General features: G+C 40.0%; 1 protein-coding gene across 6 annotated transcripts; it reads right to left on the bottom strand.

Moving 5' to 3' along the window:
* Positions 1-5,144: 5,144 nt before the first annotated feature.
* Positions 5,145-102,163, bottom strand: FN1 (fibronectin 1). Of its 6 annotated transcripts, XM_087706232.1 has the most exons (46): positions 101,884-102,163; positions 99,795-99,923; positions 96,402-96,539; positions 94,192-94,323; positions 93,389-93,526; positions 83,015-83,173; positions 81,693-81,884; positions 80,628-80,807; positions 76,198-76,374; positions 75,206-75,358; positions 73,444-73,572; positions 70,555-70,692; positions 67,668-67,792; positions 61,651-61,828; positions 60,170-60,346; positions 59,029-59,157; positions 58,832-58,921; positions 58,331-58,525; positions 57,047-57,319; positions 53,085-53,351; positions 50,885-50,979; positions 48,214-48,382; positions 47,651-47,737; positions 46,932-47,123; positions 41,650-41,922; positions 40,434-40,616; positions 39,381-39,470; positions 38,714-38,983; positions 37,381-37,497; positions 35,797-35,961; positions 34,280-34,435; positions 28,704-28,817; positions 27,540-27,809; positions 26,255-26,442; positions 25,466-25,553; positions 23,515-23,691; positions 22,416-22,505; positions 22,053-22,232; positions 21,191-21,280; positions 16,976-17,424; positions 15,274-15,412; positions 13,993-14,157; positions 10,498-10,623; positions 8,371-8,477; positions 7,067-7,159; positions 5,145-6,047 (listed from the first exon to the last, which is right to left on the bottom strand). In XM_087706232.1, exons 1-46 carry the CDS (start codon positions 102,035-102,037, stop codon positions 5,970-5,972), a joined length of 7,404 nt encoding a protein of 2,467 aa, XP_087562358.1. In that variant the 5' UTR covers positions 102,038-102,163; the 3' UTR covers positions 5,145-5,969. The 6 variants fall into 6 exon arrangements, with proteins under 6 accessions (XP_087562358.1, XP_087562325.1, XP_087562340.1 ...); XM_087706199.1 differs by lacking the exon at positions 27,540-27,809 and having other exon boundaries at positions 101,884-102,161; XM_087706214.1 differs by lacking the exon at positions 27,540-27,809 and having other exon boundaries at positions 16,976-17,286; positions 101,884-102,160.
* Positions 102,164-115,995: the final 13,832 nt, after the last annotated feature.

Genomic DNA, 115,995 nt, shown 5'->3' with positions numbered 1-115,995 from the left:
GAAGGCTCACACAAACACAACAAACCCCCATCATTAAACCGAATTGTATGATGAGAGCCTTATGTAATAATTGTTCTTTTCCCATTTTGACAGTGGGATACATAGTGATAGTATTTGGAAAAAGGATTGTATGTTGTATTGATTTTTTTGTCTTGCTTTTCAAATCTTCATTGTGCATTCTTGTCCTTTGACTAATTAAAACAATGTTTTAATAAATGTTTGAACGAATAGGTAATACTTTGGAAGATGGACTCAAGATCCGGAAGCACCTTGACAGAGTTGAATACTGAGCCTTAAGTCATAAGATGCAGTTCAGTGATAAGGAGAGTTCCTGTACTTACCTGAAAACAAAGGCATAAGTACGGAATAGGTGGTACCTGGCTGAACAGTAGTCACTGTGACAGGGATTTACCGTATTTTTTGGAGTATACAATGCTCCAAAGTATAAGATGCACCTCCCTTTTGGAGAGAAAAAGAAGAAGAAAAATCTGCCTCTGCTTCCCAGCAATTTGCCTTCTAACAGCAAACAGCCAGTTTCAATTTAGCCTAATTAGCACAAGGGGGGGCGGATCTGCCTCCTAGCATTTACATAAGCAGCTGAATTAGCTGTTTCAGGCTGCAGGGATTGCCGTAGCCTATTGCCACCTCCGCACGCCTCATTCCCAGCCTCCGCATCCCATTTTCAGCTCATTCCGGGCGGCGGGAATCAGAATAGGCGGGAAATGGGGCACGTGGAGGCGGCAATAGGCAATGGCAATCCCTGCAGCCTGAAACAGCTAATGGTGGGAGGCCGACCCAACCCACAATCAGCTGCTTGTGCTAATCAAGCTATGCTGAAGCTGAAACAGGCCGTTTGCTGCAAGGAGGCAATAGATGGGAGGCAGAGGCCAAAGGGTGGGAGCCGGTGGGTGTGCGTGACTACATTTGGTGTATAAGACCCAAATTTTCACCCTCTTTTAAAGGGTGAAAAAGTACATCTTATACTCCTAACAATATGGTATGCGTCCTAGTGGACCATTATATATGTACAGGTGAAACTCGAAAAATTAGAATATCGTGCAAAAGTTCATTTAGTTCAGTAATGCAACTTAAAAGGTGAAACTAATATATAAGACTCAATTACATGCCAAGCAAGATAGCTCAAGCCGTGATTTGTCATAATTGTGATGATTATGGCTTATAGCTCATGAAAACCCCAAATCCACAATCTCAAAAAATTAGAATATTACATGCAATCAATAAAACAAGGATTGTACATAGAACAATATCGGACCTCTGAAAAGTATAAGCATGCATATGTACTCAGTACTTGGTTTGGGCCCCTTTTGCAGCAATTACTGCCTCAATGCGGCGTGGCATGGAAGCTATCAGCCTGTGGCACTGCTGAGGTGTTAAGGAAGACCAGGATGCTTCAGTAGCGGCCTTCAGCTCTTCTGCATTGTTCGGTCTCATGTCTCTCATCTTTCTCTTGGCAATGTGAGTCAGGCGAGTTTGCTGGCCAATCAAGCACAGTAATCCCACGGTCATTGAACCAGGTTTTGGTAGTATGGGCAGCTGGAAAATGAAGTCAGCATCCCCATAAAGCTCGTCTGCGGAAGGAAGCATGAAGTGCTCCAAAATCTCCTGGTAGACGGCTGTGTTGACCCTGGTCTTAATGAAGCACAGTGGTCCAAAGTCCTTTGGACCACTTGGCCTCCTCCGTATCCCATCCGCCAGTCAGTGCCGACTGGCGACTACTCGGAGGAGAGCCTTCTCTGTTGCAGCTCCGACACTATGGAACAATCTCCCCGTGGAGATTCGTACCCTCACCACTGTCCAGGCCTTCCGCACAGCCCTCAAGAACTGGCTAGCCCGTCAGGCCTGGGGATAATCTTATTTTCGCCCCTCCCGAATGCTGAGTGAATGTTGAGTTTTACTGTCTAATTTACTTTGTGCACATCTTTTTTTTTTGGTATTGTCCTACACTCCCCTTCCCTTTTTTGATTGTAAGCCGCCCTGCGTCCCCTCAGGGAAAAGGGCGGCCTATAAATAAACAAATCTACATCTACATCTACATCTTCTGATGAGAGCAACTTTTGCATCTCATTTGGAAACCAAGGACCTGGAGTATGGAGGAAGAATGGAGAGGCCAATCAAGCACAGTAATCCCACGGGCATATATAAGAGCCGAGGTGGTGCAATGGTTAAGGTGCAGTACTACAGGCCACTTCAGCTGACCGTTATCTGCAGTTCAGCAGTTCAAATCTCACCGGCTCAGGGTTGACACAGCCTTCCATCCTTCTGAGGTGGGTGAAATGAGGACCCAGACTGTGGGGGTGATATGCTGACTGTAAACCGCTTAGAGAGGGCTGAAAGTCCTATGAAGTGGTATATAAGTCTAACTGCTATTGCTATTGAACCAGGTTTTGGTGCTTTTGGCAAAAGCTGCTCTCATCAGGGTAATCCTAGCCCCTAAGGGGAGAGATCTAAAAGACACAAACTGGCTCCATACGTCGGAATGAAGTGGTACACCGAATGGTAAATGTGCAGGGCCCGTCAGATGTCCAGCCTTATGCCATGACCGCTTTCTGTCTCTGGAAGGAGCCGGGCAAAAGTCCGGCAGCACAACCTCCTGAGCCCTGTGAAAGGATGTGTTAATCTTAGGTAGAAAGGAGGGGTCCAAGCGAAGTACCACATGATCCTTGTAGAGCACGCAGAGTTCCTCCCTAGACGATAAGGCACTCAGTTCCGAGATACATCTGGCGGAAGTGACCGCTACCAATAAGACTACCTTGAGGGTGAGATACTGAGTACTGACTTGTGGAGGGCTTGAAAAGTCCCTCCACAAGTGCCTGGAGCACCAGCAGTAAGTCCCACGTTGGAAATCTCTGGACAACTGGTGACTGGAGATTAGCAGCCCCTTTAATGAACCACTTGATCACCGGATGCTGAGCAAGTGTTCTGGTCTTCTCACCCCACAGCATTGCAGATAGCGCCGCCACCTGTCTATGGATGGTGTTGTAAGAAAGGCCTTTCTCCAATCCATCCTGTAGGAACTCTTTAAGACCTGAAGGATTGAGGCCTCGGTGGGAACCACATGCCCCCCTGCATCAGGTTACAAAGGAGGCCCACGTGGCATTGTGTATGTGTGTGGTTGGCTGTCTACATGAGGCCACGATTGTTCCAATCACCCTATCGGAAAAATTGGTCGCCCTTAGATTTCCTGCTTAAGTGCCAGCCGGTCAAGTGGAGCCACTGTGGCTCTGGGTGGAACAGGACCCCCTGGCACAAGATGACCTCCTCCCCGGAATCCTCCAATGGGGTGCTATGGAGATATCTAGTTGGTCTGCGAGGCCAGAAGGGTGCTACCATAATCACCTCTGCTCTCTCTGTGACCACCCGGCTCAGAACCCCAGGAATGAGGAGAAGGGGGGAAGACATACAGGAGACCCTCTGGCCACTGGCAGCGTAGTGCATTCATGTCCGCTGCCCCTCGAGCTGGAAACTGGGAGATGAATCTGGGGAGGTGGGCATTGTTCGGAAACGCAAAGAGATCCACCTGTGGCTGGCCGAATGAACACATTGGAGTAAAACCCCCGGCCCTCCTGGTCTGTAAGGACTAGTTCCACAGCCTGAATCTCCAGAAGGTGTTGAATGGGCAACCTCATGAGGTTTCATTTAACGGGATTCCTCGAAGGAGAGAAAACCCTAAACCTGTTTGGGGGGTGGGATAGGAATTCTAGACGGAGACCAAATCGAATGGTATCAAGAACCCACTGGTCGGTGGTGATGGAATCCCACCAGTCCGCGAATAAGGTGAGGCGGCCACCAATTGGAGGAAGCGATTCTAAATTACATTCCTCTGTGGAAGGAACGACCGCCTTCCCCTCGAAAGGGCCCCTTGTCCTGGGGTTGGTAGCGGGACCTGTCTCTATGATACGACCTATCTGACTGTCTGTCCTGCTGCCTGTTATTACGGGGAAGAAAATACCTGGCTTGTTGGGCCTCCTGGTCCTGCTGGCGGAAGGAAGGTCTATGATAATACGGAGCAGGCCTCTGTTCCGACTGTTTAGCTGCCGTGGGCAAGACCTTATTCTTGTCGTCGACCAAAATGGGTTCCAGCAGTGCCCCAAACAACTGGGCCCCCACATAAGGAGCTGCCGCCAGGTGCCATTTGGGTTTGGCATCCACTTGTCAGCTGTGAAGCCATAAGAGCCTCCTGGAGGTTACAGATGTTGTCAAGGCTCTGGATGCATCTTTTACTGCATGAAGGGGGGGCATCAGGTGAAAACTGGGTAGCAGCGATGACTTTGTTTTAAGTCTTGCTGCCACCTCTGGTCATCCAGGGGAAGATATTCCTGCATCTGGCGCAGCCACAGCCACAGTGGTTCGATTGACACCAAAGCCGCCACCTTCATGGCCCACGATGTCTGAAAGGTTTTCCTCAAGGTGAGTCTGCCTTTTTATCCTCCGCCTTGAGGTTACCAGCGATATCCCCCAAGACCATCACCAAGACTCACACCCTCAGCCACCCACCCCCCACTCAGTGTCATCACAGCCTCTTTCCTGGTTAGCCGCATCCAAGCAAAAGAGTTACATCCGAGTAGGCCGTTGCACCCGAGCAGAAGAGCCACAGGCAGCTACAGGCTCAATCGACATCAGAGGGGCAGCATCAATGTGGCAGCGTTAGTGGGGTGTAAGCATGGCTGAGCGGGCCTGGTGATGGACAGGGTCCCCCTGGATGGCAGCCTGAGGGCTGACATGCCATTTATAGGCGAATATAATAGCCCTATCCATCTACGATCCCAGAAGTCTAATAATTCCTAATAATTTACTTGCAAAAATTTACTTTTCCATTTTGGATGGACTAAAATGTGGGTGTTTAAAAAGAGAGTTAAAACTTCCACTCAGGTAGAAAGCTCACTGGGCAATAATGGGGCAATAATCTTTTATCAACCTAATTCCCTTTGGAGTTTTATTTTGAGAAAACAATAGGAAATTAAAGAATTTAACAAACTTTCTATAGCTTTCTATAATACCTAAGATTGGTTTTCTTTAGTTCTATTCTGTTTCTGTGGGCTGCTAAGCATAATAATGTCAGAAGTGATTACAGATTGCTGAGCTCAGATTAATTAGAAAAAAAATCAGACAATAGTTCAAAAAAAGACAATTTGGTGAAACCTTTTATTAAAAGAATTGTCTCTCACAGCAGAAAGCTTTGGCACTTACGGTATAAAAAAATAATCACTGATCATAATTATACCAAATTTTTCTGTCCACAGTATACTAAATGTCTTTAATGTATTTTCTTGTAGAAAAATATAAGGACATTTAGAGATTGGGGGGGGGGAGGAATAGAAGGAAATTGATGTTGATAAATAACAGTATGAGATACATATATACTGCTAGGGGAAAAATAGGATCATTTATAAAGATTAAGGCTGTGCATATTATAAATATCACAGTAATAGGATATGCAATTCCCATTGACGCCTGCATGGTTAGCAGAACATATTTCCTTCTTGGATTTTCATTTGAATATTCAGTATTTTCTCTCTCCAATTTTTATGGTCCCGAGGGTGTTTACAAATTGCTGAGCGTTTATTATTAGCAATAGTTGCTTTAAGGAAAATATTGAAAGACTTTGGGAAAAGAATGGACAGGATATATGCTTCCTTGATGAAAAGAAGAATTGAAATGCACCAGAACGGGCCTCCTTTGGACAAGCGCAGCAGAAGTGGAGAAGTGGTGCAGCTGTTGTAAAGCTATCAGGCCTGGGGTAGGAAAACCCAGATGACCACCAGAAGGCAGAAAAGAATCTCAAGTGTCTTTGCTACAAACCTGTGGTCATCCAGATTTTATGGAGCCCAAATATGAGAGCTAAATGCTTTCCTTACCCCAAGATAAGATAGATCTGCTTTCTCCTAGCAGTATTTATAGTGATAGTCTTGGCTGCAACCTCTTTTTGCTTGACGTTAAAATCTTGATAATTAATCTCCACGTTGGTTCTGGGCATCGGACTGTAGATGTAAGGGGTAGAAGCATTCAATTGGACAGTGGATGTTCTGCTGGGGGAAACATGGATAAATATAATTAGCAGTCATAATGTTAAAAGGCAGCAAGTATCTTACTGAAAGTGTGGATAATCTGAACAACATTTATACTGTAGGCTCTTAATGAAAAATCTTAAAATGACCGTTTGATTTCAGAACAAAAATTCAGTGTGTCTCACCATCTGCAACAACCTGAGATTAGATCAAAATACATGTGACATTATATGATGCAAATTCTGCCCTTCTGTACTTAGATCCTGATATTTGGCCCAAATACATAATCACAGACTTTGCTTTTTTTAATGCATATTTTATCACTTGACGCCTATAGACACCTCTGCTAATGTAACTGATGCTTAGGACTCCATGGGAAAGTACTTTCCATTTGTTTTATATTTTGTTTAAGCCTTACCTTTTCTGGTTTATGTTACTGCAATTCTATCATGTAGAACGCAAACAGATCCACATCATTTACCAAAGAAAGTAAAATTATTTGATATCTAACAGCTCAATGTCACTTATGTGGGGGGCGCCCGTGATGGCCTGAGCCCTCTGCCAGCAAAAACGGGCTTCTGCCACGGCTTCCTGCAGGCGCCATGGGCCGGTCCTTCGCTGTTTCCAGGGCGGCCCCGCGGGCCAGAGCTAAGCACCCTGCAGGCCGGATCCGGCCCACGAGGCTCGAGTTTGACACTCCTGCTATAAATCACGTTAGGAAGCTGTGAAATTTGCTTTAGAACATATGCTCCAGTATTTTGGCAATGGACAAGGCAAAGGGACTCTGAGCACTAAAGGCAGAATCTCCTATTTATTCTTATTCAATAGAACACCCCCATTTCACAGAAAGCAAATGGGTGAAATTGTGAGGGGAAAAAAATAGACAATAGGTTATTCACCCATCATCCAAGGACAAAACATGCAAACATAGGGCCTGCAGAATCACAAAATCCAATTAGGAGAAAAAAATACTTTATTCTTAGTATTGATTAAAATTTTAGAGCCACGAATGAGCCCACAGAAGGCCAATGTTCACTTACCGTGTTTGGGCTTTGCTGCTCTCTCTGTAAATAGGTTTGACTAGGAGAACCTTCAGATGCACCAGGTCTACGGCAATTGTCACAACGCCAGCCCTGTAAGAAAAAATATTATTTTTTTTAAAATCCAAACCTGAATGTTCTTGAGGGTATTTTCAAATGTTGTTGGACTTCATCTCCTTCTTGGGCTGGGAATCTTGGTAAAGATTCCAAAAGCATTTTTGGAACAGAAAGAATACCTGCTTTCATGCCCAGATTTAAAGGAGGTGGCTATACAATGGATTATGGAAATAATATAATTTCAACAACTCCAAGATAAGCACATTTAATTTAAAGTTTTTATAGCTGCCCACTCAAATGCGTCTTATGGGCCGTTCTCATTAAACGTTGCTGCAAATAACAATTTATGAAAATAATGGTTTTATGTATATATATGTATGTCTTGTGGCCCAGCAGGAGCCGTTGGAGCTGCCACCAGACTCCGACAGCGAGGGGCCCTGTGAGTCGGCTCTGGAGGACCCTGGACAGGGTACCAACTCAGCAGGGTGCAGAGAGACTAGTTGGCCACCAGGAGGACCGGTGGGGAGGAGACAAGGGAGAGTGATCCAGAAGCCAGCAGTGAGTTGTTCCTGGATGCCCGGCACCGAAGAGCTAATAGGCGTCAGGAACAGTTGCGCAAGTACAGGGGGTAATTGCACTCAGCTGGTGGTCATTAGGCTCCTCTCCAGACTATAAAAAGACTGCTTGTGCACACGCCCCTCTTGCAGAAGTCAACGCAGGAACTAATGACGGAGAACTTCATTGTGAGCTTGGCAGGCTGGATTGCTGCCACGGCTTATCTGTGCTGGATTGCTGCCCAAGTTTGTCTGTGCCGGTTTGCTGCCAAGGGCCTGTCTGTCTGTCTGCTAATTAAATGCCGTAACTTATCTTTGGCTCGGAGTGTGTGGGTGTGGGACGAGGGGGGACAGAACACATATCATATAAAATAACATACTTTTTAATTTTTCATTATCTTGTTTGATAATTTTATATGATTTACTATTTCTCATAGGTCTGTTTTGAAGATACAGTCAACTCTGTGAATATGAATATTTTTATGTACCAGATCAATTTAATTACTTGGCTCGTTTCTACTATTCACAAGCACACAAACACACAGTCAAATATATCTAAATTTTAAAATTGACATTATCTTTTAACTTGATTCAGAGCAGTTGTTTTAAGTGCTTTAAGCAAGAGCACAAAGAGATTATAAAAATTGTCTGGTTAAATAAACAAAAAACTTGACATAGAATGGAAATACCTACCTGTTGTCCTCCATAGCAGGTACATGAGCAGATGGCCCCAAGATATTCTTTCTGCCACTGCTCTCCTACATGATACATCTTCCCATCATCATAACAAGTTGCTTCATCTGCAATCAATTAATAAGTCTTTCAAAAATTGGAAGACTACCACGCTTTGTTAACTTATGCATGCATTATCATTATCTCCAATATTAGTTTCATCCTAAAACACTGCCAAATTATTCTGAAATAATTAATTCTATTGCTTTCTAGTATGAGCACATTTTTGCAGATTCTTTTTTCCCCATAATTATCTATGAAGAAAACATTTCATAGAGTTGAAAATAATTACAGAAATCACTGAATCCCTCTCCTGCTCAGTCAAAATATCTAGCAAAGATATTTTGTGGAAGCCTGTTCTATTGGTGGATAGTTGACACTGTTATTTTTGATATCTATCCTGATCTCTTCCCTTGTAGCTTGAACCCATTGGTACTGGTACTGCCCTTTACAGTGAAAAAGAAGTTCCCTTTGTCTTAAAAAGTTACAGGGAAAAGAAAATTAATTCTCAAACTCTTCAAGTTTGTCAATAGTGTCCAGTCTGGTACTCCAGAGCCATACGTGGATCTCAAAATTCCTCCAATCCTGATTAGATCTGCCTTTCAGAAAGGGCCCTAGTCCACAATTTTACAGGCCAAGCGGCAGTCTTTAGCATCGCATTAAAAAATTAGGAATCTGCATTCCATAAAAATGTTGTATTCCTGCTGCATTTCAAAGGTGAAGGAACTGTAGTCCCATAATGGCTGGGAGGATAGTTTTATAGGGACAGTTTTATAGTTTTATAGCAGTGTATCAGAGCATGATCTGCTGACTGGCTGTTCTTCTATTACAGTAGGGATTGTTTTATAAATTAACTATTTGAATTCTGCAAAATAATCTATATATTTCCATTCAATATAGGTAGTCCTTGAGTTTTGAATGAGATGGAGCCTGCCCATTCCATTCATAACCCGAGGATTCGTAGGTGTGAATTGCGTAATTTGAATGTGATCAATTCTTCCTTTTGCCCACACATTTGCTAATTGAATGCAAGGCTCGTTAAGGGCACAAGAGGCATCTCAGGGTGGGGAAGGCCATGGGGGGCTTAGTGATAGAACAGGCCTCCTTATTACCTTGTTCTCCCTCCCCTGCAGTCCCCAGAATGGCTCTCCCCATAACCTGCCATGCCGGGTCACTTTCCTTATGAAGGTCTGTCTCTCCAGCCTGTTTTTTGGCCTGCCCCCCCCCTTTCTTTCTTTTTTTCAAAGAAAGTCTTTTTATTTTTTGTTTTGCTCCCTCCTTTCTTGTCGGCAAAGCATTTGATGAAGCCTTAGGCGACACAAAACGAGGTGCAGAGGGCCACGCATGCCCTTCCAGTCCTCCTTTCTCCCCACTGAAGTGCTTGGTGAAGACTTTGGCGACAGGAAAAGGGGTGCAGAGGGCCTTTCCGGGCCCCCTTTCTCACCGCCAAAATGCTTGAGGATTGAGTCGCTGTCGGCTTCATCAGCCCTTTGGAAAAAACCTTTGCGGTAGGAAGAGAGTTTTGGAAAGGCACACCCACTCCTCCCAACCTCCATTGGGAGCCAAAGCCTACGGGGACGCAATCTGTAGGCAGCCTTCGGCAAGAAAATGGCAAACGGGGGAAAGGCCTTTCCTCTGTTTGCAAATGTGCAGGCCTCAATTCACAGGGGATAAGAGGCCTAAAGTGCAAGATCCCGCGAGATCAGTAGCATGAGATCTTGCGTGATCTCATGCTACGTTTAGGCCCCTGTCCTCTGCGAATGCACCGAAACCCTGAAGCAACGAAGCAAGCAAAAAAACTTGGGACAGAGCCTTAGCAAAGGAAGTCTCCACGGGCGAAGGGTCTGTGAAGACCCGGTCGGGGTGAGGTGGGGGTGGAAGAGGCAGGGCGAATGTTGCAGAGCTTCTGGGTCATTTTTAAGGGTGAACAACTGCCTTGGTGCTGCAACGTTTGTAATTTCGGGACTTGTTCGTAAAGACTAGGGAGCGCCTATTGTATAACGTAGAACGTTCGCCAAGGGAACACTCGGAATTCAGGGCTTATCTGTACAACGTAAGTTAGAGACGCTGTTCATGAAAAATACATACGGGGGTCACACTTGAATTCTCCTTTTCCATTTCCAAGGCAAGTGCAGCTCATCACCTGGCCATTCTCTCCATGCCTATCCCACTTCTCACCGATCTTATAGTTCATCCCATTGTCATGACACCACTCTGAACGAAACAAAATAATAGTTGGAAGCGGAATGGTTTGCAACTGCAAAGCTTTTAATACAAGTTGATTTTTGTACTGCTTGTGCCCTGAAACTGATGCATTGGTGAGAGGAAACGACATAGAGCAACATCTTAGTTGAGAAAGGAAGAGCTCTGCTCCAGGGCCACTGAAATGAAATGGCAACTTAATCACAGTTGGAGATCTTAAGAAAGCCTCACCAGCGCAAGGTTGACTCAGCCTTCTGTTTTTACGAGGTTGGTAAAATGGGGACCCAGATTGCTGGGCACAATATGCTGACTCTGTAAACCACTTAGTGTTGTAAAGCACTATATGTCTATTGCGATTTATGATCAACATTTCAGACAACATTTCCTACACATTTCCTATTTGCAAGTGTGAATTCTTGCTCTAAGGTCAAGGCAACGTAGTAGTTGTGTTGAAGGACCCTGGTTCAATGTTCAGTTTCTTCCAAAGTCCTTCAACCCAACAACTACGTTGCCTTGACCTCAGAGCAAGAATGCCTGGAAAATCCCTGTTTGAGCCCCAGAACAGCTCCTTCCAATGAGCTCAGTGACTCAATGTGGGCAAGATTCCCACTATGACCTCTACTCAAATGTGTAGCAATTTACATATCCACATCCTAGGGTCAGCCAAAATTTATTCCTAAAATTTCATCTCAATACCTTATTTATTATTGGAACATAAAATGCATCATATGTAATACATAATTCAAGATTATTTTTATTGTTTTAGCAAGCTTTTTGACTCCACAGGGTTCAAAGTATAGGGGAATATAAGCTATAATCCATAGTATGAATGAATCAATCAATTAAGGTTTCAGGTGGATTCTAATAATGGCTGCAAATGCTTACAGATTAGATTCTGTGTCTGGATATAGTGATGGATTACATTGGAGGAGGGCCCTACATTGAAACTAAGTCATAATTAGGCAGAGGTAATTTTCTGGCTATTCTCAAGAGCAGCAACATAGTCTGAGAATTCTGATAAAATGATAATGTTGATGGAATTGCATGTGACAAACTTGAATGGGTAGGTTGAGTGACAGGACTGGCTCAAAATTCACCTAGTGAAGGACTAGAAGAACAGTTGGTCTTACTTGAACTGTCTTTCTCACAGTCTTGTGGGAGGCTCAGGAATGGGTATTATCACATCCAATCTGCCCAGAGACTGAGTTAGAACTGAAGCCATGCCACTCTGCTCTCTCTGCCTGGATCCAGTTTCCAGTAGCTCCATTGAGATACCTGGAAGGTAAGGGTAGAAGAAACTCCTCCTACCCCTCCCAGTCCACTGGCTGACCTAGGCTAACAAGGACCTCTACTGCCTGGCTCAGGTCAACAAGTACTAAAATCTGCATTTTACTTGCATTTTAGGGTGGGCCTGAACCCTCCCACAACACTCCAAGAAAGACAGTTCAGGTAAGACCAACTGTACTTCTCCGGAGTAGCTTGTGGGAAGGTTCAGGAATGGGACATACCAAAGCTGGTGTCCAAGGATGGGAATCTACGGATCCTGAGCTGCCGAGGTGTCTAACACCCGTTGCAACACCCTTCTGCCAAAGGAAGCCTCAGCTGATGCATAAGTGTCCAGCCGATAATGCTTTATGAAGGGCAATGCGGTCAACTGGAGCCACTGAGGCTCCGGATGGAGCAAGACCCCCTGACACAGTATGCTCCTGGCACAGGGATATGTCTTCCTAGGGCATAGCGTCCATCCTCTTGGCCACCCCTTCCGGCCACATGTACTCACAAGTCACTGAAATTGCCTCTACCAACTCCAATCTTCTTATCCTGTGGTTCAGGGACAAGTGGCAAGCTGAAGGATCAAGCATGGCACCTTGCCTCCATGTGGCTCCCAAAATGGCGGCCTCCGGTTCCACGGCCCGAAACACCACAAGACGGGAAAAAAGGCTATCCACAATACAACAGGAGATCATGCCTCCAATTGTCCCCTCGTTGGCACTCTCAGTGAGATCGGGTCACCTAGTCATTACTTTTAAAGCCCTACATGGTATCGGACCTGGGTACTTGAGAGACCGCCTCCTGCCAATTACCTCCCTATGACCAATTAGATCCCACAGATTAGGCCTACTCTGGATACCATCAGCTAGCCAGTGTCGACTGTCGACCACCCGGGGGAGGACCTTTTCTGTGGCTGCTCCGGCCCCCTGGAATGATCTCCCCATGGAGATTCGGACCCTCACCACCCTTCAGGCTTTCTGCATAGCCATCAGGACCTGGCTGTTCTGGCAGGCCTGGGGCTGTTGAGTTCCCTGCCCCACTTGAATTGCTGCGTTTGTTGTATTTTTAATCTGTCTCTGTATTCTGTTTGTCTTGTTCATTTTTGTATTGCCCCTTCCCCATGTGTTTGTTCGCCCCCCTGAGTCCCCCTGGGAATAGGGCGGCATACAAGTTTAATAAATACAATACAAATACAATACAATATGCCTGCGACGAGCAACGAGCCCAGCCGATCCTTGCAACCCACCTACATACTTCTCTGAGCTGCAGCACGTGGAGTCCCAAAATGGCAGTCGCCAACTCCCCAGCCCAAAAAGAAGCAGCAACAAAGACCGTCCTGTCCCTGGTACAGTGGGACATCTGCCTGCGGCCCAGGCAATCGCCCTACAACCACCAATTTGAGCCCCAGTGGGTGGCTCTTCAATCAGTGCCTTCTCCTGGCAGTAAGGTTCAGCTTCCACTCAAATAAGAAGTGAAGGAAGTCCAGAGGGGAGGAGGTAGGAAGGTGCAGGAAAGGGAATAGCAAGGAAGATGATTTAAGGAAAGAAATCAGGAACCAAGACAAAATGGTCTCTCTAGGGCCGAGACTAAGTTGAAACTGGAGCCAGGCAGAGACAGCAGAGTTTCAATTCTAACTCAGTCTCTAGGCAGATTGGACATGGTAATACCCATTCCTGAACCCTCGCACAAGCTACTCCAGAAAAACCTTGAGTCATTCTCCCTAACCCAAGCTCTATACCTTTAAAAAGACATAATCCTGATTCTCAGTATCCAAGTTGCACCATGTTTGTACATTCTCTGTTCCTGAATTAATGATTATTCCTGAATTTACCATATTTTTGATTAACCGGTACATGCCAACCAAGAACCATGCTTTCAAAATAGCTCTTGTCAATTGCCAGTAATAAAGAGTCACTTTTAAGACAAAATATGGGAACACAAATTTTTAACAAAGTAATTTCAAGTTAGATAAGTAGACTACAAAAAAGGAGAACTTATGAACGGCAAAATATGGACATTATTCTAGTGTAGAAAGCACATTTAAATTAATATTTAAGAGTTCCGTATGTCCTAACTATTAATAAAAAAGATGTACAAGAAGGTACTCACTTGAAGAATCACATCTGAAATGTCCACTACCAAGACCTAAACATTGGCACCACAATTTGAATCCAGTGTCAGACAGTCTTTCCCACTCATCCCCAATGGAATAGAAAGAACCAGTGAAGGTATCATAACATACATCATCAGTGGGTGGGCTTAATCTTTCAGAAACTGCAAAGCAAAGTAAATAACATTTTGTTACATCCATACATTCTGCAGGTAATGATGAACCCTCTCTACACTCCTTATAACAGATGCCTCATCATAATTACATGCATACATGGAATTCTCACTCAAGGCTACAGGAAGAAAAACGCCCAGAGTCAGCGGCAGAAAGCATATGCAAAATGTTCCTTCTAGATTAAGACTCCCAGGAGACATCTTGAGAAGCTGCTCTTAGCCAGGGAAAGCCTTTGGCCTTACAAGAAGAATGTAGCTGTGGATTTCTGCCTTTTGTAGATACTCAGACCAGCTATGAAGAGGTTGTAGTGTTCAATGGCATATCATTTCAGACGTGTGTGTGTGGGGTGTGTGTGTCTTCTTATCATTAAGACCTTTTGCTTTAAATGCATGGTTTTTCTTAATGAGCTTTTTTTAACAGAGAAAAAAAATTTCAGTTGTGTGTGGGCATTCCCATCTGCAAATGAAACAGCAATGACAAATATTGGGATGGTGATCAGGGAAAAATAAAGTATTCTGAACAGGTTATTATATAACTAGCCTACTAGAGAACTGAAGAACTATGGTAGTTAGGATCCTGGACTAAGACAAGAAGCATTCCCACTTTTTCCCTCTCCGACTAGATTCCCTTCGTGGGGAAGTAAACAAGGCTGCGTGTGTGTATAAGACCAAGGAAGAGAGGGCCCGTGTGTGCTCTCCCTAAAGGACTATGGAGATAACATGAAGCCAGCGCAATCATCGGCTAGTAAAAGGGGGGAAAAGGAGTCTCTGCAGGTTTTATTCCGCTAATCATAGCTGACTTTAGGGGGCAGTTCACATGTCCGTTTCTAGGCCAGTGAAGCACTGTTACCTTCCCAACAAAGTGGCACCTTTTAATCTACTTGCATTTATATGTTTCAAACTGCTAGATTGGCAGGAGCTGGGGCAAGTGACGAGTCCCCTCCATCACATGATGGTAGGACTTGAACCGCCGGAGCAGACCTTCTCTGGCATCTTTTAAATCACTACGCCACAGCGTCTCTCTATCAACTAGTAAGCTGTAAAAAAATACCATTGTGAAATAAAATTAGATAAGCATAATAGTAGAATCTTCTCATTCCCACTCACCATCATTGCCCACTGTAACCGTCTCTTCAAGAACTCTGTGTCTTCTCCGATTTTTAACTGCTTCTACTATGATGTTGTAGGTTGCCCCCCTAGTAAGACCCATAAGAGTAGCACTAGAATACTCGCCAGGAACTTTGAGCTGTGGTTTGAGAAAAGGTTGTTTAAAACATAGTTTTTAAAACTTTTTTGCTTTCTAGCAATATAGGAAACTGGTTCTTATACGTTTTCCGGTAGTGAGCCATTTAACAGGAGGAAGAATTTACATTATAACCTTTAACTAATTTTCATATTATCTTCAGTGAGAGCAATAAACCTGTGTGCCTTTTTAGACAACAGAAACCTACCCTGGAATCTAACATTAGCCTTCTTTATTCACACCTCTTGTTAATTCCAGTATGATTTTTTCCAATGTAAACGGGATTTGAATGGCAGTTTATTGTCTGCACCTGAAAGTGCCTATCCAGATACAGGCTCTTTTGAGGTGACAGCCCTCCGCAGATTTTGGATGAACCCAGAAGGGCAGTCATAGTTAATACATAGATAGGGGACTATCAGGCGACCCATAGGTCCAGATTAAACTGAGAAATTGAACAAACTTTAGAGGAAGCTACTTGACATTTTTTGCTAAGAAAATTATATAGCCCTGTTTATGTAGTCATCAGAGATCAATCTTAAGAAAACTTTGCTAATATCGGTTATTTTCTGTTTAAAGCCTACTCTCTCTAATGTTAGCAATTATTTTCCACATATGTTCAATTAACTGGCTCACTTTTTTTTCATTCCATTGCTTTGTTTTCATCATAGATCCTTCTTCGTGTTACATTTTTATCTTTTAATCCAGTTATTATTAGGCAGCATGATGACAAGACAAGTGCTATTATTTAGAGGACAGATATTCAACAGGAATCACAAATGCAAAGTCAAAACCCTCCAGGTGGCCCCTAAAGCTTCTGCAAAAGTGGTCAGCAAATTGTAAATTTCACTGTCTCATCAGGAAGAGAATAATAATTCTCTTATCTATATTGTGCAAATGCAGCAATCAACTCACCTGCTTTGATGCACACATTTGCCAGTTTCTAGCTCTTTCCCTTCTACCTCTAAAATACCGATATATATATACATATACATATACATATACATATACATATACATATACATATACATATACATACATACATACATACATACATACATACATACATACATACATACATACATACATATATATATATATATATATATATATATATATATATATACCAGATTTATCTGGCTTTCCTCTTCATCTCCCTTCCAAACTCTGCTGTGGGTAGTTTCCATCTGAAATTGTTCTATGAAAATCCCTATTCCAGACTTTTTAAAAGTCTGATTCCGTAGAGCTATCGAATGTCTTCCAATTCAGCCATTTCTGGTCTCCTGAAGAAACTTCAACCCATCCTACTGGATTGTGGTTTCTCAGATTTAGAACTCTCTCCTTAAAAAACCCACCCGTCCTCAAACAAGAGGCAGCACTACTGCTTTTCTTCTTAAATCCTCATTCTTAAGTGATAACGTCAACAAACACAAATTCCATTGTTGCCCTTGGTGGACACAAAGCACCACAGCTGGTTCAGCTTACCTGGTAGATCTTATACAGAAGCTGTTATTTAACTAAAAGCAATATGGGCACATTGTTTCATCACTGACAATTAATCTAAGTTACCTCAATAGGTTCTTCTTCAGCACTGACCGGTTGGCAAGAAATAATGTATTCAGAGCTATCTGTGTAAGGTGTCCACGAGATAGTTGTCCGAGAAAGTGCTTCCTGGGGCCTTGTGTAATTATCCTTGGATAGAAGGGTGTGATGATAAGAAGGTTTGTCAACATCAGGAACCTGAAAGGGATGATGGATCAACACGACTGCCTGTTCTTCCCTATCGGGAGTTGCTGGAGTTGGGGAGGTTCGAGACGCAAATTCTTCCACAATGACTTGCTGACCTGGGTTGCTCAGGATGGGTTGCTGACCAGAAGAACCTGGAATTGGGATACCGTTTCCATTGTCATAGGGGTTGTTTGTGAGGTAAGGTACATTTCCCAGAACAGAAGGCACATCCAAGATCTCTGTCATCTTTTTACCAGAATGCGGTGGAGTTACCAGCCGGGGAAGCTCATCTAGCCAAAGAAAGGTTAGAAGCCGTGAAAGCCAGGGGCCGAAAGCTCCAACAAGCGTCCCATTTGAGATGGAGGAAATCTGCCCCACGGTATCTTAATTCAAGCAATTAAATTTTAGCAATAGTCTCAAAAAAGCAACATTATTCTTCAAAGCCTCGTTAAATTACTCTCACAGCGCTTGAACCAAAAGAAAGCATTGGAATTTGGAAGTAAAGCCAAATTAGAATGACGACCAAAGAATTTTGAAAGATGCATAAAAAGCAAAAGCCCCATTTGCCAAACGACTGAATTGCTGCTATATTTATAAGTAAATGAATTTAACACCTTAATCACCGTTACTGCTACATAGTTTTCCCAAAATAAATTTCTTAAGGGAGAATTATATATTGCATTACACATATTTACATATTTACAAAACCAGTTCTCCTAAAATGTCAACCCTTGGATTCCTATAAATGCTTCAATAATTGAATCTACAGTTTCAATTGGAGAGCCAGCAAATTATTCCCAAGAGTTTTATGGATCTACTTCCTACCCTTTGGTTATGAGACCATATGTAAAACAGCCGTTTTCTTTCACCAACGAATAGTTTCATGAAACATGATTAATTTATTTGTTATAAATCATTATTTTTCATAAAATATAAAGTAGCTGATTTAGACCTAATGAAAGTACTAAAAATAAAGAAATAGGAGGAGAGCATGAGAGATTTTTAATCCACAGGAATCAATAATTCAAACCAAATTATCCCCTTTTTTAATTTACTGAGTCAATGGAAATAAGGAAGATTTAAACTGTAGTTGAAATCTAATTCAATGCTATAATATAACATTCTCTATTTATCTGGAATTAAATACTCTTGAACAGAGAATTTTCATTCTGAATAAATTAGTATAGTACAATAGATTTTTTTTAAAATAAATAAATAAATAAAAATCATTCTCAGGTTTTTGATATCATAGTAAGAAAGGCTGGTTTTGCAGCCAATCAGGGTTGCAGTAATATATTTTTGAGATTTTAGCAATCAAAAGTCCTTCACCTTGCATAGGGTGTTAGAGAATGTTATCAAACTTCAAATGGACATTTAAAGTGAACTAAATCGATTTATCTGGAATATATCTATCATACCTTCTGCCAAATTCAGCCTAGACAGCACTTCAATCATTTTCACAGAAAATTCAGAAGAAAGGAAGATTAACTAAATCCATGAAACGATAATGAACTAGAATTCTATTATATTTTGCATAAATCAACATCTAAGCAATGAGAGGTTGTAAACAATGTTTATGTAAGTTACAAAAGTATACTCACTTATCTTCAAATATATAAATGACAGTGGCAAATGAAATGGTAAGAGGATTATACAATTAACTGCCTCATTACCAGAAATTCAAAAACAAGTACGGTCTCCAAAGTGAGGCGTGGGAGGAGTCACAACTGGGTATTAACACAGCCATTTTGCCCAGAGACTGAGGTAAATCTTGAGGCCACACCTCTGCTCCTGCTCCTGACTTTCCCAAATTAACCTCAGTCTTCGGCCCAGAAGGAGTGTTTTTCCTGACTCTTCCTTCACTTCGAAGATCTTTTCAGCAGACTAATTCCTCTGTTTGGATCACCTCTCCTCATCCGTGCTTCGCCTGCTGCTAGCCCTAGAGCCTTGCCGCTTCGCTAGTACAAGCCCCGAGCAGCTGGATGTTCTTGGGGGGGGGGGGAGCCCTTACCTAGCCGCAAGCTCCGAGGAGATCCAGGCATCGAGGTATCGCAGAAAGCAGAGGCCCAGCAGATGACATTCTCCCAGTGTTTCCCGAGGATCAGAGCGGAGAACTCGGACCATAGGCTCGGTGGCCGCCATCTTGTATCGTGGCCCAGCCTGATTCCCTGGGATCCCCAAGGGGCTCTAACAGAGGGCGCAGTTCCCTTTGGCCCCCCTTATCACCTACCCACCCCTCGGGGGCATGGGGAGATTCCTTCAGGCCCAGGGCTCCTAGCCCTTTCAGGCGCCAGCTGGCCCCACAATCACCAGGTCCAGGGGATTTTTTGCAACCCCCAGATCTTCATCCCTCCTCCCAGAGAGCTTTCACGAGGTCCTAGCCAGAACCAAAGCACAGAGGATAGCCACAGGGATGAAGCACCAGTCCCAGGGTTCCAGAAGAAAGACTTCCCGGGGTAAGCCCAGGGGTCTTCATGACCATTCCAGGTCATCTGCCCCCAGAGAGACCAGGTCATCCTCTCCCTCCACTGTCAGCGAGGGCTCGGATCTAGAGGAGGGGGAACTGAAGGACATTGGGTTTTCAGAGGACGAGGAGGCCCAAGTCCCTGAGGCGCCCAATATCACCAGTCTTTTCCCTCCCTCCTTATTTAGCTCCTTATTACGTAAGGCCAAGGCCACGGCAGACCTGGACAACAATCCAGAGCCAAGCCCACCCCTGCTGCCACCCCTGGCACGAGTGAGGGGAACAAGAAGGGCCCTTCCACAGGCCCCAGGTGGAGAAGGAGGAGATCCCTACCCCAGACTTGTTCTTAGAGGTGCTTAAGTCCCAGTGCGTTAAACCAGATTCCTTCCCCAACCCAGGGAGCAATGACCGCAATGGTACCTATTCGGCTGGGGAGCGCATCTGGAATCCCAAATAGCCCAGGGCTGCTGGACCCCAATGGACCTGCACAACAACATCAACTGGCTGGAGCTCAGAGCCATCCATCTGTTGTTCAAGGCAACAGTGTCTGACCAACACATTCTGGTCCTGATGGACAACATGGGAGCCAAGGCCCACGTGAACAAGCAGGGGGGCACGCATTCCAAGGTTCTGTGCAACGAGGCCCTACGGCTGGGGAACAGGGTGGAAAGGAACATCCGATTGATCAGAGCAGAGCACATCTCCGGAGTAGAGAACCAGCAGGCGGACTGGCTCAGCAGGGAGACAGTCGTCAATGGAGAATGGCAACTCCACCCGGGGAGCCACTCTCCGGCCACCATCAGCAGATGGATCAGATTAGCCATCTCCAAGGCCTACAAAGCACAAGGACTCCAGGTTCCAGAGGGCATCACCACACACTCCACCAGAAGTGCTGCCACCTCAGCAGCCTGGGCCACACAGGCTCCAGTCGAGGAGATCTGCAGAGCTGCCACCTGGTCCTCTCCCTTGCCCTTCATCAGGCACTACTGGCTGGATGCATACGCCTCCGTGAGGAGGGTTCTTCATGGAGTCCTGGACTCCCAGGAGGCTCAGGCCCAGTGATTCCCTCTAACTTTGGTATGTCCCAGTTGTGACTCCTCCCAAGCCTCACTTCGGAGACTGTCAGTTGGTCTTACCTGAACTGCATGTCTCGAAGGTGGTGTGGGAGTAGTCACTGCCCATCGTTAGGGCGCCCCACGCTAGGTGCCTGAGCTAGTTCAGTTATGGTCAGTCAGGGATCGGGCAGGAAGGATGTGTGTGTGTGTGTGTGTGTGTGTGTGTTCTCTGTCCCTTCCCAGGTTTCTCTGCAGCAGACCATCAGTTAATCTGGGAAAGTCAGGAGGAGGAGCGGAAGGGTGGCCTCAAGATTTACCTCAGTCTTCGGGCAAAAAGGCTGTGTTAACACCCAGTTGTGACTCCTCCCATGCCACCTTTGAGACATGCAATTCAGGTAAGACCAACTGACATTTGGGCTTTTCTTTTGAGATTGATTTGACCATGCAATTCCACATATGTTTGTTCAAGAAATATTTCTCACTGAATTGCATAGGATTTATTTGAAGACACAGGAATGAAATCTAAGCTAATGTTACCTGTTTTTTTCCTTCCAATCAATGGTTCACTCTTCTGATTATTCTTGACAGCAATTATATAAATGATATATTCTGTCCCTGGCTCCAGATCTGATGGAAGAAAAATTTAAAAGGACATTGCAGCCAATTCAGGATTTAGGATATTCAGAAATGCAAAAAGCCTGCTCAGATTTTAATAAAGTATAAGTTTATGAGGATTTTATCTGTTTCTGTGGCTCTATTGCTTTATCTTTTATTACTTTTGTGTAATGTATATTTTTTTTAAACTATTTTTGTTGGTTGTATACAATCTTATAGCATTGTAAGTGCTATCATTACCAATCATTTAAAAAAAAACACCAATTCTTATCTGCCTTCAATCCCCAGGATATATTGTAGCTTATCATGCAATAAGTACCTATGTGGAGTATTCTATTTCAGATTTAAGACAAAAAAGATTAGTTATAAATGGACTAAACATGTTAGGATGGGATCAAAATCTACACTTGCCTTCAAAAATCATTAAGTCGTTAGGTAGAGAACATGTCCTAGTTTTGAAAATCAATGCTTTACTTCATACCCTCCTAATGTATTGTTACTACACAATACACCAGTCCCAGTTTGACTTTTAAAAAGTTTCTTCACAATATTTAGAAGCAAAATGATTCCAAGTTCAATCCTCACAATTTTAAAGTGCAGCTGAGAAAATCTTGCCTGTAAACCCAAGGAGCCGTTGCTACTCCTTGTATCCAGCAGTTAATGGCAGTTTCAAAGGCTCATTGTGTTTTCCTATGGCTGCAGATTCTAAATGCTGCCAAATTACCTTTCCTCGATATGATGTTCCAGGGCAGAGTCAATGAGCTTCATTATGAAAAGTTCATACCTGTGATAGTGGCCTCAGTAATACCAGGACGAGGACGAGGAATTAGCTCCCGGGTTGGGCCGCCAACTTGCTCATATTTGATCATGTAGCCAGTGATCTTAGCCCGTGGCGGCTGCCAGCTGATCAACAAGGAGTTGCTTGTAGTTGTGAGGAAGCGCAGATTGGAAGGTGCATCAATGGCTAAAGAGCAAAACCATTTCAATGAATATTAGTTATTGCAATTTCCATCTATTTTCAATCACTGTCATGTTTGTTTTTTGTCATTCTCAGAAGGTGATTGGAGACAGAAACCAGTCACAAAGAATTGCAAAGAACAAAGGTGAAAGAAGAAAGCTCATAGGAATTTTTACTCAGCATCATTACCAGTGGAAGCATCAAGCTCTGCTGGGGAGCTGCGAGCATTCTCATTCAGTGCATAGATAAAAATCTTGTAGTCAGTACCGGGTTGCAAGCCTGTAAATCAAAATAAAGAGTTAAAAATAAACCAATGGTGTTTTTGTAATGTTCTGATTGGAGGAAGCCTATATGCCAGGGGTGTGAAACTTGCGGCCCGTGGGCCACATGCATCACTCGCTGGCCCTACCCCCACCTCGTTTAGTGAACGGGGGGGGGAGTCCCAATACATCACGTGATGCCATTGTGAAGTTTGACCCCCCTGCTCTATGCTAACATTCATTAAAAATAGACAGCAAGGAGTTAAAGAAATTCAGTTCACAAGCCCTGGAGTAGAAAAACTGTTGCTTTCTTTTGATTGTGTTATAGATTGACTGTGTAATAGTCTTCAAATCCCTGCAGAATTCTGAAATCATTCTGCAAACAATGAAGAAACAATAACGGAGGGCCCTGTGGAAACTGAAGGAATCAGAAATTAAACTAGATCATAATGATCACCTGGAGCCCAGGGCAGAAGGTATGATGGCAAGAAAGAAATGAACAGGCACGGAAGTTCTAAAACCTGAATTTCCACAATCACAAAAGACAAGAGACCCCAAAGGGGAGCCAAACCGTTTTGGATCTTTACAAGTTGCGCAGAAAAGAAGATTCCACCGATGGTTCCTTTTATCCTACCTACTGCATGGTGATGTGATGGGGGAAATGATTTATTCAGTGCCCATAGGAAATGCGATTCTTAATATTTACAACTCAGAAGGGCAGGGAGCTCTGAAGAAATGATCCCAGGGAATGAATTAAAAATACTGAAAGCATACGAAACATGGTCCTTCCGCTATAGCAACATTCGTGTTTTCTGAATTCTCCTTGGAGCTGCCCAGCAGCTTATAATGTTCTAAATTTGGTAATAAAAAATGGACAAAATACCCTAGTTAACGTTCAAGTGCTAGAAAGTTGTCAAGAGTTTGGTTTGTTTTATTCTGCATGATATTCTTTAGCAATACGTTTCTCTTCCTTCCTGCTAAGTTATTATCATAGAACGTTTCAGGGTAGAGAACTGAAGCTCACGTACCAGTGACGGTGTAGGTTCTCACATCAGGACTAATCGTTCTTTGAATTGGATTCTGACCCCCAGCAGGAACGGCCTCTATCTGGAAACCCGTGATGGCCTCTGTCTTGGTGCGCCAGGTAATTGTGATGGTTCGCTCTGTGACATCTGTGACACGAGCCCTACGGGGAGCACTAACATCTGCACCAAAAAGGTGGAACGTTCATCATTAATACAAAGGTCACAATGAGCTCAGAAGTTTCACAGAAAAAAAAAAAACATTAAAATAAATTGCAGTCCACAGCCCAGAGATTGATTGATTTTATATAATTGCCAATCTCAATTAATAGATCCAATACTCAATAGATAGAATCTATGTTCTATGTTCAATATAATCAATTCTGGGTGACAAACAGCTTCATAATAATTAAATCCATAAAAACATTAAATCAGTTATAAATTATATGTAAGGGCAACTAAAAATTATCATATTACATACAAAATTAGTAATGGAGTCCCTAACATTTTCTGGACCCCAGGCACATAAGCAGGTCTTGAAAGCTTACGAAAGGCCAATAGGGTTGGGGCCACCCTGGGCAGTGAACGGAGAAAGTTCCAAAGGGCAGGGACTATGGGCAGGAAGGCCCCGGTCTCCCCCTGGTCTCCCCCAACTAACATCATCCCCAATCTATTAGACCAAATTGGATGACTAGAAATGATTGGGAGAAGACGATCCATTGAGAACTGGATCCCAAGCCATGTAGAGCTTTAAAGGTGACAATCAGCATCTGGAAACACAACGGAATAGCTCCCAAAGTAGTACTGTTACATGTATTGTGTAACAGGCACTATTAACTAATTGTGCAGCCGAATTTTGTATCAACCTTAAATGCTTTTCAATGGCAGCCCCATGCAGAGCTCATCACAACAATCCAAATGAGAGGTAACAATGGAATGAGTGACTGAACAAAGTCACCCAGATCAGGAATGGGGCACAACTGACACACAATCTGAAGATGGGTGAAGGCCCTATTAAAGCTGCCATTTGCTTTTCAAGCAGAAGCACAAGTCTGAGAGGACCCCCAGGTTGCGTGCAAAGCCTGTCTCAGTCAGTGCTACTTCATCCAATTCCAAAGACAGAAGAACCTTGTTCCCAAGAGAACTAAATAATCAAAGCCAGTCTGTCTCGCTTGGGTTGAGTCAGAGCCCACTGCCCCTCATCCAGGCCCCTACGGCCCCCAGGTAGAGTAGGATATGCACAGCATCACTCAACGTGTCTGGGGTAGAGATCTATAGCTAGGTGTCATCTGCATATTGATTATACCTCCCCCCAAATGATCAGATCATCTGAGCCAGTAGCTTCATGCAGATGTTAAGCAGGAGAAGAGAGAACCCACCCCACATCACAGGAGTTGTGAGCTGGCTCTCCCACCATCTCCTATTCACAGTGACTGAAACTGACCAAGAAGGAAAGAGGAAACCAGGATGGCCATTTAGGAACATTAAGGGCATTTTTTAGCCTTATTGGTTCAGCAAAAGTCTAGCTCCTTGTCCACTGTCTCATAGTGCATAGCAGAATTACTACATAGAAGCCTATAGAAGAATATGAGAACAATAGTCGTAGCACACCAAGATCCCTACGTGACTCTATTTCTGTGTCTTTGAATCCCAAGGTAGTGCACAGCCTACCTCCTTAGCCACTGATAAACACAGCGTCCCCTTTTAACATCTTCAATGCTGATCACATCACATCTTGTGCTAATGTAGTTATGCGCTGTGTGAAGTGGCACTTCCTTTATCTGTCTTGAATTTTAACTTTACTGAATGACATGCAATTTTGTAATGTCAAAGATGAAAAATGACTACGTATCTTGATACTGCTTCTTTCTTTGTACTCCTGGCCTAAAGAGCCACACAGTGTTTTGCCTTTCAGCTCAGTGATTTATGGCAATTTTCATTATGTGGGACCACTTACTTTCCAGAGTATTAACTACACCTTGGGTAGGTCTGCTGGTCAAAGAGTCCTTCAGAGCATAGATATTAACTTCATATTTAGTTGCCACCTAGACATTAAAAAATCATAGGAAGTTAGGAAATGTGCATCCTTCAAAGAATCTGTTACACATGCCATTTTAGTAAATAACAAAATGACTAATACCTAACATGACTGTGTATCTGCTGTATTCATGTCTAAAGTGGGATGAGGAATTTTTTTTCCAACCAAATGGTTCTCTTCTTCTGCTTCATCACCCAAACATTCATACCCAAGCCTAACATGGATATGGTTTCTATTAATAGATTAGGAGGGGAGACAACACCTCCTCTCCCACTGCCCTCTCTTGGTCTTTCAATGTTGCTTCAAAGATTTTAAAATCAAGGGAGAGGCCTGAAATGGAGAACAGGAAAAGGAAATCCTATTTCACCATACTGGTACCTATCCATATTTCTCCTTCGGTATCTTAGATGCTCTACAAAGAAAAAAAAGCCTAAGGCTTGGGTAATTACCCTATACAACTTGCTACATATGTGAAAGTCTCTATACTACCCTTAAAAGATGCATAATCTTTTCCTTAAAAGATTAACGCTAATTATGAAGTGAAGCAAAGGTGAAAAATGTTTGTGTTTAATTTATGTCTTCTAAACATTACCTTCAAGTCCAATTGATTTTATAAATGCTAAATATAAGTTATATTTTTCTCTCACTATATTTTAAATTGCTGCAAAACAAGCACATCAAACCAAGAGTAATAAAAAGAAGTATCACCATTAGTCCAGAGATAACAGCAGATGTGCTATCTGGAGCAAGGTTAATTTCTTTCATTGGACCAGTCTTTTCCTTGGGATTTATTCTCACTCGATATCCAGTAAGCTTCACGTTTGGTGCAGTCCAGGTTAGTGTGAGACTTGTTGGAGCAACCTGAATAAATTTCAGATTCGTAGGAGGTGGGATTGCTGTTAAATTCAGAATGACAAATTGAGATGACATGGGAAGAACTCAATAATAAAAAAAGCCATCTAAATCTTTTAACTACTATCAATTCAGGTTTTTTTTTCCTTTTATGTTACAGTTACAACAGTTTTTTAAAAAGTTTTCATACATTGTAAATGAAAGCTAGAAAACTAGCCTAAACCATCTTTCCTGTTGAATATGGGGCAGTAAATTTCAAAAATACACTTATCTCTTTTGAGATCAAAAAGCATTGTCCCAGAATGCAAAATAACAAGTGAGCCATTATACCATAACTCAATCTGGACAAGGAGGTACACAGGTTCCAAAAATGACAAGATAAATCGGCATAGTAGAGGCAGAAGACTAAAGGTGAAGGTCAAAGCAGCCCACCCATTTTCTTTTGAAACTGGCCACAGTCACCGTATCATCAATGTTATGATTAGATAAAATTCACAGTGATAGGCATTTTGGGAGAGCACGGCAAAAATGTTTTCAAAATTCCAAATACGTCCACTATTTCAAAACAATTGCACAGTTCTGCTTTATAACATCTGGTTTTTAAAAAGGGAATATAAAGAATCCCGTCTCAATTATTGTGATCAGGATTTGAGCCAGAGGAAACTCCTACTTAAAAAATTAAAACAAAATGTTCATACAAATGTCATCAATCCAGATCTAACCCTTGTTGCGCCACCTATGGCCCCTCAAATCTATACTATAGCTGAAATATACACACACACACATATATTACATATAGATATATCATATCTGAGTTATTACAGCAGCTGCAGAAAGAGGGAAGCTGTGCAACTGAGAGAAGGAACAGCATCTATCTTTGGGTTCAAAAAATAATAATCTGACACGGAAACATTATTCTTTTGTTTGCGCATGGATGTGGACTTTTAGGTGTGATTCCGTGTCTCCAATACTGCACAGAATGTTTTGGTTCTTCTATTAATCCTTACCCATTGATGTTGCTCTGATCCCATACCTCAGCAACGCCCAACCCAAGCACTTCATAGGTAATTAGCTGCAACTGGATTCCTTCACAAGAAGGAACAGGTATCATGGTGACCAGGTGACTTTATTTCATGGGTACCTGTGGTCTGGGTGCCAATCAAAGGCAGGCTTTCCAAGTCATTGTGCAAGGCAACAATGTAAACCGTGTACTCAGAACCCGGCCTGAGGCCATGCAGCTCCGCGGTCTCGTCTTCGCCCTCTGGAGCAGGGAATAGTTCCTGGATTCCATCCTCAGGGGTCGAATAGGTCACCCTGTATCCGGTGACTTGCCCCTGTGGGCTTTCCCACGCAATTTTGATGGAATCGACATCCACTGCAGTGAATGCCAGTCCTTTAGGAGGGTCAACGTCTGTTAGGCAAATTAATGGTGAAAGGTTAAGCAGAGGAGGAGGCAAAGCAGATGTGGGGTTGCACAGAGCGCCCTTGCTATAAGCATGCAAAGCCTTCTTGCTCTTGGAGATCAAGAAATAGAATTCGTTTGTATTTCCTGCCTGACTCTTGTAACAGCTAATCACAGCTGATTAATTACAGGGTGATCTTACGATTGCCTTGAACAGAAGTTTCCTTTTGTTCAGTGGCCTTACTTCCAGTTAAGTGAGAATAAGACGGCAACCCATTGCTACTGCTCATGTATCTATCTATTTGTGGGATGACAGCTTCAGTATGAGTAGCAATACTAGACAGGTTATTTTATTTGATTTTGTGTAAAACAAAGGGAAATTTTGGTTAAAAAAACTATTTTAAATCCTGGATTTAAATTTCTTCATATTTTCTAATGCAAAGGCCTCTTTTATTACTTATTTGCTGCTCACAAGTTCCTGAGAGGAATAAAAAAGTTAGACATATGACCTATATATGTATACCCAAAATAGTATTTTGTTTTGTAAGATGCCCAGAGTCTACTGGAGTGGGTAGCTATATTAAATTTTACAAATAAAAAAATAAATAAAAAATGTTGCATTGTAAATAAATAGTAAAGAACAGATCTTCTTCAGTCAGATTATCTTTTCCAAATTATTAACCAATTAATGATTTCTAACACTTATAAATGTAGTTTAAATCTTAGTGTAAGCAGTTTCTGTGTAAAAATGTAGTAAAACAGCTTTTTCATAACATAACTATGAGAATAGTATAATTTTTGCCATTTTCTCAAAATTTTGATAGTAAACATATCCCAAGAGATTTAGGTATTTGTAGCTATTGTTCGCCTACTATGAAATGTGGGAAATTTGAATTTACATACTTGTAACAACTTTCTCAACCAAAGGCTGGCTTTCTCCATTTGGCCCTTGGGCATAGACGCTAACCACATACTCAGCTGTAGGTTGCAGTTCATCAATTGTGACTTCTGTTTGTTCTGCAATAAATAAAAATATATTTATATATGGTCTGAGTATTCAGTTGCCCTTCAGGAAGAAAAACAACTTGTTCTGAAAAAACCTAGGATAGGATAGAAACTATTTCAGAGCAAAACAAACAATTTAAACAGATTTCCGAGTCACAAATATTTTGACAATGTAAATGTAGAAATACTTTTCTCTAGAAATAGTATCCATTGTTTCAGTGTTTTTAAAAATAGATCATCATCAGAAGTTTTAATCACATGTAAATTACATGATTAATAAGACTTACATTTTGGGCAAGCATTCTTTTAGCAAGCATTGCAACAACTATTCCTGTTTTAGAATATCTCAAAATCTGCCCAATGTAGGGAAGTTTTATAATGTATGACTTCAGTCCTTATGACCCTTAGATAGATGATAGCAGCTGCTGGTATTACAAGTTTCAAATATAGTAAGATGTGAAGTTCCCAGAAGATGACCTAATTAATTTACGAGCCTTGAGGCAAAGTTCAAAAGAAATCCATTCATTTATTAGGATCAACATTTTGGCATGTTCTTCCGCTTAATTGCATTTGAACTTTACCCCTGTGTCCCCTTCCCTATGTCTGGGTCATAAATCACATTCACCAACAAGGTTGTAGAAATATGAGATCCCACTCTGGCCCAAGGTATGCATGGAATGCTCCCTCCAATGCCAATCTGATAATAGTCATGGCAACACTTTACAAGTTGATATTTCCTTTTTTCCCCCTTTAAAGAATGGGTTCCCATGCCTAACATAAATTGCTTTTTTATTAAAAGTTTTTTAGTTTTCAAAACAGACACAAAAAATCCCCTTTCTTTACATACTGTAGAAAGTGTATCAGTTGGTTACAAAAATTTTCGTGCATTTCTTTCACAGTCACCCATGATTCATATTAATTCTAGTATTTTAAATCAAATATACTTGTACATATTACCATCATCATACCCCCATTCTCGTTTGACTATAATTGTTTAAACGTCCTTCATCATAAAACATACCAAAACTCAAGACATAACCACGTACTGGTATCTCATTTGCTATTTCTATTATCCCAATAACCCTATTCCTTATGGCCTATTCTAGCTAAACATCAATAACATTTAGTAACAAAGGTTTCTAATCTTCCTTTCCAAATCACTGTTTACAATTTACATCCAATTTCCCCTTGTTGTACCCATACCTATATATACATTGTTATCATTATCTCTCCTTTATTTGACTATATCCATTATCATAATTTAATTCTTTTTATTAATCTTTATATGTAACCAAACCATTTCTCATCTTCCTTTCATAGGTACCATTCAATATTCATATCCAATTGCTACTTGTTATACCAATACATATGTATACATTATCATTTTCAATTGTTTATTTAACCATATCTATTGCCACTAAATTTCACTAAGTCCAACTAGTTTTAGATTAAATACTTTCATCTATCAACCTTTATCTTTCCAATTAGCTAAACATCCATAATATTTAATAACAAAGTTTTCCAATCCTCCTTTCCAAATCACTGTTTAAAGTTTACACCCAGTTTCCTTATGATATACCCATATCTATATATGCATTGTTATTCTTATCCCTCATTTATTTGACTATATCCTGTATCATAACATTTCCCCCTAATAATCAAAACTTTAATTGTATCTAACTTAGTTCTTTTTTTAATTATCATTATTATTATTATTATTATTAACCTTTATGTATAACCCAAAGGGATTGCTAATCTTCCTTACTTTCAATATTCATATCCAATTATACTCATCATAACACTATACATTATATACATCAGTAACATTATCAGTTATTTATTTAAGCTATATCTATTATCAATCAATTTCACTTTAATTCGTTTTAAATTATATTCTTCCGTCTATCAACCTGTATCTTTCCAATAACAAAACAATTTCATATCTTCTGCCATTTGTGGTACCAATCCTCTAATCAACTTCTTGATCAGCTTTGTATGGACTTCTCTTAGCAACTCCGTGCTTGTAAAATCTCTCATATAATCTTGACACTCTCTTTCTGTTTCTTTATTCAGCTTGTCTTTTGATTGTCAGCAGTGTTATCAAAACTTTTGCTAGTAGAATTTCTTTCTTTGAGTCCATCAATTCTTTAATTTTTTCCTTTTTTATATCCTGCCCTCTGGAATAAAATTTCTCTCCATTTACTTCCTCTTTCAGTATTCCATTCTTTCCATTTTCAGGAACAAACCAATTACCATCAATATCAGCAGGTTTAATCTTATATTCATTTTCCACTTCCGTTTTTTGAGTTTCAATCACCCCGTCTTGCATTTGATATACATCATCAATTTTTCCATCATGTTTTATTGTTATGTGCTCTAAGTATTCCAGCTTTTGATCTATTTTTTCATATATATTTGATAACTTTTGTATTTCTGAAAGTATCTTTTGCAAGTTTGCCATTCTAACAAACACAGCTGCTCTGGCTTGGAAGGTAAATAAGACTAAGGCATAGATTCACAAAGGATGTTGTTTGCACTTCAAAGAATCAACTATGTGTTTTCCTTCTTATCACCCTTTTTAGCCTCGCAGCAAAGCCTTATGTCGCCTCGCCAAGTCAAAAACAACCCATGGAAGAACAGAGGCCTCCCAGCCTCCGAGCAGCAGTAATGCTGTTAAAAAATTTCTTTGTGTATCTTTGTAGCTTGTATTTCAAATTAGAAAAAAGAGTCCAATCTTTAAATGAATTAGAAAAACACCCACAGCAATGGAAGAGGAAGACATTAGCCTATAAAAAACGGATAATCATAAATAGAAGGTAGAAGAAGAAAACTTAATCCATCCATTTCAAAAGGCTTGTATAAATTCCATCCATGAAGATAGCATTTAAAAAGTAAGATAACCACGGTCCAAAACCATTCCAAATTTAATTCCGCCGCTTGACTCTTCTATTCTTCAATTTAAATTAATTTCTAAGCTTTTATAGGCAGTCTCTTTTTAAAACAATAAAAGTTCCTCACCAGCTGGAAACACTTTCACTTTCCGTACCCTTCCGTTTTGGAGCCGCCCCGACTTCAGCAGCCTTGGCTGGATTTTTTACCGCCAGCTTGAAAAACTTCTCTTGCTTCTTTCAGGGATTTTGTGATATCCCCGAGATCAGCAAGACGTATTCTTCCTGTTCACCATCTCTTCGGGACGGTTTAGGTCCATTTGGACCACCCAGCGGCAAAATTATTGGCTGCAATCTCAGAGCATTGAGACCGCACAACCATATCGTCGCGACCTTGGCTCCTCCTCCCATATAAATTGCTTTTTAAATCCTCTAGAAAGAGTTTCAAAGTGATTACCTGTGATACAGTCTTCATACTAGGCAATTTATTTATTTATTGGATCAACTGCATCTGCTTGATTTGCCATAATATGCTAAGTCAAAACCACCAGAATTTATATACTAAAACTGGATAAGCAAAATACATTCTTTTCTCAAATGATGATCAATGTGGTTGTGTATCATCAAAGGCGATGGGTTCAAACAAACCAAACAGCTATCATCATTTCAAAAAATGCAAAGTAGAATGATTATGACATAATTAATAACACAATTATTAACATCTTTATAAAATATTCAAAATGTCTTTATAAAGAGATACTCACTTCAGCACATCATCAAAATAACGGAAAAAAAAAAATCTTGTTGAAGTACGATTACAAATACCTTCACCAGAAATGAAATATTTAATATTGGCTATGGGTTTCTAATTCTTGGCTGTCTCTCTTAAGCAGGAAAAAAGTCATATCTCTCACAAGAAGACCTTGTTCACTTCCCAGAAGCACATGTTGAAATCCTCTTATGGCTGATTTAATTGAGAATTGACTGAGCAAGTAGTAATGCCCATATTTGGATTTCCTCAAAATCTACAAACTGTAAAGAATCCAAAAGTAAAAGCAGCTACTAAAGTTGTATTTTATGGCCTACCTCAAGATAAGCCAAGGAACAGATCTGAACCGAATCATGAACCGTATTTTTCGGAGTATAAGACCCACTTTTTCCTCAAAAAAAGGCTGAAAATCTAGGTGTGTCTTATACATCGAATACAGCATTTATAGCTGTGCATAGCCTTATGAAGGCTTTCAGAGAGCTCCTGGGGGCTGAGGGGGGCAGAAATAAGCAAAAAATGGGCCGTTCCCCTCCCAGCCTCCAGCAGCACTCAATAAGCCTCCATAAGGCTATGCATGCAGTTTTTTTGACAAACAGGCCCATTTTTGTGAAAAACTGGCTCTTTTTTGCCCCCCCCCCCCCCAAGAACACTCTGCAAGCCTCGCCAAGGCTATTCATGCCTTTTATTTGGAAAAAAAAGGGGGGCATTTTCGTGAAAAACGGGCTGTTTTTCGGAGGTTTGCAGAGTGCAAAAACTTTTTTTTTTCCTTTCGGAAAGCTCTTTAACTGATGAGAATTACATATTGATCAAGAGCTGGGCCAGCAGAAACCAAGTCTTAAGGTTTGTCAGCGATTTCCTTCTCCAGCACATGGATAAATACACCTGGACACATCTACCTACACACACACTCTCTCTCTCTCTCTCTCTCTCCCTACCTACCTACTGTATTTCTTTCTCTCTCTCTATCCCTCTATCTACCTACCTACTCTCTCCCCCCCTACCTACCTACTGTATTTATATATCTCTACTTTTCTCTCTCTCTTTATCTATCTACCTACCTAACTACTCTCTCTACCTATCTACCTACCTATTGTTTTTCTCTTTCTTTCTCTCCCTCTCTATCTTTCTTTCTACCTACCTACTTTTTTTAAAATTTGCCTCTTCAAAACCTTGCTGCGTCTTATACTCCGAAAAATGCGGTAAATTCCCCCAGCAAGCCTTTCCTTGAAAAGAAAAAAGATTCTACAAATGATAAAAAATAAAATCTGGTCTAGCAGAGAAGTAAATGTTCCTCATTAATCCATGGCCATGGAATAAAATTCCATAGTAGTAACATACCACTTATCACTTTTTGACTTGAAATTTCTTCCATTTGTCATCCCCTCTTAATTTATTACTCTTAGTTCCCCATGAAAACAAGTCTGGCTCAATTCTGCAAAGAAAAGAAAGTGCTTAGAAGTAATAGGTTTGCTTCTAAGAAAGTGGTGGCTTCTGTATTCTACAGACTAGCTAGAATTGTGGCAATCACTCTAACTAGGAAAGCAGAAAGCTCTCCAAGCTTGCTAAGATTCAATGTAAAAACATTTCTTAGTGGAGCGTGTGATATTAATGATATGATGCCAGTTTTTCCACAGATCGCCGCATAATCTTTCCAGTGTTCACAATTTCCTTCTCTTCTGCAAAACCTCCCAAAAACATAACAGGCTATCATAATCCCACATTATACTTGCAAGCGAGTCAAATTAAAATTAGAGTTTCCTTACTTTCACTGAAACACTCAGATTGCACCCTGCTTCCTGTGATTTCTTTGTGCTCACCTGCAGAAAGGACTCTAGTTTTTATGGGGCTGTGGCCGTCCTTGGGGGCGGCTGTCACTCTGTAACCAGTCACTGGGGAAGAAGAAGGCTGCCACTTCACAGTCAGGCTGTTGTCTTGGACATCGGTCACTTGCAGCTGCGATGGTGTATCAACCTCTGCAAATGAAAATTTAACTTTCAATGTTAAATTTTGTCCTTCAGGCTCCAATGTTTTTAAATCCTAACATCATGTTGTTGTTGTTGTTGTTACCACCACCCCCACCACCATTACCACCAGCACCAGTCAGGATGCCTCTTGGCAAAGCACAAAAAACAGATTAAGAATCACAATTTCAATATAAAAAGAATCAGTAAAGCACAAAAATTAAGATCATTAAAAGTTATGCAAGACGGTAATCTCAAAATAGAGAACTAGAAGTCAAAACTATTACAACAATTATCCAATAAAACTGACAGCCAAAGGAATACATAACACCATGTTACTCTGCATTAATTCCTGGTTGTATCAACTGAATCTTCCTACCAATTTAAAATAGTCAGGATGCCCCTTTATGAGAGATTATGCAGAAAGCTAATACGGACAACAAACGTTCTTCGTACAGTCTCTTCAGACCCCTTATGGCAACCCTGCAAAGGCTCAGGCGCCATCTTGAGTTGTATTGTTATGACTAAGCATTGTTTATTTAAAAATATTAAAGTTCATATACTATATTTTCTTTTGTGTTTTAGTTAATGCTCTTCTTTACATTTTTTACAGTTCATTTCCTTGTGTTTCATGCCATTTTAATTTGATGTGCAAAAAATGTATATTAACTACAAACAATATTACCTTATTGCTAGTACTTGTTATTTCAGTTACACTTAACATTGCACTCAGTCAGCTTAGGATAATATCTTAGGATAATGCGGTAGTAATTATTGGAGATCTTTCATTATCCTAAATCCAACGGTGTTAGTTTTATTTTACCTACTCCATCTAATGGAAGTCTCTCTCTATACAGCTCCAGGAGATAAATGGAATATGTATTAGATCTTGTTGATCCTAATTCCAGATACTAGAAGAAAATTAACAATGGAATACTGATGTTCTGATTTACAAGTTTCCCCAATGGTTTTTTTAAAATTTTGTTTATAGTGTTACCTTTCTTGGCAACTGGTTCTACTAAAGTTTACCATTAGGAACTCTTATCATCCTTGTTGCCTTCTCTACTTTTCTACTTTGTCTGTATCTCTCCTAGGTGCATGTTTCAATTTCTTTCTATCCTTTCAAACAACAGTGAAACTTTTAAATTTTAAAATAACCATTCTCATTTGATCAAAGACCCAGAAATAAAATAAAAAATGTCTTCCTTTACTGTTGCATAACATTTCAGTACACCATAAAAGCAAGATATAAGTATTTTCAATAAGTTGCAAATGATCAGAACAAATAGAAAACATTCTGGGTACATAACAGATTAAATGAAGGCAATAGAATGTTTGCTTAAGTCTTTAATCCAAAGAGAAAACAGCTTTACCTATTTGGTAATTTATGCTGACGGGTTTGCTACTGGCAGGACTGTCCCCTCGCCCAGTGACAGCATACACAGTAATGGTGTAACCCACTCCAGGCTTAAGATCGGAAATCGGAGCAGTGGAGACATGGCCAGGAACGGTGAACTCTTGAGCAGGCCCACTGCCACCTGAAGGTAAAGGGTACAAGACAGTTAAGAGATTACTACTCCTCTTCCTCCTCCTCCTCATCCCAATTTTTCCCCCTTTAACCATTATACCAAAGTGGCTCTCACTTTCCAATAACTTCCCATAAAAGGAAACACACACACACACACACACACACACATCATAAGGAAAATGGATGTAAATTGTAAACAGTGATTTGGAAAGGAGGATTAGAAATTTTTGTTACTAAATATTATTGATGTTTAGTCAGAATAGGCCATAAGGATATAGTGTTATTGGAGGATATTAGAAATAACAAATGAAATGCCAGTAATGTGGTAGAGTTTTAAATCTTGGTACATTTTATGATGAAGGATGTTTAAACAATTATAGTCAAATGAATATGGAGGTATGATGATGGTAATATGTATAAAAATATCTGATTTAAAATACTTGAATTAATACGAATTTTATGATGACAGTGGAAGAGACGCACGAAAGCTTTTTGTAACCAACTGATACACTTTCTACAGTATGTAAAGAAGGAGGATTCTTTGTGTTGTGTTTGTTTTGAAAATTTAAAATAAAAAAACATTTTTTTTTAAAAAAGGAAAAACATATATATTGTTGTGACCCAGCCACAGCAATTAATGGTTTAGTGGCATCTTCTAACTAAACTATAAAATATCTGAAAAACCAGAATTGATAATTTTAACATAGTTCTTGGCTCTTGTAAAATAACTTGCCTCAAAGATATCTCCAAAATTTATTTCAAAAGTTTTCTCAAAACATCAAGAATTCAGCTCTAAAAGCAGCTTTAAACGAATAGTCTGCCTTCCTTAGTTATTGAAATCCTTTACCCAGGAAATATCCTAAATAATTGTTGCTATTTTCTAACCTTGAAGAGCCCTTTGTGGTTGAAGGAGAGGGAGCCCTTCTATGGGAAGCAAAAGGGACATTTCAGCTTGGAATGGGTTCAGGAGAAGACCTTTGGGTCTCCACCTGCCATTTCCCAAGAGAGGGCAGACCGTCTGGTGAGATTCTGGTAATATAGGTGATCAACAATTAAATATCTATTTGGGCCTGTTCATGAATGATTCTTGGCTGCGTGCACCTGACATCTACAGTTTAAAATATAATATGTTAAGTCATCAATTAAATGCTTCTGTATTTGTATTACATTATGATCAAACAATATAAATCTGTACATTACAATTATACTAAGATTGTCTGAATCATAAGTTCAAATCTCCCTTGGATTCAGATCTGCTATGTGCTACTGATTTTTTTTTAAGCGGAAAGGACATTCTTTATCCCCTTTCTCATTCCTATTCCACTGCCAGATGGCACTGATTGTTAGGCGTTGCTGTTGCCATCCCATTATTTTTTTTCAGTTGAAGGCTAATCTTTTCTAACAAATATCAGCATCCAACAGAGCTCACCTGTTTCTCCATATGTGATCCTGTAGTATCGAACTGTAACAGCAGGTGCATCCCAGGAAACGACTAGACTAGTGGGGCCAGTAGCAGTCACCTGTAGGTCTCTTGGGACATCGGAAACTAGGAATGTTTTTTAAGAGCAATGTTTAATATTTATCTCATTAATCTTTTAATTGTTATACTATATACAACTCTCTAAATCCATTTTTGCAGACTTTGAAGTTCCCCAAATCATGCTGCCAAAATTCAGTAACAAAGGGGTAATTTTCAGGTACAGGATTCCTCCTCTTTGTAAAGCAATTAAGATGGAAATAAGCATGGATAGGCTTTGCATGCCTAGTTGAGGAAGCCCACATGGGCTGAATTCTCAAGCCTGCAACTTCAAGATACATCATTGCTTATTTAGTGCCTTTGAGGCCCAATTTACCCCCACCCTTCAAAATAATACAGTGATTTTGTTCTGCACAAAACTGTACCACATAATGACCACTAAAGTCTTACTACAGGGATTCTTAGGGAATACATGCTTTAAAATTATTTATGAAATGATCCACGTGTCCCATACAGCACACGCAGCCCCCAAGTGTCTGACACGATACGCTTCAGCGTCCAAGCCCCCCCCCCCAGCCCTTTCCCAAGGGCCATACAAGGCTGCACACGTGTCCACAGAGTCTGACTGGGAGCTGGCAGCATTTCTCAACACTTATTCTCTCATCTCACTCGCAGCACCTCTCTGCTACCGACTAATGAGTCTGAAAAAAACACTGCAACATTAACAACAGAGAGGTCCCGTGTTCACACCAGGTCCAAAACACTCCGTGTGAATCGTTTTCAATATTTGCACAGTCTCAATATTTGAAGCTGGCATTCCACAAACAGCTTCAGAAATTCCTTATCTTATTCACCCTCTTCATAACCACTTAAAGCACCTTCTTATTATTATTGTGTTTAATGTCAGTAGAATATGTTCTGTGATTTTCTGGCTCATCGGCTGCAAATACTGCCACATTTCTCATCTTTATGTTGAGAAGAGAACAAGCAGAGATATAGGGCTGGATCTCTGCATATAGTAACAATAAATACAGAATAAATTTGTAGAAGTTTTTGTCACTATATAAATTAAGTTGCTGCAATGCATCTTTTCATTTTTTTAAAAGTCATTTTTAAACATTTAGGTTCTTGTGTTTTTATACCACTTTAACCCATTAAAGTGAGGTTTCTGACTCAATTTGCTAATTCAGTTTTAGGAAAGATTTTTTTTCCCCAAAAAGTGAAATCTGATTCCACAGATGAAGATGCTAATAATTTGCGATTGTTTTTCTTCTTCAGCCCTTACCTGTGCTTTGCTGTCCAATTAGGGGCAAACTCTCCTCTTTGCCATAGAAGGCAGACACGCTAACCACATACTCTGACCCTGGGATGAGATCTGTGAGTGTGATGGAGTTGCGAGATGGTGCAACACGGACTTCTTTGGGTCTACTTCCACCTTGCTCAAGGTGGTGGCGTATTTTATAGCCAGAGATGGGGGAGCGAGGAGCGATCCAATGGACGGTGAAAGAATGGGCTGTTATTTCTGAGAAATCCAGTCCGGTGGGGGAATCAAGGCCTGTTTCACAAGAAAACACAATAGAAACCCAAACTTCAATAACTGCTTAATGTCTTGTTGCAAAAAGAAAACTACATAAACCTACAACCATTGTAAACATGAATTATTTTAATCCACGCTAGATTGCTGAAACGTTGAAACCATGTTCATTTTGGAAAATGACTTATTTCTGTAAATCTAATTCTGGAATTGCCTGAAGGCCCCTGCTTACTTTTCCAGCTGAAACCTGGCTCATCATGGTCTAAGTCCCATATTTTACAATGTTTACAATATCTATCTGGGTGGTTATTCTAGCTAAAATGATGGTACAATCATAAACGGCAGATATATAATGAATGGTTTTATTTTAACGCAAAAATTAAAGAAACACTTATTTTATTCATGTTGTTTCACACACCTGTTTTCTGCTCTCCACTCAGAGGTTTACTCTCATGTTGTTCATATACACTGTAGACCTTGACCAAGTATACTGTGCCAGGAAGAAGATCTGAAAGATTATAACCACAATGGAATCTGAGTATTAGCCAAGATCATTTTCATTCCTAACCCAAAAACTTTCCATACCCCTCTGCTCCTTGGGATTATGATATCCAGCCATTTCCTTAAACTCAACTGAATTTGATCATAATCTGTAATTCTTTCCATCATTCATTTAATACTACATAAAATACAGAACAGTTAAATTATAAAAACATTCAAATATTGCTTTTGAATTTGCTAGCACCTGCAGTGATGGAAATTTAAACGTATCATGACTCAGCTACTAGTCTACCTCTTTTCTATTGTTTTAAACATAAAACATGGGTTGTGCAATGTGCAGGTGAAATGTGAATTGTATTGTATTGTGAAGGGTTTGTATTCTTTGCCGTTTTTATGAGAGGGTTCCCTGAGACCTGGAATAATTTTATTGCAGGGTCAAAAGATTTAAAAAGGCAGTAGTTCAATCATCTCTGATTAATTCTTAATTTGCTCAGTTATTAATGAAAAATGCTATCATAAGCTAATTATCAAAGACAAGTCAGTATCTCAAGAAATTGAACTTGTGGAAACTTTTCAATTACTCTTATTCCATCATATCAAGTAAAAGAGGAAAGCAAAAAATAGTTCACTGCTGGCTTTCCAGTTTTTTCAGAATTAAACGGGCAATCATGAAGAAATATGATGCCTGATAAACCAAAATTTCTCTATTTTGAAAAAAAAAAGATATATTTAAAGGCTAGATAAACCCTATAGGAATTAATACATGTACAAAAATATATAATAGCTGTGTTATCTTATAATTCAATATTTTATCTCCTCTAATTCATAGTGCCATAAATTCTCTCAGGAACTTCAACTACTTTTATAGCTGATTATAAAAAGTGGAAGAAAATGGGAGCTGGAGCTCAGGCACCATTTATACAACCTCCCAAAAGATCAAGTAATTTTGATGTGAAGAAGCTTTTCTTACTTGTTAAAACCACGGCGCTGTCCGAAGGCGAGATGGAAAGTTCGGCGACATCGTCCTTGTTCTTCATGGGTGAGAAGCGAACCAAGAAGCTGCTCAATTGAACAGATGCCGGAGGAGTCCAGGTTACTCTGATGGTGTCAGGGCCCACATTGGTGAAACGGAGATCCGTTGGTGGAGGAACAGCTGGATTTTAAAAACAATAAGGACTTACATGTTTTCAGGAGAAGCGGAGATATTCAATAGTGATTTTAAAAGATGCCAAGGTCATGCAGAAAGAAAACCCACTACTGAGGCCAAGACATGCAAATAACCTTCTAACCATCTATGTCTCTAATTCCACTTAAACCAAAGCCTATTGGAAAGCATCTTTAACCTCTCAGTTCAGCCTTTATAGATTCTAATGATGTATTATATTATTACTATTATTTTTCATTTTTTTCAGATAGGCAGTGAGATCCTTTGCATCTATATAATACAATTTTTGAGAGTATGAAATGAGAGGCCGTTTCCTTCGCAGCAGCACAATGAAGGAAACAGTTCGTACCGTCTTTTAAAACGTTTGACAGACATGCAGGAGAGGAGGCTGAACAACTTCTCTGAAGTCTCTAGTAGGACTCTACTGCACAATTACTTCATCAAAGTAGTCGTTCAAGGGAAATAAACAGTAGTCTGCCATGCATAATGAATCCTCAGGTCACGTTCGGTACATGCACTACTGAGAATCTTCCCATGCTGCCAGTTGTCACTAGCTTGAGTTGGAGGAAGTTTCCCCTCCCCCACAACATTTGGGGGATTTAGTTCAACATTTGGGCCACTATAATATCTAAACACTAAATGAGGATCATACATGCTAAAATTTTGCACACATCAAGCCGATGTGACAGAGAATATTGCATTACATAGTTTACCCTCTCTGATAGGGAAATTAATGAATGTTACATGTTTCCATCAAATGTCAGAGCTTAAGAAAATAGGATCTGATGAAAAGAGAAACTTCCAATTGCAGATTCGCAAGTTAAATAAGCCAAATGCAGATGATTGGAAATGGATGGTAATGCACAGGATTCCAATTTCCATTTACTATCTAAAATAAAAGCTACTTAATGGTCCTCCCCACCGCGGTACATAGCGGTAAAGGGGCTATTTCTACTTGTCGTCCAAACAGCTAGTGACATCATGAAACAGCACTTTAGTTCAGTAGTTTTTCACTAATCACCCGTTTGTTGAATCAGCGTAGTAGGGGCGCTCTCTCCGCCATTAATGAGTGTGATTACACTGATTTCATAATCAATGCCCGGCTCCAAGCCTGTAACCATGTAGTATCCTACTGATGAATCCACAAAATCTTCAAAAATAGGGACAGTTTCTCCTGTGGCAATTACTTTGATGCGGTAGCCAATAATGGCAGAAGTATTTATTGGGGTCCACTTTAGGCCGATGCTTGTATCACTTACATCAACAAAGTTTAAGTCAGTAAGCTGGGGCACCTCTATTGCGTTAGACAGCAAAATATGGAGGTAATAACAAACAGACGCAGAACATGACAAAGAACAAGAGGGAGAAAAAGGATCATCAGGTTACTTCAATTTTAAATGAAAAAAGAGTAAATGGTAATATTGTAATATTGTTATAGTAATAACACCACAATTTACAATGACTAGTATTTAGCTAGGTATCTAATTATTCTTCCAATTTTCAAAACTGTTTCATGCATCATAAAGGAAATAAGATTTAGAGCTCATTCCTACAAAAATGCTGGCAAAAAATAAGCAAAGGATAAAAAAAAAAAAAAACAGGACCCTCATGGGGCTTCTTAGAAATCTCCCAGAAAAATTACCAACTTGGCCCACACTGTTGGAAGTTCTCTCAAGGTGGAGGAATGAAGGTGCTGCATTTGGACCAGGACGAGGAGAATGGATGTTCTCTCTCTTTACTGGGTGATTTTAGCCCCGCTTGCCTCACAGGATTGCAGGAAAAATCTGGAAGAGGAACACTGTCTATTCTACCTTGAACTTCTAAAGAAGGGGTCTGCAACCTTGAACACTCCAAGCATTTGGACCCATTTCCCACAGAAAACACCGGGAGCCACAAAACCTGGGTGGGCATGGCCAACTCGCTCCCACCTAGCCCCATGACTCCCACCCACCCACTCACTCCCACCCAGTCACATTAAAAAAAACCCAGCCACGCCTACCCAGCTCTCGGTATTTCCTTTTCTTTGGGAAAAAGCTCTCTCTGTCTCTCTCATTGCTCTCTTTCTCCCTCTCTCTGTCTCTCTCTTTATCTCTCATCTCTCTCCCATCTCCCTCATCTCTTTCTTCCTCTGTCTTTTTCTATCTCATTCCCTCTCTCATCTCTCTCCCTCTCATCTCTCTTTTTCTCCCTCTCCTTCTCTCTCTCTCTCTCATGTGTGTGTGTGTGTGTGTGTTCCCTTTTGAATCATTTCCAAAATCAGGCAAGAGTTGGGATTTTGCTGATGTTGTTCTTTCTTCTTCTTTGGTTGCTTTTCACCATATGTTTTAAATCAAGAGTCATTTCAGATTCCCAGATAAATGAAGCCCTTTCATTCCCCCTGCTGTGGGCTTTCTGCCAGCTGAACCCACCACTGGCTGGCTCTGCCCCTTGCCCTCCCCCTCCCAGTCACTCCTCGCCTGAGAAGGTAAAGGCGGCGGTGGCAGATGGAGACTCGCTCCATATTACAGAGCGAGATAAAAGCAGTTCTGTACTTGCCTCTCCTTCCAGCCCTTGTTGGAGTTGTGCGCACCTCGGTCGCTTGGAGAGACGCGTGACTTTCTCTCCGCCCCGAGACACTTGCCTGGCCCAGGTGTGGCTGACTCCAGTGCTCTCACCACCTCCATGGCCTGCTCCCTGCTCTTGCAGCGCCTTGTGCAGCACACTTAAATTTAGCGCCCTTCACAATGGGGGAGACGGCATCTCTTGTTCCTCCTGGAGCCCATTACAACGTGGAGCATTTGTCGTTCGGAGAGATGTGCAACTTTCTCTCCACCCCGAGACACTGGTTCGGCCCGGCTGCAGCTGATGCTCTGCGTTGTAATGGGATCCAGGAGGGGACACTGTCTCCCCCATTGTGAAGCACGCTAAATTTAAGTGTGCTGCACAAGGCGTTGCAAGAGCACAAGCAGGCCATAGAGGCAGCAAGGGCATTGGCGTCAGCTGCAGCGACCCGGGACAGAGTCTCAGGGCGGAGAGAAAGTTGTGCGTCGCCCTGAGCAACCGAGGTACAGGCAGCAGAAAGAAAGGCTGGAAGAAGAGGCAGGTACAGGACCGCTTCGCTCCTGCTCTGGAATACGGAGCAAGCCTCCATCCGCCACTGTCGCACCTTTCCTACTCAGGCGAAGAGTGACTGGGAGGGGAGGGCAAGGGGCGGAGCCAATCAGTGGTACAATCTGGTTTGGCAGGGAGCCACAGCAAGGGGCCCAAAGAACCGCCTGTGGCTCCAGAGCCGCCTGTGGTTGCCAATCCTCATTCTAAAGACAAGGCAGGATTTAATAATATCTCATTCTTCAACAACAGCACAAACGTTCGCCAGTATCAAGTTTGCTTTGTAAAAGCCATAAATAATCTATGATAGTTGATTTCTTCCTCATACAAAAAAGAGAACCCAACTACCAGATGCAACGAAGGCTGAAAGATATTTTACCAGAATGTAAAATATTTTCCTCTAAGCTGTGATTGTTTCTTCATCTGGCTCTTTGTCTTACAATTCTTGTCTTAAATATGATTGGAGACTCTTTACTGTTTGATTCCTTATCTTGTCTCCCTGGATTTTTCTAAATCCAGTTTTTTCCAAATTTGGAGAAGAACCTGGCAGGAATGAGCAGGTCTGGGACAAACAGCTGTCTTGAAACAGGAGGCAAAACTTCTTTCATATATATATAAAAGAGATGAACCTCTTGAGCCCACTTGTTCTGTAGAGGAGTAATATACAATTGTATTCCATCATCTACAGTTAAATTTTGGCACCACTCTTGGAGAGCAGGGGCTAAAAGGGGCTGAGAAGAGGTTTTGTGCCTAAATTCAGTGATCAAATTTTATCACCTATACCTCCTTTGAGCACAAACATCTCCTTCTGTCCCGTCAATACCACCGGAGGGTATTTTATAGGCTCTATTCTTATGATCAGTAGCATCACAGTGAATTAAGAACGGTCTAAGAGAGCTGCCCTGGAGACTCTGAAAGCCCAAGTCTTGTTTCTTAACCAACTGCATTTGAAAACCTTTCACGACCTGACAATGGAAGGATGGGAAGCATAAAGGAGACAGAATATTTGATGGCTGCAGAAAAACCAAATTGTTTTATTTGGCACTTATGAAAGTATTAAGAAATGGAATCTGGATACTTATTAATCACTAAAGCAAAATTTGGAAAGGATGTAATATATCAATGGTGATCTGTAAGTGCTGTGTCTACATATACCAAACACTTCTTATTTTGTAATCAAAACCTACTAATTATATTGTAAAGAACTGGCTAAATTAAAACTTTTCTCTAAGAGATGGGTTTACTGTATCATCTAAAAAAAGGACCAAAAGAAACATTATTTTTCTAAAAGTTATTTGTTTAAAAGAGTGGTTTTGATTTAAGCCCTTTGAATAACCCGGATATGACAAGATTCAAATAAATTCAATGCACATAGAAATGTCAAGCAGTGTTAAACAGCAAGCACCTGTGAAGTCTAGCACCTGGAGCCATTTGGAGATTAAAAATAAAACAAAACAAAATCACTTCATAATATTGATTACCCCATAATTTTACAGCCCCCACATTCAAGCAATATAGACTACATTTTCAACTCTAAAATAGTTCTGTGGTCACAGCAAGGTAACAGAGAAAAAATCACTGCAACTACAAGCAAATTTCTCAAGAGTAAGAAATTTCTCAAGAAGGCAGATTGTCAGCACAATAAGATGCATTTTCAAAAAAAATAAAGAACAATTTTTAAATGGGTCAGTTACATCATCTTTTGTGTTTTATGGTCTTTTGACTGAATTTAGAGAAGAGGCAATATTTTGATCTAAGACAGTAATCTGACAGCAGGAAAGATTTTCTTCAGCAGAAGTCTTCTTTATATAATAGCTAAATACATGTTCCCGTGCTACCCTTTGCAAATTTCAATCTTCCAATTTGCAATATTTATCAAGAATGGCTAAATATATATTTCAAATATTAAGACACTCATCAAATAGCAATGTCTCTAGCTAAATCTAGAATGAATTGACTCTGGGAGTCTTCAGCAAGAATGATACCAGCTTTCATTCTCCTATATAACATCAAAGATCAGGAGAGCTAAGCTTACTGGTGCTAACAGTTAACAGTAATAGAGTGGGAAGTGTCCTTCGAGATCATCTAGTCCAACCCCCTGCTCTCTCTCCCTCATTGGCAAACAAGGGTTAAACCTTGGTTGAACTCCAAGGTTTCACTGCACCTCATCTTCTTCCCATCTGCCACTGAAAATCAGGGGCAAAATCTTTTTCCATCTAATTTCTATGGTAATCAATCTAGAAACAATGTAAAGCTTTTTCAAAACAAAAGAGTAAAAATGTATTTAAAGAAAAGGATATATTACAGTAAAGTACAAATTTTAGACATACAGTACTTTGATTTTTTTTTCTTTTACATTGCATCTTTTCAAATGCTCCACCTGATTATAAAATAGGTTAGGACTGTAGCTGATTCTGTAATATTAAACAACAGTAATAAAAATATATAAGACTCTTGTGTTTTTTAAAATATTCAGCTCCATCTTTCGGCTTCTTTTAAGAGGACAAAGGCTAAATATTTTATTCATTTATGTAATGTACTGATGACTATTTTATACCTGATATTTTTACTCTCTCTTCATACTTACTTATGAAACGCAGGCCCCTTTCCCTCATCCAAAACTGAATGTAGCCCTCAGTTCAAAACTGGTTGCCCATTCAGGAACAAAACAGGCAAAACCTTTGTTTTATAATACTCTTCTGCCTTGTTTCTTAATTAAGTGTTTAATATGACTTCTCTAGATATATCACACCCAGTCACTGGACCACAACAATTTCTTCTGACTGAATCACACTGTCAAGATACTCTGAACTGAGGAATGATATGCTTCCTATTGGTTTTGGGATGGGTCCCCCCCCCCCATCTATGCAAAGAAAATAAAAAATATGTAACTTACAGAAAACATGTGTCTGGATTTATCTGATTAGTTTAATTAATTTAATGAGGTTTACAGTATGAAAATAGTTCAAAGAAGCTAAATCTTTTCAAAGTACTGAGTTTTCTACATTTATGCATATTTATTTTGACGTTAATTTTAGTGAAGTTTATTTATGAACATACCATACACACATATACATACATACATAAATACATGCATGCATATATACATACACAAACGCACACATGCAAATCAGAAGAAAATTATAGAAATACAGCTTTCATATAGAAGACTAATAGGACTAATTTACCGGTTCTATTGCTCATTTTTTAATTTACCTTGTGTGATGGTTTCGGAGATGGGCAAACTCTCTTGATTATCTTTGAGTGTGTAAACACTGACATTGTATTCCACACCAGGACTCAAATTTTCAAAAACGCAGGATGTATCTTCTGCTTTCACTTGCTCCTCCAGAGTGTAGCCTTCTTGCCCATTTGTAGGAACTGTTGTAATTCTGTATCCAGTGATATCTAATACACAATGACAAATAGTCGCACATAATGTAAAAATATAGGAATCAGTGTAGCTATTTTAAGATATTCAATTATTTTACTACTCCAAATCAAGTAAGTGTAATTTTCTATATACCTTTCAAATATTGATTTAGGACCATTCGATATTTACTAGTCTTATTCTAGTCACTGTTGAAGTAATATTAAATTATTAGACCATAGATAAAGAGAACTGTTTCTATATCAGAGTATGTGTTTTATGGCTATCAGACAACAATTTTTTATTCTATCACATAATATGTTACATTTCACTAATTTTAAATGCCTGAAGCGCAAAACCCAGCTGAGTATTTCAAAATGTGCAAAATGCTGTAGAAAACGGAGCCACTTCCTGTGAGGAAAACTACCTGCTAGAGGTTATCCCGTGCCAATAACCTGATCCACCTGAGCGTTAGAAACATCAGTTGACGTAAGCCTCAGGTGAGCTACTCCAGAGAGCTGTAGTGCTCTCGTCAAAAGGAGATTTGTGGGCAAGGATAAGGTACCTGGAGTGGTGCTTTTTTCCCAAGAAACAGTAAGGAATCCAGTGTCAGAGTTAGAATCAAGATGCAAGTTTGTGGGAGGAGATGGTGCTGAGAAATAAAAGCAAAATATTAGATTTGTCAAAAAATGCAACTCTCATTTCTTATGCTTTAAAGACACAAAATTGAATCTCATGAGAAGTTTTCAACAATTGCTCTTTCCATTTGCAATGTTTTTTTAATGTCACCGATACGGTAAAATGACTGTGTAAACTCAATTCTAGAAACTTATTGATAGCTTAGTAGTACTTTTTTCAACAGCAGCCGAGCTCTACGAGTTGATCTATAGGACAGAGTAGGCAACTTACAGCCCCAGTGTCCCTTCTAAATTGGTAAGACCAATCTTCATTTAGATAATGCAAATCTGGTGGAATTGTGGCATAATTTTAAACACTATTTTCAAATATGATACAAAAATATAGTTATGAAATCACATCAAATTATATCAGATATTTTCTTAAAATGTTTATTAAGTAGCTTTGGTGTCTTTGCTTCAGCATATAATGAAATATTTAAATGACCCATACGTGTGATTACTGTCTTGACGATAGGCGTTGTTCTTTCTTGACCATCCTTAATAACATTAATGCTGTAGATATATTCTACCCCAGGAGTTAGGCCAGATATAACAATGCTTCCAGATTCTGAGATGACCTCCCTTGGAGCTTCTCCACCTTGGCTGGGTCTCACTCCTAGCTGTAATAGGAAAAGAATAAACAATCTTTTGCTGATAATTATTATATTGGTTTCTGTCCATTGCTAGGAGAAGAATGATGAACCTCAACTTTTGGGGAATCTGGTCAACTTTCAGGAAATATACATCAGAAATGCATGTGGAATTAAAGCTGCCAATGTAAGAGTTAAGAGAGATATGGATAGGAGAAAGGATAAGATGTTTTATGGTTTTAATAATATCTTTAAAAATAAATAATTTTAGACAGCAGGAATCTAGTAGTTTTCAACCTTACCAATTTTAAGGTGTGTGGACTTCAACTCCCAGAATTTCCCCAGTCCATTCCCTCTTCTCCTTATACTCAACTTTAACAGAGAAAATTCAGAATTTGCAAAATTTTGCTGTGCAGCTAGGTATGTTACTAACATTCCTTTTCATCAAACTGAAAATTGTTCCATAGTTTATGTGTTAAAGCTTAGGACAAGTTTCTGTACTCTTGTATATTTTCGGGGAGGGGCTGTTCTTTATCTTATTTCTTACTTCCTCTCATGTCTTGGGAACTCCAAAAGACTATTACAAAACTTTGAAATATCAACAAATATCAACAGTTTTTGAGAGAACAAGTTGGCATCACAGCAGGAACGATTGGAAATAGTGGAGCTACACAGAGATCCTTGAAAACCAGCTGGTATATGTTTGCTGGGAGACCCTAGGGTGTCAAAGCTGCCTTGGAGGGGTGGTGAAGGAAGGAGAGGTGCTTCATCGACCACGAGAAAACAGCAATTTCCTTGTTAGGTCCGAAGAAAGCTCTCCCGAACTGCAGCAGGGATGACAACCATTTTTGGCAAGCCACAAGCTGTGACAACCAGGACAATAAGATTTGTGCTTGGAGCGATTCATCGACAAAGCAATAAAACTGGGTGAGACAACTTTCAACTTTTATTCTAGAGACCTAACCCAAGTAAAAGAATTTTTTAAATAATCTCCAAACATTAAGAAAGTGGTGATTGGATACAAGGAGAAAGAGAAAGAGTAAAGACCCAGGTGTGAAAGAAATATCTAATACAAACTTTAAAATATAGAAAGCCTGGAAAAGATTTAATAATACTTAAAAGTGATAACTATACTTTGAGAAAGCACATCAATTTTAACAGCAGCTGTACAAGTGTAGTCAGAAATACTACAAACAGTGTATATTGTCTATACCAGTGATGGCACAGGTGGCACGCGGAGCCATTTGTCAGGGCACGTGAGGTGCTGCCCTGTCAGCTGGCCAGCACGCATAACCTACCCCCAAGGCCCTCCGGAGGCTTAATGATCTTCCCTGAAGCCTCCAGAGCGCAAAACCAGCTGGGCAACCTGGAAGTTCGGGAGGGTCATTCTGACTCCTCTGGGGGCTTCAGGGAAGCCTCCTGGAGGTCCCTGAAGCTTCCAGAGGGCTTCCGGGGGACAGGGGAGGCTGTTTCGTCCTCTCCAGGCTCCTATAAAGCCTCTGCAGCCTGGGGAGGGCAAAAAAAGCATGTAAAAAATGGGGGTAGCGCCTGTAGTGCACGCATGCACACTGGGGGGTAGCACATTGCATTATGGGTGCGGCACACCCACACACACACACCCTGCGCTCCCCCCACTTCTGGCATGCGAGCCAAAAAAGTTTCACCATCGCTGATCTATACTGTTAGTTGCAAGGAGGCAAATTGCTGGGAGTCAGGCAGATATTTTTCCCTTGTTTTCCTCCCCAAAATCTAGATGCGTCTTATACTTCGGAGCATCTTATACTCTGAAAAATACGGTATGTATATTTAATTGTATTATTATTGTTAGCACTGTGTAAAAAATATACTGACCAAGTCAATACACTGTTCACAAAATATGTTGGTTGTTAAAGAAAAATGACCAAAAAAAATATACAAAAAACCCCCAATTACAGTGTTTCGTTTTTGTTAAATAATACTGTAAAATTGTTCACTCTGTCTTTTCCTGGAATACCATCTGGATTATTTTTGGCTTAAGCACCGCAAAATATATAAATTATTAACAAATGCCATTGTCAATAAAGAAGAAACTTGCACATGAAGGCAAGGGCCAGTTTTAACTGCACGGACGTATGAAGAGGGCATCACATGCTGGCAGTATTTTTCAATCTCATTTCATCAAGCAGTGGTTTTATTTACTATTTTTTTGCTATTTCTAATTTAAATACTGTTTTGACTATTTTATCATTTGCAAATTAAAACATTTCTAGAATAAAATTAATCAGGATGACTATTAAAATTTCATCAGGACAATAGTAAGCCTATGATCTATATGAACATTATTCTCTTCTCCATCACATTAGAATTTGAATATATGTATAGTGTTTGATCAATTTATTACAAAGTACTACACGTTGTTAAACATTTTTTTAGCTATGTGTTATTATATGCTGTAAAGACCCCAAACACTTCCCAAACAAAGTTATCCACAATCGCTGTGAGCAAGCAATTCATGAGCAGTAGGGTGGAGACAGAGAGGGCCTATTTTCCTACCTTAAAACCAAGTCTAGGTGCAGGTATCCAGGTAACAATAATGGAAGTCTCCGTTACTTCGGTGTTATACGGAGGAACTGGTCCTGCGGATTGCACTGTCAAATCAAACGTAAAGCCAGGCTTAGAGACAGCAGCTTATATATGTATTATTTACTAATAGCCTGCTTTCCTACTTAAAAAGCACATCAAAGTGGCTGGCAAGATAATTTAAAATTAGACAGAATTAAATTGTGACTAAATATTAATACTAATCACCAGTTACAATAGTCTTGTCAGGTGCCAAAAATTAGAAGAGCTCCAAGAATAGTTGAAACAGATGTCTTTATTGTTCATCACCAGTGTGTAAGAGCCTGTCTCACTTTACTTAGGAAACTGCAGATTCTAAGAAACCTAAGGGTCTTCCTCCCCCAATGGACTTTACGCTGGAATATCTTTTACCCTTTTCTATTGCGGCCTCCTCTCCTTCAGCTGGTGGTTCCCTCATAGTACTGAGAGATCATCCATTCCAATACAACATTTTAAATCTAGGAGTAAACCTAATATATACTTTTTTTTAGTTATTTCACATTTGTAAATGGTTTTCATTATTTATTTCAACTCAGTTGAGGAAATTGAGCTAAACAGCGGCTTAGGAATAAAAAACTTCTTTAAAAAATCTCTGCATAGCCATGTCTACTATGTAGCAACTGTGATAAAAAAATATTTTAAAGTTCCTTCAGATTTTATTTTGAATATTTGATACCACATATGAATCACAACCTAGAATGACCTTGTAATATAAACGGGCATGCATCTGAGATCTTAGTCACCAGGAACATTTAATTTGGAACACATACAGGCCAGAAAACACCCAGTAACAGATTCAGCCAAATCTGATATGAACTAACCTTTCTAAATTGGAAAATGTTTACATCTATCAGTCAAACACAACTTATATACAATAGCTAATTCATTGGTCTAATGTTTTTCCCCCTCTGATTTAGCTATACTGTTGCTCAACCGTCTGCAGTAAACTAGGGGGTTCCCTTAGGTCAGTAGGGGGAAAAAACCAGTTTATGGCAAAAGTAGAGTTTCTAAAAGGCTGCTATTCATCATAATGTGCCATGCTCAGTTTATTAAGTTAACCGTCATGCAGCAATCTATGTTTTCACTCAAGACAGTATCAAAGTAAGCATGGATGAGACTTCAAGTAGGTCATTTAAGTTGCATCTCATTCAAGAAAACGACTTCACTGGAAAAATACAAGAACTGACTAAAAACATTCAAATGATCTTTGTACAATAAGAAAGAAAGAAACAATTGCTTTTAAGTTTTGCCAAACTAGAAATGTTTATAAGAAGGTATATGATTAAGAGACATGCCATAAAACTTAATATTTTCTTTAAGTATAATAATAGATATTTTATAGGCTTATTAGGCAGGAAATGTGCTGAAATTACAGGGTTCTAGAGGAAGATTGATCCATTTCCCCCCACCCCATTGCCTGGATCTCTTTTCCATTTCATCTCCCTCTCTGGGACGGAGAGGGCTACTATTAAAGCAGGAGTCCCCAACCCCTGGTTTGTGGACCAGCACCAGTCCACGAAATGCAGGCAACTGTCCACGTAGACAAGACAAGCCCCGTCTGCGGGATGCAGGTGGCATGCAACACCATCAGTGGAAGGTTCCTACCGATTTGGCCGAACTGGTAGCAGCTTGACAGCCTGGGTCACTGGAACTGGCAGCGACCTAGGTCTGCCACGCCTCCGAACCGGTTCTCCTGGCAGCACCATGAGGGGCGCCATCTTGTTTTTTTCTTTCTGTGCATAGCAATTTTAGTTGTACTGCACATGCACGCACTGCGCACATCAAGTGCATGTGCGGCGCGGCCCTGAGCAAACCAGCACTCTGCTGGAACCCACCCGAACACCATGCTCCCTCCAGAAAACTCTTTCTGCACGGAACCAATCCCTGTGCCCAGAAGGTTGGGGGCTGCTGCCTTAAAGGAAGTCACGTAAGAGATCAGCGTTTTCTTTAAAGACTTCGCAAGGTCCTGGGCTTCGATAAATTTCCCAATTTAAAAAATCCATGGATGGTACAATGTTAGATTGATGGTACAATGTTTGCTAATGAAAAATCAAATGTCCAATTATGGTCATTTTTTTTCTTTATTAAGGTAGTTCTGACAATCATTTTTGGGAGGCAGCAAACAAACACTTACGTGTTGTGAAGGTTCCCTTTTCTGGATTGCTCTTTTGATGACCCTTGACAGCCACGAGAGACACAGTATACTCAGAGCCAGGCTGCAAGTTCCTCAGCGGGTATTTGGCAGCTGACGGCCCCACAGTGTATTGTTTCGGAGGACCATCTGGAATAGGCTGCAGAGTAAGGTGGTATTCTGCAATAGGGGCTCTCGGGGGCTTCCATGTGACCAGCGCAGTAGAGGGTGTCTCACTGACAATCCGCAAATTGGTTGGGCCATCAAGTTCTAGAAAGATAAGCCAAAAGGTATTTTTATAATATAATAAAATATAGGTTTATTATTTATTGCATATAGACATCCTTCTATCCAAAAAACTCTAGCTAGTGAACAAGAGATTATATTAAGCCACAATTAAATTACTTACTTACATCCATACACACACACAGACACACTCACTTATTTTATTCTCCTTCATAATGCATGAATAAATCAAATTAGAACTTATATTATCATTACTACTAATACCAGAAAGAATTAGTAATACCAATAATAGGAACCTGACATTGATTTTTTACAATCTCTAAATTATCTATATAGTTAAATGGGTTTTACAAAATGTTGCATGTCCATTCTTTCCTTTCATTCTGCTTATTTGATATCCGTGTGTCCAAGTCTAGGAAAGTGGGTTCTGGAATGAAATAGCCTGCCAATCATTGCATTAAATATGCCATTAAGTTTCCAGCCTAGTCAATATTGGGTATTCTATACAGGGCTATTTTTCACTGAGGTATAAACATGGGCCTGAGGTGAACTATACTACAATCTAGAGTTTGAATTACAGCTTCATTCAGCGGCATAAATTATTTAAAAGTTGTGAATGGTGGGTTTTTTTGGGGTGGGGGAGATAAAAACAGAAAACTATTGAATACATGGGACATAATTATATTAAGTCTAGTGTATTGGATAAATTAATTCTCAATTTGTTTGTTTGCCCCCCCCCCCACTTTTTGTGTGTGTTCTTGCCTATCAGCCTATACCATCCGTGTACTATTTGTGTGGCAAGTTCTCCAAAACCCAAATACCCACCTCTGACCTATGAGACGGCTAGCTGCATAGAGGATTTTCCCTGTACTTCCACTGCAAATATATTTGATTATTTTCATTTGATAATCTTATAAACAGTGTGGCTTAGAATAATTAAAATATTGGGCATGAGGGAACAGTACAGAAGTGAATGTGTATTACTATAAGGAAAGTGCCAGAGGCTTAAAAAAACTTAGGGATAAGTATGTTATGCTCATTTAGTTCGAATTATCAATTTACTAGAATAAGGATCGTAGACTAAATTTAACTCGTGACTTGTGTCATTTTGAATCTGTTTCTCACTGAAAGAGTTGACCATCTGTGTAGGTTTCCCTCTGCAATTGTGTCTGACTAGGACCTGGTGCTCTGTTTCTTAGCCGAGGGAGTCGGTGCTGTCCGAAGACATTTTCCATAGTCATGTGACCAGCATGGCTATATGCCAAAGGCGTAACCTTCCCACTGATAAATGGTACCTATTAATCCATTTATTTATCTATTAATCCTATTAATATTGTTTGTATGTTTTGAATTGTTTGGAAAGGTGGACATCTGTTGTAGCCATTATTTACAAATCAGATTAGACTGAATTAATTGTTTTTCTTTAACAGTGTCTTCTTAAAATTTAGTATCATCGAACACCAAGCAATGTTTGTTTTGTCTCTTATCTTAATCAAATGTATCCGTTTCATCAATGCCCAGAATAAAATTTCAAAGATACTCTTAAAATCACCTTTACATTCAGCCCGCTGATTTTGATTGTAATGAAGGCTAAAAGGACCTTCCCCATCTTTACATCTGAAAGTTCATATTTGTATGTTGAACTGTCATCCAAAAGTCTGTTAGGAATTATTTTTTTCTAAATTGCAGATTGGGCATCTGAAGAGAGAATGCCAACTTCTTTTTTCATTCATTAATAGGGTACTTGTTGGACAAGCAAATATTGAAGATATAAACCATGACAATAGCACTTATCTTGGAATCGGTTTATGGAATAGCTTAAGTGTTTTATAGAAGAAAAATTGAGAATTTATGCAGATTTCACCAGCAAAGTTTTAAATGTTTGAAGAATGGTTTTTCTTCAGCATTGAAAACAGTCTGGCTTCCTCACAGGGAAAAAAGTGATAAAAGAATAATTGATCAGTCTACTCCCCTACAGTAATACTAGGGGAGTAGACTGGAATTTAATGTAGAGAAAAGTAACGTTTTACACATAAGGCAGGAAAAATCAAACGTACAAATACAGATTAGGTGAAATCTGGTTCAAAAGCAGTTAACTGTGAGTGGGATCTTAGAATCCTAGTGGAAAATCACTTAAATATGAGCCAACCGTGTGCAGCAGTCACCAAAAAATCTAATGCAGTCTTTGGTTACATAAACAGAGGCATAGAATCAGGGAAGTAGAATATTTGTAAGCTCTGGGTTGAAATGAGGGATCCTTGGTGCTCTCCAAGCTTGTTTTCTCGCAGACGCTTCATTACCCAAAGTAGGTAATATCATCAGTGCTAGTGAGGAGTGCTGTTTGCTATCAGTTTATATAAGTTAACCTTGGAATTAATCTATGCTGATCTGGGTGCTAATTGCTGGTGGAGAGGTTCGAAGGTCTTCAGGCTGGCCGATTGTCTCTTTTGCATAGCCAGCAGATGCTCTGCAACATTCATCCTGCACATTGCCAGCTGAAATGGAGCTTCTGAGGGGTGGATCCGCCCCTCAGAAGCCCCATTTGGGTGTCCAGAGGCTTCCCCACTGCAGCCCAAAATGGAGTCTCTGGGGCCTGGATCCGGTCAGGGGTAGATCCAGCCCTCCGACACTCCATTCGAGATTGTAGGCCAAAATGGAGCTTCAGGGTGGGATAGGGGGGCAGATCCAGCCCCCAGAAGCTCCATTTCAGGCTACAAGAACCCAGGGGAGGACCGTGGAGGACCGAACAGAGCATCGGAGGGCCATTCACCCCTCAGAAGCTCCATTTTGGGTGGCAACCTGCCAGGCCAGACCTGCAGAAGCCCGAATGCAACTGCACAGGGGCCCACGTGGCTGAAAGACTGGAAAGGAGGCTGCTTGCTAGATCTTCACAAGGTAAGTGACCCAGCGCGGCAGGTGAAGGGGGAAGCCATTGTGAGGAGCATGAGTCATTTCAGTGGGTCAGGGAGGCCTTGCGTGGTCTTAGCCGGGTGGTCTGTTCCATCAGTAATGACGTTGCCATGACGTTCCCCTCCCTCAAATACGTCATGTGCACTTAATGAACCTCTCATTTGATTAGCAAATGCATAAGCGAAAGGAGGGAGTGATCCCCTTCAAGGTACGAGATTCATTCCCACAAATCCTTGGGTTACGAATGGAATGAGCAGGCTCCATTACATTCGTAACTTGAGGACTACCTGTAGTCCGTTGGTGGCTTCTAAGATATTTTTGATGTGTGGCAATGTGATTCTTTCCTTGCCACAGAGAACCAGACAAAGGCGGATCTTGCTTTATATTGACCTTCCTCCCTTCTCCTCCAGGACAAATGGAGACAAAGGAGAGAGCAGATGGCTTACACAGCAGTTGTAGATATCCCATTCACCTGTATCTGTTACTACTCTGAGGAAGGCTATTACTTTCCTGGAGTTTCCATCCACCTTCTAGACTTGTGCATTGTATGAAAACAAAAAAGTGCTTTGATAGAACTACCGAGATGTTGGAAGTGCTTGGAAGTTCATCCCCCTCTTCTTGCTGACTCCTTCAGGAAAACCTGGCTGAGGGGAAGGCTTGGGCTACAGGATAGCGGACCTCCCACTGCTTAGCAAAGCCAATGGATTCATCCTACTAAATTCTTATTACAGGCTTTGGGAAATGATGGAATTTCTAACAGGATGAATTTGTGAAAAATCTATACCCTGAATTAGAGAAAACAAACTTACTCGTTGTTTGTTCTCCAGTTAATGGTTCACTCTCCGTGTTCTGTCCTACAGCGTAGATCTTGAAAAGGTACGTTGTTCCAGGCAAAAGTTCTGTGACCTCAGCAAATGTATGTCTGATAATGGGTAACCTCTGGCCATGTTCCCCAGGGCGGTTAATTGGAATAACCTCTACACGATAACCAGCCACTGCACTTTCAGGGGCGCGCCACATGATGGTTATTTTGTCACTGCCAACTTCCAAAAATTGAAGGTCCTGGGGAGGATGAATCTCATCTAGCCAAATAGATGTACAAAAGAAAGGTTTAATGAATGGTAAGAAATGCTTTGTCAGTGTATCATCACAACTACCCTCTTTCTTCTGTCCTACTTCAAAATTAATCTCTCAGCAAAAACTACTGCTGATCCTTTTTTCAATGTCCCTTGAAATCTCATCGAGACAGTCCATGAAAAGTGTTCTTACTGAAGACAAAACCATCATACAGCTTTCTATCTTGCCAAGATATCGTCATCACTGAGAAGCAGACAGTAATATAAAAATAAAACAGTGGAAAACTTAAGTGTGGTTGCAGTGTTCCTTTATACAGCTCTATTCTCCAAAACTGACCACCAGATAAAAAGCAAAAGAAAATATATCTCATTATATGAATCACTCAAAATTAGAAAAGCAAACAATTGGTATATCAAAAATGAGAAATTATTATTTTTTAAATCAATTCAATTTTAATTTTTGAAGGTCGATTTGTTTTAGTGGCTAAGGCGCAGGGCACAGAGAGGAGATTGTGAGTTCTAGTCCCACTTTAGGCATGAAAGTTGGCTGGCTGGGAGACCTTGAGCCAGTAGCTCTTTCAGGCCACAGAGTCAAGCTCAGGTATCCAGCCAATCACACAGTTCCTGCTGCAACCAAATAAACACTCAACTGATCCCCAAAAAAGTTGACTGTACATTTGCAGCAACACTAGGAACGTCTTGTAATGTATGTGGCCTTTTTAAGGTGACTCCATCACACATTTACTTTCCCCTGTGCCTGGTAGTTTGTATTTTCAATTATAGGTTATTTTATATTTTCACTAAGGCTTGTTTTTAAATGTCTGTTGCCTTATTAGATCATTATACACTGTCAAGAATCACTTTTTGTGAATGGGCAGTTATATGTGTTAAATAAAATGAATAGATAAATGCAATAAATAAATACTGCCTTCAAGAAAACAATTCTGGAATCCAAGAAGGGAAAAAAAGAGAGCATTATAAAAAAAAACCCACAAAATTACAGAAATGCATGAATACCTGCCATTAGGACTCCGGTGGTTTTCTGCTGAATGAAGATAGGAGCACTTTCCTGGTTTTCTTCCACAGCATAAATGCTGATGTTGTATTGAACACCAGGCATCAAGTCACTGAGGGTCACAGATGTTGCAGATTCTGGGAGATTGAGTTCTGTGCTGCTTCCTTCCAGCGAAGGAGTATAAACAATCCGGTAACCTTGTAAAGCAAAATATGCAGTCAGCCGACAGCAGAGTGAAAAAAAGATCTGGTATTCTTCCATATGCTAAATTACCTATCTTTGTTCAGGCCACCTTTTTTGATAAACCATAGTTGTATGATGTAGTGAGTCTACATCAAGTATAATTTATAAACAAGGAAATTCAATCAAACAGACAGTAAAAGCCAATTGAGCTTCAGAGGTACAATTTTCTTAGGCCGTCATCATGCTTAACACACTTTTCTGTCTTACAAATGGAAGGAATCCCCCAAGCTCCAAAACAGATGTAGGATGGCAATTCAGACCTGTGATTGGCGCTTCTGGTCTGCTCCAGCTGACAAGAATTGAAGTATCATCAACATTTTCTACAAGATGATCCGGAGGAGCATCAGGTGCTGCATAGAGAGAGAGAATAATGAAGAAAGTTGATTGAAGACCTTTCAGTTTTCAGAGAGAGAGAGAATGCCCATACCCATCTGTCCCTGTCTGATAGCAAACATACCTGTTGTCTGTGTTGTTGAAAGAATTAGATCTTGCTCTCCTTCCTCTGAAATTTGATAGACTTTGATAATGTAGTTACGACCCGGAAGTAAGTTGGGAATGCTAACTGAATTGACCGTATTTGGAAGATCTTTAAGAAGAAAATAAAATAGCAGGACAGAGGTTACATTCTTTAATGAAAATGAATATATTCAATTCATAAACTTACAGTTACAAAAAGTTTGACTAGTATTAGAATCTTCTTCGTTTATCTTGCAAAATTTCAGATCAGAAATAGTTCCATAGGTCCATATGAGTTTGTTCCAAGCGTCTTATTTTAAATAGGTTGAGGTTTATTGGGTTTATATGCCGCCCTCCTCCCAAGGACTCAGGGCGGCGTACAACATGAAAGAAAACACATATCACAAAAAATAAAAGGGACATTAAATGAAGTATCCAAAAAAAAACCAACCAACTGATATTTACAATAAAAATTAAAAACTTAAATTAAAATTAACAACCAAATTAATCCTATATTTTATTCTATTCAGGCCCACAATAACCATTGTGAGAGAAGATCTGACGGCAGCAATTTCCCAAGATTGCCCACACTTTTACAGGATTGTGTGGCTGCTTCCATTATTGCACCCGTGGAGTATCTTTGAAAGCAGACACATAGCAATGGCACTTAGACCTACATACCACCCCACAATGCTCTACGATACTATCTGAGCAGTTTACAATGTCGGCATTTGCCCCCAACAATCTGGGTCCTCGTTTTACTGATCGAAAGGACGGAAGGCTGGTCAACCTTGAGCCCTGCCAGAATCAAACTCCAAGCTGTTTGCCTGCAAAACTGCATTCTAACCTTTTCAAGACAAGAGCACCAAACCCCTTTTAATTAGCGATCTAGAGAGAGATGCGTTGATTCTGGATTTACATATTCTGAAGCGCTACTTTTGAAGGACTGCAGGCCATAAATGTACTTGAATATACATTCAAGAAGTTCTATGAACCTTCAGATTCAGGCTTATGGGATTTGGAGTCTGAATAGCAAATACTATCCGGGCTAGCTCTACAAGATAAGAACTTTAGGAAGTGAGCGATTAAATTTATTTATGCCATCTGATTCTGTGACTCATCAGATCGGCTCTCTTCCTTACCAAGATATTTAGGTTCATCCCCATCTTCGCTCAGTTCATATTCCACACGGAATCCTGAGACGGTGTCTGAGGCAGAAACCCAAGAGACCACAAAGCTGTTGGCTGTGATTTCCGTGACAGATTCGGAAATAGAGACGACGGAGGGAAGGACGGTGGTTTCTCCCGTCACACGGCTGGCTGCAAGGCAAAGGTCAAAGGGTAAAACGGCAGCCTTTTGAATGGAGACCTGGCTCCTTGGTTCCGTTTCTCTTCATGGAAAAATTAATTTAAGTGCAATTTTTATAACTTTTTAACCACTAAAATAAACTGTACAGTTAAACTGATAGTAAAAATAGTAATAATAACAAGTTCAAAAACAGAGAGGTATTTTCATCCATGACTGGACGGACAGAAAATAGTAGAGTAACCATGTATATAGCAGGCAAGTATGAATTTCAGACACTAACAAGTAATTTTGTCTGCACACGTGTGAATATTCAGCTGATAATATATTGTGGAAAAACACTATGTAAGCTAAAAATGAATGCAGATTTATCCTCATTACTATGACTTCTATAGGAAGTACTGTAATATTGGTATTAATTCAGGATTAGCACCAGTGACACATGTCTATATCATCCATTATAATGAGACATTCTTGGCTGAATCCTGTTCTTTAGGAAGAGGGAGATAATGGAAAATTATGAAGAGCAAGGACGGTTAAGACAAATCCCTGCAGCTCTTAGCACTCCATTTAGAACAGCAGAATTTATATTTTGGTTTCAAGGCATGAATAATCTTGGTTGAAAACAGTAAGACAGAGAAAGTGCTAGAAGCAACATCATTACAAAAGCAGTAAATTATGTCTTCATTCTGTCTTAGAGCCAGAAGGGATAGAAACTAAACAGAGCTGAAAGATTTAACAAAGGTACGTTGCCTTTACTCTGCAGGTTAACGTTCACTTTCAAAAACTTATTTGTTTATTTGTGTTAAATTTCACTTCTATTCTGTGTAAACTCCACATGTCAACTTCGATCCTTACGTTAGCATATACAGTTGAAACAATATAAAAGGTAGTCCTTAAATTACAATTTATTTAGTGGCCAAAGTTATAATGACATTGAAAAATGTGACTTGACCATTTTTCACACTTACAATGTTGCAGCATCCCCATGGTTATGTGATCAAAATTCAGATGATTGGGCAACTGGCTCATATGAATGCTAATTGCAGTATATTGGGGTCACGTGATCATCTTTTGTGACCTGACAAGCAATGGGGAAACCAGATTCACTTAACAACTTTGTCACTAACAACGGCAGTGATTCACTTAACAACTGGGGCTAGAAAGATCATAAAATGGGGCAAAAACCACTTAATATCTGTCTCACTCAGCAACAGAAATTTTGGGTTCAACTGTAGTCGTAAGTTGAGGACTACCTGTAATGCAAATGAACAGTCTAGGATAATAAAATGCAATCAAGACAAATCAAAACACTTACATGAAATAGATGTTGTACTAGAGGTAGTGAATTCAAAGCGGGTCATTTCTTTCTGACCGTAATTCTGGACGCTTATCAGCTGCCCCTGGTAAAGGACACCCGGTTTCAGGCCTGAGATTGTGTAGGAATTCAAATAGCCTGGAATTCTAGCTTCCTTCCATCGCACTCCAGAATTTTTCTAATGGAATTAAACATAATGGATACCAGCTCAGGACCAGAATTTTGCAATCTTTCTTTCTTTCTTTCTTTTAAAAAAAAAACATGTTTCATTTGCAGTTTTCTTTTCACACCATACATATTTTGTGGACAGGGAATTGACTGGGTCATTTTTTTCAACAAATCTAACAATAATAATACAAATAATTATCCAACTTCAACAATACTATTCTCTCTTTATAATTCTTTATCACTTTTTCCATTAATTCATTTAAATATAGATAACATTTCTTTGTGCCATGTATTTGTTATCCCCTACTAAATTACTGATATTTAATATTTTAAAAATTACTCATTATTCCACCATGACATCAATATTACAATTGTGTAGGGTTACTAATAATACCAAATATTAACAAAGTTTAATCAATCTCGGGAGTGTAGCTCAAAATCCCCACAATCTCTAATCTTAATATTTTAAATTCACAATATACTTTAGCACACTATTAATGTTGATAATACAATTAGATTACCTAATCCTAAATTTCCATCTACTGTTTAATTTATTTTAGTTATAATAAGCTGTATTATTATATACTACTATTTTCCCTATTTGTATTTTTCCATTTTATTAATATATTTTCTCATTATCCATCATCTCTTAATCTTTTTGAACTTCCATCATTTATTGATTTTTTTAGCCTTTTATCTCTTGGAATCTTATAGCTCTTTTTTATATATTTTTGCCTTCTGAACATTCCCTTTTGTGTGCCCTTCATCTCTTTCTGCTGTATTATTTGAACACTCATCCACAAGAATTCCCTTTTTTTTAAAAGAGATTTTTCTTTTTTTCCTCCAAATCTTTCTTTTTTTTTAAAGAGATTTTTTCTTTTTTCTCTCTGTTCTATTATAAACTTTTAAAGAGTTATCTAATCAATTCCTATTTATTCATCCTTTCTCTTCTTTATTTTTAGCTTCTTGCATCTCATTTTGATTTTTTCCTTCCACTGCTTCTTCTAGTTTCTCGTCTATTTCCTGAATATTGTGTTGCTCTTTTCCCCCTAATTGTTGAGTGACTTCTACATTCATTTCTGTGTCTTTAAACCATCACCTTGTCTCTTTATTGTTCCTTAGTTTCACGCACCATTTTTAACATCAAGAATATTTCTTCATATGCCTCTATCATCCCCTGTAAATCTATTTTATAACAATTTAATAAAAATTACTTAGTATACTTAGTATATTTCTATAGTTCCAACATCTCAATATTTTAAAACTCCTGCTTAATAAGATTTCATCAATCCCGTAATTATACCTCCAAAACCCCGAAATGTATTATCTTTAAAATTCTTTACTAATTTACAACCTTATAGTTTTCCAATGATATATCTTCCCAATTGTCCAAATTTTAAAATCTTATTTAACTTTCCCTCTTTTCTCCTTTCTTCTCTATCACCTTTTTTCTTTTGTCTCGTAGAATGTTCTGTTAAATAACATTAATAGTTCAAATCCAAATTAATCCACTAGATTCCTCTAAACTTTCATATCCATAATCCAGTAGCCAATTAGTTATTTGCAACTGAATTCCTTTTAGAAATCTTCAGGAGGAAAAAACTTCATAAAGTATTCTCAAATTATCTAAGTCGTCTTTTAACATAAAACCAAGGTCAGCCATCTTCCAGGTATTGTTACTGTGTATTAGACTTTTTAAAAGTTTTTTTTTACATATCAGTGTGTGAACACTGCGGCACCTGGGTATTGTACATTTCATACAAAAAATAGTATTATTCATATTTGTTCCAGTTAACAATCTTAATTAATAATAATAGTAATACACATCTTTATATTTACTTTTAGCAATAGCAGTAGACTTATATACCGCTTCATAGGCCTTTCAGGCCTCTCTAAGCGGTTTACAGAGAGTCAGCATATTGCCCCCAACAATCTGGGTCCTCATTTTACCCACCTCGGAAGGATGGAAGGCTGAGTCAACCCTGAGCCGGTGAGATTTGAACCGCTGACCTGCTGATCTAGCAGTAGCCTGCAGTGCTGCATTTAACCACTGCGCCACCTTGGCTCTAATCTTTTAATCTTTCGTTGTTTAACTATTCAATATTTGAATATCCTATTTTTGTACCAATCACCCTATCTTAATGATCATATCTTTTGACATTGTTATGTTGATAAAACTTGTTATTTGATTATTCAATATTTCAATATATTGTTTTATATCAATCACCATATTCTACATAAGAATCATATGTTATTACATTTAGCATACATATACATATTCATATTGAATTTTCATTTTTCATTTTTTGTTTATTCAGTAAATCTATATATTGTTTTAATGCCAGTCCCCATATTATTTAAATAATGCATTAATACCATCTTTCATAAACTATTATCCATCATATTTATTACATTTAATAAACATATATTTAAATTAAGATCTTTCATTATTTGCTTATTCAACTTATAATCTTTCATTTTTTTTCATTATTCAATATTTCAGTATGCTATTTTCATATCAATCTTCATCTTCTACATATCATATGTTTTAATATAAATAAAGTATTTGTTAATCATATTTATTACATTTAACAAGCCTACTGACATTCATTTTGAATTATAATTTGATAATACCATCCTTCAAATTCTAATTTCTCCTTATTGCTTCTCCTTATTACGCATAAATATGTATTTTATTAATCCCTCTTTTTCTAAATCCCCTCCCTCTGATTTTTTTTGTTCTATTTTGTTATGCCACTGCTATATTAAACATATTCGCTATTCTAACCATCATCTCTTATTCATCTTAAGGCTTTGATTATTATTTTCTTAGCTTGTCTCCCATATTCCACTCTTGAATCTTTATTTCTATCTTTTTCCTCATCTTGCCAACTCATTTTAAACTTTCCTCCTTTTTCTATCCATTTCCACTGTCTCGTTTCCAAAATATCTACTCTTGCCCCTATTTTTATCCCATAAAAATCTTCCTGTTTTCCCAGATTCTTTTTTAATTTCCTTAGAGCACTCTCCCCTTGGCTTATGTCACCAATCCCTATTTTTAAATTATTATTCCCCTCCCTCCCCCGTTCCATTTGTTTTGTCTGTCTCCTTTTTCCGTCTCCTCTTCCAGTTGGCTCCCCCTCTTCCCGTGCATCTTGAACACGCACTGTCTCTTGCATTGTATTTCCCAGCATTTCATCTATACTCTCCATTTTTTCCATGATATTCTGGTAGTGTCTTGTCAGTGTCTCCTTTGTATTTTGAAATATCAATGCCACCACTTCTCAAGTTCCACTTCCTTCTTCTTGATGAAGCATCTTGTTGAATTTTATTGAATCTTCTTTTTTGTCCAATAATCCAAAGACCACAAGTTTGAGCTTACAAACACTTCTCAAAATGTTCTAAAGTGATATTCTTTAATAAAATTCAATATTAAACAGTTTTTTCAATTTTCCACGTTGTAAAGATAGTTAATTTTTGAATAAATAATTCCAGCGTTTCAAAATGCTTTTCCAATAAAACTCCTGTCCAGTTTAAAAGTCCAATTTTCTGTATTTTTAGAATTTTTTCTAACTTGTTTTTTCTCCATCTGATTCTGCCTCCTTCAATTTTAGTATTTTTCAAAGTGCCTGGTCGCTGCTGCATTAAATAATTGTGAATCCTTTTCCAAATTATTTTTGGGATTTGAGAATTAAAATAATTCTCAATAGTTCCCAACACTGTCCATCAACTTCTCTCCATCACTGTGCTTAGATGGTCGTTCTCTCTCGCATCTTTGTGGCAGCCATCTTACTGTCTCTTCTTCCCATCGTGGCATAGAGAAACAGCTCTGGTGTTCATCGGGAGATTGCGATCTCTCCTTCGACCTCAAAGAGCGCTTCACCAGTCCTACCGAGCGGCTTTTGGCTCACTTGGAGCCCACAAACAGGAGAAAACCAGCACAGGAATGGAGATGACCGTACTCTATGGATGGAGTTGATGGGAGGCTCCACCCTTCTGTGTATTAGACTTTGTGTATTGGATTCACTTTCATTGAGTATACTGTGGTTATAGTGCTGTAGTACTTCTCTTCTTCCAGATGATGGCTCTCTTGTTCCCAAAATCAACGTTAAACAATCTGTCAAAAATAGCTGATTATCCGATAAATCCAGGGGGTTGAGAAATACAAATAAGCAAGTCAGTTTCTCCTGAAAATCACCTTTCCAATTGTTTAAACTTTTTTTCAGGCTTTCTGTGTTTTAAAGCTTCCCTTGGCCTTCTTTCACCTCTTGATTTTCAGTTTTGATTATTTTTTCCTCTCTGTGTATTTAATCGCCGCTCACTTAGATTTAGAAGTTCTCTTTTAAAATTATTTTTACTTAAATCAGGTCTTTATAGTAAAAGTTGGTAATTATCTCACCCAGTTTCAATGCTCTGTACACAATCCACTCCAGCACAAATCTTACAGTCCTGGTTGTCCCGGCTTTGTAACAGCCAAAAATGGCCATCGTCCCTGCTACTATTTGGGAGAGTTTGCTTTGGACCTAAAGAGGAGATTGTGAGTTCCTCATGATCATTGTAGTGTCTCTCCTTCCTTCACCACCCCTACAAGGCAGCTAGGAACCCATAGGGTCTCCTGACAGTAGTTACTGGCTGGATTTCCCAAGGAATGGCATAGGCCATGTTTTCCAGCCGTTCTCACCATGACATCAACCAAAAGCCACAATGTTTCTTCCTATTGTGGTTATTGATTATAGCTTTAATTTCTATCAGATTATTTTAGCAATAATATTTAGAAAAGAACAAAAAATCATCTGCAAAAACACAGAGCAAATACTAATTCTTGTCTTCAAACTCAAAATACACTTCAGTGGAAGCGGGGGAGAAATGGATTTCTGGGACTGCAAAGTGAGTTATTTGGAAGATGGACAAATTGGTGGCATCTCACAAAGATTGGTAAAAGAGAGTTTAGCTAGAGATAATAAATTTGTGGAGGAAAGCTTTCCACTGAATCCTTTGAGAACTGAAACAGCCCTAAAATCTGACTGCAGACAAGCGTTCTTCTATCCTAAAATACAGGAATGTGACTAAAATAGAGCTTATTAAATCACCCAATGAAAAGCCAATGAAGAATTCATTAACACCTTTAGTAACAGTCAAAAATGGATAAAATTGAATTTATACTCTTTGTAAAGTATGGCAAATGAGACAATAATTGAAAATGAGATATAAGATAATTTCTCAATTAGAATATAATACACGATTTTCTCAAAAGAAAAACAAGAAAAGAAAGGGAAGAGATACATATGCTGTAAGATAAAAAATATGCACAGCTCAAGGACCAAAATATCAAAAATCCAGAAGGAGAGAGAGAGAAATGAATGTAACACCCAATCCTGATGCAATTAAACACGGCATCTCATCTATTCCTATTCCAGGCAAGTGGCTTTGTTGAAAATGAATTATGTATTTATTTTTAAATAAGGAGCGAGCTGTTGGAACTCACCCTGTCAGCAATCCCACTGCATCATTAAGCCACTGTACCACTCTGTCCCCACTATAAATAATATAGGCTTGCTTTATAAATTCTGTTACTTGCTTCAAGAACCAACCTTCTAAAGAGGAGACATACAGGTCCAGAAAAGGAGGTGGTTCTTTTAAGGCATCTTATCCATCAATCCTGACACACTGCCCAATCCTTTGCAACACACAGAGTATGTCCTTAGCCAAGTTAGAAAGCACTGCCAAGTATTAACATAAATCTAAACTTAGAAATAAAATGATTTATGATCTAGTTGAATTGTAAATATAAATCTATAAGAAATTCTGAATTAAGAAAAAGTTGATTAATATATGACAAAAAGGCTTACCGGTTTCCAGCGAAGAATATAATTGGAAACGTGAGAGGACTCGGGTGCAATCCACTGGATAGGATGGGAATCGGGTTGAATTGGGACATCTGTGACAATCACCTGCACAGGGTGACCAGCGGAGCCTAAAATTAAGATCATCCTCATTAGTTTAGTTTGCTTGCTGCCTCTTAACGGGGCTTCTACTGGGCTACCAGTAGAATATCCTGATTTTCCTCAACAGGTTTTCACAAAACGTTTCACTTTTAGTTACACCTTTGCAATGAGATCTGTAGCCAAACTGATTAAGGGAGAGGCGCAAATGAAAGGTCTATCATCTTTCCTGTCAATGAGTCTGGGCATCAAAAATTAGGACTCTGTATGTAGGACTTTTAAATCTTATTCTTTCCTCTTGTTTTAAGAGCTGGTCCCCCAGACAACTGACAGGAAAGTGGTAGGAAAGGAAAAACAGGTGTTTACTTAAACTATGTATTAGTATTTGCTTAGAACTAAGGCTCTATGGGGAGGAGGGAAGCTGCACTTCAATATAAATACTAAGAACTGGTGCCCAGTTGAGAGCTGCTGTTACGTAAGAACACATAAGTAAATGCTTTTTCAAAGCCACTTGTGTTTTTTATAAATTAATCCTCGGAACAAAGCTTTACCAGCATTGGTGCTTACAGATTTGGATTGTAAAAAAATCAAGGGATGGTGAGATGGTAGCACTTTTCTGTATCTCTTTGCTGCCATCTGGAAATTATGTGGCCTTATTTGGGCATCTTTCTGTAATCTATTAATTTTCTTTATATTAGTTGCATATTAAGTCCCAGTCAATGGTGATTTTGGAAGATCAACTAGAAAGATGTTCTTGGAAAAATTCAGTATTCTGAATGAATGTTATTGAAGATTTTTTTAAAAAAACTTGTTGTTAGGTACAAGATTGGATGTGTGCGAATGAGATGAGAGACTACAGAAAAACTAATTGGGCTGTTAGGCAACCTAAGGATGAATCAGAGTGAGCAACTGTTGAGCAACTGCTTCGAAAACAGGGTGCTTTTTTCAGATGCGTGGCTTAAATACAAGTTTATTAGCCTAAACATATAGAAAAGGGAAGACAGATTGTTTATGATGAGAATTTCTAAGATTAACAAGTCAGGAGAAATTCTGAATGCAGGATAGGCCAGTATTTTAGAATTGAGTGAAAAAACATCAAAACAAGGGACCCCCAACAGAGAGAACTGAATAAATGTGATGGGATTTGGAATGAGACTATTAGAAAAAAAATATTTTAAATATTTGTGTGGGAAGTATACAATGCATCACGAAACCAAATTGAAGTGCATTCTATGTTTATATCCAAGATAAATCTGATGAAAAGTCATAAATGATGAGGAAATCTTTGAAAGTAATGAGGTTGCAGGCATGAAACTGGAGACCATGTCAATCATGAGTGAAGTTTATTGACTGGTTGTGCAACTTATGTGTATGAAGATTGCATCTGTACCTGAGGATTAGAAGAATGCCATTACTGTTCCTCTTTCTGCAAACAGAAAGGTAAAAAAATTAATGTAAAAGCTAGATGGAGGGGATTGGCTTGTCAATTTGCCTGGGAAGTTATCTGGCAGAAGTCTGACTGAAAGGGGAGCAGGTGGGATAACAAGCAACACTGGGGAAGTACAACACAGATTTGAGTTTTGCTTTTCAGGTCACTGAGAAATGTATTGACTGTGCAAAACAGAATGTATTTTGCATTTGTTAATTCAGAGAAAGCATTTGATAGGTTTGAATTACAGAACATTCTGGGTGAATATGAAGTCAAAAGTTGATTGCTAAATATAATTAAAACAATGTAGGAAGGAAGTAAAGCAAGTGTGAACAGCTCAACACTGATTCAAAGTTGATCAGGAGGTGAAACAAGAACATGTGATGTCCTCTTATTTAATATATTTATGGATAAACAGTAGGGCTGCTCAGGCCATGCTATTGTTGGCTAAGAACCTAAATGATTTGTAGTAAATGTTAGACTTAATAAAGAAGATAGTCTGAAAATTAATGTATTGAAGGTCAAAGCAGTTGTGTCTGGTAAGAAACAACTGCAAGTTACTAAAGATGGGGAAATGGATGGAGAAATTTGGAAATGATGCTAAAAGTATCAGTAGTATGTGGTGGTATATTTGTAGAAAGAAGTGGAAATGATTGCATGAGTATTTCTGCCCACTTTGTTGAATAGAAATCAGAGCTGTATGTGCCAGAAGAGAAATAATAGTTCAGAGTGATTGACATCAGTGTGTATAAATGCCTGAAAAATGGTCAAGAAAGATAAATTAATTCAAGAATTAATTCAAGAATGCTGAGTTAATGTGGACTAACTACAAGAGAGTCACCATAAGTTACATTCGGCTGATTAGGCCACAAAGGGAGAATGAAAGAAGCTCAAACTGCAAAACAAATATTTGAACTACAGTAAATATGTCAAAAGGAAAGGAAAGAGAGGAAAAAATATAGAGTTCATCCAAAACAAAAGCATGAGAATTTTGAAGAACTCGGGGCAATGGATAGTTATATGGATACAGTGGAAACATCAAGATTTTTGACCATTTCTTCTTTCTTTTCTGTGCTTTGTATAGCATTACTTACTTCAAAAGGCCATGTGTCTGACTAGCACAGCCAATGATGTAGTTATATGTTCACGTTTGATTCAATCACTTCTGATTTTTTTTCTCTCAAAGTACATTATAATAATTTTTAAATGGTGGTTTAAAAATTATTATAATGTACTTCGAAAACATACCATAAGTCATGGGAAAAGAAGTCTGTGAAGTTCCCAGAAGACTTGGGTCATGGCAACGCTTTAGAAGTTGGCGAAGTCATGCGGTCGCCCTCATTCACAGCTTTGGATTCTTCTTACCTGTGTTCAAAGGCTGGCAGTGCCACTCTCCAATACCTCGGCCATTACAGTAACACTGATATCTCACTCCATGAGCAAGCTTCTCCCACGAATCCCCAATCTGGTAAAAGGTCTGGCTTTCTGAATCTTGGCACTGGTCTAAAAAGGGAACATCAAACAGTTATTTCGGGCCTATTGCAAGAGTATTAGAGCAATACTTAGAGAATAAGCAGGTCTGATTGAAATAAAACATTACAGGAGTTAGTATATTTTCTGACTTGAACAGAACACACTGAGCAAATGAATCTTTCCTCATCAAAAGAACCTTCATATTAGAAAACAAAGTTCCAGTGTGAGTTTTTGCTCCAGTTTAATATGTAGAAGGATAACGGGGGGGGGGGGGGGAGGTGCTGCTTGCTGCCATGGAAAAGCAGGGAGGGTTCAGTGAAAAAATTTTCATTGCAGCTTTGCAACTTGACGGTCTGGGCTTTGCTGAGGTCATTTGTTCTTGCTTTCTTATGCAGCAGCCTCTGATTGCCTAGCTACAAGGGGGTTGGGCTCTACAGTTTATTTCAATTTGCTGCTTCACCCACTTTTGTTTTAGATCTTGCCTGAAACTTGTTGCATTTAGTTCGCTCCTAGTAAAAGTACCTTTTCTCTGAGTCTATAGGGCCAAAGGTTTTTTCCCCCTAGGAAATGAACACAGGCAGCCTTGACATTAGGGATTAATGGTCAATTAACTGTCAGCCCAGAAACAGCCATTAACCGTGGTGACTGAGCTGGAGGAAATTGGAGCTATGGCCAGCTTCCCCACTAGACCACACTGTGCTCGAGACAAGGCTTTCAACTGGTTGGAAAAATTGGGAAGTCTTCAAATTCAGGTTTTCCCAGATTTGCTAACATGGCTCTCTTAATAAATTGGAACTTTGAGGAATCCTTTGCCTTGGACTCTGATTTACTTTTGGATGCTATTTGGGACCCTGATACTGTACAGATCACTAATCTTCTAAAAACACCTGAGAAAAGCCGGTGCAAAACTGAAAAGCCACAAAAATTTACTGAGCAGATTGCTTGGAGTGCTGATCCTAACCTCCCATGGACAACAGCCTTGACTTTTATTCTACACCTGAATATTGTACACATATCCAAATATCCAACTCTGCAGACAATGCATATCATGTCTGTCACATGGTATCCTGTGTCCTGGTTGCCAGTACTTAGTAATATCATGCTGCCGCACATTACAAGACCACAAGCCCTCGTTCAGCTATGTTCAAGGCCCTCCCTATTCTCCAGGGCAATGCACAGTCCAATACAAGATTGAGATCCTGTAGGCCAGCATGGAAGACAGCTATTCACTTAACATCTCCCCAGTTTAACCCTGAGAATGCCTGGAGAAAGGAAGGGTCAAAGGTATCTTCCTGCAGCCCGATCATTAGCGATCCCTCTATCAAGCCACCAGGGTTTGACCTGCCTCACTCTGGACGAAATTGAACAGAATTGGTGTGATACTGGAAGAAGTGCTGCTGCCCTGTGTCAATGGGGATGGGAAGATTTCCCTTGTTGCGATTGTGGTGTTAATATGCAAACTATTATACACATTGTGCAAGATTGCCCACGAAATGCATTCCCTGATTCTGTAACAGATCTAAAGGAAGCAACGCCCGAGGTGATGGACTGGATAGCTGCTCCAGTTATGAGGCCACTGCCCTATCCCCATAGACGTTGGGCATATAAATTATATGGATTGTGTGTATATATTTACTCCTCTTCTGCCAGGCTTTTATCGTACACTAAATATTATTAATACATTTTAAAGAAAACTTTTAAATCAAGAGTAATTATAGAGGTATTTGTCACCAGTTATGAAAATGACAATATACACGCCGATGCCACAGCTAAAGCCTTCTCCTTATATATTGGCATCCAATGTCATAATGAAATGTGCAGTTTCTGTTTTGATGCACATGTTGTCCAGCGGTGGGATTCACTTACCATCCCTACCGGTTCGCAAATGTCTGCACATGTGCACCACCTTCTGCGCATGCGCAGTGCTCGGGCATGACATCGAGGCAGGGGTGCGGAGGCTTCTGCAGCCACCGCTACCGCTTCACCCGAACCGGAGAGAACCAGCTGAAAACCACCTCTGATGCTGCCACCTGCCCTCCTTCTCCTCTTCTGGGGAAGTCTGAGTCAACCCCTTCCCAGATTCTTTTGATGCGTTTAGCAAAACTAGGCAGAAGCCACATAAAATATGCTTACTTTGTTTCAGGTAAGATAGTATTAGTTAGAGCCCTACCTTAGTTCTCTAATTCTAGGGTTTCTAAATTGAGACATAGAACTATCTAACTTGGATTACATGAAGGCTGGATTAACAGCCAACTAGGGGGAAAAGCAATAGTTTGGTTGTCTTCTGCAGTGCACAAATGGAAGAAAAACCCAGGAGAAAGAATAGAAGCCGGAGGTTGGAGGTGGTGGAAGGGATGTAGATAAGCATTAAGTCATAGAGGTTCCTTTGTAGCCCAATTCTTACTGTTACTGATAGTTTGCAGCAGCCTAAAATTACTGGCATAGTCTTGGTGGGAGCCCCTTGTAGTATATTGCTCTAAGATGAAACACGAGCATGCTAAGCATGATTAGGATGCTGAGTTGATGATCAGTGAACTCGAGTTCGAGACCCGAGGGTGCTGCATGGCGCAGTGAGCTTCCGTCATTTACTCCAGCTCCTGCCAACCCTAGAACTTCTAAAGTGTGCAATAGCAAAGTCGATAGACAGATACCACTTCAGTGAGCATATTAAGGAAGCCCCCACTGGGCTTTCCCTTGGGCAACGGTGGTATCATCAGCTGATCCTTTCAACACTGAAGCGCCTTGGTGCTTCCGACACAAACATGAAAGAAATCAACTTACCAATAGGATCACACTTCCATCTCCCACGACCTTGGCCGAAACACGTACAGTTCAGCATGTGTCCTTCTTCGTGACGTTTGTGAAAAGTCTGATTAACGTCATATGTGACCCCATCAACTATACACTGATCTATTTCAAGAGAGAACATATCTGTATCATTGGTTACTTTGAACAAATAATGGCTGTAACTTTGCACACCTGCATATTTTTCTCCACTCAGTTTACCAATATTTCTCAGGAATGAAATGTTTTTTTCCATATTCAAAAAACCTCCAGCAAAAAAAGCAAGAATGTCATATAAAGTATTTAAAAAACTAATTATCATGGAATTTTCTATAAACTTTTGTATTCTTTATAATCTTTTAATAAATCTTGAGTCACTGTTATTTCTCTCTTAAAGTTGTAATGACCGCTCACTCCAACCCATCCATACCACAGGGGTCTCTTAATAAATAAGCTACAAACACCTACATCTGTGATGGCGAATCGAAGGCATCTAAAGCTTGCCCTGCCAGCTGCCCAGCGCGCACACCTGACCTCAGCCTCCTTTTGAGGCCATTTTTCGCACTCCAGAGGCTTCCCTGAAGCCTTGAGCGTGAAAAACCAGCTCTATGGGCAAACCGAAACTTTGGGAACAGACTTCTGGTTTGCTCGCAGGATCGGTTTTAGCCTTCTGGAGCCTTCAGGGGCCCTTAGGAGGCTTCCCTGAGGGCTCTGAAGGGCAAAAACAACCCTACGGACAAACTGGAAAACCAGCCCTACCAGCAAACCAGACGTCCGTTCCTGAACTTCCGTTTTGTCCGTAGGACCGATTTTTTTGCTTTCCAGAGGCTTCAGGGGAGCTCCTGAAGCCTCCGGAGGGCCTCTGGGGAGGGGGAGGCTCTTTTCACCCTCCCCAGGCTCCTATAAATCCTCTGGAGCCTGGGGAGGGCAAAAAAAGCACGCCTAAAATGGTGGGGGGGAGCGCTGGTTGTGGATGCATGTGCACTGTGGTCGTGCACATAGCACTATGGGTGTGGCACGCCCGTGCACGACCCCCCTGGCTCCCCCCCCACTTTTGGCACACGAGCCAAAAAAGGTTTGCCATCACTCAGCTATATCATAAAGTAACTCAATTCACTCATTAGGTTAAACTATGCCTTGTTTAATAATGATTTAATGAATAAGCCACAATTATATGGTGTTAACCCACTAATCTAGTTTACAGAATCATAGGTTGCAAATAACAATGATTCTATTCACATATCTTGTTATGTCCTTTAATTGGTTTTGGCTCTGTGCATAATTTCCATGATATATGAACCTAATCTGAGATTTACACTCAATAAATAAGATCCATGCATGATATGTTGTCACAAAGGCTTTGCTTATGATTCTCTGAGGTTTCAAGGAAATGATGTTTTCAGGACATGGACTAAAACTGTAGTATATTCCTCAGATATTTTTTCTTGCTACAGGTCATAGAAAACAAAGTTCTTTAAATGATTATTCATTGTTGGCTATATATGAAACAAGTTTAACAGTTAAATGAAACTGATCCTACACCATAGTCTTCTTTTCCAAATGTACATTAATTCAAGAGAGGTAATCTGCACCCCTTCAGAGACACCTCTTAGTCTTCCTCACTACTGACCATGCTACTTGAGCTGTAAGTAACCGTTTGGAAAATCAAGTTTTTTCCAATTCTAGCATACTGCCTACTGTGCTAATTCTTAATTGGGTATATCACATTATGAATAACAACAAACCAAACCAAAAATACCTCTGAGCTGGGAATATGCAATGCAGGTCCATTCTCCACGTCCATTTCCCACACACGTGCATCTCATCATATGGCCCATATCATGCTGTTTGTCCCACTGATCTCCAACACGATACATAACACCCTCATTTGTCGTACAAATTTCTTCGTGAGCTAGTAAGCGTATAGAAATGAATTAACCAAGGGGAAATAGAGAAATAAAATTAAATATATATTTATATATTTGTTGACTACACCCAGAATAACATTTGCCCAATGTTGGAAACAGAGTAATATTCCCCCAGATGAATTAGTGATTCAGAAAATTCTAAATTGCGCAGAAATGGATAAATTAACATAAGGATTAAAGGACAGAGAAGAGTCTGAGTACTATGAAATTTGAGATAATTGGTATAAATGGTTGTATAACAGAAATAAAGTTTATTTAGCCAAGAAGCAATAAAGAAATGTATAGAACTGTAAATTAATGCATATATAGAAGCGATATAAGATGTATATACATCACTTCTATATATGCATTCATTTACAGTCCTATACTGTATGTATGTATGTATGATGACATAGCAATGTCAATGTGATGATTGAAAGTTGTTATAGATGAAAAACAACAAAAATCTATTAAACAGAAAAAAATGAATTAGGCTTATTTTGATTATTACATGCTTCTTGTTCATGAAAATAACAAGATTGACTCTTGGGAATTCTATTTCTTCCATACTTATTTTATATCAGTGCTAATAGTATTCATTTTCTTCTGAGCACTTCAAATATGAATGTCCATTTGAACTTTGTATTCTGAATGTCTTAAATAGATTTTCACAAATTTTATTCTCATAATAAAATTGTAAAATCAGTTTTACTGAGGCTAATTTTTATATACAACAACTAACTGTATATACAAGGTGAATGAATATTTAAATCGAAACATATCTTCACAATTCCCGAGAATTAAGGAATAATATTGAGTCCTAACAGACATATCTGCAATATACCTGCCATGGGACAAAATCCAAACTTTTCATCAACATCATAGTTTGAGGTAGTTCCACACCACTTCATGTTATCCCTTCGTCCTTCAGAAGTGCAATCAGTGTAATTCCGATTATTATAAAGGAAAGGGAAGTGACACAGGGCACCATTGGAATTTCCACCACGCGTCTGAACCAACACTGCAAGAAAACAATTGTTATTCAAACAAATACTGTAGCTTAGCTGCATGCCAATTATTTTACAGTTGTCCAGCATACCATATTATTTCTGAATAACTTATAACTAAATAATAATAACTTTATTGCAATCATTTTTCTTTCATAGGAAGTCATTTTCTCTTGACAAATGGGAAATCACCGTTTAAAGAAAATATAATAAATGTTAGGAATTAAGAAAACGAGAAATGAGAAAAAGAAGCAACAACAAATAATGGCGATTTTTGCCATTTTTATGAGAACATAAAATGTGGAAAATAAGTTTTTTTAATTGATCAACTATCTAGCAATAGCAGTTAGACTTATATACCGCTTCATAGGGCTTTCAGCCCTCTCTAAGCGGTTTACCGAGTCAGCATATCGCCCCCAATAACAATCTGGGTCCTCATTTTACCCACCTCGGAAGGATGGAAGGCTGAGTCAACCTTGAGCCGGTGAGATTTGAACAGCCGAACTGCAGAACTGCAGTCAGCTGAAGTAGCCTGCAGTGCTGCTTTTAACCACTGCGCCACCTCGGCTCTTATCTAATAAAAATTGATATGTTTTCAGGTTTTTGGCTATTTATGTAATCTGGGACCATCTTTAGAAAGGAATTCCAAACAACCTAAGAGACAGATATCTTATCAGGGTGAGATCAACTTGCAACTTACATCAACTCAAGAGCTGCACCGACCTTTGCATGTCAAGGGCTGCCTTCCTAAGTGGTCACAAAGAGGCCCTATTAAGGGCTGAAACGGGTTTTAAGTATCTATAAGGCTTAAAAGATCCATTTGGTTTCTGCTCCTTCCTTCTCACGTGGGGAAAGAAAGGGCCGAATGCTTTGCTCCATCCACTTTGTGAGACGGAGCCTCTGGCACTCCTGTCTTGGTCCCAAAAAGCACGAAAGCCACTGCAAGTCAATAGCTGATCTGTACAGGGGCTCCCTGCCAAAAATTCAACCTGGTTTTCTTCTACCAATCAACCTCGTGAAAAGTTTCAGAAGTGAAGAAAGTGTGGGCAGCACAAGGGAGCTCTGGAAGGATGGTGTCATAGTGACGAGAGTGCTGGCCTAGAACCCAAAGAGGCAGTGAGTCCTTAGGCAGGAAGGCCAGATGGGCAACTCTGGGGGAGTCCCCCTCCTCTCTGGGCCCAACCCGCCTCTCTTGGGAATTACACGCAGGAAGCAGAATTACTAGATATGTTCACCACATATCTAGTCGTATTTGAGTTACCAAAATATATAAAAGGAGAATAAACATCTAACAGCAATAATGAGAGAAAGAACAATCACCTCCAATAAGCTCAAAAATCACAAGCTCTCTGAAAATTTTGTGTAAAAAAATAGAAACCCCTGGCACAGGAAAAAAAACTATTGAGAAATTATGAGGCAGAATTTAATTGTATTTTCAGATTATACACCCAGTTCTCTGCAAGAACTGCCGTGGCAATAGCAGAATTATATTGTTCCCATCTTCTAAGATCAAAAATTAAAGTAAGGGAAATAGTCAAAGCTTTTGGTATGTTTCTTTTCTACAATGGGTAATCGTAAAAATCTTTAAATTATCTGGCAATTTTTTAAGATAAAATAATATTGAATTATTAAACTACACAAATGAATCCCAGTTTCAAGGCATGTGTCCCTCCAGATCTCTCAGAGTGAAAGGCCACCGTAGCCCCTTGCTGGGGCGGCCATATACGGCCACCTGGCTGAGAATTCCAGCTTGACTTGGAGGGACATCAGAGCATTGCAGTCATCGGATTCAAAAGACCTCTTTCCTTCTCACCTAATATAGAAATTGGGCTGCTATCTTTTTTTTTTTTTTTTAAAAGAAGAAATGCCAGCCAATAACAGGCAGAAAACCAAAGATGCAGACTACTAGCTTTATTTCTATTTAACTTAGTTCCTCCTCACATATATAGGACACCCAGGTCAGCAAAATGGCACAAACTATTTTCATTTTGAACATCTCTGCATGCTGTATGCCATAGATCTGGGATGGCGAACCTATGGCATGCGTGCCACAGGTGGCACAGGGAGCCATTTGTCAGGGCATGCAAGGCGTTGCCCTGTCAGCTGGCCAACGCGCATGCGCGCACTGGGCAGCTGACTTCAGCCTTTTTTAAAGCCATTTTTCACCTTCCCCAGGCTCCTATAAAGTCTCTGGAGCCTGGGGAGGGCGAAAAAAGCATAGGAAAATGAGGGGGAGTGCCTCTCATGCACGCATGCACACTGGGGGTCACACATTGCATTATGGGTGCGGCACGCCCACGCATGACCCTCCTGCGCTCCTCCTCCTTATGGCACATGAGCCAAAAAAGGTTCACCATAGATCCTCAAACCAAAGGCTGTGGTCTGTATACAGCAAATGCAAAGTGGCCCGCAGAGTGGTGGGCTTCGGCCCCGTCCGTCGCCCCACCCCTCACCGTCAGCCTTCTTATCTTCCAGCCAGCATCCACTCCAGCTGCACTTCTGGTTAGTTATTTCACCAGTGGTTGAGCTGAACGTCTGATTCTGCCACTGCTGCCGAAGGTAAGGCTGAAGGGTGCATGGGGGGGGGGGCAGCTGACTGAGAGGGAATCTCGCCAGTGCAGCCGTGTAATCCAGGGCCAGTGGGTGAGTAGGGGGACGGGCTGCTGTTGGCTCTGCTGCCAGCTTGTAAAGAAGTGCTTTAAAAGACTTTAAAAACACTTTAAAAACAGCCTTTCAGGACGGTTTTCACAGCCACATGATCTCACAGGGCCAGTGGGTGAGTAGGGGAGGGGCAAGTACAGCAAGGACAAAGGCAAAATGGACTGCTAAATTGGCCACACCTACCCAGTCACATGACCACCTAGCCACGCCCACCCAGCCGGTCCGGCCCTCCAACAGTCTGAGGGGCTGCGAATCCCTTTCAAAAAGTTTGAGGATCCCTGCTGTATGCATTTCATTGGCTTAGTTAATGGGATGGAAGCAAAACAACTGTTGGCAAACACCTAACCCTGATCCTAATGACAAGATTCCTTGGCTAAAAATTGCAAAACTGACTCCAACCCATTGTTGCCCAGTTTCATTTCAGCCTGGAGCAAAGATGATTTCAGACTTTTGGAAAGACTTAAACATAAGAAGCAATCACTTACATTAGGAGCAGAAAACTACATTTACACGAAGGGCCAAACTGATTTATGGTATGTTAAAACCATACTCCAAAAGTGGGCATGCTCCGAATAAAGATGGGCAGGATCAGAGGAAGAACAGTGTGATAATGACATTTTACAAAGTAAGAAATAACTAAAATAAATATTCTGCCTAAGGCAATAGTCAAGTAGATCCTTTCAAAACGTTTAGCAAAATGACCGTTGGCCCCGGCAACGCAGGGGAACCTCCATGGGCTCTCACTAATCAGAATCAAGCCGAACAGAACCGCAATAGACTCCAACGGCTGGCACAGCCGGCTGCTTACTTGCGGGGAACCTGGGAACCTCCAGGAGGATTCAACCCGCACAATTCACTTCCCTAACACAAGCAGGTGGGAAAAGAACTTGTGAGCCAAGTTCAAACACCTTCCTTCCGATAATAATATTAAAGATAGGTGAAATAAAGAAATAAATAAACTATTCTAAGGAAGAAACCAATTTTCACTCAGAGCAAAAAAAATTGACATCTCTTTTCGGACAAGCCTGAGTCGGAATTGGATATCAGCAGGGAAAGCTGGAGGCGTGGCTTCAATTCTGACTCAGTCTCTTGGGCAAATAAGGATTGGACAACCCATTCCTGGACCTTCCTGCGCCATCAGCTGGAGAAAAACTGTATTTAACCATGCTTGGACTCTCCAAGCAGCGCACAGGAGAAGCTTGCAAGCTGGTATACGATACTACTGCTTTTCATTTTAGCTGATAAGACATCTCCAGAGAAATACTATCCATTGCTATCTAGTTAAGCTGTGGGGACCTCTTGATATAAACCTAGCTTTCTTATGCTAAACCAATTTCATGTATTGCACTGAATAGCCTTTCTGATAGACTTATGCTTGACTTCTGTATTCCCTCTTATACTTCCCTGGTTCTCAAGACTTTCCTTGTATCCTTTATCCAGTGAAGATCCACCTCCTTCTATTCCCAGCCCAGCCTTTTTTAAAAAGCATGTTATTCATCCTCAGTGAAAGAATGCTAAGTTATAATTAATATATTCTGTACGTCCATCACTTTCCCACTTTCCCTGCTGAAATTTGCAACCTATTTTTTTTCTTGAAAAAGTTTACCATTTTGCTCTGTACAAAAAGCGTAGCTCTTATCCTGGTCGAAGTTGGAGGTTGTACTGCACCAGAGATTCCCATCCTGACGTCCTTCAGAAGTGCACGAATAGAAAGTCTTTCCATGATAGGTGAATGGGAAAACGCAAGGCTCTCCATTGGAATTGCCACCGTACGTTTGGGTCACAGCTTTAAAACATAGAAGACCATTATAACTATATGAGAATTTTGTTATTTGGTTTCAGAAAAATATTTAATATTTAGCATTTATATAAAAATACCTATTATAGTGAAACTTCAGTTTTTCAAATCAATGGGATTGTGGTCCCTGTCTTGAAGTATGTCATTTCAGTAACTGACATACATTGAATAATGTCATTACACAAATGATTCAAATTATATTGTTGTTGTTAGTCACGAAGTCGTATCCGATCCATCACGACCTCATGGACAACATTCTCTAGGCCTTCCTGTCCTCTACCATCCCCAGGAGTCCATTTAAGCTAAAACTGACTGCTTCAGTGACTCCATCCAGCCACCTCATTCTCTGTCGTCCCCTTCTTCTTTTGCCCTCAATCATTCCCAGCATTAGGCTCTTCTCCAGTGAGTCCTTCCTTCTCATTAGGTGGGAAATTATATTACTTGCATCAATTTACATTATTTGTATGATAATTTCATTGCACAAAAATAAAATACAGTGGAAATGCTATCAAAGTCTGTTGCAGTCCAAAAAGAATTTCAAGATTTCACTCCCTCTTTGTAAATGGATGTGGGTTTAGCTTCAGAGGGGGTTTGTAAATAAGAAAAAGTCACAGTTCTGGTTGGTTTTGAAGGGAGGAAGATAACAGTATCCAAAACCAACCACACTAAACTATCTTCACATCAAATCCATTGAGATCATGCTTTTATAGGCTTAATTGCATGAAGGCCAGACTCATCACATGATGCTAATCACTTGTTTTTTACATTAGTGACCTTCAATCCAGCTTACGCCCATCAGGAACATGCATTATCATAGGGTAAATGACTGAAATATCTTCTATATGCCAATAAATATTGAAATCTATGTCCTACCTGTTTCCTGGCAGCTGATTCCATTGCCCAGACAAGTACATAGCATATGCTGGCTTCCCTGTGTCTTAAGCCACTGCATTCCCAAAATATACATCATGCCACTGTCAGTTGCACAATGTCCAGAAGGAGCCGGCTGGGGCTGCGGTTGGTAGAGTGCAGTCCGTACATCTGTGATAGTTGCAGATGCGCTGCCTGCATATAAAAAAGCAATGGTGTTTTGCAAGTCATTAATACACACACACACACACACACACACCTTGATTAAGGTTGGTTACCATTACTTTTACCCTGTTTTTAATCACTGATAGCCATCCAATCATGAATTTGAAATGGGCAGCTATTATGGATGAATGGACAGACATAATCTTGATAGTCTCCTGAATCATGCAATCTCTTGTGGTTAAATTACCGTAATGTGAAATTTCCAACATTAATATTGTTTTTACCATTTTGACTGGAACCAAAATGTGTCATCCAAATTGTCCTCTCAACATCCTAGCTGAATTTCTACTGGGAATGCAACAATACTTTTGATCAGTTTGCTCTCGGATTATCATTTACACTCATGTTAATAAGCGCCAGTTAGTTTATCTTCCAACCCGTTGCACAGTGAAAGAGTCCAATTTTACATATATCCCCTGGAAGATCCAGCCTCCGCTTATACACAGGTAGCAAAGGGAGAAAGGTGTTCCGGGTCTCCATCAGCAACTGGTTCCACTACCAAACTACTTTTATAGTTAGCATATTTTTCAGAATGTTCTACTGGAATCTGCCCTCCTGTAACTATATTAAGAAAAAGTCTTTTTCCCTGTAGCCGATTTCTAGGAAGAGATTTTTTTTTAAAATCAGAGGGCAACCTTTGGATTTAAAATACATTTGAACATTTGAACATTCTTTTTCACTGAAAAGCCCATTAAACTGTTCTACTGGATTATATTAATGATCATTTATCTATTCTGCAGTTCATCAAAACAAATTCCACACTGTTGCCAAAATGCTTCCCCTATTATTGATAACTTCACTACCACATTCCATTCTGTGGGTAGCTGAATCTGAACTTTCAGTCTTTGATTAAGCTCTCATCACTCCAAAGTCAAGCCTGCCAAATAGGAAGAGGCTTTGTGGGGGTTTGCCAGACTTCATTAGTTGGCATTTTTAAAATTATAAATTGGCTTTGTAGTTGTTTTCTAGATTACCTTGAGTCATTTCAGATTATAACACAATTTGAATATTTTGAATTTCACTTTGAATGTATGATTTCCCAGGGTAATTTTTTATAAAGGCAAATAAAGAAGGAATAAACGTCCAGATCTCCTGCTTACCTATGCCTGTGGCTTGTAAAGAGGAATGCCTTTCACATTTCCATTCCCCTCTGCCATTCCCTGTGCAGATGCACTGAAGGAGATTTCCTCTGTTATCCTTCTTGCTCCAGGTATCTCCAATTCGATAAGATCTCTTGGTGTCTTGATCATTGCATCTATCTATAGAAAAGAAGAGTCCATACAGCTGTGCTATTTCAACAGTCTGTACCCATTCATGATGGTTATATCCTCTTGGACAGATACTGGATTTTTTAATGTAGTCAACATTTCCATCTAGTCTCATTTAAAACTACCATTGGCATATTTTAACTGCTTCAATGAAAATGGATTTTTGTCAGTACATTTGTGTGAGAAAGTCCTTTTCTAATGTTGCATATAAGGAAAGACAGGTCAGATTTTTTTTATTAAAACTCTTAAAACTCTCGAACAACTCCCCAATACTAAAATGTCCACAGATTTTGATTCCAGTCATTCCAGAGAAAATCTGAGGCCACAAAAAGGATGCTACAGCTGCATGCATAAATAGTGGTGTACAAGAGACAATAATTGAGTTTAGGCAGCATGCTAGGCCAAATCAAACAAATCACATGACGTTTTTGTGCAGTATTGGCTGTTCTGTGACTTCACCTAAGACTCATATTCTTTGGGTCCTTCTGGACCCACTCAAAGGGCAAGTGGTAGCCACGCCTAGGAAGGGCTCTGCACAGGTTCACCTTGCGCATCACCTGCTTCTGGATCAGGAGGTCATATTCACTGTCATGCACACCCTAGTCACTCCCTGGTTGGATTGCTGTGCAGTACAGAAACGTGGTTTTCAAAAGCTTTCAAAAACTGCAACTGAATGCAATGGCATTATTATGGCTCTCCTTGATACTGTGATGTAACACCTCTGCGCAACAAGCTGCACTGCCTTCCAGAAGATTTCTGAATGCAATTTAACATGCTAATTATCCTCTATAAATTCCTACATGCCCGAGTTTACATGTACTCTGCTCGTTCCACTAGAACATTCTTAGGCAGTCTTATCTCATGAGGCCTAGGAGTTGCACCTCACTGCCACTCTGCCTGCCCAATGGACCAGCAGCTTCCTGGAACTCTGGATGGCCTTCTCTCACCCGGCACTAAGGGACTGGCTATTTCCTCAGGCATAAAAGTCCACAGGTAGGACAAGTGTTGGTTTTTTTTTTTTTAACTCTTCTTTGACTTATTGGAAGTGCAGTTTTTTTTTAAAGAAATCATGAATGTATTTCATTTTATAGTTTTGGAATGCTTATATTTACAAATATAAACATATTGCTGTTCTTCTTAAACCCGCGTTCATCATCTAAAATTACTGTTGTGAAATAGGTGGCTATAAAAATTATATAAATTAACAAATCAACCTTGAATTGAAAGGCAGAAATATGAGGTGAATAATTTGTCTCACCCTGGGATAAATTGCTCCCCTCTACATAAAATTTCTGCTCCATTTATTATTACACAACTCTGGGGAAAAAATGCTATGCCATCCCAATCACTTAGCTGCTGGGTTTCAAAAAATGAAAATGAGGAAAATGTTTAAGAGTTGAAGCCAGATTGAAGGGAGTATTTGAGTTTGTCATGAAATTGGTCTGTGGTTTCAGCTGCATGAATGGACATACTTTTTAAAATATTCAAAGCTGGGAGCCAGCTGGATGGTTAAGAGTTGACCATACTTATAAGGGGACCTCCACCACTTCAGTAATTATATACTTTAATAAAACTAAATGCAAAATACAAATAATGTAGGGGTAAACTTTCTAATGCAAACGTAAACACATTTATACTCTGAACAGTTCTTAGTCTCAACTAGATATATTTAGAAACTGAGCATTAATCTGGAAGTACAAAGAAATATTACAAACTTTGGGAAAATGGAAACAAACCATTTGAGATATCTGAGAGGTATGATAAAGGAATTTAAAACATTGAGGAAAGTTTCAGAGTCTGTTCCAAACCTATATGACCCTAAACAAATTATGCTATGTTAAGAAATTATGGTACTGAACAACACCATTATAAAATTCAAGATAAAGTACTGCACACAGAAATACAATCTGCCCAAATGCACATCATTAAGAAATGATTACTCTGTACAATGATTTTCCGGTTTTGGTAATGAATTATTTAATATGTGTGCTGGGATAACTGTATAAAATTTTGGCATTTTGAATAAATAGCAATGTTGTACAAAGCCAACTGTTTTAGTTTCAAACAGTACAAAAGATAAGTATTAAGAAAAAAAATAAGAATTCCTTTTGAATCCAGCAACAGATTTCTGAGCCATATACTGTATTATAAGACACTGTCAATGTGATTAATTTAATCATGCTTTTCCTGGCAGTTGAGAACATTCCATCCTTGTATCTTTCCCATTTGACACTCAGACACACATTTTCCTCCAAAGGTTTCCAGTCAGAAAAAAAACACTAAATAAAAGTGTTGCTTTTATGATTTTAAGATTTAATTTCAAACTGAGGATTTACTTTATATACTCGATTGTTTATGCTAAAGAAAAGTTATTATCCTCAATTAAAAGCTAAATATCATCTCAAAATCCATCCCAAGAAAGTTCTAAAAGACCATGGGTGTCCCAAAGCAGCTTAAGCATGGCTTCTACTTAACCATCCAGGGGACGGTAGAGGACAGCAAGACCTGGAGGAAAACATGGGGTCGCAATGGGTCGGACACAACTTCATGACTAACAATAACAAATACTTAACCAATGACTCCACTTTTAAATACTTGCTACGCATGTCAGTGATTATCTTGCATACAACTGGAGTAATTTTTCATCATAAATTAACATCCTAAAGAACATTTCAAAATTTCATTTTAGGTTCTTCCATCTTTAATATGCCAATCTTATTTATAATGTTATTAGAATTTAAGGAAATTCACCAAAGGAAAATTTCCCAATTTCTTCATTGCCATGCAGTCATCTGCCACTCAAAAAAACTGGGAGACTTGCGTGAATAATGTAGAAAGGAGAAGGACTCCTGTGGAAGAGTAACTAAATAAGTTTATTTGTTTATTACTGGTAACTTAACTATGGAACTAAATTTTCATACTGTCTTTATTTCTAAGGACTTCTACATTGTTTAGTGGAACTTTCTCAATGTCTTTAAAGATAGTTTGAAGAAATAATTAAAACTTTCATAAATTTATCTTGGGATCTAAGCTAGCTTCTTCAGGATGACACCAAGACTTGATATACTTTCGAAAAAAAGGGCTGACGTCGTGACGGCACGACGTGGGATCTTGGTGCTCCGAGATCGCAATTGATATTTCTGCCGCTGGACGGTCCATTTGGACCTAAACCGTCCCGCAGAGACGGTGATTGAGAAGGGCACCTCCTGCTGATCTCAGGGGCAAAACAAAGTCCCTGAAGGATCCAGGAATATCCTCTTTTTTCCCAGCGATAGAAACACAGCTAATGAAGCTGCTAAAGTTAGGACAGCTCTGGAACAGGAAGAAAGCGAAAAGAGAAAGTGTGTCGAATTGGTGAGGAAATGTTATTATTAGAAAAACAGATTACCCCCGCAAAAAAATTAAGTTAAATTAAAATTGAAGATAGAAGACTGTAAGTGACAAAATTAATCCACATTAAACTTAGTGTGTTATCCTGTTTCTATTTTTTTTCATGGATGGAATTTTTGCAAAGGCTCCCTATTTTTTAAACTGAATGGATTAATTTTTTCTTCTTTTTTTCACTTTTGCTTACATCTATGGATTAAAATTTTCCTTTTTTTATAATGCTTGATTGGGTTGATTGGATTAAGGGGTTTTTCCTTTCTTAATCTTGGAATATAAAGAAGATAATAAGAAGGATTATAATGAGGGTTGTAACAAAAGGAGGAAAAGCAGTTACACTGCCACATAGAGGCCAGAGGCTGGATACATTGTTTTTTCTTCTTTCTGTTTGATCACTTGAGATTCAAGGTTCTTTGAGTTTGTTTGATAGTAGGAAGAGCACAAGTTGTTTATACAGGTGCTTTTAGAGAGTTCTATCACTAGCAATTGGAGGGAAGACAACATTTTGACTTGAAAGATAATAAATGAAGCTGTTTGAAGTTTATTAAAATAGCCTTGAATCCTATAGTGGCATTGCCTGCAAAATTGGAACAATAGCGCAGCAAGAAAAAGAAACTATAACATTGCAAATGTTAGATTGCAAATAGATTGCAAATCTATTACTTGTGACACAGAGAATTGAAAAGAGATGGGAGAATATGGAATATAAAACAGAAAAAATTGATGGAAAACTAAGGATGCTTATCAAATGAAGAATGTGGAAGACAGACTTCAAAAAATGGAAGAAAAAAATCAGCAAAGAGATAAGAAATCTGTGGATACTGACAATGAAAGTGAGTGTGGTTGGTAATGGCAAGAGCGGAATATGGAAAGCGGAGATAGATGGATTGAAGCTCTACCCCAGACTTCAAAGCACAGAAGAAGAAAAGAGAGAAAAATTGATGGAGATAATGAGAGAAATCTTGAAAGAAGCACCAGTGATAACCAAAGATAAGCTGATGGAAAGAGCAGATTCTGGGTTTTGAGTTTTTATGAGATACAAAAGGAACATGTTGCGAAGAGAGGTTCACATAAGATTTATTAAGAAAGTAACTAGAATATTAATGCTACAAATGGTAAGAGATATAAGATTGCACTATTACTGGAAAAATACAGGTTGATGCAATGAAAACGCATAATAAAAACTAAGGTAAATTTAGTTTACTAGTAGTATGTATAAAATGAAGTGACAATAGCTATAATTAAATAATGATTAATAATGATAATAATACATATAGATATATTACTTTGATAATATGAAATTTTATATAAACAACACATGGAGAATATGAGAGGAGATTTAAAAGCTTTATCTAGAATATGTTATAAAGATGTATTGTGATTGGACGATTTGAGGATGATTTAATAGAATTGTGAAGTTCCCAAGAGCTGACCTAATTAATTTACAAGCCTTGAAACAAAGTTTAAAAAAACCCATTCATTTATTAGGACTAACATCTTGGCAAGGACTTCTGTGGAGCCTAAATTGGCTTTGACTTAATTGCATATGAACTTTACTCCTCTATCTCCTCCTTTCTATGATGCTTCATAGATCATATTCAGGAACTAGGTTGTAGAAATATGAGATCCAACTCTGGCCAAAGGTATGCATGGAATCCTCCCTCGAATGCCAACCTGATAATAGTCATGGCAACACTTTAGAAGTTGACATCCGGCTCCCCTCACTCTCTGAAAGCAATCTGTTTGACACAAAGACAATTTGAGTACAGGTACATAATATAGGGATGTGTTCCTCCCCCAGGTTTGCCTGGATTTTCTGCATGGACTTCCGCTATAAGACAATCAGCCTGGATATTCCTACTTTTTACCCAAGATGCCTCTAATAAGGGGTAGCCCTTCCACTTGATTAAGTATTGGAGTTGTCTCTTGTGTCACTTCAAATCGAGGATTTGTTGAACTTCATAATGGGGTTGCCCCCCTATGACCATAGACCCTGGGAGATCATGGGGTAGTGGTCTCAGAGTGGATCCAATCATAGGTTTCAATAGGCTACTATGAAACTCTGGGTGTATCTTCCACAACAATCGAGGTAGTTTCAATTGCACTGTAACTGGGTTGATGATCTTTACTATGGGGAATGGTCCCATAAACTTTGGCCCCAGTTTCTTGCTAGGCAGTTTTAATCTCAAATATTTTGTGGAGAGGTAAACCTTCTTTCCCATCCGGAATGGCTGTTGCAGAGCCTGGTGTTTAACTGCTTGTTTCTTATAGGTTTGTGCCGCTTTAGATGGTGCAGCTTTTCACGTAACTATCCACATCTTTCTTTATGCCAGGCCACCAGAACTGCCTCTGGGCTAAGTGTAAAGTCTTTACGAACCCAAAGTGGCCTGCTGGTTTGGCATCGTAACTCCACTGTAGAACTAGGGTACGTAGGGATTCAGGGACGTAGAGTGTTGTCCCCTTCCATGCAAGCTCATCTCTTTTCGTCAAGATGTGTTGGTTGTTTTGCTAGCAGTTTGGTTTGGAGTCTGCTAGCAGTTTGGTTTGGAGTCTTGTGGTTAGATCGCTTGCAGGTTGGCCTTTCCGGTCATGGCACTGCCACCTGGTGGTTACTTGGGCAGCTGTTTGAGTAGAGGGAATGATGGCGTCCACTACGTGCTCCTGTTTGCAGTTGTACTGAGGCATGCGGGAGAGGGCATCAGCTAGAAAGTCCCTCCTGCCTAGAATGTGCTTTAAGACAAAATCGAAACAGTTGAAGTAATTGAGCCCATCGGACTTGTTTGGGTGATAGTTTCCTTGGGGTCCTAAGTGCCTCCAGATTTTTGTGGTCAGTGCAGACTTCAAACGGTTTCTAGCTCCCTTCCAACAGGTGTCTCCAAGTTAGCAGTGCCCATCTCACTGTGAACGCCTCCTTTTCCCATGCCGCCCATCGTCTCTGTGTCAGTGAACTTGCGGGAGGTGTAGATGCAGGGTTGTAAGTTTCCTTGGTTGTTCCTTTGGACTAGCACCACTCCCACTGCCATGTCGCTGGCATCTGCCTGGATCACGAAGAGCTATTCGAGGTCAGGATGCTTCAGCAGCAGCTCCTTTGCAAACATTTCTTTCAGTGTTTCAAATGCCTTTTGGCAGGTTAGGTCCCACTGTAGAGATAGTCCCAGATGAGGCTTTTGTCCCTGGGCTCCCTGTCTTCAGGAGGTCTGTCAGGGGTTTCGCAATCTTCACAAAGGAGGGAATGAATTGCCTGTAGAAGTTTGTGAACCCTTGGAAGCTTTGTAGCTGTCTGCGGGTGCAAAGGGGTTGCCAGCTTATGACGGCTTGCACTTTCGCTGGGTCCATCTCTATTCCCTCATTTGACACTCGGTAACCCAGGTAGTCTAACTGTGCACGGTGGAATTCACATTTTGATACCTTGACATACAGGTTGGCTACAGAGAATAGAGAAGTTTTTCCAGTACTTGGCGAACCAGGGGTACGTGGTCGTCTATGGTCTCAGTGTAGATAAGGATGTCATCTAGGTAGATGAGGACCCCCTTGTAGAGGTGCTCGTGCAACACCTAATTTATTAACTGCATAAATATCACTGGGGGGCCCTGCAGTCCAAAAGGCAACACTTTGAATTGAAAGCTCCCTAGGGGGCAGTTGAATGCTGTTTTCCACTCATCTCCCTCTCTGATACATACTTGGTAGTATGCTTCTCTGAGTTTGGTGAAGACTTTTCTCTTGGCCAGATGAGATAGCATGTCCTTCATGAGGGGGACAGGGTATAAGATAAGTATGCACACACCATTTATCCCTCGAAAGTACACAACCTCATAGTTCCATATTTTTTTTCTTTGAAAAGGACTAGTGCCGTAACCCGTGGCTTGGCTGGCTCAACCCCCTTACTAGGTTTTTGTCTATGTATTTGCGCATCTCTTGCATCTCCCGGGGTGTCATGGTGTACAGTTTGGGCTTGGATAGTTTTGCTCCAGGAATGATTTCAATGGCACAGTCTGTCTCGCAGTGGGGAGGTAGAACATCGCACTCAGCCTCACTGAATACTTCAGCGAGGTCCTGATATTACATCAGAATCAGTTCGGCCTCTGAAGTTTTGTCAGATGTGGTTGCCAGTTGTTTTTGTGGGCTCTTTTGGGGGGTTTCCAGCTTGGGTGGAGTTTCTGCTTGCTTGTGTGGGAGGGGTTGGGGGCCCCTTGATATCCTAAGTCTGCGGGTACCCTCTTGCCACCAGATGGTCAGTCCCCACTTGTCTAGCCAGGAAAGTCCCAGTATGACTGCGTCTGTTATTTTGGGGGCTATTATGAATTGAATTACTTCCCAGTGATCCACTATTTCTAGTCTCACTGGTTCAGTTAGGTGGGTGACATAGGCTCCTCCCATTAGGACCCGTCAACCTGCTCATATCGGATCGGGTGGGACAGTCTTTTTCCTCTGATCCCCCATTTCAGGACTGTGGTTAAGTTGATCAAGCACCTTGTGCAGCCTGAGTCTATTAAGGCTTGAAAATTCCCCTGGTTTTCTGTTTTGGGGGCTTTGAGGCATATTGGAAAAAGGAAAGGGTGAATTGATTCACTCACCATTGGGTCATTTTCTCCCTCGTCCTCACTGTCGTGATTCATATGATTGTTGTTGCCTGGGGTTCCACCACTTTCGCCTGAGGGGGAAGGGGCCTCTGCAGCCTGGAGGGCTTTCCCGGACGTGTTGGTGGTCCGTTTGTGCCCTCATTCTAGTTGTGCCCTGGGCTTGGTCTGGGCTTGGTTTTGGGGCTGGGGTTGGGCATGCAGCTGCCATGTGGCCCATCCCCCCCCATATCTGTAGCATTTCAGCAGACTTCGAGGGAGGGCTGGTATCAGGGCCTGCTGTGGTGCTGTGGTTCCCCGCCGGCTGGGTAGTTTCAGGTCAGGTTGACCTCTCTCTTGTGTGTCTGGTTGCTTTCTCATGTCGTTGGCACGCAGACCGCTGTCGACTTTTGTTGCTACTCAGAACCACTCAGAGAGTTGATTTGGGGTGTCACAGTATGCAGTTACCTGGGCAATTTGCTTCTCCAGGCTTGTTCTGAAAAAATGCACCAGCAGCCGCTCTGGTAAAGGGGGTAGCCTGCCTATGACCCTCCTAAATTCACGGATGTGCTCTTTGATGGGGCGGCCCCTCTGCTTTAGGTTGCTGAGTTCCTCTTCCGCATATGGGTCCTCCTCCTCTCCACAAATCTGGCCTCTAGCAGTTGCAGGAAGTCATCTATGTCTTGAAGTTGGGGGCTCTCCTCTTGTGGAGGGCTGCTAGCCATTCCCTTGCTTCTCCCTCTAGACCCTGTGCAATGGTATTCACCATGGCTTTGGGGGATGGGTAGAGGTGCCCATAGCGTTCTAGGTGGATATCAGCTGAATCAAGGAATAGGGCTAGCTGGTCTGAGTCTCCGTCCAACTTTCCCCTGAATTGGGGTGGGTCATTCAGCCCTACTCCTCCAACCTCCTGTTGGCCTCTGTATGCTTGCACCTGATATGGCTGGTCATCTTCTTCACCCGTAGTTCGGAGAGGGAAGGGTTTACTTGCTCTTGGCAGCTTGCCTGCTTCATGGGAGAGGCACTGGTCACGTTTTGGCCTTCTTCTATCCGGAGAGGGAGGGGGCTGCACTCCAGTCTGCATCTCCTCCCTTCAACAGGATCAGATGTCCCTCCCCTCTCTTTTGGGCGGCATGATGGACCCTCAACATGAAGGGTGGCTCGGTCAAAATCCTCCCTCAGTTGCTCTTTTGCACTTCCTAGGGATTCCATCGGGGGCTTTGGGAGCCTGGCTTGTTTCCAGTCCCACCTCCAGTCCACCTTTGCCAGCTTGCTTGAGACCATTCCCTGTATCTGGGAATTGGGATAAGGGAACTCTACCTCAGCTGCCTTAGGGGTTAATTTCCAAAAGTACTCATCCTTTCTTGCTTCTGCTGCTGGGGAAGACATCACAGCATGGAAGCGTGGAGCTCTGATGGGGGGGGGGGGGCTGGCCGACTTCCTCCCCCTGAAATCAGGCTTTCTTCCGATAATCCACCTTCTGCCATGGTTGCCTGATTTTCCCTCCAAGCACCTCAAATATTGAGGGAGTGCTCAGAGAGCCCGGGATTCAGGAAACCCGGAAATCTTGATAGATTTCTAAAAGATCAGTTTAGGCTCTCTGTGAAGTTCCCAAGCGATGACCTAATTAATTTACGAGCCTCGAGACAAAGTTCAAAAAACCCCATTCATTTATTAGGATGAACATCTTGGCACGGACTTCTATGGAGCCTAAACTGGCTTTCGCTTAATTGCGTTTGAACTTTACTCCTCTATCTCCTCCTTTCTATCATGCGTCTTACATCATATTCACGAACTAGGTTGTAGAAATATGAGATCCAACTCTGGCCGAAGGTATGCATGGAATCCTCCCTCGAATGCCAACCTGATAATAGTCATGGCAACCCTTTAGAAGTTGACAAGAATGTTATCATATAATCCTATTCTAGATTTTGAGTATTATATATAAAAGGATATAAAAACAATTATAGTCAAATTAAGGTTGAGATATAATAATCATGACATACGTGAATATATGTGAATTTAAAATATGCGATTTGATATGAAAAGCAGGGGATGACTATGGAAGAGAAGCATGGAAATACTGTAACCAACTGACACACTTTCTACAAATTTGTAACGGAAGATTTTTTTTTTATTTTTATGTTTGTTTGTCTTTGTTCAAAAATAAATAAAAAATGTTTTTTTTTTAAAAAAAGACTTGCTGCGCTTTCTGTCAATATCCAGTGTAGGTAGAATGAATGCTCTGCCATGAGGCCATACTTACTTCTGGAAGTGCAGGTAATCCTCCCGTTGCCTTCGCCGAGGCACGTGCAATCCACCATCATCCAGCCCTGATATGGCTTTTCCCAAACATCTCCAACAACATACGATGTCCCAGCTGCATTATCATAGCATCGCTCGGCTAAGGGGAATTAATTTTCAAAGGTGAAAAAGAAAAATAACCTCACAGCACAATTTACAATTTCATCAAGGAAAGAATTAAATTTCTTAATTAGGAAAAAAAACGAAATGCTTCCATAATTTTTTGCATTTGGTTAAAAACACAGCATGCAGAAATTTGGCAATTCAATGAAATAGAATTTTTTAAGTGTTTGCAACATTGGTTTGCTGACAGCTGTTTCATTTTATGCTCCTTTTGAAGGAACAGCTATATTTGAGTATATAACTATATATAGGGTTATATTTTGAAATGATCTGAAGAATTTTCTGTTATATCAATAAAGCACATCAAACTTTGGCGCATGACTCTCTTAACTAAGTATGCCCTTCCCTATCAAAAAAATCTAAAAACCAGACAGCAGGGGACAGATTAACCTAGGCATCTTCTCTGTGGCATAATTGTATTCTGGATGAATTTGTTTATTATCTATGGAGAGATATTCAGGGATATTCAGCAGCAGGGATATGCAAAAGTCCAGGTAAATTTTGCTCATGTATGCATGTTTTGAGTATTTTTATATATCAACTGAAACAAAAATTTAAAAAATGTTATCACAAAGAGTCACCTGAAATTGCAACTGAAATACTTTTGATCTCTGAAATGCATAAAAGAAAACTAAATCATACCAACTGGTTTGCAAGTCCATTCACCCTTTCCATTGCCAAGACAGACGCATTCTAACATGAAGCCTCCTGTCTCATGAGGCCTGCGCCAGGTATCACCAATTTTGTAAGACTGGCCACCTTCATGACATCGATCTGAAAAACAAAGCATAGGAAGCTGTTTTTTCAAGTGATGTATCTACTTGAATGTAGTGTACGTAATAGTTCAGCAACTCTTTAAGATTGCCCAGTTATATTATAATAAAGTCTTGGATCCCTTCATCCATTTCAGCATTGGACAATCCTTCATAATGTGGACAGCCATGAAAAGCAGCGAGTTTCTTTTCCAATATGAATGTCCCTGGAGCAGCAATGGCGAACCTTTTTTGGCTCACATGCCATAAGCGGGGGAGCGCAGGAGAGTCATGCGCGGGAGTGCCACACCCATAATGCAATGCACTATACCCCCCAGTGTGCATTCGCGCATGACAGGCACGACCCTTCATTTTTTGCATGCTTTTTTCGCCCTCCCCAGGCTCCAGAGGCTTTATAGGAGCCTGGGGAGGGCGAAAACAGCCTCCCCCACCCCACCCCGGAACGCAAAAAGCCGGCTCTACAGGCAAACCGGAAGTTTGGGGACAGACTTCCGGTTTGCTCGTAGGGCTGGTTTAAGCCCTCCGGAGCCTTCAGGGGCCTTCCAGAGGTTTCCCTGAAGGCTCCGGAGGACAAAAAAAGACTCAACAGACAAACCGGAAGTCACTTCCGGTTTGCTCGTAGGGCTGTTTTCAGGGGCCTCCGGAGGCTTCTGGTTTGCTCATAGGGGCATTTTTTGTCTTCCAGAACCTTCAGGGAAGCCTCCGGAAGACCCTGAAAGCTCCGGAGGGCTTAAACCGGCCCTACGAGCAAACCAGAAGTCCATCCTCGAACTTCCGGTTTTTCCATAGGGCTGTTTTTTTGCACTCTGGAGGCTTCAGGGAGGCTCCGGAGGGCCTCCAGAGGGGGAGGCTCTTTTTGCCCTCCCCAGCCTCTTATAAAGCCCGGGGAGGGCGAAAAATGGCTTTAAAAAAGGCTGGACTCAGCTGGCCAGCGCGCACATGCCTCACGTGCCCTGACAAATGGCTCCGCATGCCACCTGTGGCACGTGTGCCATAGGTTCGCCATCCTGGCCGTAGAGTCTAATAACTATAACATGCCATTTTCCTCTCGTTTCAGAAGTCTTCCTAATTTATTAGAGATGTTAAAAACATTTGGATTATAAAGTATAGAACTATAAGAAAAGTTGAACCGCACTTCCCTTCATCTCTCATATTGACTATACTAATTAGGATTGCTAGAAATTTAGGTCAGACATTTGGAGTCATCTGCAGAAGAGTTTCATCCTTGCTTTACAATTAGGTCAAAGTTCTGACATGTAATAATGAAAAATACCACATTTTTCAGACTATAAGATGCTCCAGACTCCATCACTAGGGAACAATGCAGCCTTTGCTGCCAAGCAGCTGGTTGTCAATTGGATTTGCCTCTGGAATACCTCCAATCATTTGTTCTAGCCACGGGGATCGCCACCACTGCCCATTCGCTTCAAGTGGCGGCGAATGGTGGGGCAGCGAACAGGCAGCAGTAATAGGCGGCAATCCCCACTGCCTAGAACAGCTGATTGGCACCGCACTAACACCACCACCGCCGCTGCAATATTTGCTCTGTAAGATGCATAAACATTTCCACCCACTTTTGGGAGGAGGGGGAAGTGCATCTTATAGAAAATATGGTAGTCTTTCAAGAAAAACATTCACAGAGCAGTTCCACAAAGCTCATGGCAGCTACATAGATACAGGCTCCAGTTTATGTACAATATATCAGAATTGAACCGAAGCCAGCCTCAAGTCATAAGATTTGGAGGGGGAAATCTAGCACTACCTTGAATCCTGTTTATTTCAGCCTTCTTCCACATTCTCCTTTTCTTCATGCAGGAGAAAAACTCAGGTATAAGCTACACACCTATTCATAATGTCAACATGCAGCAAATATCAGTGGTCTCATTTTACAGTGGTCTCTCTCTCCCTCCCTCGTGATTGAACTTTGCCACAGACAAATTTCTTACAATTATGCAATATTATGTGTGGTACCTACTTCTTCTTATTGTGGAAACCACTAGATTTTGTGACATTCCAGCAACATGAGTATAAGGATTAACAACATCATCTAAGCATCTCAGGGGAGGATTTAATACATACTTGCAATAGTGCAACTGATTCTTCCACGCCCAGCGCCAATACAAGTACAGTCCCAGATCATGGAATCCTTTGGGCGTTCATAGGTTTCCCCTACTTGATAAGTAGTCCCAGTGAATTTATCGAAACAGGTTTCTTCCGCTGTGTACAAAGAAGGGGGAAAAAATCACCACAGATAAATCTACCACTTGCAGCTTCTAATCTCCTTTCCCTACCTCATTCCTAGTGGCCTACACACAAAAATTAATGGTGGCATTGACTGCTATTGTTATCATAGTGGCAAGCAGAAGCTTTTTGGATGCTAATGATGTAGCTAAAGACAAAGAATAGGAGAGGTGCTTGGACCAATGAAAGAAGAAAGACAACTAAAAAAATCCACGTTAACAGTAGAAGGGAATCTCCAGGCAATTGGAACATTTGTATAAAAGCACATTTTTTAAAATAAGTGGAGAAAATAATAAGAAAATGCATTTGACCAAGAGATACAGGATAGACGTGTGGAAAACCAAAGTTCAAATATTTGGTCAAATATTTAGTTCCTTACTAGATTAGATTATAGGAACCAAGTAAATGTCTTGTTATCCAAAGGGCTGTCAGGTGAGTCTGTCAAGATGAATTGAAACGGGAGGCTACCCTACTATCATGGTTAAACAATTTCCCAATGAAGTGTTCTTATTTGCCTCCATACAAGGAAAGAGATCCATTACGGCACTTTGCCCTTAAGAGACTTTCCAGGCAACAGAGATGGTATTCTTGCCCAAGTTCTAGTCACTTTATGGAGAAGAGAAAATGAGAGATGTTATTAAAATTGTTCCTCAATACTCTTTATCACTGTAGAACTCAGAAGGCCCATAAGCAGGTATAGAAGCAAGATTGGCAACAGCACATTTTGACAGAGCACATTATCAAGAAGACAAGATAGGCAAATCGTGTAGCAATAAATGAATAAAAACTATTTTCTTCTGCTGCTAAATTGAAATCTCAGTAGCCATCAGGAAATTATTTTGGTCAGGTGGAAAAAAAAGCTTTTATAAGACAATATTGGAACCCACAGAGACATGGTGTGATATATTTACAAGGTAGGTGAATAGATGACATTACTTATTGTTATGCAAGTCTGTTGTCTGATTAATCTGGTTCTACGGGATTAGTTTCAACTTTTAAAATATGAATGTGTGAGCAGGATGTTAGAAGCTATGCTCCCAATTACATATCCTTTTTAGACCTTCCCATTATAGCTAATGCATATCAGTAGATTGCCTAGATGAATCTAGTAAATATATTTTTACAGGGGAAGCAATAAATGCCAGCCATGTTAAAAGAAGAGATAGTATGGCTTCAAGAAACCCACAGGAGACGTTGAGTTCTTAAAAGCAATCAATCAGTTGCTAATATCCCCTAAGGGACTATTTGTGCAGTTGATGCAATGCAGCTCAGACATCCTGGAAGAAATAGACTCTCTGGACCTATTTTAGTCTGGGCACAAGCCTGGATATATGATCAGAACATGGTCTCCTTCATGAGTCAGCCATGAAGATTGGGAAACCAAGGCAGAGTGCTGTGGTGACTCAGTTCCTGCTGACAGACTGACACATCTAAGGCGTGTCAGGTTGGGTTCAAAGTAGACAAGATGGCAGTTGCAATGTCATCATCCTTGCCTATCCAATGCCTGTCCTTTATTCGTACGTACAATATGTACACGTGAATATCTACAAAAGGTAAATCTTGGGCTTCACTTCTAAATTATCATCCTACATGTTTTGACACAGATAACCTCAGATATTTAAATGAGATTATACATCTCTTGCAGGACAATGAGGCACTGAGGAGCAATTCTGCTAAATACAATGTTAGAGAGAGAATCTGGGAGATGATGCTCACGGAGGGGGAGATGGCGGGAAGGACCCTGGGCAGCAGTGTGGAGGGAGCAGACTCCAGAAAGGGGGGGAAAGACAAGAGGTGGCACAACCTGTTTCTAAGCACAAGGTAGCATGAACATATTGCTTCCTATTACCACAATGTTTCTGTAGTGACATGCAAAGTGTTTGAAATCTGTTGTAATTTCCAATCATTATTTTACTTTATAATTATATAGAGTTTTATTATTCTATCTTATTGTATCTCCAATGTGGTATTACTTTTTTAACATGGGGACATGAAAATTAATAAATTTAATTTGTTTAATAACTTCTTTCAGTAGCACAAGTAGAATATTTTCTTGGTCTTGTCAATTTTTGGATATTCTTTTTCCTTTGCTTCAAAATGTTTTCCATTGCAAATCTGACCCGCCAGATATTTTTTTCTCCTCCAGTCTTTTTGCAGCATTTTCTCTAACATCCTATCTTACGTGGGGGTGTCCTTCCGTACATTGTTATCTGCAGAGCATTAAGGCTGTGACTTCCTTCTGACAAGGCAAAGCCAAACCTTTTCACAAAGCCAGAGAGAAGAGCTTAAGGGGGCCAAGGGGTCCCCTTCAGAGTACACAGCACCCTCCGAAGGTTCCTCTTAAAGTTACGTAAAGCAAGACGTCCAGGGACAAAGCTTTCTTAAAAGACACTTTGCCTACTGCCACACTCAGCTGTAATGGGCACAAAGAATGACCGCAGGAGAAAGAGCGGCTACTAACAGTCCGATAAAAGAACCGAGTCCAGACTGGAAACTGAGAAAGCACCTCTGAGACAAGACTCTCACCCGTTGTCATGAAGATGAAGGGGAGGGGTGCATTTAGACTTGATAGAAGATTCTGCGTTTATAATCTTATCATAAAATGACTTTGACTTCCTAATCCGCTCTACCTCTACATTGACAATATCTGTCTGTACAATGGTAAGGATATGTCAAGCAATTCAAGTCCCTCGGAATTCTCCTGATTAAAAATAAGGGCACCAGAGAAGCCTTGATATAAATTATCTGTGGGTCACAGAATCCCCCCCCCCCCAGGATTTTCTACAGTAGTTGGGGGCTTCCAGTTGTAATCACAGAAATCTACTGATAGATTAATCCATGCTAGCAGTTCTTGAGTCGAATTCGTGTGAAAACTACAGTAGGAACCAATTTCCTACCTAACCAATTTTGTTGTATTTATTTTGTACAATGACAATAAAGACCATACCAATAAAGAAATAATCTGTTTCATAAAATAATGCAAGGTTTTTCCAGGGTATTCCCAATCTGCAGTAGACAGGAACAGTCAGAAATTGACAGGCTTGGAGACTAAACTGAAAAAATACAGTAGGAGTAATCTTCTTCAGAGGGAGAAATGTTACATGTGGACGCTGTCTTTTCCAAGAACTAAAAGCCCAGGATATTTCCATCCATGTAAATATCTACTTTTCATTTTAGGGGGGGAAAAGGTGTTCTTGGCCAGAAGTTTGTCAAGAAACGCATCCAACTTACGCTCCGGTTTGCTTTCACAGTTGAATCCTCGGCTGCTTCCATAGCAAGTACAGACCAGGGTCTTCCCCAAGTAAATGCGCTCCCACTGCTGGTTGATCTGGTAATGTTGTCCATTGTCATAGCATCCCTCTGAGAAAGAAAGAGCACTGTTTAATTGCATCCTATCGTTGAGACCAAGCGTGGCTCTCCTGGTGAGGAGAAGAATGTGGGGAAGAAAGCAGTGTCAGCCCCTAACATGCATGGAATAGACATTAACTCCTGGCCAGACATTCCTTATACATCTTGAAACTTCTGTGTAATTTAATATTAGATGCAGGCAACTCAAGACTGGAGTTAAACTCAAAACAGTTCCATCCGTCTCTTGTTTAACCATGTTTTAAATGTATAGGATTAAACCACAAGAGATTTTTCATTCTGGAGCAGCATGTTAACAGCTGGAAAAGATTGCTCAGCTGGGAGGCTTAATCCAATGTTTCATGAAAGTCGATGGAAAGACCCCAAAAGATTTGAAAGAAACGTTGGCTCTCTTCCCTAAGCAGATTTATTCTTGCAAAGTAGAACTAGTCCCTCTCTTTTTTAATTTCCAAGCCTTTTCCCCACATTTACAGTCTTATCATTTCCTGAGATAACTTTAGCTTTAATGGAAAATCATACTTTCTAAACAATTTTAAAGTGTTATTTCAGCATCTCTTTTCTCAATTCACATACAGATTTTAAAATGAAAAAGTATGTTCTATACTTTTCAAAATTAATTCAAACATCTTAATTTTAAAGTCTGTTTTTATAGCAGGAAAGATGTTTTCCCCTCTTTTACTTTCAAGTCAATCATAAGTAATATAGAAATTTTTGGTTCCAGTTCTTCTGTAAGAGAAGAGAACAAATAGAAAGTTATCCTTTCTGGATTACCTCATTTTTTTCCTCTTTAGCTGGTATAGCTGCAGTGAAAAAATTGAATGCTAACTTATATTCTTCTTGAGAAATGCCTGGATTTCAGGAAAATTAATTTATCCTAAACAAGCAAATGTATGTGAAAGAGAAATAGGCCAGGACAAGAATCCCTTTTCTCAGTAATGAAGAATCTAACAGACCAGGGAACATCTCTTATAAAAAATCAATATATATGGAAATAAAGTTTCCACCAGCAGGCCCTGAAATACGGAATTTAACCACCAAGAGTCCATCTCCAACTGGATTAAAAAACAAAACCAACAAATGTTGCTTTCTCAACATCTTCACACAATTTGGCAATTCTGATGAGATAGTTTTGCTTCTCACTGGTGTCAATGGAAAAAATAAAAATTAAGAATTACCACCCCAGCCACAGCAAACTGGCAAAACTTGGGAAGTGGCAAATCTTTTACCAGACTTGCCCAAGAGTAGGGTGCCCAATCTAATCAGATGGCATTCAGTATTCAGAATAATTTTCTTGGGGCTCAATGTAATGTAATATATACTCCAACAATAAATCTTTAATTAGGCTTGAGTCTCAAAGGAAGCTCAAGCTTGAATTCCTTGGCAGAAAAACTGGATATAACTGCCATAACCAAGAGGATTCCCCTCTCGACAACACGGTTCAGTTCAATTAATCTGAAAATTCCCTGGAAAAGGCTGTTGCACTGGAAACGTCCTAGCTGTCCAGCCTTCTCGCATCCGAGGGTCCCTGATGGATTATCAAACTGGCAAAGCTAACTGGAGACACGAGACCACAAGGGAAGTAACTCCCGCACCATTAAAAGGTTGTCCTAAATTGCTTTAACAGCCTGTAAGACCCTTGGACGGGCATCGCTAAATCCCTACCTAAAGTTAAGTTCCAAAATACTTCTCCCCATCATCCCTTTTGTTTTTGGCAAAATTTTCTTCGTCTCAATCTGATGATTTCATGTGTTGGACCCGAGCAGACTCAAGGAAGAGCCATTAACCCATTATTCATATAGTACATTTTATCACCCCACCCCACCCTTCACAACCACCCAACGTTACGACTTTCGGCGCGCCCCTTAAGTCTGATGTCGGTTTTATCCAAGCGTGGCTGGTCCCCGACCGTTTCCTCTCCTGAGAAGCCGCTCCGGCTCATCCCAGAACCACTCACGCTTGTTGTGGCCGGCGGGCAGGGCGGGCTGGATGATCTGCTGCGATTGCCTCTTGCTTTTCCCCCCGCGGGGCTGAGAGCCCCCGACCGCCGCGCCCGAACAAAGGCTCAGCAGCACCAAAAGCACCGCTCGCTTCCATCGGCCGTCCGGCATCTTGGGAAGCTGTCGGGAAAACAAGCGGGTCTTGTTTGAAACCGGAGGCGAAGCGGTCGATCAAGCGGGATGGAGGGAAACTTGCAGATTCTCTTCTTACCGCCTCTCAACTTCTCCAATCTGACGGAAGCCCTGCAGGCTGCGAGAAGGGCAGAGGGCTGGCTCGCATCGGGCTTATATAGCATTCCGAGCCCCCAGGACCCCCGCCGGGCGTTGCAGGGGGAAGAGGAGGAGGAGGGTCTCGCCGGAGACAGCCCTTCGGACGGCAACGCCTGCCCAATTGGCCCGGGCGGGGCGGGGATCGCGTCACGGCCGGGAGTCGCCTCGCAGAGCAAACAAAGGTCTCTCTTCCGAAAGCCTCGAGCGGGCTTGAGCCGAGTCTCTCTGGCTCAGCTCTTGCTGCAGTTCAGCCAATGTGGCCAGCCGGTCATATCTGGACCCTCCGGGCTCAGCCAGTCACGGGGACTTTATTCGAGTTTTAGGGAAACTGAGCGACGACTTGAGCCTCGCTTGCAGTGCAAAAACATAACTAGGCTTACAGGAACAATAGCTTCTCTCTTAAACCTGCAGTGAAACCTTACATACACCAAGGTGTAATGACCGGTCATGGGGAGGTAGATAACCAATAGCTTTAATAGACTTAGTTTAAACTGGGATAATATTTCCACTCCCATTTACGGCAATTTATTCACTCAAATCTCAGTTCATCGCCTCAAAACCTGTTTGCATAAGTTTCCAGTCCTGTCTCTCTTTCTCTCTTCCCCCTTTTCTATTCCTCTCTCCGTGGGATTCTTTTTCCTTCGGTGGAGGTTTTTTTTTTAATGTCTGTCGGTTTTCATTTGTTTGTACTGAGAAAGTGGAAGCATGAATGGATGTATAAAAGGAATAAAAGACAAAAGGAATAAACAACAATGCCCAACATCATTAAATTACAATGCTGGGGGAAAAGAGGGAGTATTGTTGCTTTTATTTCTCCTATGATTATCCCTGAGTGTTGTAACTTATGGTTTGTGATGATTGCATTTTATGATTATCATGATTTATCACTTGTTGCTTATATGTAGACAGAGCTTCTGCACCGGAAACAAATTCCTTTTGTGTCCAATCACAATTGTCCAATAAAGAATTCTGTTCTATCTATGGGGAATGGGAGGTAGGGAACATAATCAGAGAATTATGGAACAGGGTAGCTCAGAGTGAGCTAAAGCTTATGAGCAATATTGAAAACAATAAAAAGAAACTAAGACCTCTAAAGTCCTCCAACTTTATGAATCTGCTCATCTATTAGGTTATTAGATTTGTATACCAAAGCTAAAAGTTATTAGGCTGTAAACAGGCTGGGCAAACACAGAGATGGTGGGACAAAGAACAGCTGCCAAATTAGATGTTCTCTACTGAGGAAGACAGCATTTGGAAGAGAAAAAAGATTCCCAACATCTTCATGGCCAACTTTATTTTATTCGTTCTGGTTCCTGGAGACAAATCGTGACCCGTCAAAAGCGTGGAGGACAAAATCGCGCTCAACGAAAGCGCGCATGTGACATCATCACAGCGCGATGAAAAAAATTAAAAATTGAAATAAAATTAAAATTAAAGCAAGCCGATTCGCATAAAGGTAAGGGTTAGCGTTAGGGTTAGGTTAAGGGTTAGGGTTAGGTTTAGAGCGTTAGGGTTACGTTTAGCGTTAGGTTAAGGGTTAGCGTTAGGTTTAGCGTTACGTTAATGGTTAGGTTTAGGGTTAGGTTTAGGGTTAGGTTTAGTGTTAGGTTTGGGGGGGTTAGGGTAAGGTTTTCGCTTTTTTTTTACATTTTTCGATCACAGCGCGATGTTTTCGTCGCGCTGTGATGACGTCAAATGCGCGCTTTCGTCGAGCGCGATTTTGTCCTCCATGGTTTTGTGGTGGAACCGAGACAAATATGTCATTCGCTCCCATTCTGAATTCCACCCTCTATACGTATCATTGGAATGGGATAGTGGTTTTTTTCTGCAGAACGACACTCAGATAAAACTCACTGCATAACTCCTTGGTATATCAGTATTTCTACATTCAGTATTCCAACATTTAGCAGAACGTCACACGGCCACTCGTGGATAAAGGCTGCAAGGCTCATCACGCCGGTGCCACTCATATGCGCAATGGCACAATGTACCATGCGGCCTCGTCCTGCAAGCGGCACCGGCACAACGAGCCTCGCAGTGTCTGGCCGTGAGTGGCCACCAACAGCCGCAAAAGAAGTCAAGTAGCAGCGTAACAGGTGTCGCAGTGTGGGACACATGGCTGTGGTAGTCTTAAGGTAAGTGGGTAAGACAACACCCCCTCCCCCCCCAAAAAAAATAAGACTGAATATTTGGGGCTGACAAGAAAATAAGACCAGGTCTTATTTTTGGGGAAACATGGTGATTATGGCTGAAGATTTGAATTATGTTTTACACCCAGCTTCTAACTAATCTAGATTTTTCCCACCAAAATCTTTTACTCATTGTGCTGTTTCTGTCCATTATTCCAGCTTCTCAAGATCCTTCTGAGTTTTGATAGGGTCCCAAATGTACTTGATTTGTGTCCTCTCTCAAACTGCTGAATTACGTTTACTAACTCATCATCAAAATCCCTTACAGCAGTGATTCTCAACTTGTGGTCCACAGACCCTTGGGAGGTCATCACAGGGGGTCTGCAAAGACTTGGAGAAATATTGGTTCCACCACAAAACTGCGGAGTACAAAATCGCGCTCGACGAAAGCACGCATTTGACATCATCACAGCGCGACGAAAACGTCGCGCTGTGATCGAAAAATGTAAAAATAAAGCGAAAACCTTACCCTAACCCCCCCAAACCTAACCCTAAACCTAACCCTTAACCTAACCCTAAATCTAACCCTAAACCTAACTGTTAACGTAATGCTAAACCTAACGCTAACCCTTAACCTAACGCTAAACCTAAACCTAACCCTAACCCTTACCTTTATGTGAATCGGCTTGCTTTAATTTTAATTTTATTTCAATTTTTAATTTTTTTTGTCGCGCTGTGATGACGTCACATGCGCGCTTTCGTCGATCGCGATTTTGTCCTCCGCGGTTTTGACGGGTCACGGAAATATTATGATATAAATCTTGAGTCTTGGGGGTTCGTGGCTATGGTCCATGGCCACAAAAGGTATTTAAAGGTATGTGGGGAAGAAAAGATTGAGAATCGCTGCCTTAGAGCAATTCGTCTTTTTTAAAATTATCTAAATTATGCTATTGCACTTTACTGTAATAGATATTGTACTGTAATATTAGCTACAGGCAAGTCTTACACACAAGTCCCATTGATTTCAGGAAAGTATGTTTAGAACTGCATTCTTGTTATATTTAGATTTCAGGTCAATGTCAAATTTAGATATTCACTTTACATCAAAACAACTTTCCCAGAGATGACCTGTCATGTTAACCATTACTTTGTATCAAAAGCCGTAATTAGAAGAAGAAGAATGCTGCGGCTTGACATTCGTTTTTCCTTTTTTCCTATTTCAGGAGGTTTTTGGCGTCTGCTTTGGGGTTCTTCCCACTGTAAACTATGATTAATTATCCTGTTGTACCAATGAGGCTTCAGAGGAGCCACCACCTTCATTTTGGTGGTATGTTCAGGTCGATGAATAATCTAAATATTTAACTGCCTTTCAGTGGTTATCTCCAACCATTAATGGAAATCATTCCTTTTTGTTTAGTCAAAATTCTTAGGCTTGAGGCAGACAGCCAGATTCATCTTTCTAAATGTTCTCCTCGCCCTTTAGAACCCTTGTTTGTTCTAGAAACCACCCCAGGCATACTTAAGACGTTCTCCTGATGTTGCCTTGCCCAGTGGAATCATCTGCCAACAAAACTCTCACACAGTGGGATACATTTGCCTCTCTTGCTCACAGTGGGCAGCCTTATTTGCTTATGTGGGTGAGTGGGAGAATAATTTGTTCCATTGATTGAAATACTTAGGTCTGCATTGATGCCAGTCAGTATGCTGGACTAATATAAGTGACCTACTTTTTGTTTTCTTCAGTAATAGTCTCACTATTTCCTTAGGGGAATTGTTTAATTTTGTTTCATCCACTGTCTCTTTCATGCTTGTCATTTGCAAACATTTCCTCTTTCTTTTGCTTCTCAATAAAAAGAGAGCATAAATAAATACTACTGTAAGTGTTATGGCCTGCCAGCTGCCAGAAGAGCTGGCAGCAGATTCAGGCAATGAGGAGGAGGTTGGGGAGGAACATGGGCCCATCCTGGAGTCTGGGGATGACTCTGATGGATGCCCTGCATCAGCAGCAGAGATGGAGCCAGCGTCAGGGTTCCAAGTAACACCCCCAATGAATGAAGGCTCCAAGGCTTGAAGTTTCCTCAAAGTTCCATTTTATTAGAGATGTCATGTTGGCACATCTGGGAAAACCCAAATCTGAGAGTTCCGGGTCTTCCCCATGCAAAAGAAAGTCAAAGATCCATACCCTGCACCCACAAGTCCATCACATGGTCCAATCAATTCACCATCCCAACCGGAGACAACCTCCTGCACTCCAGATGCAGGCCAAATGCCGCTAACTTTGGGTATATACTATAATTTGGTTGTTTACAACTTGACACTTTTATTGCTTGGCTGTATTGGTCTAAGATCTGATAAGATTGCACAGCTCCGAGCCTGCAAATACCTCAGAGCTCTCAAGAAAAAATACTAACTGCGTATAAACATGGCGTCTATTCAAGCGTCTATTCAAATGATTTTTTCAGCGCTACAGAAATTATCTACCACACAGGCTAGAATTGAGAGAAAATTGGATTATTTGATGTTTTTAGCAACAAAATACGAGGGAAAAATTGAGAATGTTTTTCAAATACAAACTAAGGATGTCAGAGATAAAGATTCTCAATTTGCTGATATTCGGGGCAACTGGTTTACCTCTGAGGGAGAAAAGGATGGACTGTCTGAAGGGGGAGCAGCCACACAGAAGATTTACTTCGAAAGACAGGGCACAGGAGGAGTGAGAAGCATTAAAGAATTTATACTTTATGAAATACCATCTGCAAAACTTTTGATATCACCACTGAGAATTAAAGACAAGCTGATAAAGGAAATAAAAGGAGGGCGGCAGCATTATATGAGAGGCACCATAAGCAAAAAGGTGCAAATATTTCTTCATATGGACTTACTCATAAAGATGTTTGGAGAACTGGACCCACGAATGGCAACAGATTTAAGGTGGTTCTGTTACTGGAGAGACACAGGCTGATAGATGGAAGAGTAATAGGATATAACTAAATAAAGAAAGGAGAATGATAATAAATTATATACATGGAGGATTAGAAATTAGAAATCTTTGGTATTAAATATTATGGATGTTTAGCTAAAACAGGATATGAGGAATTAATGTTAATGGAGGATTTTATAAATAAGTAAATGAAATGCCAGCATGTGGTTAGGGATTGAATTTTTGGTATAGTTAATGGCAGCAAATCTAAGATTGTTCTGTTTATTGGAGAGACACAGGTTGATAGATGGAAGAGTATAACTCAAAATTAGCTAAATTTAGTTGAATTCATTTGCAATAGGTATAGATGAATAAAAATTGATAATGATAGTAATGTATATGATGTTGAGTTGATATGATAAGTAACAATTGGATATGAGAAGGGAAGGTTAGAAATGTATTTGGACTATATATAAAGATTATTAATAATAATAATAATAATTATAAAAAATAAAATAAAACTATATACAGTTAAACTTTAACTAATAGGGGGAAATGCTATGATATATGATATAATTAAATAAAGAAAGGAGAATGATAATAAATTATATACATGGAGGATGAAATTTTTGGTATTAAATATTATGGATGTTTAGCTAAAACAGGATATGAGGATTTGATGTTAATGGAGGATTTTATAAACAAGTAAATGAAATGCCAGCATGTGGTTATGGATTTAAAAAAAATTAAGTTAAGGATGAAGGATGTTTAAACAACTGTAGTCAACTAAAAGTGGAGGTATGATGATGTTAATATGGTAAACATTTGAGTTAAGATATTTGAATTAATATGAAGTAATGGAAGAGATGCACAAAAAGCTGTTGTAACCAGCTGATATACTTTGTTATAACATATACTTGTTGTGTTTTTTTTCTCTGTTTTGTTTTTTGTTCTTTTTTGTTTTGACTTTTTTCCCCCCACTGTTGTGGGTATGTGTTGTTTATGTAACAAAAAAATAAAAAAAATTATATAAAAAAAAGAATTTACTGAACAGTGAAGTAATTACTAAATTTTACTGAGTTTACTAAGTTACTAGTTACTAAGGTTCTTGATAAATGACTATCAGACTTTGAAAACTTGTTATCACTGGATCACGTTCAACAATTTTGTTGAATTAACATTAACTAAAAAGGTTTTTAAATTGGATTTTGAATAAATGTGCAATTAATTGTTACAGTTTTGAATTTTACTGTTACTATCTTCCATCGTGCAAGCCGCCCAGTCACATGACCCCCCCAGCCACACCCACCAAGCCACACCCACAAAACTGGTAGTAAAAAAATTGAATTCCACCACTGGGTAGGGGGCACTGAGGATCAGTTTGTAGCACCAAGGGGGTGGTGGACTGAAAAAGTTTGGGAACCACTGCTCTAGAAGATCCAATGATGATTTCTGCATAATTTGCTAAAAATCTAGTTTCAGAAGGTAACAGGAAGGGAAAGGAATGGAATTTGAACACTTGATTCTGCATATTAGATAGGATTCTTCCAAACCAAACCAAACCAGATAGATATGCAATTAACTGACCAATCACACCCAGCATGTAGTGCTTAAGGGAACCACATCTGTATGGAGGAAAGCATGCAGTGGAATACCTCTATCTTAGGCCCAATGTTCTTCAATGTCATCATAAATTAGTTAGATGAAAGGGGAGTTTATCAAATTTGCAGATGATACCAAGCTGGGGAAAATTGTTAACACTTTGAATATAAACTAAAAATTCAAAAGAATCTTGAAAGATTTGAACATTAGGATTTATCCAAAGCATGCAGTTCAATGATGAGAAAAGTAAGGTCCCGCACTTAGGCAAGAAAGCCCATATGCATTCAAGGTATAGAATCTCTGGTACCTGGCTCAACAGTAAGAACTGAGAAAGACATCTAGTGGACCACCACTTCATATGAACCAGCAGTGTCCTGGTCCTAGGCTGCATCAAGAGCATGAAACGGGACAATACCACTTTATACTGCGCTAGTCAGGCTACACTTGGAATACTGCATACAGTTCTGGTCAATGTGATACAAAAAAGAAGCTGAGACCTGGAAAGTCTACAGAGAAGAGCGAGATGGATGATAAAGTATCTGAACAATTGAGGGAGCTAGGTATGTTCTAGGCTGGGGTCTCAACCACATGGCCTGCAGGCTGGATCCAGCCTGCGATAGGCCCACAGGACCATCCCAGAGATGGCGAGGGACTGGCCCATGCTGCTCTGGCTCTGCCCTGCCCTGGCCCCACCCAACCAGGCCTGCCCACCCCAGCGAACGAAATCCTGATACAGCCTGCAATTGGATCACTTTTGACACCCCTGCTCCAGCCTATCAAAAGAGAAAAATTAGGGGGAACATGACAACTGTCTTCCCGTACTGAAGGGGCTGTCACAGAGACGAGGCTTATTCTCCAAAGAACAAAAAGTAATGGGTGGATTCTTGTTAAAAAGAAATACAACCTAGAAATAAGAAGTAAGAAATTTCCTAACAGTGAGAATGATTAATTAATCAATAGAACAGCTTGTCTCTGGGAGTTGTGGGTTCTCCATCATTGCATGTTTTCAAAAATAGACTGGACAACCATTTGGCCAGGACGTTAAAAAGTCTCATGCCTTGAGCAGGAAGTTGGACTAGAAAATCTCCAAGTTCCCTTCCATCCCTATGGTTCTATGTTCAATTACATGATTTCATTTTCACTAAAAGTTGCTGAGAAACAAGTCTGCTTTCTCAATTCTCCTAATTTGATACCCAAGATTTGTAGCTATGCTACAAAATAAAAGCAAAAATTCATTGGCAACATAACATACATTTTGAAATTGCATTATCTTTGCCTTCTGTTTATTTAGCTCATTACAGTATTTTGTTACCATAGAGAAATTTAAACTGGGAATGGGAAACTTTATGCCTAAACTGGAAAACCACAGGAAATATTGTGAAAGAGGCAACGTTTGTGTAATCACTCTTTTAGCTGACATCTCCCTCTTCTCCATCCCTTTAAAGAGATTTTTTTCTTCTTAATAGCACAGTATGACATCTAGAAATTATGCAGAGTTCTGAGATGTTGTGCAATAGGCACTGTTGAGAGCTGGAAGTGAAACTCGGTGTGACATTTCTTGTAGTTGCTATTTCAGCATTGTTGAACCCTGAATAAGCTGAATTGAAGCTGCTTCTCCAAGCCCTCCTATTGACCCATCCAGCCCATCCCTGCAGGCTTTGCCTGGCAACATTGTTTCTTTGATCTCAGTCAGAAGACTTAGAATCATAAGGCTGGAAGGAAACTTAGGGGTTTTGTAGTCCATCCCCCTACCATCGTCTTTGTACCATCCCAAATGGCTGCCCCATGCCTTCTTGAAAATCTCTAGCGATGGAGCCCCCACAACCTCTGCACGGAAGCCATTTCATTGTCAGGAGATTTCTCCTTAATATTAGGTTGGATCTCTCTTTGATGACCTCCTAGCCATTATTTCTTGTTCCACCTCTTTTGGAGAATAGGTCAACCCTTTCTTTCCTGTGGTCTCAAGTATTGGAAGACGGCTATCACGTCAACCGCTGCCTCCCTGCATTAAGCCATGGCCGTTGTTGACTTTTGGCTTAGCATTGAGGGAACTCAGCACACGCGTGTGGGTTTGGGATATCCTGCTTTATGCCTTGCACTCATTTTTTATTTCATTTTGCAGCACTGTTTATTCAGAAGATACTGGATGATGAACTGTACAATAAAATGTTATATAAAAACTGCCCTCAAAGCCTTTTTAATGAATGTATGTTATGAAAGCAAACTTTTGTAAGTGTGCTTAATGACGAAATTGTAGTTACATTTTGAAAACCAGAAGCTTTTATTATCTGATGCTTTTATTATATTATGTAAATAATATTTCTTTTGAGAATTAAAATCGTATTTTTAAACTGACTTTTGATTGCAAAAATGATATTTAATGAGTAATCTTTCTATTCTTAAGAGAGCCAGTTTGGTCAGTCGCTCTTTCTCAGCCCTGGGAAGCAGGCAAGGACAAACCAATTCAGAAAAAGCTTGCCAGGAACACTTCCGGGTCCAGTCCAGGCAGTTGCCAGGAGTCAAGACCAAGGCTGACTGGATGAGAATCAAAATAGAGCTGAAAGGGACCTTGGAGGTCTTCTAGTCCAACCTCTGCTCAAATAGGAAACCCTATACCATTTTAGACAAATTGTTGTCCAATCTCTTCTTAAATTTGATGAGTTCCTCTTTTATTCCCTCATCTAAGTTAGTTGTGAAAATACTGAAGAGTGCTGGGTCTAAGATGAAACCTTGTGGCAGCCCAACTGCTTACTTCCCTCCCTATGTAGATGGAATTAAGGATGAATTTGTGAGTACAGTTTGTCAGCAAGTTACAAGTCCATCTGACTCTGGGACAGTTGAGATTACCTCACAGGATTGTTGTAAATAGATAAATAAATATACTGAATAAAGAGGGATCTCCTTATAAAGCATCCTGAGTTCATGAAAGATAGGTGATATATAAATAAAACAAATTCATTCATTTGAAACATTTCTCAACTGGAGTTCCTTGAGTGGTTGCTAGGGCTTCTATAAGAGAATATGAGTGGAAAAAATAAATATTATTTTTTATCTAAGCCTATTATTTGACAAAAAAATAATTATGTTGGTCTTACGAATTTTTAAAATGCATGAAGGGAAACAAAAAGATTAATTTCAAGAAATGTACGGTAAGCTAAATGTAATTTTTTTAAGGAAGCTGGGGGACTAAAAAGTCATTTTTAATTTTAAATGGGCAGAAAATTCCTATTTTTCCTAATATGCAGATACAATTCCTTATTAGCATCTTATAGAGTAGAAATTTATGATAAGACTTTTAGGCCTATTGGGATAAGGTAAAAAAAAAAGTCCTCTACCTGGCTTACAGTACAGTAGATCTCCTTTGAGAGGGAGGAGAAATCCAACAGAAAAGGAGTTTAACATGGGCCAAAATAAATAGATCCACAGAAAAACAATATTCTTTCTTTTAAAAAGCACTGACAATATTAGATAATCATAATCACAATTTATCAATCATGCTAGTGCACCGTGAGCTGTGTATATAATCGTGACCCGTCAAAAGCGCGGACGACAAAAGCGCGATCGACAAAATCGCGCCTTTGACGTCATCACAGCGCGACGAAAAAGATCGAAAAATTCAAATAAAAATTAATAAAAATTAAATTAAAGCAAGCCGATTCACATAAAGGTAAGGGTTAGGGTTAGGGTTAGGGTTAGGGTAAGGGTAAGGGTTAGGGTTAGCTTTAGAGCGTTAGCGTTAGCGTTAGGGTTAGGATAAGGGTTACCGTTCCGTTTTTCGTTACTTTAACGGTTAGGTTTAGGGTTAGGTTTAGGGTTAGGTTAAGAGTTAGGGTTAGGGTTAGGTTTAGGGTTAGGTTTGGGGGGGTTAGGGGAAGGTTTTAGCTTTATTTTTACATTTTTTCGATCTTTTTCGTCGCGCTGTGATGACGTCACAGCGCGCTTTTGTCGAGCGCGATTTTGTCCTACGCGCTTTTGTGGTGGAACCGTATATAATAAGTTTTATATGCCTGAAGGGGAGAATTCCCCAAGACCTGAAAATTATCTCCAGATTCTTCCGGGATAAAAAGGTAGGAAAAGGCTAGTTAAAATCAATTTGACTTCTGCTATCAAGCTGAACAGGAGGCAGAGACCATAATGTACTATTTGATCAAAAGGCAATGTTTCCTGCTGAATTCTTCTTGCTTAGCCTCTAATCATTAACCAAACTATATGCACTACTGCATTTAAATAAAAGCAGCTCACCCAATATCTCACTCAATAAGGTGATGATGCTTCTGGTACATTAAATCTGGGAAATTCAACTAAACAAATATTTTAGAAACAAAATGCTAAGAGTAGTACTTGAAAAATTTAGAAGCTGAAAGGATTCAAAAAGTTGTGGGCGCCATGTTATCTATGAAACCCAAGTCAGCTGCATTCCAGCCATTAGCAACCAAATCAATCATCTTTTAATGATCACTGCTAGAATTAATGGAACTAACATAAGGCCTAGTATGTCTGTATTGTTGTCTGACTATTCAAAGGAAGGAATAGACTAAGACGCATATGCACAATCCTGCAGGCAAAAATTCTCAACTGGCCTATTGTAGTGTAAGTATGAATCAATATGTCAATTGAATTTGGAATATATGTGCAGAGAGCTAGTCTATAGCAAGCCCTATAATAATCAATGTTAAAACGTTGTACAAATCTCTGAGATCCATGGCATTCAGAAAGTATTCAGACCCCGTTCACTTTTGTCAATTTTATTATGCTGCAATCTGATTCTACAGTTGTTGAAATTCATTTTTATTCTCATTAATCTATACTTGGTATCTCATAATGTCAATGTGAAAACAAATTTTACAAATGTCTGTATATTTATTAAAAAGAAAAAAACCTGAAATATCACATTGGCATAAGTATTTGGACCCTATGCAACAACACTTGAAACTTAGCTCCAATGCCTCCCATTTCTCTGGATCATTGCTGACACGTTTCTGCACCTTGATTGGAGTTGACCTGTGGTACATTAAGTTGATTGGACATGATTTGGAAAGACACACACCTCTCTATAGAAGTCACAGCTGACAATGCATACTGTAGCACAAAAGCCACGAGGTCAAAGGAACTGCCTGCAGAGCTCAGAGAAAGGATTATTGCAAGACAGAGATCTGGGGAAGGCTACAATAAAATTGCTGCTTCACTGAAGGTTCCTAAGAGCACCATGACCTTCATGATTCTCAAACTGAAGAAGTTTGGCACACCCAAGAGTTGGTCACCCAGTCAAATTGAGCAATCTGGGGAGAAGAGCCAGAGAGGTGACTAAGAAGCTGATGGTCATTCTGACTTAGCTCCAGAGATCCTGTGTGGAGATGGGACAGAAAAGAGGAGGAGGAGTTGCATTATATTCGAGCGATCACTACGTATCTATAGAAATGCACATGATCAAAGATAAAACCCCTCCAGAGTGTATATGGATCAATATAAAAGGGGGTAAAGTAGCATTGCCATATTACAGGCCCCCCTAACCAATCAGAAAAAAATAGATTAACTCTTTGCCAACCAGTTAATAAATGCATGCAGGAAGCATGCCACAGCAGTAATGGGAGTCTTTAACTATCCAGTTATCAACTAGGAGACAAATTCTAGCTGACAACTTTATCATACAAAACGTAGAGGAGGGAACTAGAAGTAAAGCTATACCTAATTCTTACTAATAGAGAGGAAGTGATAGAGGGAGTTGAAGTTGATGGAACTTTGGTTGAAAGTGATCGTGTCATATTGGAATTCAATATAATGCAAACACAAGCATTGTAAATAATCCAACCAGTGCCTTAAATTTTAAAAGAACTGATTTTAACAAACTGAGAGAGATTCCAGGAAAGATTCCATGGATGAAAATCCTAAAGGGGAAAACAAGTCAAGAAGCATGGGAAACACTGAGAAATGCAATCATAAAAGCCCAGTCCAGCACAATACAACTGATCAGAAAAACAAGAAATTCAAGAAGAAACCATCATGGCTGCATTAAGATCTCTCTGACATACTGAAAGGCAAAAAGGACAAGCATAGAAAATGGAAAGAGGGACACATAACTAAGGCTGATTATCAACAGGTAGTCAGAACACACAAAGATTAAATCAGGAAAACAAAAAGGCTCAGAATGAACTAAGGCTTGCTTCAGAAGTCAGATAATAAAGGAAGTTTCTTTCAATATTAATAACAAGAAAACAGTCAAGGAAACAATAGGTCCACTAAGCAGAGAAGATGGTGAGGAAGTAAAAGGCAGTAGGGAGAATAGCAGAGCTGCTTAACTCATTATATGCATGCAAAATTCTAGCCCAACAGGTAGCTTTTTCTAACAAAAAAGCTACTGTAAAACACAAACCAAAAATTAAAATTAAAATAAGCAAGAAAATGGCAAGTCAACACCTATCTGACCTTGATTAATATAAATCAATGGGACCTGACAGATTACATCCCAGAGTTCTGAAGGAGCTGGCAGATATTATTTCAAAACCACTGCACCAAATATTTCAAAAATCCTGGAGCCCAGGGAAAGTGCCTGAGGATTGGAAAAGGGCTGATGTGGTTCCCATCTTCAAGAAAGAGGGAAAAACAGATCCAGGAAACTAGAGACCAGTCAGTCTAACATCAATACCTGGGAAGATCCTGGAAAAGATCATAAAAAAACAGATCTGCAAATAACTAGAAGCAAATAAAGTTATAACCGGTAGGCAGCACAAGGTTGTTAAAACAGATCATGCCAAACCAATCTTATTTAGTTCTTTGATAAAGTAACTAAATTAGTAGACCAGCAAAATGCTGTGGACATTGTATACTTAGGTTTCAGTAAGGCATTTGACAAAGTAGATCACAATCTACTTCTTGGTAAGTTAGAAAAATGTGGAATAGATAGCATTACCATCAAATGGATTTATAGCTGGCTGACAAACTGTACTCAACAAATAATCCTTACTGGTACTACATCTACATGGACAGAAGTAAATAGTGGGTTACCACAAGGCTCCGTCTTAGGCCCAGGACTCTTCAATATCTTTATAAATGACTTAGACGAGGGAATAGAAGGGGAACTCATCAAATTTGCAGATGATACTAAACTGGCAGGAGTAGCCCCAGAAGACAAACTCGGGATCTCAAATGAT

The sequence above is a fragment of the Thamnophis sirtalis genome, unplaced genomic scaffold, assembly GCF_051295495.1.
Source record: "Thamnophis sirtalis isolate CommonGarterSnake01/CBP01778 unplaced genomic scaffold, rThaSir2_p1.2 scaffold_1, whole genome shotgun sequence".
NCBI classification, from domain to species: Eukaryota; Metazoa; Chordata; class Lepidosauria; order Squamata; family Natricidae; genus Thamnophis; species Thamnophis sirtalis.
This window is presented reverse-complemented; position numbering and strand designations above follow the sequence as displayed.

Coding starts and splice junctions, on each gene's coding strand:
- FN1 (XM_087706232.1), bottom strand. CDS start 102,037: ATGCCGGACGGCCGATGGAAGCGAGCGGTGCTTTTGGTGCTGCTGAGC. Junction 37,498..38,713: donor AATTGGACAGCAAAGCACAG/GTAAGGGCTGAA, acceptor AAACATTCCTAG/TTTCCGATGTCCCAAGAGAC. Junction 7,160..8,370: donor CCTGCTATGGAGGACAACAG/GTAGGTATTTCC, acceptor TTTTTCTTACAG/GGCTGGCGTTGTGACAATTG.